Genomic DNA, 125237 nt, shown 5'->3' with positions numbered 1-125237 from the left:
GTCGACTTAAGCAAATCCCAGCTAACCCACACTCGACCCCAGCCCTGCGATGTGGGGAAAAAAAGAACGGTCGAATCGGCCGCGATGCCTAATCCGACAAAAGCCTCGGCAGCCCGCGCCCGCCGATCCATTGGTGGGCTCCAGCATCTGAATTGCGGACGACGGTCGGGGTCATGCGATATAAACCGGCTCCTCCTGCTGCTGCTTGTCTGCGCACTTGAGCGACTCTTGTTGGCTTTTTGTAAGGCCTTTGTCTGCTTTTTGCTTGCTTGGAGTGGTGTGATCGTCTTATTCGCAGCTGTCCGTCGACTATTGGTCTTATCGATACGATACGCGATCTAGCATTGTTTCTAGGGCTCCACCAACGACGCAAAGATGCCGCTTTTCGACTTGAAGAAACAGCTCGTCTTCGTAGGTGCCTGCTATTACCCAAATCCCTCGAACTTGCTAACTCTCCGCCCAGTACGGCGCATACCACGCCGACCCTGTACTCCCCCCCGCCCTGCCTCTAACACACTCCTCCCTACTAAAACCCCCAAGACCAATGTCAAAATCCACATAACCTGCGTCCCCATCCTCCTAGCCACCGGCTTCCTCTTCGTAAGCCCCCCCCCCTCCCCACTCAACCCCACCACTAACCCACCCTCCCCAGGCGACCAACACCCCCTCCCTCCGCACGCCGCCCCTCCTCACGAAGCTCCACCTCCCGCTCAACCTGGGCACGCTCGCCGCAACCACCTACTCGACGCTGTACCTGCTGCTGAGCCCGAACGTCGCGGGCGCCGCGCTCGCGCCGCTCGTCATGGCGGCCGGCGCGCTGGCCAACTACCTCACGGCGACGTACAACCGGCGCAAGGCGAACACGGTTGCGGTGGGCGTGCACGTGGTGTGCTGGATCCTGCAGTTCATCGGGCATGGGAAGTTCGAGGGGCGGAAGCCGGCGCTGCTGGATAATCTGGTGCAGGCGCTGTTTCTGGCGCCGATGTTTGTGTGGTATGAGGTACGTATATCGTGGTGTTTAGTGTATCTTGGCTTCCGAGTGCGGAGAGCGAGGCCTGGAGGGCTGCGGTGGAGACTTGAGGCGCGCTGGAGTGTTGTGCTGGCCCGCTTCGCTTCTTGCTTTGAGATGAGACATGTGCTAATGTGTGCTACCTTGCAGGTGCTGTTTAAGTTTGGGTTTTACAAGGAGTTGAGGAAGGAGGTGGAGGAGCGGGTTGCGGCGGAGAGGAGGAAGTTGAAGGAGGGGAAGAAGGGAGAGTGAGTGGAGTTGGACGGGCTAAGTTGGGCATTCGGTTCGTTTTTGCTTGCGACCGGATTTGACTATGCATCCGGCATTCTGGAACCCTTCAGCTCCCTAAGCAATGTTCAGTCGATGTACTTTCCTCTATAAGTTTTTAATTGGGAATAACTACGTATGCATCGTCCTGGTGCCCTTCAGCTCCCTAAACATTGTACAGTTGATGTATTTTGCGCTATAAGCTTTCGATCGGATTTAACTACGCATTCACCGTCCTGGAACCCTTCAGCTCCCTATACTTTTGATTGTCGATGTATTTTACGGCCTGAGCTTGCGACCAGATTTCACAACGCATTCATCATCCTGAAGACCTCCAGCTCCCTAAGCATCATATAATTGACGTATTTTGCGGCATAAGCTTTTAACCAGATTTACCTACACATCTATTATCCTGGAGCCCTTTAGACCCATAAAGATTGTATAGTTAAGGTATTTCATGCCATAAGCTTTCAATTAGATTAGCCAACGTATTCATCATCCTAGAGCCCTTCAGCTCCCTAAGCATTGTATTTCACGGCCTGGGCTTGCAATCAGGTTCGGCTACACATCTATCCTCCCGGCGCTCTTCAACTCCCAATCACAAATCGAAATATCCCATTATACGTATAGCAACGGCCCTCTAGACCCCCCAAGTAAAGCTCCCGCGTCGAGTTGTGCCCGCTAGTTCCTGAAACTCTTTATCCTGGATTTGGGCCTCGTCTTCGATGTCGAGCTCCTCCTCAACATGGTCCTCCTCCTGGATGTGCATCTCACTCTCGGGCTGCCAGTGTTTCGGAAAGGCCACAGCTAGCATGCTCTCCGCCAGCGCGAAACGAGCTTCCAAGTACTGAGCGGTCCTGTCAACCGAGTCCATGTCCACCTTGCCGTGCGTCGGAACTCCTGGCCTGCTTCTAGAGCGAGACGGTCGTGATGGAGGAGAGACTTCGATCCGCGGCTCCAGTTTGTCTTCTTCAGGGGATCGCTTATCAAGTCGAAACGCGCCAGCCTCGAAGGCCTGTTCAACCACCTGGCGATAAACCCCTCTTCCTATCTTTCTCCGTCGCAGCGGGGATGTAGAACTTGAACCTGCGCCCCTCGCAGACTCCCCTGACGTAAGCCGCAGCCTTCTTCAGCGATGGAAAGGTTTCCGGCCACTGCTTTAAGAGCGCTAGGACGGGCTCCACGTTCGCCGAGTATTTATCTAGAAAACAGTCAACATTCCGAATCCGTCAGGGGGGAAGGGGGGAAAAGCCAAACCTGAAGTCGACCACGCGTCGGCCTTGGGATTCGCGTCGATGGTGAATTGCTCCGCGTCATACGCCCGATTCACAACCCTCCTGTGCACTTTTCCCTCCACGTCCATCCGAACCGATTTGGCAGTGGCAGCCTCGAGCCCGTAACGAAACCACCGCTCTTCGCAAGAGTCCTTGACGTACCTTTCGGCATCTTGGAAAGAGGCGAATGACTTCGGATAGGCTATTTTGAGCGCTTCTGCGCGGAGAACGGCGTTCTGAATGAGATCTAGGTCGGTCAGGGTCGGCAAGAATGAAAAGTTGTGCTTGACTCTTACCCTCTAACTGGTCTTTCCATGATTTGGGTGCTTGTGGCCTCTTTCCTGCTCGGTTTGCCATGCGGGTTCGTTTGCAGCGAGAGTAGACGTAATTGAAGGAAAATGTGGGATGGGGGAGGAAGGAAGGAAGGAAGAATTCAGCGAAAAGAAATTTTGAAGCCACATAAGCGGAGTGAAACAAACGCGATAAAGTGCAACGAGAAAGAAGCAGAGTTAGGATACAGTCAGTGAAAGGAAAAACTGCAAACGCGCCTCTTCACTGCCTGTACTACCGCTCTTTTCACTTCTGCTCATCTCGACTCAGTTTCTAGATCCCTTTCCTGCTGCGCTCTCACGAGTTTCTTGCATCATCAGCTCTGCACTCCCCATTTATCTTCAGAGGCGAGGCTTCACACCGAGATATATATATCGTTCTAATGAACAGAACTCGATCAGTTAGAAATGATGTCAGCTCCCTTTGCCTCCAATCGATGACATTGGTCGCGGTGGCGGTGTAGCTTGAGCCCGAGTGAGCTTGGACTCGTGCCCTCGGTGCAATGATTGCGAATAGAAGTAACCTAATTAGGACTGTCGGGAGCAACTGGCCTTCACTCTTGAAAGTGCCGGGTGGAGGCGCCTCCGGGGTCGGCAAAGAAGGTATGCTCCGAGAATGGCGCCGAAGTGCGCACGATTTACACCCTGAAGGACTTCGGCATCATGGATTACCTAGCAGCGTCAAATCGGTGAGACGATTCATTGCATCTACGTAGGTCAAGGCACTCATCGTGATATCTGTTTGCGAAGTCGACGCGGTCCGAAGTACCGATTATTATATTTCCTCCTTGCAATGCGGAACAGTAACCCGTACGTGCAGGAAGTCTTCAGCGTGCATATAGATGCTAACCTGAAGCCAACCATGATGGGGGATACAAAGGAATGATCTCGACTGCAGTTTGTTGCCCTTTCCCTTCGCCTGCACATCTGGGCTCCGAAGGTATAATGAGTCTGCATCTTGGAGCGAATCAAAGGCGTGATTGATGCATAAGGTTCATCAAAAGCATCGACAGAATTGGACCTTGTAGTCGTTGTGGAATCCCAATGCGTAGTCGGGCCTAATGTCCAGAGAGAGATGAAAGGGAACTGTGTCATGTTCTCCCGAGTCAAGCAGGGTGACCCCGTTTGGCGTTAGGTTTTGCCTGGTGTGATGAACGGATTGCCGAGGCATGTGCGAGGTTCACACTTCAACATGTATCACGAGAAAAAAAGAGTTCCCGTGTGATTGTTCCCCACTCGGTACTTCGATACACGCTTTCTTCTTCGAGGCCGGCATTCTGACTTATGCCGACGTTTCATCCTCCGCCTCAAGACTTCCCGTGCGCCATGTTTCGTATCGGGGGGCCGAACATAGCAAAAGTAAACTGCTCTAGCGGCTACATGCTTGGCAGCGGCATTCTCTTAAAAGCAGCGACGTCTGAAGTTGTGGGAATTGCCACGTGCAGGTGCGACACCCGTTGGCAATAAGCGAAATGTGAGATTCCGTTGCAGGCCGAGCAATATAAAAGGCCCCACTTCGGATGGTGAAGCCCTAAGCGGAAGTAGTAGTGGGCTTACGTAGCCTACTGCAATTAATACAGATGAACTCGACAGGGTAGCAGAGACATACCTCAGAAGTGGGTTCGAAGCAGGCTTGTGGCTTCATGAGAGCTTCAGAGGGATACGAGCGACAATTCGGACAGTTGGGATTGAGTCAAGGATGGCAAGGACAGCAAGTGAATGTGACCAGAACCCAAAATTACATTAGTCGGCCCGGAAGCAAAAAGAAATTGGGGTACAACGGCTACGTAATGCTCTGAATGCCCATGCCGGCCCGATAGGGAGAACGCTACGGGAAGGCAGGCGTACCTGCAGATCTTTCACCGGTCTAGAGGAGGAGCCGGCTTGATTTACGCAACTCATGGTAAACAGTGGGCTCGGCTGCGATCCGGGCACTGACAATATATCGAGCCATTTCGAGGGATATTGAGGGTGTTGTAGATCATGTCCACATCCAGATCGTATCTCCTAGGTACCCGACGTTATCTCTGCTGTTTACTGTGGAAATCTGCGGCCGTCCTGTCATATTAATGATTCAGCCCAGCCCAGCGAAGTCGTATGCGAGACCGAATGTTGCCAAGAGCTCCAAATGGACGGTAGAAAGAGCGGCCTCGAACGTCGTAAGTATGTACCTGTTCGTTAGAACATACCAAGATCGGAGATCCTCGGTGTGGAACCGGGTCCGTGGGCCAGGACTCAGGGTTCGTATTGTGTGTAGCAGCGGGGGCTGGCGTATAGTATGCCGGGATGGTGGTGATCGAATTGCGTGTTCGCCCCCGTCTTAGCCGTGAGAGAAGACGCCATAGCAAGAGCTTTCAATAGCAAGCTGCGTCCATATTCAATTGCTCTACTGGAGGGAATTGAGACGAGTTGCAGCCGGAGAAGGCCGAATAGTGTTCTCCGGCGGCTTCTCATGTGGTATGCTGAGCGAGAACGGAAGGTACACTCGGAGGGCGACATTGAGTCTAGACAGAGGACGGCAGGTTACAAAGCCTGCAGAGGAATTGTTGGGAAAGACTGGAAGCAGGAGAATTGATGAATACTCAGTTCGCAGGTAGTAGCCACAGCTGTGGGTCGAAGCGTGGCGTGAATATGGCGAGGAAACCGTAAAGAGATGTGTCCTTTGAGCAGCAATGCGCTGGGATACTGCAGGCAGAGAAGTGGCTACAGGGCTCGTGGTGTCGTACGAGGGCGCACGCTGTATATTGCGAGCGCTCGGCTAGATTGCGCCGTATAGCGAGCGACTCACTATGCATCGCTTATTGCTAGGGTGCGTGACAAATTGACAATCAAGATACGATAACATAGAAAGAGAAAGAGATGAATGGCGTTAAAACGCATGGACGCGGATTGATGGGGAAGGGTGACGAGAACTGGGTCGGTGATGCGTGACGTACGATGGCCGCTGTAAACCTCTTTCGGCTAGTGCGGCCAAACCGCCGACGTAATTCCGTCCCCGCCCCCACCGGAAATTTTCTGGAGAGAACACTGCCGAAGCCAATTCCTAGCCAACATGTCCGGTACCACAGTGGAGGAAGATGCGATCGACGAGATCCTTTACCTATCGCGCGTGAACGAGGTTACTGAACTCGCGGCATACATCTCACAGCTCTCGCAACAGACAAAACACTCAAAGCCCGACTTAGTCGCCGCGGCGGTAGACCCATATTCGAAGAATAGCGCGCTGCACTATGCCGCGGCTAACGGACATATAGGTACTTGTTTTTCCTTTACGGGCAACAAACATTGTTTCGGTGAATTATATGCTGACTGCAGACGGCAGACGTTATCAAGCTCCTGCTCTCCTTCAACACGGACAAGGCTACGACGTCTGCGCCGGGGCTTATCAACGCGGCGAATGATGCGGGAAACACGGCTCTCCATTGGGCAGCGCTGAACGGACACCTCGGATGCGTGAAACTGCTCGTGCAGTCCGGCGCCGACGTTACAATCATCAACAAGGCGGGGCACGACGCGGTGTTTGAGGCGGAGATCAATGACAAGAAAGAGGTAGTGGAGTGGCTACTTGGAGCTGTGGAGGACTTGGAGAAGGGGATAGGTCAGACTGGAGGAAGCTCTGCGGACGGTGACCAGGAGGGTGGTGACGCCATGGAGGAGACGGACAAGAACACCACGTCTAACGGGGCGAGTGCGACTGGCGTTGAGGATCTGAGGAAGGGTATGGAAGGGCTGGAGACTGGAAACGGGACCTCGCAGGGTGGGTGAGCAAGAGAAGGATGGCCGCAATTAAAGATATATTGCTGACAGTCCTTGCGACCTGCGAGGACATGCGCTCTGCCGGAGGCTCAACATGTGAGATATAGTAGCCGGAATACGGGCAGCCATGGCCACGTGGAAGGGGTCATTATCTGGCAAGATCTGCTCTCCCAGGATCGGGGTCCACGACGAAACGCGTCTCCTGCAGCGTCGAGGAAACCGGAAGAACTTCACCCAGAAAGGGTCTGCGGCACAGCTTAAAATGATTACTATCCTACACTGCTCTGCTACATTGTCCAAATGCCGGATAACCTGGTACCGCCGACGGCTTTTGTGAGTGACGGTACTCAGATACAGAATTAAATCGATCATCTCCGGTCGCGTTGCCTGCCTGACGGCACGTCGGAGAATGTACCGATGAACATGCAAACAAAACCAGGCATGATGCCCAAGCACTGTTGTTACATGAATATTGCCCGCGGCTGCTGCCTTCCCCAACGGAGCATATCCCCGCTGCCGGAGGATCAATCAGGCCCTACTTTGTCGCGATACGCGCTAGCAACACTTGAGGCTGCCCACACCTGTTGTTGCATGTCCTCTACGCCCGGCATTAGTCATGGTTTAATTGTCACTCAGTTATCTTTCCTTACCGCCCACGGACTAGTCTCTCAGCCAAGCACGGCGCTTCTCCTCCTTCTTCTCCCGCCGCTTTTCTTTGAAGGCCTTTAGCTCCTTCTTGCTGAGAGTTTTGCCCCGTCGCTCCGCCTTCAGGCTGCGTCCATCATGGCTGTTGGCGGCTGCATCAACGTCGAAGAATGCGGTCATCTGCCGCTTGCTTTTGTTCTCATCGTTATGGTAGTCCGGGTTCATTCCCGCCTGCTGGAAGCGACCGGTGAAGCGGTTGAAGTTGGCGGTGGTGGTGTAGTCTGGATGAGGAGCTGGGAGACCTGCAGCGGCGGCGACGACAGATGCAGCAGCAGCTTCCTCTTCCTCCTCTTGCTTCCGCGCCTCCAGGGCATAGTCTGCGTTCGGATCATAGTCGCCATGTATCGCCGGGTTGTATCCACCAAGCTTGCGCTTAGGCGGAGACGAAGTACCGGGGGCGCCAGAGCTGGTGGTCGGGTCGGTAGTGGAGCTGTTTGCGTATCTGCAGTGGCGAGAGATTAGGATAGGAAGGCAAGGAAGAAAGTGATAAGTTGTTAGCAAACCTGTCGTACGATCCGTAGCTGGTTGCAGAGGTCTCCGGGAGGCGAGGGTTCTCCCACTGAGACTTTCCAGTGAGGCGGTTGTAGAAGAAGTAGGCACCCGCATTGTTGTCCCAGTCGTAGGCCCAGCCGTCATCCTGCGGCGGTGCTTCATCAGGAAGCGGGGGCGCCTCTTCGTCGGGCAAGGGTGGGTCGCTGGCTGATGCCGCAGCCGCGTCTACATCGCTCACGGCAGCGCTGCCCTTGGTTGGCGACGCACTCCTCGTGCGGTTGTCGCTGTCCGTAGCGGCTCCATCTTGCTCGTGTGAAGAGCCGTCCTGGTGAGGTTCCGAGTCGCTGGGGTTGGGGGAGGTGCGCGTCTGCTCCTCGTCGCTGCGGCTAGCGGGCATGGCGCGGACCTAGGATTCTGTAATATAATGGTGTTAGAGGATGGTTGCGATAGCAAGAAAAGGTGGGGTGCGCCGACGGAGATGGCAGGCGGGGGCAGCGCAGTGGGTGGAGGTTGAAGATCAAGGTCAAGTGGGCACGTCGATGTCGCGGGTGGTTAGTCAGCGGGCTTGGCGTTTTGTTCACGTGACAGCTCGCGGGTGGGAGGAACGAACGTATCGCAGAACTCGACGAACGACACCAGGCTGCAGTTCTCACCATCGACTTCGCCTCACGCCTCTCTTCCCGCGCCTCGCCCGTGCATGGCCGTCCATTTCTCTTGCGGGCCGGATTCGCTCGGCCCTCAGCGCAGGCCTGAAGCACAACCCGGACTGCAGCGATGGAGGAGGCCGCTCCCCTCCCATATTCGCCGTGGCGCCTTCAGCACGAGCAGCGACTGCACAGCCGACGCTGAATCGACGTCGTGCAGCATCAACAAGCACTCCTCCAGCAGTCTCGCAGCGGTGGGCGGCGGCGCTCATTTGGCCGGTCGAAGCTGGGACGGTACGCTACGTCGAAGGCAGGCCTCGAAGGACCCGAGACGCGGCGCAGACTGATGTACGGCTGCGTCCTTAGCAGGCCCATTATCCGCTAGCATGCGCATAAAGTGGTAAGCTGCATGTCTGGGAAACCGACTGCAGGGCCTGGGGTGCCGTCGACATGCACGCAAGACCAGACGAGGCGTTGCAGGGGCCGTGGATAAGGATAAGCCCTGGACGAGAGCAGCTCATCGCTCCGCTCAACGGCTGCTGCGAGCGCTCGTCCCGAAGGGCTTGACGCCGCTTTAGGGCCCGCCAACGACCTCGTCACTTCATCACACGGCAACCTCAAGCACCGGCCGTCCCGTTGACTTCTGACAGCGTCGCCTGCAGCAATCTAGGGCCGGCAGCCGCGACGCCTCTCGATCGGCTGCATTGCTGCCGCCGGCCAGCTCTTTTTTCCCCTCGGGCGCAGCGGAGCAGCGCGAGCTGGTCGTCGCGGGCAGCCCGTGCAGCGCTGGACGGAGGGGAGGGGAAGGGGACAGAGGGCCGACAAGCGCAGATGTGCTGAGGACAGGCCACGGCGCAGTCTTTGAGGTGCATCGGGGCACTTTGAAACTCAATCTATGTGAAGCTTATTGGCCGCGCGCGCTCCCCATTGCTCAAGCACCCGACGCCCGGTCTGGAGAATTGCCTGGAGCAATACTCACGGGATTTTGCCGCAATTACATGGACATGTTCGATGCATGCCGTCGCTCCCACGCTGCATGATCGGCACCAGTCAGCAGCGGGATTGCTCGCGGTTGGCCAGCGCGCGAGGGGCCGCTGTTGGCTTGCTGGCGAGATCTGAAGAGCAGGCCTGGCGACGGCCATCCCAACCGCCCACGCGCCCTCCAAGTCCGTATTGCTGCCAGTTGCTGCATCGTCCTGCGTGTGGTGCAGCAGGCCAAACACGCTACGCAGCGGTTGCCCAGCGTGCAGAAGCCCATCTGCCTTTCTGCCACGCTTAACCTGCTCGATATCGCCGCCAATATTGCCCGGTCGGCCTATTCACCCTGCCCCGGACGAGCTCAGCACACCTCGCTCGGCTCTCAAACAGCAAAAGCTCCACGACCATGTCCCTGGCAGTAGTTCATCTCTTCACGCTGGGAAAGTGGCTAGGATAAACCTCTCGTCCTGCCGCAGCCCGCGGCCCTCCCTGAGCTCGCAGCTTCCATTCCCTGTCTCGGGCCAGCTATCGTCTCTGCCGCAGCACGGATTCCCGCCATTCGCCTTTTTTTTCTGATCTTTGCTACCCGGTATTATCAACTTTATTGCTATAATCCCCTGCCGTACCGGTGCCAGCTGGAAGGCTGTCTCCGTTGCGTGCCCAGCCATCTTCTGGGCCCAGAAAAGCCGTCCGCGCCGCGCCTCGCAGCTGTGCCTGTACGTCCCCTCCCGTGCTGCTCTCTAACCCCCCTACATCGCTCCTACATGCCCTGCTGCTTCGGCTGTGGCCCAGGAGCAGCCGGAGGGGTGGACAGTCGTCAGACGTCAGCCCTGCACGGACTGTGAGTTCCGTTGGCTCTTTCTCTGAACCTTGCCGTCTGCAAGACCTCACCGCGGGTATTCCATTACAATACAGACTGCACGCAATCGTGCTTCTGCAGTCCTCTGGCCACCTTACCGACCTTCGCCTGTCTCCATGTGCCCGATTGTCTGACTGCGAGCTGGCGCTGTGCCTGCATGCGTGTCGGGGCTGGGCCGTGCCTGAATCTCTCTAAAGTGCCCTAGTTTATATCTTGTGTTATTCCCTATACCTCGATGTGGGCTGCCGGCCAATGTATCGTGGAAGCCATCCCACCTCAGGCGTCGACCGTCGACCCTCTCCACCTCCCGCTAGCATGCTCGTCGACATGAACCGCCTGCCCAGCATCCCCTCGCGGCCGGCTCCTCCTCCACCATATACCTCTTACAGTCCTTACCAGAGACCTGAAGTTGCACCGTCGCGGCCCGAGATCGTACCCGCCTCCCAACACCACCGTCCCAGGGATTCCGATGGCGGTCAAAATCATGCGCAACAACTACCGAGCCTTCGAACCCTTCTGGAACCAGAATTCCTGGACAACAAGCTGTCCGACCCACCTTCACGAACTGGTGGCGCCCGTTTTGCTCGCGGCAGTTCGGTGCGGTACGGATCCTCAAGCCCAACCTTGAAAAGGCGGCATGATTTCGAAAGTTACAGCCACGAAAATCCCGAAAGTAATGCTATCGCTTCTCGACCACCACCTGTGCATCGTCATGCCCACTACCCCGCCCCCACCGACTCACAGTTGGCAACCTTCTCGACAACAGATTCGACACCCGGCTCGCGCCAGCCGGAGTACTCACGCCATGCAGGACTTGTCCGTCCTGCCCACAATGAAGTTGCTAGCAAGCCTTTTAGAGCACCGTCGACTACATCAGCGATGAGCACATCCTCGGATCCACTCGGGACTCTACCAAGCCAGCCGCCTTACGAAGACCCCATGGATATTGTCAAACCCGTGAGAAGGCGAACAGAAGGCTCATCACGCGCCCCAGTTCGAGCATCGCGTTGTGTAGGACAGCGTGAGATCCCCGGTGAAGGTTTATGCTACATCTATGAGGATGGGACATATTGCCGTGCTGTTATCGACGGCGAACGAGTGAATCCGTCTTGGGGTATCACAAAGGCCGGGAAACCAAGGAAGCGGCTTGCTCAAGCTTGTCTTACTTGCCGCGAGAAGAAGATTAAGTGCGAGCCTGGATACCCCAAGTGCCATCAATGCGCCAAATCTCAGAGGGCGTGTAGAGGGTGAGTAGAAGTTCTGTACAACACGACTTTTCTTTTGAACGGTACTTCGACTTATATGCATTAAATTAAGCCCATTTCAAATCGCTGACAATGCGGCCACTGTTACTCACATGACAAATACTAACTGGGAAATAGAGGCCTCAATCAACCAAGCATGAGCAATGCTTCGGGCGAAACATCACCATCATCGTCTTCAGGGTTATTTAAGAACCCGTCGGCAGAACTTGTAAGCCCAGTGGCTGGCCCCGAAAAACCAAAGGCTCTCGAAGAGCTGCGCGAATCCCCTCGAACAGTTGAAGCTTGGAATGCTGGATCTCCATTCAAGCCTCGCAACTTTCGACCCAACTCCGTCGCTACCTCACGAGACATGTCTGTACATTCGTTGGATTCGGACTGGAGCGGCTCAGTGAATAACCAGGACCCGGATGACCCCAGACGTGGATCGCTCCAGGACCAGCTGGCCCTCCAATGGGAGCAGGATCCCTTTGAAACGGACGCCAGGCTGACAATGCACCTTCTGGACCTTTACTTTCTCCACGCGGGCCGGGCCACCTATGGAATGTTCCCTCGGCGGCCTTTCCTGACATGGGTGGAAACCAACCGCGAAAAGAGCCAGGACCACCTCATGCTTCTGTACTCTGTGCTGGCAATGGGCTCTGTCTTCTCGGCCGATCCCGATAAGCGTAACATCGGGAAGCGCTTCGCAGCCGTTGCAGCCTATGGCACCGAGAAACGCTTCGGAAAGTTCACCCTGCAATTGTGCCAGAGCCGCCTAATGCTGGCTCTGTACAACTTCGCTCGGGGAAAGTCACAGGAAGCTTGGGACTTCTGTGGAGCAGGTTTGCGTGCTCTCAGTGCTCTCAAACTCAATACTGAGGAAGGAGTGAGAGAACTGCCGGATACCGCCGCCGATCTGGACTATGGATTCGACCGCCGGACCCTGGAAGAATGCTGCCGTCGCACCTTCTGGTCCGGATTCTTGATGGATGTAAGTTCAACCGCGTTTACGGCGACCACCACCCTTGACCTAATGCTCCAACAGCGCTACAATGGATTCTGTGGTGGAACCCTCTGTGTTATTAATATCGAAGACACTTTCCTTCACCTTCCTTGCCAAGAGAACTTGTATGAAGCTTCAAGCCCCTGCGATACCCCCTTCTTCGACTTCGATATCCTGAGCCGTCAAGCGACCCCAGGCCCTCCTCTCGGACATATGGCATATTTGACTCTAATTTCGGCAATCTGGGGCGACGTGTTGACCTTTACCAGCCGCGCCGTTCATCGACCAGAGGCCGGCTACGAACGACATTACGAAACATTCTACGAGAAGACTTACGAAAGACTGGATGCATGGCACGCCATGTTGCCGGCCAACCTCCGGAACACGCCGCAGAACCTCGATAATAGCATTGTCGAGGGGTTTGCGGGCACCTTCATCTCTCTCCATGCTCTCTACCATACCACCGTCATCCGGCTGAACCGCCATGCTCGCGTCCGTGCGTTACCGCTTGAGAAGATCGGTCGCAACATCGATCATGCTTTCCGAAATGCCTCGCATTTCGTGTCGATGATGCATTCACTGGCTGCCGCGAACCGCCAAGGACGACTCCCACCTAATGCCTCGGCCGATTTCCTGTTCTCCACACCGTTTCCTGGATACGCCCTAATGCTCTCCGTCGATGTGCTCTCTTCTGCCGGTACTGTTTCTATGTTGCCAAACCTTATTGAGACGCTAGGGACGACGCTTTCCTGCCTTGATGAGCTGGCCAACTTCTGGGCGTCGGCCCGTGCCCAACAGAAGGCGGTGTCGATCCGCGTTCAGCAGCTTACCGACCTTGCGGTCCAGGAGGAACAGGGCGTCAGGAATGGTACCTACGGGCAATTCTGGAAGCTTCCGGATAGCTTGGAGATTGCGTTTGGTAACGAAGACGTGGTGTACAAAGCGAACGAGCAGGTGCTATTCGAGGTCGTCGGCGGGCTTACTAGCCGCTAAGCTACCAGCTACTACTCCATTGGGCAATATCAACCTCTCGACTAGCCAATAAGTCTTCACATACGTACCTGCAACAAAGCACCACCTGATGCCACCGGACCGTGCGGAATACCCGCTTTGGCCGCATTCTGGAATAAACTCCGACACCTTGCGGTGGCATGACCTCCCATGTCCCATCTGGACGGCATAAAATGGCCACCACATTCTAGCGTCCTTGTGCTACCCACCACTCCAGATCTCAGCCACTTGTAATGTCCGTCACAACATCTACTCGCCCTATCTTAGCACTTTTAGTGGAGCACCACTCGTACGGCACAGCGCCGGCCATTCACATTTCGGTCCTCAAAACGCTTCTCCTACAGGTGGCTTTTGTCTAATGTTAATACTGTATTTGTACTTTCTGTTTTGGAAATGCACGCCCGCCTTCAGCATAATGTAGGTGGGAATGGGATGGGAAAGGAAAGGAACTGGATCGGAATCGATTGGGTGATGGAACCTCACACTTTTACGGCTCTTTCCTGTCTACCACTATTTTTCGGCTTTTGTTCCGGAGCATCTAAGGGAAGTGTATGTACGATATGGTCAAAATTCCGGCCTTTTCCATCATCAAAAAGGGATATAGCGAGGTGTTCCATTGGGGACTGGATTTTCTGAGGGTTTATTCTTACAATCGAAGTTATGTCTTTTGCGGCTCCCATCATCATCATTATTATCTTCTCGCCCATCCATCCAGCGGTGTAGTGAGTGGTGAGGGAGGACTTCATGCCCTGATGCCAAGACCGAAAGTATTTGAGTGCCAAGACGATAACATCTGGTGCGCCTTCGATGTAGTTTCGCTCCTGAGACACTTTCGAAGTGGTACTGTTTCACCCGGCAGATGGAAGCTTTTCCAACGGCCTAGCAGCATTGTCTAGAAGGCTTCGAGAGAGGTTCGAGATCCCTTCGCGACGTGCTCCAGCAACATGCTAGAACGCTAGGCCACCCGTCCTCAGCTGCGGACCGCCCCGAGCGACACACTAGTAGCCGATCAGATCAGCACCGCAGCTGCGCAGGTCAGAATAAAGTGTGGACCGCCTCCCGCTCCTGTCTGACAGGCGTGTATGATCGACGGCGCATAGTCAAAGCTTCGGAAACAATGCCGTGTTGTTGAGTAACCTTTTTCTCCGGAGGACCGGGCGCTATATGTGCATACCTAATGCCATGAGAGTGATATGTGGGGGGTGGTATAGGGGAATGGGATATGCAATATGCTAAGCAACCGCTCCAACGCCGTGCTGTGACTGCCAACGCCAACGCCAACCAATATGGGTATCTTGAAGATGCTCCTGAAATGTCGCCAACCGTACACTTTTGCTGCTTCGGCTCTCCGTGTCGCCCCGATATGCATGGGGGGTGGGCGAGTGCCTTGATGCTCATTTCCTCTCTTTCCTGTCGAGGGTCTCCAGGACCTGCTTTCCACATGCCAACTTGCCCCTCCAAAGCCTGTTGGAGCCCTCCAGGGCCGGTGCTGCACACGCCTGTGCGCCACCTACCCGTCAAACCCGCCGGGGTGCGCCGGCTCCTTCCCTTTACCCTTGCTCGAGTCTTCTTGCTCTTTCGTCTCCCACCGCTCGCTCTCCGCGGAATGCGCGAACGCCTGCTGGATGCCTGGCCGAGGCTTGCTCGCGATATCCAGCTCAGCGAACTTTGGTCTGACTAACAGTATGTTTACGCGGGCAGCGTTGAAGACTTGCTCCGAGGGCGGGATTGAGGCAGCGAGGTTGGTGTTTTCGGTGAGACGCGTGATGAAGAACATGAAGCGGCCGGTTTTGATCTGCATTTCGGCGAAGTTTGCGCTGCCGGCGGGGATACCGGTGTGTTTACTACGATAACAGTGTTAGCCGGGTCCGAACCACGGATGCTAGGATGTAGGGACGTACGCCATAGACTGCTTGTGCGTCTTGAGGATGCTCGAGATGCGCTCGAACCGATCAGTAAACGGGTTGTTCGTCTCCAGTCCTCTCGTAACGTGCGTGACCATCAAGCACGTCGTCCTCTCGTATAGTATCAGCTCCCGCGCATCAATAACCTCCGCCAGCTGCTGCAGCAGCCCCTCAATACTCCGCGCATTCGGGATCAAGAAGTAAATAATCTGCGTCCAGGCCTTATACAAACTCTGATCCCAGATGCTCGTCGGAAAGAACTCAACGCTATCCCTGAAGCCCTCGCTCGCGGTGCGTATATACTCTGTGCGCTCTTCGAAGAGCTGGACGCGTAATCGGGCTTGCACGAGGTCCATTTTGTGGATCAGCACGAAGACTTTGGCGGTGGGCGAGCACTCTTCCAGCGCGCGGATGATGTTGCTGTAGGAGATGACGTCGGCTTGGAATTCGCGCGATTCGATGTCGAAGACGAAGATGAGGACGGCGACGCTGCCGAAGACGTGGGCGCGCTGGTGGGTGAGGTAGTTCTCGACGAAGCCGTCTTGTCTGCACGGGGTGTCAACATGGCTCCTGCCCTTCTCGCCCCTTCCTCTTTCGAGGGCGCTGGTGGAGACCTTACCCTCCGCAATCCCACAAGTTCAGCATCAAATTCCCCATGAACTTGATGTTGCTGTGCTCGACATCGATGGTCGCGCCGAGCCGCCGCACATCTTTCGCAACGTAATTGCTGAAGACGATGGACCGCATCGACGACTTGCCCGCTCCGCTCTTCCCCATGAGCAGCACCTTCCGCTGCTTCTGTCTCTTCCCCGTATTCATCTTGTCCTCTGTCGCCCTCTTTCCAATCGTTATTTCCCTCCTTCAAATCCGTCGCCCCAAGATTGCAAAATTGGAATCGTGGCTGGTCGGGAGGGGACGGCGGGCCGAGAGGTGAGATCTTGGTTCAGATCTGAACCGACGTGTGTCGTGCGATCGATTCCAGCGTTTGCGGCAGCCGCGACGTGCGAGCAGAGGGAGGAGTGACGTTAGCGCGCACGTGAGAGAGCGCACTGGTCGCGGAAGGTGCGCGCACTTCCCCGAGATCCTATCGCTCGGCAGAACCCACGTCGTGCAGGGCTCCACCAGGCCCAGCGACCCCTGAAAACTTCTCATGTCCCCCACCCATGGCATGGGCTGGCAAACGGCCTTGCAGGCCGATTGATAACACTGATTAGATTTGTGTCATCGTGTTACTGTTCTTTGGACGCGACCCATGGGATTTATCATGCCATTTCGTTTGAACGCTACTTGCTCCTAGCGATGATTGGGAGAGGAACTCCGGCCGGAGTTCATGACTGCTCATAGGCCACCCTGAAGACCTTTGCAAAACTATTCCCAATACGGTCTTCATGAGCATATGTCACCCTGAAGGCCCTCGCGAGACTGAGATACGTCAAGGCTACCCATCAAGTCCACAGGTCAATTGACGACAGTCGTCTCCATTGATATGATTAAGCTTTGTGCCCGGAAAGTGTCAGCTTCAATTATTTGACTACTTCCAATGTGAATCCCTAGATGGCTCCGTCTCCAATCCACCTATCCGTATACAGTATAACCAAAAGCTTGGAAGCCTTATCGAACGCTATTCCAGAATATGAAGGGACATAGGAAAAGGGTTCCGTCTCGCGCTTACGCAAGGTAGATCAATAGTAGATCAATAGATCGGTTGGCCGGATAAAGGCAGGAAAAGAGGCACCAAAAAGTATAAACACGAAAGAGGATACCCCAAGCGACCGTGTAAACCGTAGATCATAAACGTCTCGCATACGCGACGCAGGCGAAGAAGGGTAGTAACCGTTGAGGCGTGGAGGTGAGTCACGCACACATTCGTAAGGTTCGAAGGCAGGGCAGAACAAGAAAGAAGATCAAGGGTATCTTAGAAAACAGTTCCGTCGGACAGGATCATGATGGGCGGTTCTTTCGTGTTCGGTCGCGACACTTCTGCGATTTCTCGGCCACCCTGTGTGTAATGTTAGATGGTGGAATCCTTTTTCATTGAGGAGAAGAAACACTTGCCTTCCAGCTGCCTGCCTCAAGCATCTGGGCTAGACTCAGTTTATCTCGCCCGCTCAATCCCAGCAGGGTATTGACCTCGGCCAAGAGCTCATCGAGGAATCCCACTGTGACCGCGCGCCACTCAACAATAACGTCGTCATCGGCCGTAAAGAGCGGGACAACTTCCATATTCGGTTGGCCCTTGACCTGGGCGTTCCGTTGATACTGTGCGAGCCCTCGCTTGGCGTCCTCCGGCTTCAGGGTCAACAAGCCGGTATCAACAAAAAGACCACCGTTACGATATTCCGGAAGGCCCGTCAGGAGATCCGCTCCGGCAAAATGGACGTGGAGTAGTTTGGTCATGGGTACCATCAACGAGTAGGTTAACCATTGGGTAAGCTTATGGAAGGGAACGATATTTTCCCAAGGATGTGTAGGATGCGATGGCATAACCGAGCAAGGCCAGGCATCGCCGATGGGGATTCCGTCGATTTGTGTGCGTGTTGATGGCCAGATAGGGGCCAGACTGTCCATGAGAACGTTCCAGAGGGTGGGTAATGGGATGATTGGGATAGACGAGGCTTGCGTCGAGGGATGTGAGAGCAGGTAGTCTGGGGATATTAGCTCGGGGGCCAATCCGAATGCTGCAATGACATACCAAGCATGTTTCCTGGTCGGGCTTCTAGTCCGAAAACTTCCTGGTTCTGCAATGCGTCTCCCAGTCTCATCAACAGTCCAGCGCGGCCCTGCAGACCATCAATGGGGTTGTCGTCGGTGACTTGAAGACCCCGGGCCAGTGTCTTGATGTCCAGCTTCTTTAACCCAGCGCTGTCAACCTGGCAGGGCTCATTCGGGTCGCTGCTGAAGAGACCGGCCTTGAACATTTCCAAACTGGCAACCGCCAGACCCTCGCTGCGCCGATAGATTCTGCCCGACTCTTTGCTACGGTACTGCCACTTGGTGCCCGCGCCGGCGTCGAGGAGGACGGAGACGAGGAAGAGGTCGATTAAACGGCGCGTCCGCTCTTGGTTGTCGACAGTCGATGGCCACGATGCCATAAGCTGGTCGATTCGCGGCCGCCCGCCGACATCGAAGTGTTGCCATCTGCCGTGCGGAGGTATAGAGGCGTAGTCGGGCGCATAATCTCGCTGCCGGAGAAGTCAGCGGTATATTCCACATACCAAAACAACAGACATGTTGCTGATTTGGGGGCTCTCACCTTGATGATGGACACTACATAAGCCGCCGTGTCCTGAAACTTGGACATGTCAACAGTGAAGTGCTTCAACTGGTTCTTCTTGGCCTTTTCGAGGACCAGTCTCGAACGCTCCCTGACAGCGTAGATGCTTCGAAGGTAACCGGCCGGGTCCAAGGCTGGATCTGGGGCCTTGGGGAGAGGCACGTCTGGGAAGCTCATCGGAGACTTTCCGTTGGCCGTGGAAGGTACCGGAGATTTTAGGGAGCCGTTGCTCATATTGGGTTGGCTCCCACTTGGTGAGATGGCGGGTTTGGAGCTCTTGCGACTGAAGATACCCATCTCGACTTTGAGGGCGAACAAGTATGGTGGAAGGAAGCTGCAACACAAACGGGCTACACACTGCCTTCAATGTGAGGTAGCAGGTGGGAGTGTCGACCTCGGAGAGAGGCGAACGAAACAAAGGACGCACGGCGATCGAGTGGTGAACGCGGACTGCGAGCTGGTCTGAGCGGTTAGTGTGGCCGGCTACCTCCGCTGGGATCCCCTGCCAAAGGTTCCGGGGAACGTTCCAATTGACGAGCAAAGGGCAGCGTGTGCGCAGTTGAGCAGGTGAAGGTAAAGAAGCCGGTGCAGCTCAGGAGAGCGCAGAGGGAGGGGGCACGGCGCGATGGATGCCAGTCGGCGCGCCGCCCGGGAGATGTTTTGGGCGGGAAAGGATTGATTTCGGGCCACTGCCGCTACCGACGACGCGCACCCTTGCGCGCGAGAACGGTTAGCCTGATGTATGGATTTGTCTGCCGTGGGTTCCACTGGGGTTTGAGCGGGCTGCGAATAGACATTGTTTGGGAACCTTTTGATGTATGGTCTGAGCAGCAGCCCCGACACCTTGTCCTACCGGACCCTATCCTCAATCACTATCGACACTCAATCTCTGCCCGAGTCATTATAACGCGGTATTGAATGAGGCGGTTGGCTCTGCAGGTGTCTTGTTGCGCACGGGGTGCAGCCTTGCACGATTCACATGCCGTGCGTCTGCCTCCAGCTAGGTGCGTGTTCTGACTCTGTTGTTGCAGCTGTCGTTCTCGAAAACAGTTCGGGGCTTCGGGTAAACTTCCTCTTCCTCTCCCTAAACTTAAATTCGCAACGCTACACTCCAGCGCCCCGCTTCTATGTGCCGTCTCTGCTTGCGTACCTAATCTAGAGTCCTTTGGGCCATCCCAAGGTTGATGAGCTGGCGGTGCCAGGCGTTTTTAGGGTGCTGGACTGTCCATCGAAATGAAAGCTCCTCACCAGTTCCATGCGGCGTAAAAGCCACCGATCGTTCGTTTACTGCTTTTGGTCCTCGCTGACCGAAGCAGGCCTCCACCGTTTCGAAGGATTCGCGGGCCCAGAGCGTTATCCACGGAGTTGGGTTTCGGGTTGGCCATTGCGGTCAAGCCCCTATTGCACCTTGCGAATGCGAGCTTGGCCTTCCTCAAGGCACCGGGCTCCGGCAATCAAGCCTTCGGATTCACTGGTGTCAAACGCCGACCGCTTAGAGGATGAACTTCGAGATGGCTCACGCATCAAGGTTCTGTCGATAATACCGCAGGCGAGCGTCGAGTAATGTGGCGGCCGCACGAGTCATCGACGTGCAACCACACCGACCCGGTGCACTGTCTCCCAACGCCGCTTGAGAAAAGGGAAGCCATGTCTGGGTCGGGAGTGTCCGTCGTGAGCGGCCGTGCTCTTGCGCCATCAATGATCCAAGCAGCACATCTAGCTCACTGACCACTGTTTAACTTGACCGATTTCGAGTGTGTACACAATAGGGTCCAAACTATCAGCCTCATTTCTATGTGTGAAAGTCAGGAAGAGTCAGGAAACCGACGAGGGAAGGCGAATGGGCCACTCAGTTAGTTACCCCTTAGAAAGGAGAAGTGGCAGCTGGATGTCGACGTTGAACAGAGTGGTCATCAAGGATGGAAAAGAATACTGATCCGGGTTACCACGCGATGATACTCTGGTCGGCAGCATGCGAGAAAATGATGGGAGAGGATTGCAGAGGGAGTACTCAATCCTCCATCTATAGGTTTCTTCGAAGCCGACGGAATGTGCCCTACGATACCGTCGCAGACTACTATGCTGCCTCAATTATCTACGTATATAGGTGTTACTCTAACGAAGTAACCTTGGCTTCACTCTTCTTATCCATCGACAAGAGAAAGGGAGGTTTCGCTTCCACCCCGGCAGGAAAAGTGTCGCGAATGGTACGTCACGTGCGGGTTGCAAGATTGTGGCTAGGTGTGGCGCAACGCTCATGCGCCACTACCTCAAACGAGCGAGCACGCGCTGCAGAAGTCTGGCATTTGCGCAAGGTCTCCCACAACGCCCACAGTTATGATATAACGTACGATCCCAGCGTCCCCAAGACACGCTTTCCAACCATCTTAAAATGGACGATCTTGCTGGCCTTGACTGGTCCGCGCCGCCTAAGCAGTCCTCGAATACACCGCCGGCCTTCGCTCCTCTCCGACAGAGCCCCACTCCTCAACTCTCCGGTCGCTCTACCCCCCTCTCTGCGCAGCAATCGGGAGGCAATAGAGTCTTCAAAGCGCCTTCTAAACCGGCGACACCCGCCAATGACAGCTTCGCCGGCCTCGTCTCGTTGAACAGCGCCAAATCCGCGTCGAACAATCTCTCGCTCCAAGAGAGGCAGAAGCAATTACAAGAAGAGAAACTGCGGCAAGAGGCGGAACGAAGGAAGCAATATGATGCGCATTTTGGCGTTACAGACTCGAAGGTGTGGGATAACCTTGGGAGTGGAAAGAGCACGCCTGACCCGGCGTCGTCTGGTCTACAACGGCCCGTCGCAAATGCTCCCGGAATGTCAAGTCTCTCTAAGACAATTAACAAGCCTTTTGCTGGCCTAGATACTCATTCCAAGCGCCCCGTACAGTCTCCGCCCGTCGAAGACGACATCCTCGCAGCCTTCAATTCTAGCGCGCCCGTCGACGCGTCCAGCCATTTCCCTCCTCCTTCGGTCAATAGCGGTCGTAGTACCCCAGCGTATAGTACACAAGCCTCCCGAGGCCATACGCCACTCCCGCAATCGTCCAACAATACTTTTGTGGACGACGATGATGATCTTTTTGGTCTCAATAAACTGGCTCAGAAGCCCGCAGCCATTTCCCAGCCTGCGCCCGCTCCAGCTGATGGGGACGACGATATTCTCGGCTTGCTAGGAAAGCCCGTATCTGAATTTCAGAAACGACCGGAAGTGAGACCTATGGTTGATCAGCCACCGCCCGAAATCGAACGTCAACCCTCTCCTAATACCCTCAATACTCATGATCAAGCCGTTGCGGAACTGGTGGATATGGGCTTTCCGGTAGACAAATCCGCAATTGCCCTTGCCACTACGGAGTCCGGCGTGGATGTTCAAGCTGCGGTCGGATGGCTGTTGAACCAGGCGCACGCCGAAGCGAAGCAAAAAAAACAGGAGGACAGCCAGGAGAGGCCTCGGCGAAGCCCGGATGAATTTGGCGAGCGTCCTCGCCGAAGCGGTAGTAGGCCGGGTGGAAGGGATTCGAGCACAGGAGGAGCCAAGCCCGTGTGGATGCGTGCTGAAGACGGCCGAAGTCGTTCCGGGCAACGCAGACCGGAGGGTCACACGCAGGAAAAGGATGTCTCGCAGTATGCATCCGAGATAGGCAGTAATTTCTTGAAATCTGCAAACTCCTTGTGGAAGACTGGCCAAAAGAAGATGCAGAAAGCTGTATCGGAGCTCCAGCAGGACAGCGATCCGAGCGTACCAAAGTGGATGCGAAATACACACGGCGCAGGTGATGAGGGACGTACTCAGTCAAGCAAATCACGGATGAATAGGCCTCCAGATGTCACTGATGAAGCCATGATGTTGGCGGGTGGCCGGCCTAACAAACCTCCGCGTCCAAGCCACGTCCGCCAGGAACCCGACCCGCTACCGTTGCGACAAAGGCGAGAGCAGGAGGGAATGCGTAACAGGCCTCCCAATCGCACGTCATCACAATCTCCTTCGCATCGGCAACCGCCTCCAAGTATAGACAAACGGCCCGCTACGAAGCTGACCCGCCAGGACGTCGAAGAACAAAGCGCTCAAGCTTATATCAGCCCTGCGCGACGGAAGAAAACTACACCCCAACCAGTCTTGTTCTCCGAGCAGCCCGCCTCCTCTCCATCTACGTCGCGTCAGCCAACACCGGCGCAGTCAAACAACCCTTTCTTACGGGCAACACCACCAGCAGCTACTACCAAAACAACCCCAAAGACAAGAAGCCCGGCAGTCACCCCTCCGCCACCGAAACCGCAGGCACCCCCTCGTCAGATACCTCCTGCATCATCTTCAGCTCTCAACTCCTCTGCGTCTTACCGACAAAAAGGATCAGAAGCTTTCAAGCGTGGTGACTATACGGCTGCACATGCCGCATACTCTTCCGCACTAAGCCCTCTTCCTCAAACACACCCAGTGACCATTATTGTGCTATGCAATCGTGCAGTCACAAATATCAAGGTCGGCGATCCGAAGGCTGCGGTTTCCGATGCGGATGCTGCGCTTACTATAATAGGAGCGTCAAAGGGAGAGGGCGAAAAGATTGTTCTGGGTGGTACAGAGGGTGAAAAAGATATGAAGGATTTCTATGGCAGAGCACTCATGCGGAAAGCCGAAGCCCTGGAGCACATGGAGAAATGGGCTGATGCCGGTAAAGTCTGGAGAGAAGCGGTTGAGGCGGGTGTTGGCGGGTCAATAAGTATCCAGGGACGAACTCGATGCGAAAAGGCTGTCAGTGGTAATCAGGCTGCTGCCCCCGCAGCGGCAAAACGGCCTCCTCCACGAAAACCTGCAACGCCAAAGCCATCCGCTCTTTCAGAGCTCGGCAGTGGGCCCGCAGCAGAATCTGAAGCAGTTAAGAAGCTGAAGGCTGCGAATGCGGCCGCAGAGAAAGCGGATGATGAGAAGTTCGCCCTGGCTGACCATGTGGATGCGAAGCTCGTGGCCTGGAAGGGTGCAAAAGCTGACAATCTGCGGGCGCTTCTTGGATCACTCGATAAGGTGTTGTGGCCAGAGGCGGGGTGGAATAAGGTCAACATGGGAGACTTGGTCATGCCCAATAAGGTCAAGATCGTATACATGAAGGCCATTGCGAAAGTACATCCTGACAAGGTAAACATTCCTTTACGCTCTCTATGATAGGGCGGCTAGCTGATAGCGGGACAGATCTCTCAGACAGCCACGACCGAGCAACGCATGATCAGTGCTGCAGTCTTCGCTACTTTGAATGAAGCCTGGGACAAGTTCAAGAACGAGAATGGGTTGTAGCCGCTGGAATGGACGGATTGCCATTAGTGTAGCATTTGGATCGTCAGCGTTTCTTAGCGAGTATAGATTTGCATGATATGAGTTATGAGGGAAGATGTACAGCTGATGGTGAAGCTGTGAAATGAACCACACCGTGCGGCTAGATGCGGTTAGCCCTTCGGTACCTGCAGGCTGATCCTGGCAATTTCCCCCGGATCTTGGCATTACCCAATTTTTCAGCCTCTGCGTCGACCTCGGGATGATTCACACCATCTGGCAAACTTACGACTTTTATCTCATGATCTAGAATATCCATACGTACGGCGGCCCATTTGTTTCCTTTTCGGGCTATCACATACTACGCTGGACTAGTATCTCCACTTCGACAGTTTAATTCCCCCGCGCGCCTGCGGCGGCTTTTCACGGGCTTCTTCCGCTTCACGGCTTTCAACGCTTTCGCCTCTCGCGTTTCCATCGGCTTCACCATTCCTTCCTTTGGGAGATTTCTCCTCTGCTCGAATTGCCAGACTTTTACTCAGTTAGAGGGAAGTGGGAGCAAGAGCAGCGGACACCACATTCGCATACGTCATTAGAAATGTTTCCTCCGTCCCAGGGATTGCGTCTGGATATCGACGCAGTCAGTCAGATATGCGGCTCTGTTTCGATTGCATGTTGGATAGGTACGTTTTAGTTTCTCAGAGCTGTACAGCTTAGCGTTCGTCACGGCGTTGGGTCTGGGTCCCTGCCCCAAGGCTTGCAACGTAGTCTAGAGAAGGCTGTTTGACTGATTCGTCCCTCAGTGGTCTTTTCGCCCCAAATCATTGAAAACTGGAGAAGGAGCTCAGCGGACGGCCTTTCGGTGGTTTTCATCACGATATGGCTGCTCGGAGACTTCTTCAACATATTTGGAGCAGTGCTCCAGGGCGTTTTGCCTACAATGATTATATTGGCTGTTTACTATACCCTGGCGGATATAGTATTGCTCGCCCAATGCTTCTGGTATAAGGGGTTTACTCTTGTCGACAAGATCGAGACGTCAGAGGATGAGAATGAAGGGGAGAGCTCAGCAACGGAACAGTCACCACTGCTCTCGGATGCTGCTAGGCGCCATCATAACGGGAGTCCGTCCAATAGCCATGGAAATGGGTACCACACTCCTCCGCGCATAGGAGATCTGGACAGAAGGCATTCCAGTCATTCTGTACACTCGTTCAGAGAACGCTTTCTCTCCATCGACGGGACCCATCTTTCTCCAGCCATGCCGATGCACCACGAGCCGGATCCCATGGATCAGAGGAATAAGCCGCGGCCGCCACCGAGGCCTCAGACCACCCTCCAAACGGTTCTCTTCAATCTCGGCACCGTGATTCTCGTGTGCGCCTCCGGCGTCTTTGGTTGGTGGCTCAGCGTCACCCGCGCCGGTCCTTCCCCACCCTCTGATTCCGTCCCAGAAATGCTGCAATTCAACGTCTGGGGTCAGATATTCGGCTACATCTGCGCCGCGCTGTATCTGGGCTCCCGCGTCCCGCAGCTACTGCTCAACTACCGCCGCAAGTCGACCGAGGGCATCTCCATGCTGTTCTTCTTGTTCGCATGCATTGGCAACCTTACCTACGTTCTCAGCATCGTCGCGTATAAGCCAATATGCAAGATACCCGGTAGGTGCGAGAAGGGAGAATCAGGGGCGATTTATGGGAGGTATATCGCGGTGAATTTTAGTTGGTTATTGGGTAGCTTCGGGACGTTGGTGCTGGACGCGTGTGTATTCGTGCAGTACTTCATGTACAGGACGGAAGATGAGAGCGATGAGGAGGAAGAGGTGGAGGCGCAGTAAGTTTGGGGCGAAGATTCCTGTGTAAATAGAGATCTAGTCCGCGCCGATCAGAACTCTTGTATACAAGCATGGGGCGGCGACTATCGTGTTCTGCGATGCATTCTTGGCGAATTGCAAAAGTTTTGCATCTGTGTATGAATAAACGGAGATTGAAAGAGATCGAATCACCGTGGATGCCCGACGGGGCTTGGTGACCAGAGTTCTGTGATAGGCGAGTATAGAGGTCCATACTTTAATCTTCGCTTCGGTAGCACAGCCATGGTGACTTTTCGTATTGGATGGCTATATTAGTTCCTCCTTCAAGAAAGCACCAAAGCGCTCCTATCGCGTTGTTATGCTCTAAGCTACCTAGGTAGGTAGTAGCCCGTTAGTACACCCCAACTACCAACCCCGGAGCACCCTCCATCTACTTTCCTTCCCTCTCATTCCAAAGGCGAGCAAGGCGTGCCGAACCCCAATCATAGGCCTGAAAACCAGGCCTGAATACGAAATATGCTATGTAAGGAACCCGCGCTTCGCTCCGTCTCACCTACCGCCTACCTGCCCCGTTCTCGAACTCCGACGTTTCAATTCCCGACCCTCCACCACGCACCACAGGCAAACCGATCGCCGGATCTTCCGCCCCTCCCCCAGGCACGAGTAACACGCGAGCCAGCCCTTCCACGCTGCCTCTACCACTAGTCAGGGCAGTGAGGTGCGGTCTAAGGCCCCTGCTCGCTGATTGGTGCAGCGCTGTGGCGCGACGGGCGTGGCGCCCTCGCTTCGTGGCGCAATGCAATGCAATTACCGCCGATCATTCATTCTTACACAGCCCGAACCGGGAAGGAAGAAGGGTATTCATTCATGCACCAGCGGGCCTGCGGGCGCTTCGCGAGATCGAGGCTTACAGTGGAACAGCCAGTTGTCTAAGCGTGTTGCTCTTACCTATGCCCCCTCGCTTAGACGGCGCCCTCGTCCCCCAAGCCCTTCTTCGACGACAACGACACGAAGAAAGCGGAATGGTGCGTCCGTCGTCGCATATACCCGGCGCGCAGGTTTCCTGTTTGCACCTGCGGTTCACGACGCCGCGTGCATGAACGAGCGAAGAGAGGGTCACGCGGCGGTGGCGGCCAAGGGCTTCGACTACGGATTCTACGGAGGGTAGTTCTAATCTTGGGATGGGGTGCGGTGATCTGGTATGTTTGGGGAAGCTTGGACGCGGGTTTGGCTGGGTGCGAGGACAGGGGAGGGCATACTGAAGGCCGGGGGTGGCGGACGTCAGACTGCGGAGATTGTTAAAGGGAAGGTGTTTCGCTGCTTGGGGATGGTCTTTAAGTCGTTTGGCGCCTTCGTTGGCTGAGAGTGAAAGGACGGAAAGGTATCGTCTTGAGTTTTTATTGTTGGACAGGAGCTGCGGTGTTGTGTTGCGTTGTGCTTCCTTAGTGTTCGGGTTCCTACACACAAGCGATGTCGTCATACATTGGATACCCCTCATTGGCGCTGCTGCTGCTTAGCTCGTTGAGTGGCATCACTACTGCGGCACCGTTGGATGTGTCGAAGCGAGGTGAGTATTTTCTCCAATTGCATATCCATATTCAAACTTTCTCTTTTCAAAAAGTCTGACGCCAGATAGCTATCTCGCAAGATGTCTTCGACAAGCTCTCGTTCTTCTCCCAGTACTCCGCTGCTGCGTATTGCTTGGGAAACAACAACAGCCCCAATACAAAAGTCACCTGCCCGGAAGGGAACTGCGCAGAGGTAGAAGAGGCGGATACAAACACACTGACCGAGTTCGAAAACTCGCTCAATACCGACGCAACCGGCTTTGTCGCAACCGACAAGACGAACAACCTCATCGTCATCTCCTTCCGCGGCTCTCGCTCCGTGCGCAACTGGATCGCAAACGCCAACTTCGGCCTCGCAGACATTAGCTACTGCGATGGCTGCAAAGCACACGCCGGCTTCAAGCAATCATGGGACGACGCCGAAGATGACGTCATGAGCGCCATCACCGAAGCGAAGGCCCAGTTCCCCGACTTCAAAATCATCGCAGCCGGCCACAGTCTCGGCGGTGCAATGGCCTCTCTGGCAACGGCATCCCTCCGTTCGCAAGGCACAGCCGTCGACCTGTACACGTACGGCTGCCCGCGGACGGGCAACGACGAATTCGCCGCGTTTGTCAGCGCTACAGATAAGGGCGACAGTTTCCGCGTGGTGCATATGAACGATACGGTGCCGACGCTGCCGCCGAGGATTCCGCTGGTGTTGGAGTACAAACATGTGTTGCCGGAATATCTCATCACGAGCCCGAATGAGGTTATGCCGACGCCGAACGATGTTACGGTCATCCCAGATGGGAACGATGGGAATCCCGGGACGGATACGGATGCGCATCTGTGGTATTTTGGACATATTAGTGCGTGTGAGGGACAGGAGGGGATTGAGATTAAAAGGGATGTGGAGGTGCGGTACTTCTGATATTCATGAAATTCCTCGTTGAATGCACATTTTATCGTTCTGTCCATGTGGTTAAGCTTTATCGTGCGCGACCAGTTTCGATACTTCGTCCTACAGTCGTTGATTGCGCGTGAGATGTGGGGGATACGGCACCTTCTGGAGGATGGTAAGTAAGCTGCAAGTCGAACATGCAATGACGTACTTACCCCTTAACGAATACGGTGCACGCCGCCGGCTAGAGGGTACGATTGCGTACGTGAATAGAGCCTCAGGCCGTCCACATGTCGCCGGCTGCTCTCCACCATCCGACTCGCGATGATGCAGGCTCCCTGAAAACAGAAACCGCTTAAAGACCGCAACGACTCCTCCGTCATAGAAGTGCGTCCTTCTACAGGAGCTCCGAGATAGCCAAGCCGAAGAAACCATGGTTCCTACCGCTATCAATACCGCGATGATGTAGGCTTCCAGGCAAAAATTCTCAACAGGGGCAATTATCTCAACAAGAAAGAATTAAGGAAGTATCTGAAGGAAGTTGGCAGGAAATGTGGATTTCACCGCCGCGAGTTGATTTCTCGGATTGCTTGCGACCCTATCAGGTACAGGCCGTCTAACTGTTGTGCCCTCGTATTAGAGAGGATGAGGATTGCTTGTTAATTGGCTGGACCAGCTGCCGAGCCGGCTGTGGAGTTGAGATCACTGATCGACGGGTGGGATTCCAGCCGAGGGTTGTGCAACGCTGCTCCGGTGTAAGCGAAGTACTGATGTTCGGGCCTAGATCTAGACGTGTGGCCGCAAGTGAGGTCAGAACACCGCTTCGTCGCGAACATCGGCGGCCTCTTTGCGAGCGTTGGAAGCGGCGAATCGATCTTCTTCATGTAGACTTATCTCGATTCGAGACTGCAAAGTGATAGATTCGACGACCGTTCTAGGCACCGAAGTACCTCCGGAGGTGCGCATCACGCACGCGTTTGACGTCTGTGGTTGACCCCGCGGGACATGGGGAGGACCGAGGAGGAGCCTGCATGAGGTGCACAGCAGTCAGAGGCGGGAATAGCGGGGAATGGGCGGCTGATAAGCGGAGCGCTTGACGTCGCGGCAGAGTTCTCCGTCATTGGGAGGCGGGATCGTCAGTTCGATCGGTCAGAGCGCTCTGGAGCGTTGGAGTTGCTACGGGAGATGAGGGATTTGAGACAGAGGAATGGGGTTGTAGATTAGAGATAGGAGTAGGAATGAGCGATCTTTCAGCGGCCTGGGGCTACCCAGAAGAGGATGAGGGAAGAGCAGCAGAACAATGACCGCACTAATAAAGAGGATTAGGATTTCTCGTCCACATAGTGCTTGTGGGAACGTCCCAGTCGCCAGGACAACCTTATAATATTGCGGAGCGAAGTGCCGGTTTGAGGAAACGTGTTGAGATTCGCATCGAGCATCGATGCGTCGAAACGACGATGCCTCAGCTTACATTCTCTCTCCTATTTCTCTTCGTCCGTGGCCTCGGGGGGAAGCGCTGCGAGGAAGAAGCGTTGGGGGGTGTATGACATCGTGTTCTACCTGAAAGGGCTCGTGTGGGGCCAGAAGGCGGCACAATATATTGTTTCCAACGATGAGGCTGAAGCGGAAGCGGATATCGAACGATGCCTGTGCACACCCTCGTCATCACAAGTGACGTCTTTGTTAGCGGCGAAAAAAGCACGGAAGCCCTGCGTTATGAGCGAAACGTTGTTGCCCTGCATTCGAAACCGCAGGGGTTAGGTCATCGCCATACCCAAAGCGGTCTAGCCGTCCCATCAACTTCGCTGATCGGTACTGCATCAAGCTGCGATATGACGTTGATTCGCGGGAAAGGTGCAAGGCGCTTTTGCAACACCTATCAATTCCCACGGATACATTCCGAACTCATGGGTCCGCGGGAGTTTGAAGCTGGGCGGTTTTGCGGGTCGCTAGTAGGCTTGTGAGGCTGAATGGAACTTGTCTGACGTCGTCTAGCCCCCTTGCCACGCGCAGCACTTGTCAGACCGTAATGCTGCTTGGTGCGATGGCCTCATGCGCGTCATAGGGTTCCTACTTCTCAAAGTCAATACCTCACGAAAGCAGAAACACAGTCATCCTTCATGAAGAACTACGGGAGACGAATATCGAACAATGGTCATCTGCTGCCTCCGTCAGGAGCAAACCGGAAAGTCCAGTGGGGATAGACATGGAGCGGCCCTTCACGCGGCTATGCAGCTACGCAACCTCCATAGCAGCGTCTCCAATAGCAGCGCCCGAAACCGTTGATCCCATGCTTCCAGTGGCTTCGGCTGTGCCTACCGCTAGTGCATTCTATCCTTCCGGCCTTAGAACCCTCCGCACGGAAGCAAAGTGTCAAGAAGCGGGAAAGATCTCCAGTCTTGCAACAAGGGTCTCGCAATCGGGAGTGCCTCACTGGCTCATAGGAGCTGCCAAAGGGCAGCCAAGATGGCTAGAGCGAATAGAGTAGGACCCTGTTGATCGTTGACCTCAGCCCTCGAGCGAAGAGTGGGTCGGCGGTTGGGCTATCTTTGTCGATCGTGTGCCCTGGGTTGCTGTATGCGCTAGCGGCGGTACAGATGGGTGCGGTACGTCGGTTCATCCTGCTCTACGCCTATTTATCAGCTTCCCTCGCTCCTGTACGCTGGTCATCCATCCTGCATCTCCCGTCTCACTATACAGTTCGAAGAACCCCCTTTTGGACATCTTCTCCGTACACGAACGTTCATCGTACCTACCGCATTTCTCTCGGCGTTCGACGTTTCCATCCGCTCCTCAGTCCACACTCATGTCTCAGGCACCTGGCGTCTACGTTACCGCAAACTACTCCGAGCCCATGTCTCCCCAGCACAACTTCGCCCACCAGTATGATCTGGACAACCCGGCGCGGGCCATGTCCGTCTATGCTCGGTAAGCAACCTGTCAATATACATTTTTGTTGTGGAGGCAGACCTTGCTGACCAGCCTAGGATTATGCATGAGCATACGAAGAAGCAACTGAGCACGGCCACCAACTCCGCTCGACGACGATCCGAGGGCGCATCCCGCGACTCAAGTATTTCGTCCATAAGCTCGACCAACTCGTAATCTCGACCTCGTTCTATCGATAAACACATCCTGTCGTCTGCGACGCAGGCGGAAGCCTCTTTGCCCATTGAATGGACAACACTTGAAGCTGGGGTTCATTTGCATGTATACGAATTTACGAATGGCGTTTGGCGGGTATAATTTGACCCGTAGTCAAGCGGGAGGGGGTTGACGTTGGATCCATTTGCTGTCGTCAGCGTCACAATATCCCAAAGTGAATGTGGACTTCTTCCTCTTGCTGTTAGGCCAGCAAATACTTATCTTCATCTTCTATGCTATAATCCTTGTGACTCTGTGGTTGTATTTCAACTTCAGTCTATTCGTAGCTGTTGTCCGGATCTCGGCTACTTGTCGAAGGGCAATGCACCGCCCTCTCTTGCCCATGTTCCACGGCTAGGATCGAGCGGGTCATGGAAGGTCTCTTGCTCAAGCCATGTCAAAAGACGTATATTGGCTCTATAATGCCTGAATGAGTCGTTGCGTTGATCATTTTACTACAGACGGCATTCTGACCTTACCGAAGGCTGGAGCCGCCAAGGTCCTAGATCAAGTTGTAACCTTAGAATGCACGAAGTCTGTTGGTATGTCGTCCGCTGCAACAAGCGCCCAAGGTTTCAAAATTGAGAGACATACGTGCCGCAGGTTACACTGTGTTCCGCTCACACCTTCCAATTCCACTTGACATCCTCCATACCCTGCCTCCTCTTCAAGCGTACATTCAGCGCTCGCAATGGCTTCACAACAGCAAAAGGAAACCTCTTGTCATCGCGCGGCGGATCCCAGGCCACTTCGCTCTTGCCGCCAGGAGGCAGCATATCAAATCCCCACGCCAGCACCGCCGTCAAAGTCAAAATCTCCATCTGCGCAAAGTGCCTTCCGGGACACAGCGTCACGCCCCCTCCAAAGCCCCTGAAAGCCGCAGCATGCACCTGGCTGCCTTTGCCCTCTGGGACGGATCCGTCCGGAGCGGTTTTGGAGCCATTCTGGCTGTAGTAGAAGCGTCTCGGATTGAAAGAAGCCACATCGGGGCCCCAGATTGAAGCATCATTGTGGATGATACCGCCAGCGATCTGCACAACGGTGTTCTTGCGGAGAAGGTACGTGTCTCCGACGACTGTGTCTTCTAGGACGAAGCGCGCGGTTGACAACGGGGCCGCGAGGCGCATAGACTCTCTGTAGACTGAGTTCAATAGGGGGCATGCTTCCTTCAGCTTCGTGAAAGAGATGGTGTCAGGAGCCTCGAGCGCGTTCGCACGGATTTCTTCGCGGATTTCGGCGAGCAACTCCGGGCGGGAGAAGATGTTGTTGAGGACCCAGAAGATGGTCATGCTGGCGTTGGAGTTGAAGGCAAAGGAAAGACCCAGCTCTAGCCGCGCATGCTCTGCAAGTGATACGCCATGTTCCTCATGTAGGTGCTTACGGTTTTGGAGAATTTCATATGCGTCCTTGTACCGGCCCTTTTCGGCATATTCAATGAAGCCTCGGACGCACTTCTCCAATCCAAGATATGACTTCCGCGCGGTAATGCTGGGAAAGACGCCAGTCATATACGCGACGATACCACCCTCCCAGTCCCAGAATGCCTGAATGAGCTCCGGGTGCACCGCCATTGGATTCTCCGGCCCATAGAAGGTGTACATGGAAGCAGCTGTTATCTCACGCGTCATGAACTTGAATAATTCGACTTCCTGTCCGTCCTTGATCCCGTTTATGAAGTCACCAAAGTGATGCAATTGCTTCGCCGCGATTCCGTCCATTCTTTGAGGTGCCAGGGGAGGATTTATGATGTCGTGTGCCTTTGTCACCATGCGCACGCGGTTCTCTGCCTTGGCTGTGGGGTCTTGGAGTAGGTGTTTTGTGTGCTCGCTTAGCCCGACCATTCGCGGCGTCACTTCGACGATGAGTTGATCGAAATCGAGGGTCGAGGAGGCTCGCTGGATCAGCGAGGCGTAGGAGGGCGACTTGCACACATAGGTGCGGGAGTTGAGCATGGGAAGGGTGAAGATGGGTGCGTCGCTCTGCGAGCTGGCCTTCGTGTTAGTATTGCGCCTGACTTGACGGGGAAGAGCTGTTCTTACCTGATCCTGAGAAGGTAGAGCGGTCCTTCACGTAGCATTCCTATGATATGCCCAACGAAGGGCACTTTCGGATAAAACATTGGTGGTTCGCGTGGGTCCGTCTTCGGGCGGAAGACGATGGATATGAGAGCCCCAATGGCTATGGCCAGCGCCAAAGCGCCGACGGCCCCTGAAGATATAGCCATGGTGCAGGTGTTGAGGTGGTATCTCGCGTTCTCAACCCTGCTGGGACTGTTTTCTGGATGATGGGGCGTGTACTGCGTCGAAAGGTGTGTCCGGACGCTCTCTTTCGCGTCAAGAAATTGAGAAGGGAGAAGGATCGAGGAAAGAGGAATGAGAGAAGAGCAAGGCCAACGCTCAAAGACCAGAGCTCATATCGCTTGTCCCAAAGCCGTTGGGAGGATTCGTGCTACCCAGGAAAGCATTAGGGCTGGGCGTAAGATGTGGCGCTCGTTGACGCGCCACCGCCTGATCAATTGCTTCCCTCCAATGCTGCTTCAAAAGCAATGACTCCAGGGCTAGCACCTTTGCCGATGCGCTTGAAGGATGCTGGAAGTTCGTGATGTCGACGACTTGCAAGCTAGCAAGACGGACGTGGGATCAAGCTTTGTGTGACAGGAACCCAATCGCGCACGCCCCGCGATGATTGGCTACGGAACGTGCGGTTCCTGCGGGCTTGTTCTCCACCTGCGGTCAGGATTGACAACCTATAAAGCCTGTACATCTACAACCTTTTTTTTTTTTTTTTTTTTGGATGGTTTTATGGTATTAGCTTCGCCTCTTGAGGTTCCATTGAGCGTCGCGCCGTCGCTTCCGAACGCGATTTCTCGCGTGTAACCTTCACGATGCGCTGCTTCCTCGCCATACACTGTCTATTGACAACTACGCTTGCGCAGTCGCTCCCGGATGTCTCGAGCACCCTTCAAAACATCCTGAAGAACACAGATAACTCGAACAAATATACCTATCCCACGGACTTCACGCGCGGAATCATCCCGGTACGCTCCAGATGCCACGAATCGTCAAACTCTATCACCTGACGCTGATTGTTCATTACCAGAAAGCATTCCATTCTCATAACGACTATTGGAGAGATGTGCCATTCTACTCGGCTTTATCTCATGGTGCTATGTCCATCGAAGCTGATGTGTGGCTGATCAATGGAACGCTATATGTAAGACACTCTCTCAGTATTCGGGATTCTGCACAAATTTCAAGCCCTCTGCTTTTGCACCTGCCATGTCAATTTTCATTTCGAGCCCATGTCTACATCTTGCATCAGATGGATTGCTTTGTGGAAAAACCGCCATTCTTTTGTACTTCAGACGCCCATCTCCGTTTCATCTCATGGACATATCACAACCCATGACCCTCACATCCCATCACACAACCCTCTCCTTCCATCTCTCCCGACTCAATCCTCTCAGAGACCGCACTCGCAACCTCCAAAGACCAGCCCTACTAACACCCCTCCAGGTCGGCCACGAACGCGCCGCCCTAACCCCGGAGCGCACCCTCTCCTCCCTCTACATAGCCCCCATCCTCTCCACGCTCCAGCGCCAAAACCCCACCACCATCTTCTCACCAACGCCCACGCTAAACGGCGTCTACGACACCTCGAGCGGGCAAACGCTGTACCTGTTCATCGACCTAAAAACCGACGGGCCGACGACCTGGCCCGCCGTGCTCGCGGCGCTGGATCCCCTCCGCAAAGCCGGCTATCTCTCCGCGTACAACGACACCGCGGGCTTTACCGAGCGCCCCGTCACCGTGATCGGGACTGGCAATACGCCCGTCTGGCTCGTGCAAGCCGCGGAGCCCAGAGATGCGTTTTACGATGCGCCGATCCCCACGCTCGATACTACGTTTTCTAATATCACGGCGGACGTGTCGCCTATTGCGTCGACCGCTTTTTCGGCTTCCTTTGGGGGGGTGAGGAGCGGGAAGTTGAACGATACGCAACTTGACCTGCTACGCTCGCAGATTAAAACCGCGCACGACAAGGGGATTATGGTGCGGTACTGGGATCAGCCGAATTGGCCGATCGGGACGCGGAATGCGGTGTGGCGCACGCTGTGGGATGAGGGTGTTGATTTGCTCAATGTAGATGATTTGAAGGGCGTGGCGGAGTTTTGGGAGGGCAGCGGGTGAGAGAGAGGAGATGTGAGGGTCGCTAGGGTTGGATGTGCCGGGTTTTGATGCGGAGTGATGACGGAGTACATGAGCTAAGGTAATGAATGAGACGCAAAGATCGCATCGTAGTTAAGGAGCACGGTATAATTCATGAGAAGCGAATGCATTTCGAAACCAAATCTAGACACAAAGCCCATATGGACCCAAGCCAGATCGAAAGATCGCCTCAAGAATCCCAGCTATGCACCTCTACACCAAGATGACTCCATTTTCGTGCCGAAAACGATGGCGACCCATAGAAGATTGTGAATGGGTATCAAGGGCCAAGCTGTCATGAACCCAAAAAAAGAAAACAAAGGAAGTCATCGTCAGCACCCAGATTCGAAAATCCTCTTTGGCTGCCTGTACTTTCTCAAACCATAACACTGCTCATGCGCCTCACAGCCATTGCGCTCCTTGGCCTCGACCGCATCTCTCGGCTTGAATAGCAACCGGATCCTTGGACATTCTTCGATGACGGTAGGCTCCGGGGCTTTCCTCGCAGATGATGTCGGATTCTATCCATTCCTCAAGTTAGCCAGGCGATCCCGATTACCTGGCAACGGACTCGCGGCTCTACTGCCGGGCCTCGGTGTTTTTGGTCCGACACTCTGTGCGCGCGTACCCACGCCGACACCCCGCGAGTTCTTGATCCGAGCCAGCTCCTCCTCCTTCTGCTGAAGCTGCCTCTTCAAGATAGCGTTCTGAGTCCGTGCGCTCTCCAGTTGTTGGTTCACTAGTTTATCCTGGCGCTCGTAGTGCAGCCTCTGGAGGGTGGCGGCTTCACCGGCTGCTTTGCGCTCTGCGTTCGCAAGTTTAGCGGCTAGGATTTTGTTTTGGGCTGAGCTGTCCGCCGCGGATTCTTGAGCGTCACGGTACTGCTCCTTAGTATATTCGAGCATATTGTCACTGTTTTCAGCCTTCTTAAAGGCGCGCCGTTCAGCGTCCTTTGAGTCGGCGAGTTCTTTCAGCAGGCGCGCAATCTCGGCGGTCTTCTCGTCCTCTGAGAGCAGGGCTATATCCTGGAGCTGTTTGAAGCGGGTCTGAAGGTCCGTATGCTCGGTAGCTTTCGCATCGAGACGCTCGCGTAGTAGGGCTTCTCGCTTGTTCGCAGCCTCAAGCTGCTTCGTGGCGGTCTCCCTCTCCTTCTTTAGGATATTGTAGGATTCTCTAAGCCCTTCATGCACAGTTTGCTGTTTGTCCCAGCTCACCTGGTGCTCGCGGAACTTCTTCACAGTTGCTTTGCGCAAAGCTTTCTCTGACTGAAGCGCTTCAGCTTTCTCTGCTAGTTGTTCTTGCAGCTTTGAGACTTGTGCCTCTGTTCCGGGAAGGGAGTCGCTTATGTGCGTAATCTCGTTGTTCTCGCTCGAGCCGGTTTGGGCCTGTGCCTGCGGCTGTGGCGTGAAGCGCATGCGTTTGGCGGGATCGAGGGCCTCGGCGTCCAAGGGTCGCTTCGCCGATGCCGCAGGACCAGGCGGCGGCGAAGTGATAGTTTCTTGCGACTGCTGTGATTGGAATTCGATGAGGTCCTTGATGCTACCAATAGTCGGGAGAGGCCAGTCAGCCTGGGCTTGGCCGTCTTCTTCGCTTGCGACGAGGAAAGCAACGACGCCCTCAGCTGCGACATCTGTTCGAGGACCGTGCGCATACATTGCATGTCCATATTCACCCTGGAACTGTGCCAGGCTTGCGATGATGGTGTGCAATCGTCGCCGGGGGTTGAGGTTTTGAGAGACGTATCGCTGGATATGGTCAACTGTCCTGGGAATGACTAGGTGGATGAGCGGAACTACAGATCGGTCTGGGTTCATAGCCCAACTCTTCTTCCGGATCTGTGCGGCTTCGAGGCAGCCATCAAGGCAGACGACGAGATCTGGCGGTCGTACAACGGGACTAGACTCGCTCGATAGCACCGTCACCATTACGTTGCCTTCAACATGTGCGAGGTCCGCTTGTCGACCACGCGTGGGGGACTTGAAGTTGACGAACTTGCCCCTCAGGAACGTCTCGACTATGTCGAACAGGCGCTCATCGTCCTTCTCGATCACGAGTATGACATGCATGTCGCGCTCCCGTAGTTTGTGTAATAGCGTGCCGAAGAACCTAAACTTGACAGAATTGTCGAGGCTCCATTGCGCCTGGTGCTGAACCTGCGTGGATGCTCCGATGACTTGCGAGGTGCGGCTTCCGCTGTAGATAAGATCCACATGTGTCTCGATGCCACGTAGCCGCTGCAGTACCTTGTCAACATTGTCTAGCTCGGAAAATCCCTGAGGGTCCTCAGCAAAGGCCTTCAGTATGTCCTTGCTATGCTTGATCTCGTCTCTGTACATGCTGGCCTGTCGCCCCTCTATGGGGAGAGGGACGATGAACTCTTGTGGTAGCAACTGCAGGTCGTCGTTGAGCAAGCTCTCGTTATCGGAGGCGTCGCTAAGTTCGGAATCGGTGGACGGCGGGGCAATGGGCGCGATGGGGGCAACGTTGCTGTCGGAGCCCCCGCTTTCACCCTCGTCTTGAGGTGGGGCTGGCGCTGCTTCTTGTGGTGGTCGAGCCAGGGCTGAGCTGGTCGTGGCGACTGTTCGCAGTGATGTTGGAACTTGTGGAAGAGGAGAGCGGTCGGGAATTGCGGAAGGGGATCGAGTGCCCGCTGAGGCAAACATGGCGGACTTCAGGACCCTCCGGGTGGGCGTGTAAGTGGCATCGTGTTCTCGCTGTCTTCTCTCGATTAACTCTCTCATCTTCTTCCCAAAGTCGTTGGCGGTGTCGTCCATGGTTGCTGACAAGGGAGAAGAATTCGCTGGAGTTAGAGGCCGAGGTGGAGGCGGGGCGTTGGTTGCTGGGGTTCCGAGTGAATATTCGGGAGGTCTTGGCGCAGGCGAGGAACCGTGCGCTGATGTTAGAGGCTCCGGAGTCTGTTGAGATGAGTCGTGCCGTGAAGGCGGCCTAGCTGAATGTTCGAGCGCGTTCTCGTCCTTTTCAACCGTTGGACGGATGCTTTCGGGGGTGTCTGGTGTACTCAAGTACGGATCTACTTGCACAACCTGTGCGTCTTGTTCGGGTGCACCTCGGGAAATTGACGGCTGTCCCGAGCTGTTAACGCGGGTTTCGGAACTTCCAGAATTAGAGTCCTGGGACTCAACCGTAAAATCGCGGCGTTCCACACTGTCCTCGACGACACTCTGAAGGGCGGCGCTGGCCCTTGTAACTGCGTCGTTCGTTCCGCTTGCTGGGGGGAGAGACAGAGCTGCTTCTTCGTGGCTATGTCCTTGTGTCAAAGCCACTGGCTGTTCACCAGATGCGACCTGATTACCCGCGGGCACTTGAGAGACGCGCTGCTCTCCCGCACCACTCTCGCTGTTGCCGCGGTCTGCAACGGATTGTGTTGCTGGCGAAGCAGAGCTTTCTACTGCTTCGGGGATGGCTGAGTACTCTGTGGAACGAACCAAAGGTCGAACGTCGGACCGAGGAGTGTTCTCCGCGATAACAAGATCTTGGGTGTGATGCGGCTCTGTTGAGGGAGACCAAGCCTGATCAAGTAACAGCGAAGACCGCTCGCCGTTACTGTGCTGGACCCCAAGGGCGTTGCTTGCCCTACGAGATGCAGACTGGTCTTTGGTACCGTCCTGTTGCTCACTTGACCGTACCTTTGCGGCCTCAATAGGGCCGGCGGCAGCGGGTTGATTGGAAATGGCACTTTGATCCTTCTCTGGTCCTGGTGCTTCTGGTGTAGGTTGAGGTGCGGTAGAGTCGAGAACAGTGGTCTGCTCTGCGCTTGATCGCACCTCGATAGGGTGGGCGGCAACGGGCTGCTCGGAAATAGTACTCTGATGCTTCTCCGGTTCTGGTGCTTCTGGTGTAGGTTGAGACGCGGTCGGGTCCGGGAGAGTGGTCTGCTCCGCGCTATTCTCTTCGTCACTATGCTCCTCTACTGGGTTCTCAACCAGCTGAGATATACCTTCGCTGATGTCCTGATGCCCGCGTGGCTCTTCAGTCGAGAGCTGCTGCTCAGTCGAGTCGAGGAGAGTGATCTGCTCCGCGCTATCCTCCGCGCCGTTATGCTCCTCTACTGGGCCTTCAGCGGGCCGAGATATAATTTCGCTGATGTCCTGATACTCGCGTGGTTCCTCCGTCAGGAGCTGCTGCTCATGCTCTTGCTCGTGCACCTGCTGCGACGTTTGTTGAGAAGAGGATACGACTGTCTCAAACGAATCCAGAACCTCTATCTGCTCTTCCGGTTGAGACTGAGACTGAGACTGCGACTGCTGATCTTGGGTCTGCGAATCCGCGACAATGTCTGGCTCGGTCTCTGGGATAGAAATAGCAGGTGACGCAGGGCCTAGCTCTTCGAGCGAAGTAGATGCTGTAAGGTTCTGCAAACACCCATTAGCAAGCAATGCAGCGTTCTCTGGGTGTGAAAGACGAACCTCTGTAGCTGAGCTCTGCTGTTCGCTAGAGCTGACAGTAGATGCACCCTGCGTAGTAGGAATATAGCTCTCCTCCGCGTCTTCGTCCTCTGAGTCTCTAACGACGCCGGAAGACCGAAAATCGCGCGGCCCTGTGTATGATGACTGAGAGCTGTCAAAAAGCCGCGTTGGGGATAAAGAACAGGTCGATGCGGGTAGCTGCGAGTAGCGCTCGTACTCGTCTGGGTCGAAGCTGTTTCGCGGGTCGATCTGGACAAGTGGAGACGGACGGTCTGGTGCGGGGCCAGCGGGGGAAGTATTCGTAGAGGACTGCTCGGGCGTAGACTGGGCAGGGGTGGATCGGTCTGAGGGGACCACCGAGGACAATTCGGAGCTGCTCTCAACGACGCGGGACTTGCGATTTCGACGCGGCGGAGGTTTGAGCGGGAGTTGCGAATGCTCTTCTTTTGCTAGTCTACGAGCAGCTCGCTGTGCTCGCTGTGCCTTTGCAGCTTCAGCTTTCCTCTCGTTCCAGTCGACGATGCATAACTCTGTGATATCCTCCGGTTTCTCCCACGTCGGCTTGTATGCTCGCCCGGTCTTAGGGTCAGTGCCCTCCCAGTCGATGTAGTACTCGACGTCGCCGTTCTCTGTGATTCTCTCGTCGAGGATGCTCTTGACCGTATACCAGTTGTCGTCGATATACTCGACGTCGGTAGGCTCGTCGGGCCTGCTCGTCGGGGGTTTCTTGTTTCGGCGTTTGTTCGGCGTAGACTTGGTCGTGGTTCGCTTGCGCTTTGCTGAAGGAGCCATTACGCGGTAGGACCGCTAGGGGTGAGGAAGGAACTGTAAGTAACTGCCATGGTTAGCAGGAGAGTGTTGGAGGGAAAGTTGTTGGTAGTTCGGACTCGTGGCGGGGGCAAACTTACCTAGGTACCTTGTCTCAGGCCTCGCCCAATCAGCGCACGAGTCGGCCGAGGATGGTACAGCTGACTTGCAGCACAGAAACTTCGCAGTTTGCAAGTAATAGAAAATGTGGAGGAAGCGGTAGAGGGTAAAGGTGTGAACGTTCGGAAGCAATTGATTTGCCACAGCGTGTACCAACTCGCTTGTGCGTTCGCTGCGGTGAGTTGCGGTATGTGTTGGAAGAGAGAAGAGAGGATGAGGAGTTGACTATAAGAAGTTTGCTGAGAGGTTCAAGGTTGCACAATGGTCTCTGCGATGCGGGCTGAAAGCATGTATAGTGCCGTATTGTGCGCTGTCGCGTGAGGTGAAGCGGTGGGTACAAACAATTGGGCGGTGTAGGTCCAACTTCACCATGCTGAGCTCGAAGCTTTTCCTAACTATTGTGCACATTGGAGAGCACTCTCACAACTCGCTATTATACACACAAACTTTTTCTCCTTCACTTGGCCTGAAATCGAGGAATCTCCGCAGAACACCGATCGGAAGGCTAGCACCTCTCTTCACGGAGAGCGAGGTAGATATCTAGACTCAACTCCATCTACTACCTCCGCCTCGACCTTGCTGAGGTCTATGGTATCCGCCACGCTGGTTATATCCGCCACGACCCTGAAAGCCTCCGCCAAAGCCGCCTCGGGAGCCACCCTGAGCCTGACCTCCGTACCCGCCCTGATTGCCATACGCAAAGTTACTATTGCCGTAATTGTAAGGATTGTTCTGATAGCCGCCCATGTTGGGAGGTGCACCGGGGTATGGCCCGTTGTAGTTCGGTGGTGGTGGCGGGGGAGGAACAGATGTTCCAGGTGCTCCAAAGGGTGGCGGAGGTGGCGGTGGGAACTGCGCGTTCGGGTACCCTGGAACCTGGCCTGCCATTGGAGACGGTGGGGGATAGGAAGCTGGAAAGTTCGGGGGCTGCGAAGCCTGAGAGAAACCTTGTCCGGGATAGTTGCTGTTGTTGTAATTGTTCCCGCCAGGCCCACCGTAGTTACCGCGGTTGGGCTGCTGATAGCCGCTCCTACGATCACTCCAACGCGAGGGTCGGCCATACTGGTTTAGGAGCGGTCGCTGGTCGGAATGCCTGCGGTCGTCGAGGTGGCTACTACCTTCAGGGTAGTCCCTAGACCCGTCACGCGAGGACTGACGGCGTCGATCATAGGATTCGTCTCTATCTCCTCGGCTGCCTCGCGAGACAGAGCTGGACGTGGACCTTGATCGCGACATGGACCCGCTGTCTCTGCGGTAATCCCGACCACGATCCTTGTCCGAGCTTGATGAGTATGGACGGCGTCCTGGTGAACGTGGTTTAGCGGCTCTATTGCGTTCCCGGGCTTGCATATCCTGCATCCTCTTCTGATGTTGTTCCTCTCGGTATTCCTCTCGCCTTTCACCAAGAGCCTCCGGAACACCTTCGTCCTGCATGTCCTGGCAGAACTTCACTGACCAGCCGTAGCCATTGCAGACCGTCTTTGTCTCTCTCGTCTCTTTATTCTGCTTGACCAATTGGCCCATTGGATCCAGCCATAGCTTGTATTTCTTTGTCTCGCCGGTCGGGTTGTCCCCCGTCGGCAGGTACTTGAGATCGATATTCTCAAAGTACTCCTCGAGTAATTGGCGGACTCGTTCGGAAGGCTGTTTCTCGGAGTATCGCTTGACTTTGATCTCGTGCCTCGCGATAGGACGGTCGGGGTGTCGGATCATAGGCTCAAGCATATACGATGCCGGGAGCTCATGCCATGGGGCAGTCCGGTCGCCGAACCAGACGGGCAGGGCGTACGTCCTCCTCTTCCTGCCACCCTGAGCTACTACCAACCCATCCATCGCGCGCTCTCGATAGGACTTGTACTCCTCGCGGCTAATGTATTGATTGGCGGCCCAGAAGTTGATGACGGCTTTCAACTTCTTCTCTGCCTCTGAATCTTTGCCAGGGACAGCCGACGCCGCCATTTCGACCAGCTCTTCGATGTACGGCTTCATCTCCCTGACGAACATGCCCGGTATTGTACTGTGTGCCATATGGCATCTGTAAGTATGTAGGACATCGCTGATCACCAGGAGCAGATCGTGACGGTTTCTCGCGGCTTTGGCTGATTTGGAGTTCTGATTCACGACCACGGCCCTAGCGACGGCAACCAGGTATTCACCAAGCACTTGAATCCGCGACTGTTGCCAGGCGATGTGCTTCACAATCCATTCTCTGCAGGTCTAACGTCGCGATTAGTCTGCCCCCGACAAGTGGTACAACGGTGCTGTTCAAATAGATACCTGAACGTTCCTCGGTGTATTCTGCTCGAGGACGGCGGAGAGGCTGTTGCAAAAGTCTAGACAGGGAGCTTCCGAATTCTTCAGCGCCTGCGCGAATTTGAGCTGCGCAATGCGCACGTCGGCTTCAGCGCGTTTGAGTTGATCATCATTCGCCATGGCTACTGGCGGCAGTAGCGGCGAGTTGCGCGTGATGGTCCTGTGACGGTTCAGTAACGGTTCAGTGGTAGGTGGTATGTTGTGAGGGTGCGGTGTTCGAGAAAGAACTGGAGCTCGAGGTCCGTGCTACGGCGCTAGTGCGCGCGAACGCTAGCGCGTTTTTAATTCACTCCACTTGCTCCGCGCCGAAGCTCCTCAACCATGAATAGCCCAACAAACGAAGCCATCTGCGATGAAATTACCTCGATAAATTCTATATTCGACGAAGACACCCTGTCGCCAATCTCTGAAAATGATAGCATTTACAGCTTGCGACTTCCCTCATTTCCATCGATAACTCTGCGGATAAAATTCCCTCCAGATTATCCAGATGCCCCGCCATCAATACTCGGAACGCAAAGTGTAGGCCAGGATGTCCAGAAGGGAATGGGGAGTAGGGTGGTGGATGTAGTAAGAGATGTGCTGGCGCAGGTGTACACACCGGGTGAAGCATGTATATACGACCTACTTGAGGAAGTTCGAGAAGCTATTGAAAAGGCGGAAGAGCAGGGCGCAGTACATCTACACGACCACCACGATTCAGAGCCCTATATAGAATCGCAAGGCACAAGAGCGTTAGAAGAACCTGCATTGGACCTAGGACCAGAGCCACCCTGGATAATCGCACCACCCATCACCGAAAAGAAGTCCGTCTTCCTCGCTCGCGTCGCTCCAGTATCCTCTCCAGCACAAGCAAAGCAATATATTGCGCATCTTCTAGCCACCGACAAGAAGGCGGCACGTGCAACGCACAACATGACTTCCTGGCGTATTAAGGGATCCAACGACACCAGCTACCAGGACTGCGACGACGATGGGGAAACTGCCGCTGGAGGAAGGATGCTTCATCTCATGCAGTTGATGGACGTGTGGAACGTTATGGTCGTAGTGACGAGGTGGTATGGTGGCATCTTGCTCGGCCCTGATCGGTTTCGAATCATCAATACGGCCGCGCGAGAGGCTCTGGTGTTGGGTGGATTTGCGAAAGAGGTCAAGGAGACTGACGGGAAGAAGAAGGGGAAAAAGTAGAGAGAATTTCCATGCCGAAGTATGCAGTCTCGCAATGCAATATAGGTCAGCGGTAGAAAAGAGGAGAGAAAGTATCCAATTCGACCTCAGCCAGGACTTGATTCATATAGACAAGCCGTTCGGGCGCCATACGAGCAATGAGCTCGAACTAAATAGATTCAGAATCTTTTGATACAAGAAAATTTCTATGCACCGTATTGCATTGACATGCCTAGCAAATTTCGTTAAGCTCTGTTAGCAAAGCTTCTGCCACCTCAGTAGCCCTCAATATCCATAACATCTGCATCCAAACCCAAGACCGCACGATCTACTCCATCTCCGCTTCCACCCTCCGGCTCGCTCCCGACATCAAACCTGTCGTCTAACGTCTCAATGACCTGCTTCCTCAGACTCTCTGCCGGCCATCCCTCGCTCGGCACCACCACCTTCTTATCCGCTCTCCACTTCCTCGGACACGGCAAATTCTCTTCCGTCTCGTCGTCCATAAACCCGTATAGCATGAAATCCAGCAGCCACTTGTGGACATGCAGACCTCTCTTGATGCCCTCCATGGTGACCATATCGACGGCAGGTTCCATCCTTGCCCCGTCTGTACACCACTGCTCCCGGCACATGAGACCCCAGGACTCCTCGGGGACACCGTTTTCCACCTCGTCGTCGAGCCAGGTGTGCGTGTCCGTGTCTAAATCGTCCATGAGGTATGTGCGGATGAGCATGTCGGTCAGGTCGTCGTAGTCTAGGACCGTCTTCCCCTTGAGGATATTGTAGAGCAAGCTGAGCGACTTCTGCGTCAGGAGCAGATGCGAGAGCTCGCACATGCCACTCCCGAGAACCGGGTCCTGGAAGAGCATGTCGAGCTTCACGAGGAAGAGCTGGAAGAAGATGATATCCGTGTCAGTCCAGATTTTGCTGTCGGAGAGGAAGGCTTGCCGCATAGCGGTCGTTCGTATCTCCATGAGCAGCCAGTACTTGATGAGTGTCGTATGCGTCTCTCGCGGTACACGGAGACCCTCCAGCGCGAGGCATGTCAGGATACCTCGGACTACGTTGTCTCTATAAAGCACCATCTTCGCCCACCTCAGACTCGGGATATCCCTCGCAAGATGCGGTCTTCCATCCATCGGCTTGAGCAGCGGGTCGCTGATACACAGCTCGGGGAACATGATCCATGAGAAGATAAACGCGGCATGCGGCGCATGATACGACGTGTAGTCGGACACGATGGACGTGCTGTACTTGTTGAAACGATAGTGGAATTCCTTGTCTATGGCGTAGAGGTCGATTATTGTGGTGATGGGCAGCCGTATTGCGAACTGGAAGAAGAGGTTTGGGTGGCGGAGGATGGCTTTGTAGAGGTTGAAGCGTTGGGGCTGTTTGGAGGAAGCTTGGCCGGGCAAGGAGGGGCCCCAGACGGTTGCTGCGACGTTGCGGCGCCGGTGCCAGTGCCGGCGGATGACCTGAGGCGTCGTGGAAGGTGGGGTTTGTGGGGTGGTGCTTGTAGCTGAGGCATCGACGTCCATGTCCTCCGCGGGCCGCTTGCCTTTGCCCTTCGCGGGCGACGACTCTTCCGCCATTGGGCTCGATGGTGGTGATTGTTGCGCGAAGGTGGTCGGAAAGTTGGGTGCGGTCGCTGTGACAGGAGTTGGGAGGCCGTTGTCGAAGCAGGTTGGAGGTAGTTGTGAGGTTGATGAGGGGTCGTCTTCGACGTCCTTCATACGCGCATCTGCTTGTGACCCGTTATCCATGAGATTGACAGCATTGGCTACGCGCACATACTAAAAAAGGAATGTAGAGGGCGAGAGAAGAGAGGTGTTGTTTTAGCGCGGGTGGAAGTAGTGTTGTCAAAGCAACCGCGCGAGAGAGAGCAAACGGCAGCGCAGAAAGCGGGGAGATGAGCGGAAGTGACAAAACAGAAGACGACTTATTTGAGAGAGAAACGTAGCAGCGTGGTGAAAAGGAATCGATAAGCGAGTAGTGATTTCAATCACCGGCGCCTGTTGAAGGCAATGCATCTAGTCTAACGCAGCAATGCGACCATGTCCGCCTCCCAAAGTGGATGAACACCGCCACCAACGCCCATTTCATATCATTAAGCTGGCTCGTATATCATAGCTGCTACAAGAAGATGGCACACGTCTATCGCCGGTTGATTAGATTCAGGAATTCCTCCCGGGTCTTCGCCGTTGACCGCATCCGGCCGAGCATGCAGCTAGTGGTGGTAGTTGCTCCTGTCTTCTGAACTCCGCGCATCACCATACACAGGTGACTGGACTCTACTACGACGGCGACGCCTTGCGGCTGGAGCATTTCGGAGAGGGCGAGGGCGACTTGTTTGGTGAGGCGTTCCTGGACTTGCAAACGGCGGGAGAACATCTCGGCGATTCTCGCGATCTTGGAGAGACCGATCACTCGGCGGTTGGGGATGTACCCGATGTGCATCTGGGGTTGTTAGCTTGCGGTCGGCTATTGACGGAGGGACCAGCATCGTACCTTCCCAGAAAAGGGCACCAAGTGGTGCTCGCATAGCGAAAAGAACTCAATGTCCTTGACAATCACCAGCTCATCGTGGTCCTCGTGGAATACCGCGCCATTTACTATGTCGCGAAGGTTCTCTTCGTAGCCCTTCGTGAAGAAGAGCATGGCTTTTGCATACCGCTCTGGTGTATCCAGCAGTCCCTCGCGGTCGGGGTCCTCGCCCACGCACTCCAGGATGGTCCTCACGGCGCCCGACAGCTTTGCTAGGCGTTCCTCCTTTGCATTCTCCGTTGCCTCCTTCCTCTCCCGTGTGCCTCGGCTTGGCCAGCTCAGTCCGTCAAAGTCAATGGTGGGGTGCTGGGTATACGGGCTGTGAGCGCGGCTGGTGGCAAGCGGTGTTCTTGAAGGGCCATCCTCGTTGTAACCCTCCACGTCGATCTCGCTGTGGACTATCTTGTGACTGTCGTGAGGACCGCGACCGTCCATGTTCGCGCTCGTCGACGACTTGGGGTGGTATCCGTTCGGTCCATCGAAGTTTATAATCTGGCGGCCGCGGTTTGACTTTTCTATAGCAGCAAACAGATTGTCCCTCTCCTTCCTGTCACGCGCTTCAGTAGAGATGCTGAGCGGCGAGGGGCCATTGGTGAGGTGGGAGGGGATTGCGGGCTTTGGTTTGAACGGCGGTGAGTCCATGGCGGGGAGTTAGCGGACGGAAAGATGTCGGAGCTGTGTATTAGTATTGTTCTATAGGCGACTAGGAATTCGAAGAGGGCACGAGTGCCGAAGAACTATGGCGGACTGCGCGCATGGCGTGGGACTGGATCCGCGCAGTTGCGATGACGCGGGTCGAGTAGCCCTCCGCCTGCAGCGAAAAGCATTTATTTTAGCGCCTCTGCCATCCCGGCGAAGGTTGAGGCCGCTGAGCTCGGACCAAGCCGGGCTTCCAAGGCCGCACGCAGCTTCGAAACCTCTTCGTCACCCGATCATCAACACCCCCATCCCAACCTGCTGCCCGACCGAGGTACGTACGTCGTCGCTGCTATCGCTACTTCAAGTGCCTAGGTTTATAATGCTTTAGTTCGCATGGCGACGAGGAGGAGGCCGTATTTCGGAGGCGCTCGGTCGCCTTGACCGAATCCCCGCCAGCTTCGTCAACCCACAACCATTGTACGGCCGCCCGCCACAGGCGTGCCGGGTATCTACCTGCTCTGCGGGTATCGCGCTGCCTACCAAGATGACTCGGAGGTAATGACAACGGAGGAGCGGCTTTGGGGAGACGGAAATGCTGTTCAGAGGCGCAGACACATGCGGGATTGGGCTCTCTCTCATTCATTGCATACCGCAGCAGGAAGTCATTCACCCTGCGCTAACCTTCGGCGGTCTCTGAAGCTCGCCTCTACTGCATCGAGCAGACGCGCGAGCGTGCTCATCGCGCATCGCATCCGCTATCCATTTTAGGACCGCGTTCCCGGCGTCAGAGACAGCAGATTCACGTCGCCCACTTCAGCCGTCCTTGAAACCGCAGACTGTGCTGGCCTTCTTCTAAGGCTATTGCAATGTCCCCGCCCGGCTCTAATGTACAGAAAACGACGCTCAGCATCCCGACAGCGAGAGCTTCCTCGCGCTGTGGCGCGGAAGCTGAGCGCTGAGCGCGGCCGGCGTTGGCTTCATGATTCTATCCCTTTGCCAGCAATATGGGAACGGCTATTTGCAGACATACCTCGAGTTTTGATACCCTTTCGCCGCTCTCTGCAGCCGCTCCACCTGGTTTTCCAGTAATTGCGGTCTTCACGGTCTCATCGCCGAGCACATCGAAACGGATTATTTACCAAAAGATTGCTTCAACTGCGGCCTGCAGAACGTTGCTATATATGTTCTGCTACGGATCCCCTTAACGGCACCCGAATCCGTATTCGTGCAGAGTGGGACGCTGGCGTACCATCACCGCACCTCTCCGACACGCTCGCACACCTACGGTATCAACATGTCGGAGCGTATTGGCTTCCAGCATGCGGTTTATGGGCGATGAGAGGCGCTTGTGTGCGGCCTCTGTGACCTTGTTTCTGTTGCTTGCCCGTAGATAGCTATTGTAAAGCCGGAGTCCTGCTCAGCTGGAGCAGGCGACATGGGAAGAAGTTTTGGAGTCTAGGGGGGATTTTGAAGAGCCGCCGGTATCTGAAGAGGCTGTCTTCTCTGAGAAACCGGAGGTATCTCAAGGAGACGAACCTGGGAGGCCCGATCTGCGGAGGTCCTCTGTGACAGTCACGAGTCGGGTCTTGGCGAACACCGAAAGCTGCAGGCAAAAGGCTTCGGGCGCAGAACGCTGCAGCGGCAACGGACAGCAACCCACTGACGAGCGAGGACGCAAAAGCGCATCTGTGACAGTGTTTTGCGGCGGTCGCGGGCCCCTTCTCTTTTGTTACATTGTTCTATCTCCGCTCTTACTACCCTAGACGGGCTGCGAGGTCTGCCGTTCTTGTCGCTCGGCTAGGCCGTGACACTCAGACCCGCGAACCTTGATGCCGCCATCTTTCACCTACCTCTGATGCTACCTCTGCCTACATGGCTGGGTTGCGCCGGGCCCAGGATATAGATCAGTGGAGACCAGAGGAACCGTCCATCAGAGACAGAGACCGGGACCGCCACCGAGAGCGGATTGTTGAGCCCAGGGCTGCGTCACCGGCGCCACGCGCTGCGAGGGACAGCTCCAGACGACGCACGCACGAAACCGACACTCGTTCATCGACGAAGCACGCGAGGGACCGCTCGCGCGAAAGAAGCTTGAGCAGAGAGCGGACACGCCGTCGCAGCCGCGGGGAACCAAGGGACGACCGCTATCGAACCTCACGAAGGGCACCCAGCTCAGACAGGGTTTCGCACTCGCACCGCCATCACCACCACTCCCACCACCATCGAGACACGACCCCCTCCTCCAAGCGACATCGCACCCGCTCGCCATCTCCGCATCGAGACTCGCATAAACGAAGCAGGCGCTACAGGAGTCGCAGCGCGGTTCGCTCGAGGTCGCGCACACGTCGTGCAGACTCAACCCACCGACAGACAGATAGGGCATATTCACCTCGTCCCTCACGCTCTGACCGCGACCCACCTGCCCGACGCCCAACGCCGGACTCGTACAAGCCGGTCTTGACATCCCGCCGCCGCTCGCCGTCAGTCGAGTCTTATTATAGGCCTGTCTCACATCGAGAGCGGAAGAAGTCCGTTTCGCCAGACAGGAGGTCGCGGCGGGACCAGTCACCGAGGCGGCCCTCGCCAGGCAGACACCACAAGCGGCGCCGCACCCCGTCAGAAGAAGCCAGGGAAAGAAGGCATCGGCCTTCTTCGGCCAGGAACCGAGAACGCAGCCGAAGTCGTCCATCCCGACACGTCCGCTCTTCACCACGCAGGCGCTCACCATCACCCGAACGGAGGAGATCCCCGCACCGAGCCCGCTCCCCACGCGCATCGAGCCGCCGTCGCTCCTCCCGTTCACCTCCCCACACATCCCAACATTCCAGAAGATCAGACAAAGAGCACGATACCGATAAAACTGCGCCAGCAACCAGGACCACATCCAGGAGAGGCTCACCGTTACCTGCATCAGGCTACAACTCCGATACATCCAAGGGCAAAGAAGGGGACGCCAAGATGAGGGGTGCTTATCATTATCAAGGCCGCGGCGGAGCCCATTATTCCCACTCGCCGCCATATGCACCAGCGAACCAGTACTCGCCCCAAGGCCAGTCCCCATATCCGGGTGGAAGAGGAGGATGGGGCGGCCATCAGCAATACCCCAACCAAGGGTACGTATCTCTTCGTGCTACCATCAGATCAGTTGTCACTAATAGCTTCTAGTTCTCCAATGCACGGTTACTCACCCAATCAGTCTCCATATCATCAGAATTATTCTCCCGGCCATCAGGCGCCGTACAACTATCCGAACCAATCATATCCAGGCGGTCAGCCTGGTTTTCAAAACTCTCCCTATCGAGGGGGCGGTTTCCGTGGCAATCATTATAATGGACCGGACAGGCGCATGTCGGGACCCCCTTCGGCGCCCAGCTTCATACCCGTAGCAGGTGGGCGAGGTCGTGGTGTTGCTGCTCCAACTCAATATTCCAATCTTTCCTGGACTCCCACCTCTGGAACCAGGGGCGGTCGCCCGGCCACCGAGGCACCACGCCATCCCGTTAGTTCCGCAGTGCAACAGACACAGACCACCCCAGCGACAGCTGACGCCCAATCCTCTGCTGTGGACGCCGATGATAATCCCTTTCGACCGTCAAAAGACCTCCGTGTGGAGGATGAGGGCGCCAAGGAAGAGAAGAAGATGCCACCTCCGACCAAGCTTCCAGTAACTCCAACGCAGCCGAAGTCAGGGTTCAGCTTCTCTCTCAAGACAAAGAACCCAATACCTCCCACACCCAGCAAGGCTAAGCTGGGCCTGATCCCAGACGAACAACCTGAACCGCCAGCAAAAGAAAAGGAGTCAATTCTGGACCCGAAGGCAAAGGAGGCCGCGAATCGAGAATCGTCAAGGTATCCGCCAGACTCTAAGAGCGACCGCGATTATAGAGACTCAGCGCGAGATCGAGATCGCGATCGCGACCGTGAACGTGAACGTGAACGTGAGCGCGACCGCGAACGGGACTATCGCGAGGCGGACCGTGGATACGACAAATACGGCAAGTACGATAGCTACTACGACCGGAGGCCCGCATACAGAGATCCAAGAGATAGAGACCCTCGCGATAGAGATCCTCGCGACATCCGAGACCCCCGAGATCCGAGCTACTATCGTGATAGAGATTACCGAGATCCTCGAGATGTTCGTGATCCGCGAGATCCGCGCGACGTACGTGAGCGAGACCTACGAGACATTCGCGAACGAGACACACGGGATGTTCGGGACATTCGGGATACTCGCGACCCGCGCGACGTACGAGATCCACGAGATATACGCGACGTTCGCGATAGAGACCGCAGAGATCCATGGCCAGCCAGGCGCCCTGAGCCACGCCCTGACAGTCGTCCAGATAGCCGGACAGAGCGACGGGAAGCCCCGCCTGAACCGCCCAAGACAAAGATAATCAGGAAGAAGCGCGAGAAGCCTCGTCCTACTCTTTCCTCAGAGTTTGCGGCGTCGGAGTCTGTATATTACCGGAAGCCAGGCAACGAGTCAGTAGTCGGATCGGGCACATATGGAAAGGTTTTCAAGGGTGTCCATGTCTATACAAAGGACATGGTTGCGCTGAAGAAGATCAGAATGGAGGGCGAACGCGATGGCTTCCCTGTCACAGCCATCCGTGAAATCAAGCTCCTGCAGTCGCTCAACCATGACAACATTGTCAAGCTGCAAGAAGTCATGGTGGAGAAGAACGATTGCTTCATGGTCTTCGAATACCTATCCCACGATTTGACTGGTCTCTTGAACCATCCTACCTTTAGGCTGGAGCATGCACACAAGAAGGATCTGGCGAAGCAGCTCTTCGAAGGGCTCGATTACCTGCATCGACGAGGTGTGCTCCACCGAGACATCAAGGCCGCCAACATCCTGGTCAGCAATACCGGGCAGTTGAAACTCGCTGATTTCGGCCTGGCGCGGTTCTACGCAAAGCGAGCCAAACTCGACTACACGAATCGCGTCATTACTATCTGGTACCGCTCGCCCGAGTTGCTATTGGGCGAAACGCAATATGGCCCTGCGGTCGATATCTGGTCGGCTGCATGCGTCCTGGTGGAAATATTCACCAAGCATGCCATCTTCCCTGGCGATGGGGGAGAGATTAACCAGCTGGACAAGATCTACAACGTGCTTGGGACGCCTACCATTCAGGACTGGCCCGGCATCGTCGATATGCAGTGGTTCGAACTACTCAGGCCGACTGAGCGGAGGCAGAGCACGTTCGCCGAGAAGTACAAGGACCGGGTGACACCGGCGGCTTTTGAGCTGCTGAGCGCGATGTTTCTATTTGATCCAGCGGCGCGACCCGGCGCTTCTGATGTGCTTGTGCATCCGTACTTCACAACGGAATCGCCTGCACCGAGACGAGCTGAGGCACTGAAAGAGCTAGAAGGCGACTGGCACGAATTCGAAAGCAAAGCGCTACGGAAGGAGCGCGACAAGGAAGCGAGGAGAGCAGCTCGGGAAGAATCGCAGCGGAAAGAAGGAGAGAAGCGTCGGGCTGAATGTGCAGCAGAACCGGAGCGCGAAGCCAAACGAGTGCGCAGTGGCGAGGCGGCGATGTGAGGGGCATCGGCAATTAAGAGAAGGCATTATGTTTTGCAGACGGAAGTATTCCTCGACATATACTTGCATATTCATATATTTCACATAGCTCCTTGTAGACGCTACTGTAGGGTGCAGTCGCGTGGTGTGTGTTGATGAGTTGGCGGCGTCGCCACCGGTGCTTCGGCGGCTGTTCGGCATGCAATTGCTATATGAATGAAAGCTGGTTAATTATCCACCCACTTACCATCCGCTGTTAGCGTGCCCTATAGCTATATGATATAGCACACTTCTCACATAAAAGCCACCATTCCAGCCCAAGAGATCGTCGCGGTAGATATTGTTAGCGCAGCAACATTTTCCGTCATTCTCCCGTAGCGTATCCGGACACGTGCGCTGTCAGACATACCAGAAGACGGAGGTGGCACAGAAGGATCGCTTGGCTGGTAGAGCGGGGAGTCCGTCGATGGATTTTACGGAGGTGCTTTCAATGTCACCGTGCGCAAGGCTGCTCACTCTGCTCACGGCGTCGGATGCTTGGCGGTCAGATTCTTGCATCACTTCCGTTCGGACTTTTTGGTGTGGGTTGCAGGCGGCTAACTAGCTGCCTGAACGGAAAGGCTCCTCGAATGCCTAAAGACGGCTTCTCCGCGATCGGCGGGTTGTCCGTGGTGATCGCGGTAGTGGTGGATCGGGAAGGATGGAAGGGGTGAAGAGTCGGACTTTTGAAGTGTTGGACTGTCTGGTGCAAGGGTTACACTGGGGGAAGGCCGATGTACGAGATGTGCCATGGATCGCATCGTGTCATCGGCGTAACAGGATGGCGAAAAGGAATAGGATCTGGATCGGACTGGAGAGGGAATTGGGGGGCCACGAACTACCGTGAAGGGCCTCATTGTTGGGTAGAGTACATGGCTCCTGGCCGTAAGCCGCAGCGGCTTCGTCCAGTTCCTGTGCTGACAGGAACACCAATGCTCCAAATGCCCCGTGTCTGCTGCACGCTGACGATCCCCCATGGAGAAGGAAGGAAGAAAAGGCGCTGAGGACAGAGCAGCCGCACGGTTTCAAACTTAGACGGAGCGAGCATACGATACATCCGCCTCGCACGTATATTAGGGTTAGATGAAAATAGCCGCAGCCGCCTGGACGATTGCGGCCAGCGTGGCTGGAAGCAGTAAGAGAGGGCAGCTGCGACAGTCGAATGCGGACGCGCAGTTCATCTATCGTTAGAGAGAGATCGCGGGTGGAAAGCGGCCGAGGTGTGGGTTGGTGGGGTTGTTGGTTCTTCGGTTGGCGAGACGTGAGCAGCGATGCTAGGCTCTACTATTCCTGGAGTAGGCCTGCACAACGGACCGGGGTCGATAGACGTGCATACAGGCAGCATGCCTGCTATTCGTCGGCGGAGTCCCCGTCTAGGTGGGAGGCGATGAATGAAGCCCGAGGAGCAGCACGGCAGCAGGCTGTAAAATTCTGCGGGTGGGATACTGTGCGACGGCGAGATCGGAGGCAGAGAGGAGGTACCTGTGCTACTCTTATTCAAGAGAGAGAGGTTTATGAGGCCGCTCGCCATGTGTTTGTGCAAGGCGGTTCGTGTCCGTGGAGGGTGGATCCCAGCGGCACGGAAGACGGGTACGAGAAAAAAAGAAGGGTCCTTGGCTCTTTTTTCAAGTCAGTCACCGCTCCAACGGTTCCCAAACCGGATGTGGCGCCAGTCCTTCTCCACACTGGCGCCATGGCTTCGCGCCGGGAGAAATTGTGAGTGGTTCGCGATTGTCGTGCCCCTGAGCGAGCGGCAGGAGAACGGCTCGAAAGGCAGCTAGAGAGGAATGGCACGGGAGACGCGAGATGCTCCTGAGATGGCTCCTGAGAGACGGCATAGCAACGCCGTCTTGGGGTCCAGCCAAAGACGACCGCGGACGGCATGCTCACCCGTACGCTAAACGGGGCCTGCGCTTTGGGCGGCCTGCTGCGGTCCACGAGCACACGATGCACGCTGAGCGAAAAGACGAGAGGTGGTCGCGGCCTGCCGCGCCGACAACGCTGAAACACTTCTACCTGGCCAATGGCGGCGCGCTCCCACACACCTGGCCGCGCAGACTAGAGCTGGCGCTGCAGAGCGGTGTATCGCGTGGTCAAGAAGGGGCAGGGGGGAGGTGTAGTGTGTAGAATTCTCTCGCAGGGCGAGCCTGGCAGCGGACTCTCCAGGGCTCGCCGCTGTTCGCGGACTTGACAGCTGCTGGAGGAGATTGTCATCGGCTAGCGTGCACGTAACTCGCTGCCCATGGACGCCTCGAGCTGACTCCTTGGCCGCATCGCGAGCCTCGTCTGTGTACTTGAAACCCCCAGTCCTTGTCCGCGGGCGCACAGACGGTCGTTCGTCCGCAATATATCTGATATACCATCCCGGATATTGCTCCTTTGCGATCCCCTCGCCCCTCCACCACGTCTCTCCATACGCCTGGGCGCCCAATTGCTACACCTGCACTGCTACTTGTAGGCCCTGAGGTGCACACGTCGTCTGTCCTGCTACGAAAGCCGTGTCTGGCGACGTCTCACCCCCGGCCTGCCGTGTTCGTGTGTTCCCACAGCCACGCGCATCCTCTTACCATTGGTGCGTAGCCTCAGTGCGCCTCCCGTTTCACGCCTGCTGCTGCTGGCAGGCCCTCCACCACATAATAGCCGCTCTGCTCCCGCTGTTGCCGTGCTCGAGCAGTCCGTCCTAACAGTCTCTTCCCAGCAGCAAAAATGGTCGACGTCGCCGTGTCGGCGCAGCTCCAGCAATGGTCCTTCGACAAGCCGGCGCTGGTGCGTCCAGAGCGCTCGAGCAGCTCTGCATCCTCGCCCGACCTGTCCCACCGCGAACCCGAGACCCTGCGGATAGACGCTGCAGTGCACTCGTCCACCGACCTGGATTCCAAAGACACGCGCCCGTTCCAGGAGCGCTATCTGTCGAGCGAGGAGGACCTCTCGCCCATGGACGCCAACAGCTCTGATTCCGACGGCTACGACTCCGAGGCCAGCATACACGATTTCGAGAAGGAGTGCCTGCGCGCGCGGAAAATGTCCATCTCGCGGTGGGAGAAGGGACGGAGCTGCGACATGGCCGTCACCGTGTCGATTGTGTCGGCTGGTCGACCAAAGATGATCCATCTCGCCAATGCTGGTTCGCCGATCCGCGAAACGGCCCAACGGTCAGCCTCGCTCGCCCAGCTGCCAATTGGAGCCATCAACAAGCTGCGGAAGCAGGATCAAGAAACCCGCCGCTCGATGATGCTCCTCAGCTCGTCGACGAGTCGCTCGCCTTCACCAGCCATTGGTCTCGAGCCACGGCGGCCTTCCACCGGACACCGCCCGTTCACGCACAGCAACAAGAGCGCCCTACAGCTCTCAGACTCTGCATCCTCATTCCACACTGCTAGCTCGACCAGGAGCATATCGCCTGCAGCCAGCGAGAACCTCACTACTTCAACACGGCCAGTCAGCGCCGCGCCGGCATCACGCTCTCAGCCCCAGCCCCGCTCATCCCTCTACGTCGTCTCGAATGCCAGGAACGACTCGCCATTATCCCCGTTCCCGCCTCTCACACCACAGTCCCCAGGACCACACTCCTTCCTAAGCTCCGACCCCTACGAGAACTCAAACACCAACGCAGCATCACCCATCATCAAATCCGGACCACACAAACGTCTCCGCTCCATCTCAATGAAGCTCTCCCTCGCCAAAATCGCGATCACCCCCTCGACTAAGAAATGGGACTCCCGCATTAACGGCCGGGGCGGAAACATGCCACCTACACCTGCCACGCCATACACACCCGTAACGCCACTGACCGCTCCTGCGACGTCAGGTTCGTCACCGATGAACAAGCTACGACGCAATTCAAGGATAGCCTCGCGCTCATCCACGCAACGTGGCCCTTCTCCCGAGATACCCCCAGTTCCCACCATCTCCAACCCGCCGCCACGCTGGAGGTCACCTCAGAAGAAGTTAGTCGCTCGAGGCGCAAACGAGCGGGAACCCATGATCGAGCTGCCGCCATTCCCGGATGGAGATGCTGGTCCCATGAACAATAGCATCAAGGCGCGGAGAGTCCGCAAGAGGAAGAGCTTGATGGATCTCCTCTAAGCGGCTAGACCAAAACCTTGGCTTGTTCGTCATCGCATGAAGTTCGAGACTGGATCTTCCGTTTCAAGCAATCGGCATTATGCGCGGCTGTTTCGTTTCGTTTGGTTTTGCCAAACGCATGAATTGTGGCATGCAAGTGCATGAATTACAACAGGCGCGACCCTTGTCGCATCCACACCTCCACACCTCCACACGCGTCCCCCGGCTGGCCAGACCAGCAAGGCGGGCCAACACCTCTCTTCCGCATTTCTGCTGTTCTTTTGTCGACCCACTTTGGGGTTTGCGTTTTGCGATTGTTTGCCGTCCTCACTCATATCCAGGTGTTCTGGGCGATGCATTACTCGTGGAGTTGACTCACGACTTCCGTGGCGTACACTTGGCGTTTCTGGAGGCACACGAGGTCACGATACCCTCTTTGATTATTTCTTGTTTGTCGTTTCCAAAAAGAAGACGTTGTGGGGTGAGGAGGTCCTACCTGTGTTTACCGGAGGATGTTGCATTTCGGCTGCTGTTGGAGAAGAAGCAGACTGTCTCGTTCGTTCGAGTGGCTGTCTTAACGAATCATAACGATATCCCTTTCGCTAGGCTTTCTTGCTGCGTTGGAAACGGCCGCCTGCATATAGTATTAGTAGCATTATGATAGATGCTGAGCTATTTCATCTACTCTCTACACCCTACGTCAAGCCTCCTACTCTACAACACTTTACCATGCTCCAAGCGTGCATCTTAGTTGCTGCTAGTAGAACAGCGTTGTCAACGTCCACCTTGCTCGCGCAAGTGTAATCGCCGCATCATATCCCACCGTCTCCCTTGCTAACTACTATGTACGCTACCGGGACTGTACACTACCGCATGATCCCATCGCATCCTCGGCTATGATATCGCATCGCGCCGCCTTTCCTCACAGCACGCCTAAGGCCGCGTACCCGCCCACGCAAAGCATCACGGCACAAGATCCCGATCATGATGTCCACCCTGCATGCCTCACCCAAATCCCAGCGGAAAGGTGGAGTCCCGAAATCTGCCCTTCGAATAATCCCGCCCCGACAAGATCGTATTCTTGAAACGCAACACTGCGTTCGCGGACCACCTGTCAGCGAGGCAGTGCCCACCTGCATGCATGCATGGCGGGGGATTACGTGTGTTACGGTGCGAACACGGGTTCTTCAGCTTGCTAGCATTCTACTCGCAGAAACATGTCTTAACTACAACTATGGTCCGGGGCCGGGGCTGACTGGAAGGAACGTAGACTACATACCAGGTCGCAAGTACATGATACACCCGGTAGCTAGCAGTCTTACGCCATACTCACGTCCCAGGTACCTCCCCGCTCTCACACGATCATATTCGCTTGCCCTGGTGCTTAGAAACAATAGTGGAGCAGGGAAACATTTGTACCCTTGTACCCTGGGTGGAGAAACAATAGTGGAGCGATCCTACCCCGGGGAAACGATTGCGGGTCGTTCTAGCCGCGGCCAGAGTGGCGGTTATCGTCGTCGTTTCAGGTAGATGTTGTGAGGGCTTACCGATGGCTTGGCATGGGTACGGGTACGTACCCACAGTACGACTACGCAGGAAGTGGTAATTGCGCAAGAACGCGTATGCCAGAGAGATAATGGCCTAATAGTCGCTATCCGGAAGGTTGGGATGGATGGCGGATATCGTGGACGTTCGCGGCTAGCGTGCCGCTAGCGTCCTCGTTCAGGGTCCACGCAGCTTTCAACGTCTTTACACGCACGATGCCCATAAGAAGAGCATGAATTTTTATTATTATTTCGAAACGAGCTTAGCAAAATATCTTGGAGGGACTCAGAGGCTGGCTGCATCTGTTGAGTATCCGTGTGGGAGAGGCGAGGCTGGATGCGGTGTCCCCCATTGCCAATATTCCACCCTCACAATTCCACCTGGGCATGAACTTCAAGCTAATCACCGTCATAGTACACACAGCTCGTAGACCTGAATTCTTCTCCAATAGAACGAATCGCTGGGTCTTGTTCTTATCTCAAGACTTGAACAAGGCTGGCTTACCCCGCAGGTGTGGCTTTTGAGAAGAGCTGAAAATCCCACTACAGATAAAACTGCGCTCAGCTGAATTATACTATAATCCATACTCCTCTAACCTTCACGCTATCAACCGCTTCAGCATACTCTCCGGCGAAATGTCTACACTTACATCAGCGATAATAGGACTCGCTACAGTCCCAAGGCCCGCTTTATCCCAGGCTCTCCCCTCGCAGTCCGACGACAGCGTGCCCAACCAGCTCCGACAGCAATGGTCCAATCCCAGCGATATCTTCTCTCTGCTCCTCTTGGTCGGGGGCGACGTCATCCTGAAAGCCTTCGTCCAATTCCATGGGCGTTACTTTCGGCCCGTAGCTTTCTCTTTCGGCTGGGTCGCGTATGCCTTCAGCGCGCTACTTGCGGCTGTCGGACATCTGAAGGTGATGCCAGATCCCGACTGCCCGTCGTTACTTATACAATGCCACCCAAAGACTGGTAGACGGTACGAGAATCAGTCGTGGCTGCTCGGCCGTCTCGTACGCAGCCCCAAGCACTAGCCTGGCTGGGCAGCGACTGGCGAAGAAACCGTTGAACTTGGACCCGATGGTATACCATTGCGCCCGCGCTTCCAGGTGCAGATATGGGTGTATAATCTGGACTCAAGGAAGTACAATGACTCTGGCCAAGCAGAGCTGGTCATGGACAAGGTTTTCATGTCTGGAATCGCCACTTCAATCCTGCAACTCGGCATCGCTGCTATCCCAGCTGGGCTGTATAGAGAATGGGAAATCTTGGTCATCACCGCGTGTGGCACATTGTTGGCGTTCAGTACCGGCATCTTGCACGAATGGTCGCAGGGTGGAACTGCGAAATCCAGAGCGCGCCGGCCCCGCGAGGCAACATACGCGCTTCTACCGGGTAATGCACCAAGATACATCTTCATCATCAGGAACGAGGGCACGGTATTCGAACTAGCCGATTTTGCAGAAATCGATAACACGGGAGGTGTTTCGGCTGTCGTCGTCTCGACCCTCTTGCTCCTCCTATGGACCGCTCTGCTGATTACCGTCTCCGGCTTGAAATCCCATACATGGTACATTGTCGCAGTCGGCGCGGTTGGAATGCTACAGAATACTATCGTTGCGGGGTCCCCTCGCTCGCCTGCTGCATTGGGACTCCACCTCGAGCAGCAGCACATAACGATATTTCGCGGGAAGAGAGCAATGGACTTACTAAAAGACGTTGAGGAGTACTCTCCAGGGGTTGGGATGGCCTTACTACCAGCCCTTTTCCCGGGCGCATTACGCCCAGACGATCGTCAATATTGGGCAGACAAAGCCCGCGACGAGGAACAGCTGTAGATGACACCACTTGGGTTCTACGGGCCTCATGCGGGTGTTGTGCATTGAGAAGCTCCGGGGGAATGCAATTGGATTGGGGTTATGGGATCATGCGTGGTATCGCTTCGGGAAACTTTCTCTGTACGATCTCCATGAGGTGTTTTGGCTTGCCCGTCCATACCAGGTCGCGATGCTCGTGCTTGCCCGATGAATCGCACTTAGCTACCAGATAGTGCAAGACATTCATCTATCACAATGGTCGAGCGTTTCCACACGAAAGTTCGCTGAAGGGTTTAACCATTAACCAGGGAGAAGTAATCCATCCACAAGCATACCTAGGTATAATGCTCGCAACCTAGACATAGAAACAAAGCAGAGCCTGAACCTGATCAAAGAATAGCTAGTCTGGCAGCCAACATGGCGGATTCTATCGCCGTTTCATGTATATATTGCGGGCTTCCCGACCTCTTGGCACGTGGGTGGATTGCGCAAGCGGGGACGATTTTTCCGTGAGACGGGCGTTTGGGTTTGATGAGGGTAGTTGGCGAGTCGTGAAGATAGGACGATAGGGTGGGAATCAGGTGATGCTGCGTGGGCTGGGAACGGTTCATAAGGAAGGTGAATGGAGCGTGCACGTGGCTGAGAGATGCAGTGGAGGGGAAGTGGTACCGGGTTTGTAAGCGGGTGCACTTACCGCGGTTGGAGGTGAGGGCAGGGCTTTCCGCCGGTGTCGGAATTCCCATGTTGGGTCGGCGACGGAACAGGAGGGGCAGGCACGGCTGCGGGGTGAGATGTGGAGGGCGTTGCACCGAGGTGCCGGCGAGTAACGCCTCTCAAATGTAAGTACTTGAGATATCTTCTCTATCATTTACTACCTTTCTTCTCCGTCCTGCTCAAAGCAAGTTCCTCTCGTCTGAAGTCTCGTTGCTTTTCCGCGTCTTCAGCCAATCAGAAACGCCCCATATAGACCGCATCCCCGCATTGCAATTGCCGGATACCTGCATAGATACCGAAAAGTCCGAGTTGATAAATCTCCACTATCTCCTCGTCCACCCTTCTATCTCCTTTTCGTCTCTTCAGTCTCGCCGTCCAGCGCAGCAATGGCATCAACCGACCATCCCATACCCCGCAAACTATGGGAGCATCCGGATCCCAAGTCCACAGCAATGTGGCAGTTTATGCAAAACGCGAACCAAAAACGAGGCTTAAATATGCAGACATTCCGAGAGCTGTACGACTGGAGCGTGGGCGATAGACGCATAGAGTTCTGGGAAGATATGTGGGACACAGCGGGCTTGATATACGAAGGCGATTATGAAGAGGTGGTTGACATCACGGCACCGATGGATAGCATACCGCACTGGTTCCGGGGCACGCATCTCAACTTCGCCGAGAACGTTTTGTACTCGCCTTCTCCCGACAATCCGTCTGTGAGGACGACGCAGCATAAAGAGGACGATAAGATTGCGCTGACGGAGATAAGAGAGGGGAATACGGAGGTGCGGCATATGACGTGGGGCGAAGTCCGGAAAAGAGTTGGGCTGCTCGCGAATGCGTTCCGAGCGAGGGGCGTGAAGAAGGGGGATAGAGTGGCGGTTGTGGCGAGCACGAGCTTTGATACGTTTATCTGCTTTATGGCTATCTTGAGCATTGGGGGCTTGTTCAGTTCTAGCTCCACCGATATGGGCACGAAAGGTATCCTGGAACGACTGCTGCAGATCAAACCTGCGTATCTCTTCGTCGACGATTGGGCCGTCTACAACGGGAAAACGACCGACCTCCGACCCAAGATCAGAGAGATTGTGGAGGGTATGAAGGGCGTGCCAGAGTTCAAGAGTGTGGTTGTGCAGCCTAGGTTTCCCGGCGAACCCGCAGATCTGCATGGCGTGCCGCGGGCGGTGACGCTCGATGGCTTTTTGAAGGTCGCGCATGGAGATGAGAAGATAACGTTTGAAAGGGTGGCGTTTAGGGACCCCTTTTTGATTGTGTATTCGAGTGGCACGACGGGGATACCGAAGTGTATTGTGCATTCAACGGGTGGAGTGCTGATTAGCGTAATGAAGGAAGGGAGATTGCATAAGGAGTTGGGGCCTAATGATACAGTATTGCAGTACACTACGGTAAGTCTATTCCACTCATTGGAACCAGACAGAAAGGAAGATGCTGATGATGCTGGTGGAAGACTGGATGGATAATGTACCTCGTAAGCGTGCAGTGCCTCCTCTACGGCAGCCGCTCTGTCCTCTACGATGGCTCCCCCTTCCAGCCCTCTCCTCAGGCCTTCCTCTCTATCCTCGCAGAGCAGCGCGTCACCGACTTCGGTACCTCACCCCGCTTCCTCCACGAACTCCAGAAACAAGACGTCGTTCCCCGTAGCATCTTCAACCTCTCCTCCCTGCGCTCCGTCTGCACCACAGGCATGGTGCTATCCGAATCCCTCTTCGAATGGTTTTACGACACTGCGTTCCCGCCCGCCGTGCATTTGCGTAATATAAGCGGTGGGACTGATTTAGCGGGCTGCTTTGGCATTGAGAATCCGCTCGAGCCGGTGCATGTGGGGGGTTGTCAGGGCCCCACGCTAGGAACCAAGATGGAAGTCTACGATAGCACTATCGAGGATGGTCCGGGGAGGGCGGTGCCGCATGGTGAGCCCGGCGAGCTTGTGGCTACTGCGAGCTTCCCTAACCAGCCCGTCTTCTTCTGGGGCGATGAGACGGGTGAGCGCTATCAAAGCGCATACTATACGCGCTTTCCACGCGTATGGACGCATGGGGACTTTATTCAGTTCCATCCGGTGACTGGGCAGGTGCTGTTTCTCGGACGAGCGGACGGCGTGCTGAACCCGAGCGGAGTACGATTCGGGTCGAGCGATATTTACTCGGTGATTGAGACCCATTTCCCTGAGGTGGCCGACAGTGTGTGCGTAGGGCAGAGGAGACCACATGACAGCGATGAGAATGTTCTGCTGTTCTTGAAGATGAGGGAGGAGCATCGTTTCACCCCCCATCTAGTGGAAAAGGTAAAGGGCAAGATTGGGGAGGAGAGGAGTAAGAGACATGTTCCAAAGTATGTGTTCCAGACCTGGGATATACCGGTGAGTCGTGTTCCCATGATCGAATAGTGGCTGGGAATGGGGGCTGACGAGATGCAGACCACTGTCAACTTGAAGAAAGTCGAGCTGCCCGTGAAGCAGATCGTGTCGGGGAGGATCATCAAGCCGAGCGGTACGCTCGCAAACCCGGATAGCTTGCAGTTCTATTACCAGTTTGTGGAGGTGGAGAAGGTAGTTGAGAATATGGAGAAGGAGAAGAAGGAGCAGTTCAAGAGTAAGCTATAGCGTGATAGTCGGAAGAATGAGAGTAAGATGTCGCCCTCTGCTAGTAGGGTGTCACCCAGCAGGAGCTAGGAGCACCCACATAAGCAATCCCGCGTCAGGTTCAGGTTAGAAGGATAAGAGCTTTAGAATATATTAGAAAGAGTACCTCAGGACGAGCTACCCCAGGGCGAGCTATCTCGTGTGGATTGCATATGGGGGTACTCTCTAACTCCTGCCGTGTCACCCTCTGCGCCTTTCGGAAGGGAGCCAATCACAGCGGCTTGTTCCTCGGTTAGCGTATCCCTGTGCGAGACACCTTTCTTCAGGCTGGCCGTCTTCAGCCGCACCCCCACCATGCTTTCTAGCTCTACACTTTCACACACACCACCCAGTCATGGCTCGTTGATGGAATGGTCCGCTCCTTTGATTTATAGTCACCAACGGTTCAGTCATGGCCGAGCTGATACCTAGTCTAGGCGTAAACCAGGCCGGATTCTTCAACGACGCTTGTGGCCAGGTCGAGCTCATTGAAGTTTCTAGTCAAGGTTCCTCCAGGAGACGGCTAACGGAACAGTTGGTACACGAATATGTTCTCAATGATTTCGAAGTGCGTGGCTACATATCCATTACGCTCCTTCAGCTGACTTATTGCAGAACCGTAAGGCTAGGGCAAAGCCGAACACAGCTGAGCCCACTGCAGAAACGTTGAAACTCTTGTGAGTCCACCTCGCGTGCACGGAAGGTTGCCACTCATTAGTCGCGCAGTTACTCTCGTCAAAAGGAACCGTTCGAATATCCGAAGACCATGGGCCCGATCCCAATGAAACGAGCGCTTTTCGAGAAGATGGCTCCGTATGCTAGGATCCCCAAGATATACCCAGAAATGCTGTTCCGCAACACAGCTATGCGGGCAAAAACTTATCCTCAGACTCCTGATAGCCAATTACAAACATCCCCCGAAGCCGTTCGAGATGAATATCTCAGTGAGCAGTTCCTCCTAATATAAACAAGGTAAACCTTACTGACCAGCTTAGGCTTCATCATCCAGTCAATTCCCAGAGCCGAGAGGGGTGTCTCCGTGGGCGCGTCATTCACGTATCACTTCAAGAGTCGACATATGTATACCTTCATGCACGGCCTGGAACACGAGAGATATCGGCTATTTTCCGAGGTGTTAGAGCAAGGAGCTGCTCGAACAACGCTCTTCCTCATCCCCGCCTACCTCGTTCAATTCAACCTCGTCAGCCGGCAGGATTCCCTCAATTACTGGCACCGGCGGATCAAGGACTGCGAGAAGACGATGGGCGTTAGGGATGATCATCCTGTAGCAGTGGACGTCACGCAGCTAAATTTTGTGGAGTTGTCGAAACGTGTGCAAAGCATCACGACTAACATGGCATACATGGCTTGGACGTGCACGAATACGACGCGTCAGATCGAGTTCCTCGACGAGGTGGCGGAGCAGTACTACCTCCAAGCTATCAAGAACGGTGTTATGGAGGAGGAAGCGAGTCGAGTTCGATGCACGCTTATCGACACGCACGCGCATTTGCGCTCATGGAATACTGGTCTTCAGGATAGAGCAGAGTACCTGTCTAAACGCGGACAATCTCTGGTTCAGACTGTGAGTGCGGTCTGACACCCTCCGCTAGTTCGTTCTGATAGATGTCGCACAAGGTCTACAGCGGTATCGCTCAGCGCGACTCCTCACTCGCACATGAAATCGGGATTGCCACCTCTCGCGATAGCGCAGTAATGCGCGTCATCGCCGCCATCACCATGCTTTTCCTACCTGCGACCTTTACTGCTGTGAGTGCTTGCTCAAGTGCTTGCGCGAAGGTTCCAATCTCTGACATGCGCCAGACTTTTTTCAGCACGTCTTTCTTCGACTTCAACGTCGATCCAAGCAAGCATGTGTACTCCACATGGCTATGGCTATACTGGGTCGTCACTCTGGTTCTCACAACCGTGGTCATGGCCGTCGCCTTCCTATGGTGGAGGAGAAAAGAGAACGAAATGGCGGAACGGAGCAGAGAGAATCGCCAGTTGACAAATTGCGAAAAATCTTGCTAAGGCAGCGTCCTGGGACAACACCCATGACTCTGAGGCGAAACACGGCCATTTCTGCACGGCACTCGATGCATAATTCAACTTTGCTCATTAGTCGCACTTCCCACCGCTTCTTCATGTGCAGACATAGCTCCACAACACGCCTCCTACCCACTGAGTTATATCATCCCATCCCGGCGCCCCAAAGTCATACTCCGGCTGTAAATCGTGGCAGTGATCTCCGTCTAATTTTCCCGGGACGAATAAGCCCATCCTGCAGTGGCAATCCGGGGTGTCGATCCTGAAGCTCTGCGTGGTGCCGATGTGCCATTCTGGGTCGAGAGCGATACACACATCTGCGGGCGCGCTGATGACAAAAGGAACTCCGGCGTAGAAGCGGCCGTCGAAGAGGGTAACCTGTGGATTTTGGGTTAGTGAAGGGTTTTCACGGGAAAGAAGTGCGAGGCTGGTTTACGCCGCAACGTTTCCCGGTGCTATTGCTTGTGATGACGACGCCGCCGACGGTATTTTCGAGCTCATTTAGGGTAGGCATCGCGAGGAGGGTGCCGCTTAGTGCAAGGCTGGTTACGGTGGGTATGATGGATAGATGGGGAAGCCTCATGGTGGAAAGATGGCGGGTTAACTGGTCTGAAAGAGGATAGGTGCTGTGCGAAGCGATCAACGCGATCCGGTAACGCTTTATAAGAGTTCTTGGGTCGACGTCACGGCGTTTAACTGTTTGGAGAAAGGGGTCCAGCGAAAGGTCCAGCGAGAGGTCCAGCAGACGGTCCAGCAACCGTTTGCTGGTGTACTTGTGCGACCGTGATATCTTGAAACTAACGAAGCATGCGTGCTACACTCCTAGCTTCTACGCTAACTTAGCTGTTCTCCTCACGCTCGCCACTCCCATTCTCTTACGTGCAATCCCACCTGTCGCTTCCATATTCGTCTTACTCACACGCAAAGCACTGCACAGGATACTGGCTGAAGTTCCCATAACCAGGCGGCTTGATGCCGTACACCGGCCTCAACGCAGCACAGTGCCTATTCTCAGGATTCAGACCGACGCGACAAACGCAGTCCGGGCTCTTGATGAACATGCTCTGGACACCGTTGGGTAGCCAGACGTAGTCGACGGTTACACAGATTGATGCTGGGGCGGTGACGCCGACCTGTTTTCCGACGTAAGAGGGCTGGTCGAAGAGGGTGACCTGGATGTGAGGGATTAGCGAATTAGCAAGGTATTCAGCAGAAAGGAAGGGCATACGGAGCAGGTTTTCATGTCAGTGGCGGAGCGTATGGTGAAGTGCTGCTCGGATGCATCGGCGGCGGCGTCCGCCGGAAGAGCGTGGGCGAGAGGCAGCACACCTGCTAGGAACGCGAGGAAAACTGTTTGGTGGAACATCGCGGTAGCTTTACCGGCGAGAAGGGTGAAGATGAGGACGAGGGCGAGCTAAAGAGGAAGCTATGTCCCCATATAGAAGGCAAACTTCAGTGACCACGTGATGGGTTGGACGGCATTTGGGCGTTTGCCTGCGCAGAAGCGTCGGGTACGACACGGAAATGATGGCGCGGGTAATGGCTTTCGGTGACACAGTACGGGTATCAGACGGGGTGAAGTGTTTTTGACCGAATGTAAAAGCTAATGTGAACTGGCAAATATATTCGTTCAATACCGTTCCCGAGCTCATACAGCCATGTCCGGAGCATAGAAGTTATGTGGGGCGCCGTGATGGAAGGAGAAACGCAGGAACGAAGGCGATTGAATGAAAACTTTTCCCCAATGAAGTAGTACTGACACGCTCATAGTCAAAGCGTCCTTTCCACTCCGCCAATCTCTTTTGAAACAGGCGGAACTGCGCTTGCCAGACCCGGAGCTCACACCCTCCCTGAGAAACACTTATAGCTGTCCAAAACCGTATTTTTAAAGTCCAGGAACCCTGGCTTTCTCAAGGTGGTGTCCAGTGGCCAGGAGCCCTTACATTCCCTATCGCGAGCCCCACCGGGCCCATGAGTAGAGAATTGACAGGCGCAGTCGTCGCCGACTATGTAGAAACTTCGGATGCCGTTGGGCACGTACCGCCGCCAACTGTCGAAAATATCAACGCACTGGCCAGACGGAGCGTTTATGCCAAAGTGTTCGCCCATGAAATTGGGCTGATCGCAGAGTACTATCTAAAAAGCTGGTCAGAATAAGTCCCGTGTTGAAGAGGGTGTTGTAATTGAGTGGGAGTTCAGCACATTGCAGTAGTCCGCAGAGGCGGTGGATGCGATGGTGATGTTCACGGAGGGCATCTCGACGATATCGCTCAGAGTAGAAGCATGGATGAGGAAAGGAAGGGCCGCCACGATAGTGGCGCGGCAAATGGGATAGAGAAGCATTGTTTGTTGATTTTGGTGAGAAGAGGATTTGGACGGAATAGTGCTGGCGCTGAAAGAATTGAAAGGAAATGCACCGATAATAAGTACCCCTCAGCATCCGTGGGGATTTTTTGGGTCCATATCACAGAATAGTGTGATAGGTTGGTGCACTTGTTCGTGTGAGGAGGGACTGCTACACCATTTGGAGTGTCAGGACCTGAACAAGACACCGTACAGCTCGAAGAACCGACATTTTGATCCTAAGTTGGCTTCCTGTCCCTGCACATGACTGAATGTTTGCCTTGCGAGGGATAATCTATCCATGAAGTTCATCAAAAGTGGTACGTTGTTCTTGGTACTGCCGACACTTGAGCATGCGGTAACGTCGTCAAGTCGTCACGGTAGGACAGGGGACAGCGCGGGGCTCGGATAACACATAGAGAAAACAATTGCGGGGGACCGCATTATAGATGAGAAAGAGGAGAAGAAGAGGAGTGGTGGCGGGAACCTTGTTGGATTTTCCTATGGCACTATTACTATTCGGGGCTACACCATTGAGCCGCTTACAAGGCCACATGGACTCCTGAACCCTCCGCATGAAATCCTAAACGAAGACATAGCAAATATTCCAGCCTGAACACTTTGTCTGTCCGCAAAATTCTACATGTCGCAAAGGCATAATTAAGGGTCGACAAACCGAGGGCAAACCTGACTTCACCCACACATGTACTCACAACACGGCCTGCGGGACTCCACGTCGTGACTGCCACACAAGCGCCCTATGCCGGAAGCATCACTCATAAGCCGTCGTCGCCGAATCCCTGGGCTTCGAGGAGGACGAGTACGGCTCGGACGCCTCCATTCAGTAGCGACGGGTGTAGGGAGATGTCTCCGGATGTGTAGGATGCCACGCAAAGCTGGAGATGTTATTGCCCCGGACGGGTAACGCATTAAAGGTACCCAGAGTTCCCGATGGGCGACGACGCTCGGACATATCGATGGGTTGTGTACGTCCACGGACTTGGGGTGGAGTGTCACGCGCATTGGGAGCCGGGGTCTGGCGGGTGAATGCAGCCCGCAGAGGTCGAGAGGACGGAAGACCATGGCCGCCAGGTCGATCCGAATGGAAGCCATCGCTAAGGCGAGGACCTCGGGCGGAGGGATAGTCGGAGTCATTCGGCCTGAGGCGCCTAAGCTCGGAGGTTGGAAAAGAGAGCTCAGGGAAGGGAGCACGTCCAACCGGTGTACCAGAAGAGTCGCAGAAAAGCGCGGCGAGATCCTCGGCATCGCTCTCAGCTTCTTCGTCATCTTCGAAGGTAGGACGAACCCTGGAGTCGACAAACCGAGCGGGCATGTGGACAGTGTTACGCTCTCGAGTTTGCGATAGTGACGCTGCCGCGATACCCTCATTAGTAGGCCCAGCGGCATTCTTTCGAAGTAATCCAGCTCCAGCGGCCGGGCGTCGAGCGATCATGACAACTTGCCGAGCATCATCAACCAAGCGCTGAGCATCGGTAGCTGCATGGCGGGCGGCGGTTGCCAAACGACGAGACTCCTCGTTCGCACGACGGGCCGAGGAAATTGTGCCCAGTGCGACGATGTTCAATATCTCGGTGAAAGTATGGGAACCGGGAGAGTTCCGCCGCAAATCACGCTCCAGATCCGCAAGCTGGAAATGAACACTATCATAGAGAATGTCAAAGTCGGCCGCCGAAACGGACTTATCGGAGGAATCGGAAGCGTCTTCACCATCAGCGATCGAATCGAAAATGCGAGGGGCCAGATCACAAACGAGATTGGAAGGCGGAGCTGACTCGTTGCGGGCTGATGAACCAACAACATCTCGTCGTGGTCGTACAGGCTGATACTGTTCAGTGTTGAGGACGTACGACAATGACTGCCGTGGATCTCGAGCATGTTGTCGGGATCTAGCACCGCCGGATGACGGAAGAGCTTCCTCGGCGATATGAGCACCGTTTGCGCTAGCATTCCCTCCGTCGACGTCCATGCTGTCATTCATTAGGAAGCGAAGCCGACGGTACTGGTCGGCCAACTCCAATGTCGGCTCCATGGCTATAGCGGTACTATCAACCGGTAGAGCTTCGTTCTGTAGTCGGTCGACTAATGCATACAGCAAGTCCAATAGCTCTGGGTCGGCAAGCATCCTCAAGTATTTGGTATTGATCGGGTGGATTGCGTGGATAGTGCGGCCGGTGCTCTGCAAGACAATACGGTGGTATCCTGGAACCGCCTCGATATCGCGGAGAGACTGGTATTGACCAGTAGTTGCGACGATTGTGTCGGGGCGCATAGTGAGTTGAACTACCGCGGTGAGTGAGCTAAGTGTAGAGTTGTATAAGAACTCCCGCTTAGGTTGAGGTTGCCTTGCAAAGAGTTGGTGTGCTGCGGTTGAGCTTAATGAAGGCGATGGGCGGTCCTTTATATTTCAATGGACAGCTAGTGGCATCGTTTTCACAGTTTATGAAAACGAGCCCGCGAACATTCCGGAAGTGTTCGCTTCCGACCTACTTTCACGACGCACAAATGCTAGCTGTTGCTGGGCCATACGGGATTCACGTCATACCGGACAAAAGTGAGGTTAAGAAGAAGTCATTCACTGAGATTTCCGCAGAAATGACGTAGATCTCACCATAGGTCAACGACTTCACAATATGGACGGATCTTGGCTTTGGGTGGCGACAACACAGCATAGGGGAGATGAAGCTGTCCCAAATTAGATCATTGATATCACTCACAAAGTTGGATACGAAAGATGCTTTCAAGTTGAACGCCTTGATAGGTATACACAAACTGTGCTCTATGAACCGGGCTTGATGCCCCACAATCCCGCTTTCCGTGGATCTGACCAACGATATCTACAAATTCCCTGCGAAGGAGCATCCGCTGATAGGACCGAATCCGAGAAAACCACCACATGGAACGCCGACATTTCTATCTCACAGCCAAGGCTTTCCTAAGACCGGTATCCCATGTCCATACACACCATCACTGTCTCTCACGGACGAGGCTCCTTGCCAGGAATGACTCATCCTTATGAGCGGCTTGCCTTGACATACTCAATAAGTCGAAGGACCTCGCCACCCTTTCCTATTGTCCTTTCCGCCACAACACTGTCTACCATCCGTCACTCTAGCGTGAGCTCCAGCTTGACCCTGCGGACCCTCGCCTCTATGATCACTCTTTGGCACCATATAATGGTCGCGGGGGAAAATAGGCGTTCCATCTCGATATACCGGCCCCCGTTGTCGGAAAGGACCCGCGTCATTGCTCTCTCCAGTCACCGGATCATAAATCGCGAATGCTCCTGGTGCGGGTCGCCCCCCGAACGTGGGCATATGATGCTTTCCTCCTACGCCTTCATCTGGGTGTGGGTCCATAGAGAACATATCCCCATGATCACCAGATGGAGGTCGAGAAGCCACATTGGCCCGAGGTGGTACCTGGACGAGAGGAGTCGATGGATTATTCGAACCTGCTCGATGGGAGGTCAGTTGCGGAGCGTCCACAGGTGAAGCTCCGCCGTAAACAGGCTGCAATCGGGGAGTAGCGGGAGTGAAACCGCCAGCGCCAGGGATATCGATTGGCTGGCTGGCGCGACGGACTCCGGGATAGGGAGTATGGGCGGGATGTGGACGCATGCGAGAGTATGCCGCCATTGGCACATACCCCTGGCTGTTCCGATAATTGGTGTAGGACGGGCTACTATAATCGCTGCTAGTGTTCTCTGTTCGAGTTGGGAATGCATGCTCGGGAGAGCCACTGCCGCGCCTCGAGTCGGAGGGAGCCATGACGGCGCTGCAGTAAACAGTCTTTGATGTGCTGATTCGTCTCAATTTGTGGGTGCCAGACTGACTCGAGTTAGGTTGTGCCCGGTTAAGGATTGGTTCAAAGCGGTGGCGGGGTGCGCGATGATAAGGTTGGTCGAGGCAAAGAAGAGCGGGTCAAATCTACATCGTAGGCCTAGGCAGCACTTTCTGGTCGTGAATTACATACTAGTGAAAATGCTCAGGAATAATAGCCTGTTGCCTGGTCGCGATAGGAAGGAGTCATATGGTACCATATCACGCTTGCAGAAGCCCCATGGCCGCATTCTCTCTCACTTTGCAATTAGCGGGGCCTACAGGTTAAGGGAAAGGGGGCATTTTGCGTACATATCGTCGAGGGAATAGCTTTTAATTGGTTGTCGGTGCCTGAAACACAATGGTAGTTCAGTGAATGACTGTGCTTAGTAATCGATTTCAGGGAGGCGCGTGATAGGTACGATGCTACAGTTGAAAGTGAAATTGGCAGCGACGAGATATTTATATTATGAGCCAATTTTAAATGGCGACAATAGAAGAATAGCGGGAGCGGAGAGCAAATGTCGGTAATTTTCTTTTGCACTGTTCGTTCAAATATTATAGTTGGTCTACGAAACGGGTCAATCGGGATCTGCGTCGTACTAATCATGTATTGTGTAAACGAGGAGTTTGAATAGATGGGAGCCATACCGGAGTTACAAATCTCCATTAAGCGGTTGGCTCGTGAGGCGCCGGAGTATTACACTGTTTGTCGTCGTGGTTCTCATCGAGCTTCTCGAGCAATACACCGTCCATGGAGTTGCCATTGGAATCCTTGGCCTTGTAATCAGTTTCGCCAGGAAGATCGGATATGACGCGGGAGTCACGAAGACCGAGGGGTGGGTGATAGCCTGGGCAAGTAACGCCGGTGCGGCCAGCTGAGAGATAAGCACGAGACGTTCCACGAAGACGGGAGTCGAAGGCGCCCAAAGGACGACGGTCGGGGTCGGATTAGCGGTTTGAGGTTTTGCCGGCAGATGAACAAGGTCCAGTGACAGCATGCGCATGCCTAATAAGCATATCCATTATCCACCAGATTATCGCAACACCGATGCTTTTTGGGACCGACATGATTCATAAGCTTGGCGTCTGTACGCTGAGGATCGGAGTGAACCGATTTGTGGATGCTCTGTCGGGATGTATTGCTCGTGGAAGCCGTAAAAGAGAGTGTTCGACAAGGGCGAAGGATTCGTTGCCGCCGGAGATTGATCCAGAGGCTCATAGAATAGCATACCGGATGGAGATGCGTGGTGGTGCATAGGAGCCGCAGAGCCGTGACGAGGACATGAGCGCAGAGGGAAAGGGCCTCGATGAGTGCGTACCGCTTTGAGGAGTCGCGACGTATACGCCATATGCAGCATTGCTGGGGATATGAGCTGTTTAGGCAATGCAGACGAGGTTGTGTAGAACAACATGTTCTCTGACGAGGAGGCGCTGAGAGCGGAAGTGGTTTAAGGTTGTGTATGCTTGAAGCTCCGATGACGAGGCGCGGGCATGGTGAATGTATGCGACGAGACTCAAATTGCGTAGTTAGCGCGCAAGTGTGCCGCGACAGATAGTGTGAGGGTGAAAACGAAGTAGAAGAACAATTCAAGGTACTTCAATCCGGCGGATTCACTCGACGGTGAGGCTCGAAGCAACTATCAGACTTGCACAACCAGGATAGTTAGGTGAGGAGCTTCTGCAAAGTATCTCCACAATGTGGCAGGAAGTCGTTGCTGCCGGAGTTAGTGGAAATGAGGTATTTAAGGAAATGCAGCCAGCGTCTGGATGTGTTTATTGTATTGGTGGAAGGACTCACAGCAGTAAGGCGGTGAATTTCCTTCTCCCTCGACTGTTCTTATTCGAAATCGAACTATCTGTTGAGTAAAGTATCGATTTATGTGGTTACGTTTTGTTGGCGAAAGCCGGATTTTTCATTATATGCTATTGTGCTAAACTCCATGCTCGCAGACTCGCAGTCCACTAAGCGGGATAATAGACCCTGTCGTGACATACGGAGGGGTTATTCTTGAGGAGAGGAGGGTGACAGATTGGGCGGGAATGTGAGTGACCGTTGGAGGTCCTCATGAGTTACCGTCATGAAAGAATGATGCCAATTCGATGTGACCAACCGCCTCGCAGGCCGGCGCCAATTGACGTTTTTGTTCCAGACTCCTTTCAGCAAGCCTCAATGCCTTATGGCGCAGCCGTCGTCTTACTAGCGACGATTACCGTTCGCCAAAGTCTGAAAAGTCTCGGCCAGAACTAATTGTCACATTTACCCATTCGTGGCCCCGCTCCCATCGGTAGGTGAAGGTCCCGCCGCGACCGACCCGGTTCCAAGCTCCGTTCTCCGGACCAGAGGAGGTACCTGCGGATTGAGGGGGACCGCGGCCGGGGACGGGCACGATTTCTTGCTCGGCGCCACGGGTATGGATGGTATGCGCCGAATCAGAAGCATGAGTCCCTGCACGCTGCGTGCGTCGACGACGACGAGAGTGCGAGGACGAATGGGCAGGCTGACCGTACATAGCCAGTTGGCCGCACGAGGCCGGTTGAGCGTACGATGCCGGTTGAGCGTACGAAGCAGGTTGGGCGTACGAAGCAGGTTGGGCGTATGAAGCAGATTGGCTATAGGACGTAGGCTGCCCATATGCGGAACCATTCGGGCCACCCGTGGCAGTCAAGTATGTATCGTTACCATAACCCTCTGAAGAGGAGTAACTATCATCTGAGTACGTGTAAGCCCCATCAGAAACCTCAGTGTCATAGCACTGCACACCCGGCCCATAGAGCCCCGCCAACGCTGCAGAACGTCCAGATCCGCCGACGTGACGCTGAGAACGATGGCCAGTGGTAAACCTACGCGTTCCGGAAGCCGTCGGGTTCACGGTCGTACGACCATGTGAGCCAAAGAAGTTCTCGACGCCGAACGGAGAGCTACCTGTTCGAGCCGAGTTGGTATGGCGATGACTAGAGTGCCCGGAGCGACGAGAAGACATACTTGCTGTAGATGAAGCTGTTTCTATTGGGGGTGTGTGTGTGTGTTTGGCTCAAAGGCAAGAAAGCCGATTTGCACCGGATCTTGCTTGGATGGGGGGTTTGTTGTTGTGTTGTTGTGTGGTGAGAGAGCCTGAGGGATGAGCAGAACAGCTTATATATCTTACTGCTCTAACTTCGACGTGCCTGGATAGTGGAATTGTCGGCTAAGAGGCACATCATCTGTTCAACAACAATGAGTCGCTGGCGTTTAGGGGTGGTTCAAGAGTGTGAACTTACAATGGAGTCTATGGAATGGGCCTTCAAAATGGGAGATGGAGCAGTGATGCCGACGGCATCTATCACAATTACAGATCAAATGATAACCAAGAGTAGCTGCAAAGACACTCAATAGTTCTCTGGCAATGCTTGAAAGCCATTGTTCGTGTACAATGCGAGGCGAAAGGTTCCAGTGCGATCAGATAGGCAAGACAATATGGAACAAGGGATAGATGAGATCTATAATGCAAGGTGATAGAGAGAGGATCCCGCGAAAAGTACAGTGAGTATACAGACGCAGCCACAGAGCGGGAATAAGTAGATTGCACACGCCATCTACAATACTCCATCGATTTCAGAAATCTAGATGGCATGCGAACAGGTTGCTTGTATGCCTCTTAGGATCGATCTACGAGAGACATATTTGTTTGACAGGAGACGTGGAGCAATGACAGCTATAAAATGTGCGTACTAGTTCGTTCAATGAGGCGCACGGTGCGAAAACGCGCCGCTCGGGAGACGTGTCCCGAACATCGATGACAGGCGGGAGTCATGCGTTATGAAAGTGACTGACAGTGCATGAGGTGTGAGAAGGGAGGAAGGAAGACGTTTGACTTGACGTAGCGGCGCTGAGATCTCAACGAAACGATGCGCTAAGCTCGAACCGGCTAGCTCTCTCTGGCATTCATCGGTCATCGGTTCTAAAATGGTGCAGGAACCGATATGTAACTGGAAAAGAACGTTGGAAAGAAATAATTTTGGTGGCAATAGGTATTAACTCATTGAACGACTGCTATTTAGTTAGCCTTGTGTGTTCCAATGTTAGAATATTATCTTTTTTCACGAGCGCGACCCAGGCAATGGCGACAGCGCTGTAGTAGGGATATAATTAGGAGGACTGAACTCATGAAAATAGATCATTGAAAGCGCCGAAGCTGCGCAACATGTATAGCGTAGCATACCAGGCGCCATGAATATCCTCAACTCGAAGAACGCCATACATCAATGCAACAATTCCTTCATAACCAATGTACCATGTACAAGTCTGCTGCTATGCAAAGCGCACCCTCACCTCCGCAGCATATATCCCAAATCCGGCAACGCCTCCACAATCGCCCGTATAATCTCATCTTCCTCCGCTTTTCTCCTCTGCGCGGAGCTTGTCGCACTTGTTAGCGGCTGCTTCGCTGGTGGCGTCATGGGCCGGGGCGGCGCGCGCGCGAAGGGTGCTGGTTCGGGCTCGGCCGGCAGAGCGGAAGGAGGATTAGTGCTTTCGAAAATAGACCACGGGTCTGAGGGGTCGGTTTGACGTTGAGGTGAAGGCGCTGGTGTGGTCGTGGTAGGGAGAGAGGATTCGAAGATGGAGAAGTCGGGTTCTGGTGGGCAAGTGAATAGCGGCGCATCGGTGGGTGCGGGAGGCGGTGGTGGTGATGATGGTGGTGCGGGTGCTAGTGTTGAGGGTTCGATGGGTGCTGGAGGAGGTAAGGAGGTTTCGAAAGCGGAGAACGCGTCGTCTTCGGTGGCACCTGTTGCTAGTGGAGCTGATGTCTGCGTGATTGGCGACTCTGGTGGGCTTTTGATCTGCGCCGCAGGATTTGAATGCTCCGCTTGCAAAACCTCTTCGATTCCCATGGTGGGCTGAGGTTGAGCTCGTGGCTTCTCTGGCGTTGACTCTGTAGACTTGTTCCTTGCCTTCAAAATTCCCGGGCCTATAGGGCCTTCCTCTATACTGGCCGGTACAAATGCGTTCGCTTTGAAGAGGGCTGAGGTCGGAGACACGGTGCCTTTGAGGCGGACGATAGGGGACGCATGCTTAGACCCGCTCGGAAGGGGAAGAGGCTGCAACGGAGAGGACCTCACTGATTTTGGTGTCGTGGACGGCGTCGAAAGCGTGTTGGCACGCGTTGATGGTTCTGAGAGGGTGGCTATGGGAGTCTGCACAGTGGAGACGGCGGGGGATTCCACCATCTCACCCCAGTCGTCATCATCGTCTACTGCGTTTGCGGGTTCGGGTTTCGAAGATGGATTAGTGTCTAAGGTGCCTAGCTGTGCCCATGGGTCTACATGTCCTGCTGGCTTAATTGGCTCCGAAGCGGGAGGCGAGAGTGTTGATGTAAGCTCGGTCAGAAAGTCGGTGCTTGTTGCTGTTCTCTTGTGGGTTGCTGAGGCCCTGGGCCGCGGAGTAAGGTCGACAGACACAGCTCGGCCTTCTTGTCTTTGTAGCTTTGAGATAGCGCTATGCTTGCCTGTCAAGGGTGACGAGGTAGACCGCAAGCCAGGCGTATCGCGTGGAGAGGGGAGGTTCGCTGCCGAAGGAGAGCTCCAGTTGAACGCGGCGGGGACATCAGTCGATAGCGGCTGCAGATTCTGCTTCGCCGACCGGATAGACTTCGACACAGCGATCGACGACTTCTTCCGGAGGTGTGCGTTCGGTGCTCTAGGGTCCACAGGTGCGGGAGAATCCCAGTAGAAGGACGCCCTTGCGCCTGGTCCTCGTCCTGCGATCCTATCCTCGTTCGCCCATCTAGACACTACCTTGTTCACTTCTGACCTTATATTAGAGGTCTTCCATGTCACCCGAATGTAGTTGTCGTCATCGTTCCCGCTGTTGAATTCTCGCATTGTCTGTCTCCGTGTGAGGCGGTACCAGGCTTTCCGAGCCGATGTGGAGTGGACTGGATCATGCGGAGCATCTTCAAACTCTTTCCGTTGCTTTGCAGGCGGAAATAGCTGAGCCAGTAGCTCTAGGTCAAGCGAGTATCCGCCGCTGACGGGAGGCGGAACGGAAGCGATCCACTTCTGTTTGGGTTCGCTGTCTGAAATACCGCTTGCAGGGTCCTCCTCGGGGCCCCAGCGAGGAGATGCTAGGGGTTGCTGTATGGATTCAACCTGAAGCTGCGATGCAGCCGGTCCTTGTACTCCATCCTCCTCGAAGTCCCCGAATTCGTCGTCCGCTTCTTCGCTTGCAGCTGGCGAAGGCTCTACGACCGGCTCTTCACCTTCTTCCACCGCCTTGACCTCCCCCTCTTTTATGGAAGCCTCATCTATCGTCCGAGCCTTCTCGGCTGCTCGCTCGTCTTCGAAGGAAGTTCGCGGAGACTCGGTAGTTGTCTCGTTATGGCTGATGTCGGAAGGAGACGTAGACGGTCGCGTGGAATGGTCATCGTCCGGGTGCAAGGAATCGGCGAAGTCGGTCGCTGATCGCGCAGGTGCATCATCGGGTTGTATCGTAGTCCCTGAATCGGACGTCTCTGAGACTACATTGTCTTGCTCCCTATGCGTCTCCGGGCTCGTGTCAACAGCACTCCACTCATTGCTCCCTCGATCCGGCTCTCTTCCTCCATGCTCCTCAGAAACATCTTGCGCCACGTCCGGAACGCGATCCCAAGTTGCTGAGCTCGCGAATGCATCGCCGCGCGTCTCCGAATGTGCTACGTTTCCAGAACCCGGCTTCCTAGGGGAACGCGCCCATGCTCCAAATCCCTCATCTTCAATGCTTCCCCACTGCGCATCATCCAGAAAACCGTTCAATATCACCGGTGCAGGCGCTAGAGTGGGCGGCGGGGGCGTCGTGACCTCCTGCTTCGGCGGCGTCTTCTCGTCGGCATCGTCTGCCCAAGGGTCGCCCCAGTGATCCATGGTCGAGGCGGCTGGATCTTCATAATGGAGGTCTGCTTTCAGAGAAGCATCCTCACCGCGAAGACAGCGCGTTCAATAGCGAGAAAGGAGATGAGACCTGAGAAGGGCAGTGAGGACTGGTGCGGAGGACTCGGAGGATCCCTGCCAAGAAAGCGCGCCGCGGTCCTTCTTTGTTTCCGGCGGACTTACGACACCAAGTGTTTGACATTGTTCAAGATCATCTTTTAGTCTCCACGACGCAAGCACCGAATTACTGTCCACAGTGGTCATTAATCCTACGATATTTATGGCTCAAGATGGCGAACACGTCCACATCACTCGCTGGTAGAGGCCAACCTTCCCACATCAGCCCCGGACCTCCCGGAAGTCAGCGTCATGATTAGGTTTTAACCCAATCATGAGGAACATAGGAGTAAACAATTTGTTCCTCCCCGCCTCAGCGATGCAATCACCACCGTGGATCATCTCCTTCGCCATCTTCGCCGTTCCCTTCCTAGCCACACGCACAACCTCAAGCCCCCGAATAACCAAATCCAGAACCACGCGTCCAACACTCGTCATCCTCGCAACCCTTCCCCAATCCGCCCACCCCTGCGCATACTCCGTGTCTCCCGCACAGAAGTACCACCACGGAAGAGGATCCTTGTGGTCAGCGAGATCTTCTGCTGCCTCGATCACGAAGCCGGCTTTGCCCATAGCATCCTGAGCCTCCGCAGATGTCCGAATGCACGCGATACCGTTGCCGCGCTCCATTCCGTGGCGAAGAGCGATGTGCCGTGGGTTTGAAGGATCGAACGTATCGGCCATCATCACCCATTCATACACGCCGAAACGGCCGCCTGGCTTGAGGACGCGAAAGATTTCGGCATACGCGGATGCGAGCGACGGTGCGTGGACGGTGGCTTCCATGACATAGACTGCATCGAAAGTGTTGTCGGGAAAGGGTAGTTTCTGCAGCAGCAAAGGTCAGCCGCTTCCTGTTGTCCTAGGTCTCCCCACCCACCGTCTACACACGTACCATGAAATCCCCCTTGACCAGCTCCAGCACGTCTCCGCCGACTCCCTCCTTCTGCGCAATCTCGCGTCCTTTCTCGAGTTGATAGTCATTGTTATTCAACCCTACAACCTTACATCCCACGAAAGTCGCAATCTCCTTCGCTGGCCCGCCGATGCCGCAACCAACATCCAGCACTGCCATGCTGGGGGCGAGGTTTAGGCGGTGTGCCATATAATGCTCGTGGCGAGCCATCGCCTGTGGCATGGGCTCGCGACCGCGTGGGTACCGACAGAAGTGGAAGGACTGGCCCCACCCTTCAAGGTAGAAGTCGGTAGAGTTGTCGTAAAAGCTAGACGACGGCGTCAGCGGGCTACATGGTATAGAAGCGCGATGGCAGAGAAGTAGGAGAAGTAGGAGAAGTAGGAGGAAGAGGAGCCTCCGCGGTAGAGCGTACTCATTTGCTAGCTTGTCATAGTCCTCTCGTCTTCGCTCGCGGCCTTCACTGTCATTCGCATCGCCTTTGGAGGCTGAGCTCATCTGCCAGTGTTTCAGGTAGTCAGTCGAATCCGCGCGTTTGCCTTTCCGGTTTCTCATCGTCGACTCCATGGCGAGTGTTTGGGGCGGGAGCGAGGTGCGTTAGCTGCGTTGAGTGTTGGAGTTGGGGAATCGCCAGGACCCTGAATGAGCTTCTGCACGGTGCAGTCGCAAACGCGGGTCCGGAGGAAACAGGTGGGGTGGGGGCGTCATTGCCTTATGGCCTTCCGTGTAACATTGTCGGCACAGCTGCGCCGCACCGCATAGGTACTGCAGGATGTTGGGCCTTGGCAGGTACCGACAAGACGGCGTCCAATGAACCGTGGACGCCGGCACGCCGGTAGCAAGCGGGACATTCACTGCATGTCTCGAACTCATGGACTCGGGTCACACAGAGTCATTTGAAGACTATAGACCCACATTCGCATATTGCTCCATTGTCACACGTCGAAATTAGATCGCCCTTCTCCTGATTCGGAAGGAAACCTTGCCAGCCGGAAGCTGCACTCCGGGGCCATAGCTTCGCTCGTCCATTCTCCATGCCTCCTTGTTCGCCGTTAGCTCGATATCAAATTTCTGCACGAAGGAGGCAAATGTCGACAGAATCTGTTGCTTGGCTATGTGTCGACCGGGACAGGCGCGCGGGCCGCCGCCAAAAGGGATCCACGAGGATGACAGTCCATCAAGCGTGAAGATGGGTGTCTTGTCGGTATCATCTCTGCTCCCATTCGCTTTCGCGGTCGCTTCCAGCGCTTTGGACGAATGGTTCAGTGCTCTGTACGTTGGATTGAGAGGCCCACTCTGGGCGTCTTTTGGGTCGAGGAGGAATCGCTCAGCCCAGAATGTATCCAGCGGGTGCTTCCCATCCCGGGTGTTCCAAATTGTCTCGTCTTGATGCGCTGGATGGGTTGACGCGAGGCAGACCTTGTCCCGCGGAATAAGCCATTTATCGCCTAATACGACAGAGCTGTGAGGAAATCGGCGCGTGATATAAGCCTCGGTGCGCAGTCTCAAGGTCTCTGCATACACAGACTGGAGGAGAGGAAGTTGCGAGGAGTCCTGCACCAGAAGTTGAGCTGAAACTTCAGAGAGCGGCGCCCGAATTGCGGCGAGAAGGTTGCTGCTGCGGTACACCTCGAGGCTCATCCAAAACGCCGTGATGATGAAGTTGTAATTCGAGCTTTGAACATGACTATGGTTAGTGACCGACCCATAGGGGACTCTGGAGGGGCAGGCTTTACTTACACCCAGATTATTCCCAGGTAAAGAGAGGCCACTGCGTCTTCATCGAATCCGTCCATTTGCAGGAATCTAGCATGCCACTTTTGAACTTCTTTCGGCCCCCAATATGCGTCCGAATGGGAGAGCTGGTCGTATCCCTCGGCTTCCTGAGCTTGGAGCATGAGTCGCTGCCAGTGCTTGAGGGCGCCCAGAAGTCGATCACGAGCAGCATGTGCGCCGGGGGACGTCCATTTCGCAATTGGGCTATAGAAGCCATATAAATGATGGCTAAAATACCAAAAGTCTCTGCAAAAGTTCGGGTGGATTTGGAGAAGCGTAGATCCGTACGTCACTTCGAGGTTTGCCCGAAGCATCTCGAGTTCAAAGAATTCCAGCAGGTCCGTATATTCCACCCACGAGTCTCCAATTGTCATCGCAGAGAGTTGGGTGTCCATGCGGGCCGCAAATCGGGGTGCGAGCTCGACAGACGCGGGACCCCGTAAGAATTCTTTGAGCACTTGGTGCGTGATGTAGTCGATGCGGTTGTTCGGCTTTACGTGGCTATCTGGATGTGGTTTGGCGCTGAATCCTGAGTTGTCTTTCGCGTACAAGGGGGTTGCTTTCTTAGGCATTTTGAATATCAAACCAAAGAAGAATCCATGGAGCTCAGTCGAGGTAGAATGTGCGGATTCTTTCCACAGGCTGGCGATGTTTTCAGTGCCTCGAATGACGTATATGTCGCCTAGAAGGAGCGGTACGCAGACTGGGAGATAGCTGCCCAGATGCTCCCTGCATTGCAAGAGTTAGTGAGCTCGTGTATGTCAGCGCCACGAGAAAGACGATATGACATACCCAGCTTGAAGCATGAAATGTCTCGGGTTGAAGACGAATGATAACGTATTGGATATGAAGGGAATCGCGGAAGACATAGTCGGGGGTGCTCTCAGATGCTCTTCCTGCCATTGACGGCGGCGAGAAAGTACGCATCTGAGAAGGTGTTTTGCAAAGTAGAGAGCCGCGCACGCTCCTAGCAAAGCAGTAGAAAGCAAGAGGGTTCTTGCGAAACGCTGCAAGAACATATCACACAAACTTGGGGTTGTGGCCATGACGAAAGTCTTTGGGGATTGTGAGGGGAGTCAAAGCTAGGTCGCTTGTAAGTCGGCAGTGAGCTCGATAGGGGGGTGGCATGAACGCATGCGCTTAACGGAGCTCCTCGCCGTAGTCTACGGGCAAATTCCTGCCTCATTCAAAGCCGGGGCCGACTCATGCGTCTCTCAAACATTCATCTGTTCGTGTCTCGGTGTTGCGTGTGCGATTACTGTCGTTCGAACATGGTAAGAGCCGAACCGTATTGGACAGCCCCTCCCTGGCTGCGGCAAGGGCATCGGCGGGTGGTTTCTTGCGCAAGGCAGACTTTGGAATATTGGCATGGGGAAGCGGACATGTCGCTGCGCATTGCTGGTGACTAGAATATGATTCAGACAGGTGTTTGAAACGCGTGCAGCATGCAGGCTGCAAGGTGGAGGACGAGGTGGACAGGGAGGATAAAGCCTCCTAAGGTTGGGGGTCGCTATGGCCGAAACGGGAAGCGCCCGAGCTAAAGCGGGGTCGGCAAATTAATGCCCACTTGCGGTCCAACCTTTTGCTCCCACCCAATATCGACCCCTACCACACCATGGGTAGGACACCGATGCATGTTGGCATTGGATGGCCATCTTCCCTTGTCACACAAGCGATTGTATCTCCACGCTCAAACTGCTGCAATCTAGCTCCCGGGCGTGTCGAGCGTTGGAGGACGAACTCTGGGCTGACCATCAACTGATAAGCCAACATGCTCCCCAGCTCGTCCCCAAGATGACACTCTACGATGCAGAAATAACGTCTACACCATTTGCTCTGGCATACTGCCCAGCTCGCCAATCATGACAAGCGAGACCTCAGGTTCCACATGCCTGTCTAATGCGCTGCCGGTCCGTCTATCGGAGGGGAATGTGTGCAACCATGGCTTCTACTGTACGTTTGCTCCTTCTCCTACCGTCTTTGCTTTTTCCAGAGTGGAAAGGTTCCCCAAGGAGATATGGTCAAGATCGGTCAATCCAGCTCACACCGTCAGGCCCCAACAACTCGGCAGCACACCCCCCGGAATACTGCCCGCCCACGAGTTCTTGCCAAAGCATTCGTTTGCAGATACAGCAGAATGTTTGCTCTGAACCTCAGGGCATCTTCGAGCCTACCATTTGCCCACCTGGTAGTTATTGCCCTGAGGGCGGCAATTCACTAATGGAGTGCCCTGCGAAGCACTTTTGTCCGCTAGGTACCATAGACCCTGTTCGGTGTGGCGCTACTTCTGTCTGTCCCCCAGGATCCATTCGAGAATTCGCGCTGATTGGCTTCATTATCGTTGTGGTCATCGATCTCTTAATGGGTCTTTGCTCATGGTGGCTATCATGGACACTGCAAAAGCGAGTAGCCGCTTGTCGTTACCGTGATGTGGAGGCATCGCAGCCCCTGCACGGTCGTGAAGAGTCCCGCTTCTCGAGCGGTGAGAATGAGGCCGCCGACGAAAACCATGACATTGTTGCTTCAGGTATTCGAGATTACGTGTTTTCCGTCGCTCGATGTATTAGTGGTGGTGATATCGGTCTATCATTTGCATTTTCGGATCTCAGCTTTAAAATACCCGGTACTGGAGTCGAAATTGTCTCCTCTATTACGGGAGACATACGCAAGGGATGCCTTTGCGCAGTCATGGGAGCTTCTGGGGCAGGAAAATGTATGAAGCTCCCCTCTGATTGCCTTTATCTACTAACCCATTCTATAGCTACTTTCGTCGACCTCCTCATTGGAAGAAAGCAATCGAAGACTGGCATCACGTACATCAATGGACGGTCGACGAAGATATCCGAGTGAGTTACAGGGGCTCTGGATTATAAAATGCGGCGTCTAACACCCGGTAGATACAAGAAACTCATCGGTTATGTTCCACAAGAAGATTTATTGCTTCCTGAACTCACAGTTCGCGAGACCATGATGCATTCGGCGCTGATCCGTCTGCCCCGATCATGGACAGATTTGGAGTGCGAGCGACATGTCGATCTCCTTCTCCGTTGCTTGCACCTCCAGCACGTGCAGCATAACATCATTGGAGATCCATCCAATCGTTGTCTCTCTGGAGGAGAACGGAAACGCCTGAGTATCGGCATAGAACTAGCAGCTGCACCAATGGCGCTATTCTTGGATGAGCCTACATCGGGTCTGGACGCCGCATCGGCACTTTCCATTGTACGACTGCTGCGGCAACTGTCGCGCATGGGGGTCACGATAACCCTCATCATTCATCAACCGAGGAGGGAAATTTTCAACTGCCTAGACGATATAATTCTGTTGGAGAAAGGCCGACAGATCTACCAAGGCCCAAGGGCAGACCTTCGTTCACATTTTGAGTCTCTTGGGCACAGCTTCTCCAACGTATCCAACCCGGCTGACTTGATAATCGACGTTATATCCACCGGAAAGGCTTACTCGAAGGAAGCGACCGTTCCGCAAAGCGCTAAAATTGAAAAACGACATGAAGGAAACATCGAAACCAGGGATCGTACTATCCAAGATGAGAGTAACCTCAAAGACCTATTGACGCTCGCCTCCCATCGAGGAGCGCCGTGGCTCCACCAGCTATGGCTTTGCTTTATCCGCTCTCTGAAGCAACAACAGAGAAGGGTATCAAGCTTCTATCTTGAAATCAGTGTTGGCGGGATAGCTGGCCTCATCATTGGTCTTTCCTTGTATTCCTTTCAAGGTCTCCATTTTCAAGGAATATATTTGCCCCCATTTGAGCGACTGTCAAGCTCTGTCAACAACAACACTGTTGGCATGATTGCCTTAATGGTTTGTATGGCAATCGGTCTCACAGCTTCGCCGCCGGGAGTCAGAATATTTGGTGATGAGAGTAAGTAGGTCACTCAATTGCTTGACTCGGCTGACCGCAAGATCACAGAGCTGGTATACTGGAAAGAGTCCAGCTCCGGGCATAGCCGGTCAGCTTATTATGTTGGCAAGGTCCTTTCCACGTTCCCCAGGATATGCATCTCGGCGCTCCACTTCACGTCGTTTTACACCATACTAGCTACTCCCACAATGACTTTTTGGGAAAGCTATGGAGCAAATCTGCTGTACTTCTATGGTACGTATTCCTATTACCTTGGATTAACGGTAGATGTCTTACCCGCATCAGCAATTTATGGCCTTGCTTCATGTGTCTCTGTAGCTGTTAGCAGGCAAGACGGACCATTAGTAGCTGTGATCGTGTGCTTGGTTATCAGCGTACTTGGTGGTTATGGTCCTTCCCTACGTACTGTACAGCAATGGCATCTGGAATGGTTTTGGAGGATGTGTCCAGGTGTAAGTCCTAGAGTCCGAGGCTCCGGTCGAAATCCCCTTCTTCATTGATGCTCTGATCTCACTGACATCCACAGACATGGGCTAGTGAAGCATACATTGACCGGACTTTTCAGAGAGTTAGCTACCTGTATGATATTGAAGCCGCTGCAAAAGCTACTGGCTTTGTGCTTAGAAGATATGGATTGGATCTCAGGTGAGAATCGGACTCCGCTAACCGAGTGGAGCTAATGAGCCACTTGTAGCATGATATTTGTCCTGGGGACTATATATCGCATTCTCGCTTTTGGCGGTCTCTTGGTATCTGGTAGGCATCAGATATGATTGACCCGCGAATACCACGTGGGATTTCCATCTATAGAACTCAGGGGAGCCTAACAGCATGGCCTGAGAGTGTGGGGTCGTGGTTTTGGAGGTCGGAGGATTAGAAGCACTACGGAGCATAATGCTATCCCGAACGTGTGCATCACATTTGCTCCCACCGGGCCGTCTTACGTTAGATTTCTAAACATTGATTGGTAGGGATTAGGATCGTTGGGCTTTTGTGGAACGAAATGAGAACACTTCTGCCTCACGCTCAACACGCAGGCGAACCACTCCACTGGTCAAAGTTCAACGGAGGTGTTTACTCCGAGGCCAGGGTGGGATGGATGTGAATGCACCTCAAGCGGCAGGATGAATCAAGAAGTCTAATAACGTACGTACCTGCTGTGCGACCCAACCAGATCACCTTCGGACCGCATGTCAGCCTTGCAGGGCAAGCATCCCAGCGCAACGGTCGTCATATTAGCCTGGAATACAGGGCCATGTGTAACTCGGGGTTCATCCTGATGCATATGCAGACCCTAGCGCGTGCGTACGGGATGGCCTTCGAAAGCAGAGTGGAGCAGCGCACCCCTCTGGAAAAGGATATATCGTTCGACGGCAACTGCGGGACCTTTAGCCACCCTAGGCATTCAACGTCTTTCCAAATTTCAGCTCTCTTTGATTCACACCAGCAGTCATGGATTCCTACGATGATGCTACTATCTACAAGATCGAGCATGCCGGGCGAGTGAGCTTGCCTGTCTCACGAGTGAGTTACTTCCTTTCGCACTACCGAAAAGCTCTGCTCAATGCTTGGATATCCATATGATGTGGTGCACTTGCTGATGTATCGTACAGACGGTCGCCGGATTCTTCTGCGCCCTTGCCATTCTCGCAGCGGTTGGCAGGATAGCAGTTCGACTCATGATTCGACGACGCCTCTTCGCCGATGATTACCTTCTTCTCTTTGGCCTCGCGTCCCTCGGAGCAGCCACCGGTGTCTTCTACAAATTCAGCTGGCTCATTTACGTGCTCAACATACTCAAGTATGATAGGAGCGTAATCCCGACCGCTTCGGATCTCAAAGCTATCATGAATGCACAGGCCATCAATTATTCGCTCATGGCATTAATGTGGTCGGCAATATTTCCTGTCAAGCTTTGTTTCCTCGTATCCTTCAAAGTACTCATAAAGGACGTTTCAAGGGCTATCGTGGCCTGGTACTGGGCTACTCTTTCTTTGACGATAGCAGTGTGGGCGCTTATGATCGCGCTCCCATTCATTGAATGCCCGTACACGGGGCAGGACCTCAGTAAGTTTATCTGCTCCATTGACTCACTGATAAACTTCCTGCTGACCTAGATCAGTTCTGCACTGCACGCCTGAGACTCCTTACAAGAAAACAATCGCCGGCAATTGGCTGGCCTTCAGCACCGATGCGATCACAGATATAATGAGTAAGTTCTCATGCGAACCTTCTCGACCTGCTCAGTCATTGACATAGGCATAGTCGTGGCGATTCCCGTCTACATCCTACGTCATGTTCGCATTCGCCTCACCCAGAAACTTGCCATCGCCTCTTTCCTATGCCTTTCTGCAGTTATGGTAGTAACTTCGCTCATTCGGGCTGTCCTAAGCCGTCACCGTGGATGGGGAGATCTCACGATGCAGTACCTCCTCATATATATCGAGGCATGCGTCGCAATCTCCATGGCTTCCATTGCTGCATACCGTGCAGTTTTCGTGGAACGAAACAAACAGAAGGAAATGGAAGCGCAAAGAGCGCTTGATCAGCAACAAGTTCATCACATCGACGGCCGTAATTTTCAACTCCAGGAAATTCCAGCAAATACGTTCAAAGGCCGCATTCGACAACTTCGCCAAATGCACAATGGCTCGGATATATCGGACGGTACGCACATATCAGGAACGGCGTACCTTGATCAACCACGGACGGGCGGGCCGAAGTTGAGTACGGTTTTGTCCTTCATCAGAGGCGTGGGTAGAACGAGGCAGGAGTCTTCCGTCGATTCGGCACCGGATTTGGATACTTTCCATAGTGGTCCCGCTAGCAAAGAAGAACAGGGCAGTAAGAGCGAAGGAAGTAGAAGCCTAAGCTACAGCTGAATGGAGGGGGATGCATGAGGGGCGGGATGGCGAGGACATTCGCGTATCTTCTTCGCGAGGCTGATGCAAATACGCCATGAGAGAGCGGCACACGGTATTGATTCAATCACTAGCTTTCCAGAAAGTTACGAAGCATACAACTTTTGCTCAGGATTCATGCCCGCAGCACTCTTGTCTTGACTTCCAACTGTCTTGGTCATGTATCAGAACAATAGCGCGCTGCCCAGATTGGTTCTCGCACCAAGACACCCTTTCGCAAAATTCATGTTCCACTCGATGGATACTTGCGCCGAAAAGGTGTTTTCCCTCTAAGCCGTCGTGCTCCCGCCTTGAGGAGCATGGGGTCTATTTTTTCCACAAACCTGCGATACGGCCGAGAGACCAACACAGGCTAATTAATCAATGCAATAGTGCAGTGGACCTCCTGGATCGCATCGAAGTTGTCGGTCCGGGTGGCTATTTTGGCAGTGTTGAGGTTGATGCCTCAGCCTTGCATAGCCCCCACGAGTCCTCAGGAAATCCCTTCCACGAACCCGCAAAGGCGCTTCCTCTAGCCACGCGCCATGCACCTTCCCGGTAGATCGAAAGACCCTCACCGGAAACAAACCCTGTACATGCGTGGCGTGCTATCGCCACCCTTACAACTAAGCCTTGTGGCACATCTGCCTTCGGTCGCCGAAGTTTAATGAATTCATACTCGTTCCAGTCCCACGGCATTGATATACTTGACGCGTCAAATGGAAACAGCAAAGGATGGCATGGAACAGGAAGATGACTACAGAAGCTTTTGCCGATGAAGGCGAGGAATTGGGGCCGCCGTGCCCCCGCTTGCCCGGAACCCAAGCATGTAGGAACTCGCAATGATTGAGAGACCAACGTTTTAATCAATATTCCTATATTGATGGTGCATGGAGAAAAGAGGCAGCCCTGAGAAGTGTTTCGGGGTTGCAACTGATGCAGTTGCAGTTACCGGTAATATCGAGGTGGAACGATTGCCTTGGGGTCTAGAGTAGCATGAGGCTCAGCAGAAGAATGTTACGTACTGTCATTTTGCTCTTCCCGGTTCTAAAGAATGTTGGACACGTAAGTCTGGAAAAGAGTATGGTATGAGTCAAAAGATCTACTACCCGCGGGATGCCAGGTCGCAGCACGACCGCGCTCAGCCATCTAAAGACGTCCAGTATGCGATACACTCTACTCATCGTGATTTTGTTGTTGCTGTCTTCCGTTTGGATTGGTGGGGTTCTTATTTTGGTTAGAGTCCAGAAAATGACGTCATCGAGAACGAAAGCCGACCTCTGCTGTGTCAAGCGAGCGATACTCCAAATTTCGAAGTATATCCATCATACTTGGACAAGATCAGCACTCTACCCAAACGGCCCTCGACCGCTACCGTTCCTGGGAAACATCATTTCACTTTCGAAAATTGCCAGAGGAGGGGACGCGGAGCTACTCCGAATCGCAGCAAGAGATGGAGATTTGGGGATGTTTTGGCTCGGTACGAAACCGATCGCAATCGTCAATTCTCCCCAAACCGTAAAGGACCTCTTAGATCGAGTAAGAGAATTAGTCTTCTCCTAACAGCTAAGCTAAAGGCGGAAATAGAGGGGCTCAATTTATTCATCGCGGCCACTTCAAAAGTTCCGCATGGAGGCCTGGCCCTGGAGACTTGTCATTACTCCTGCTGGAGAATCTTTCCAGTTTCTCAGGAGGATATACCATCAACTACTCAGTCCTCACTATTCACTGAGGCAGCAAAAGTATCAGGATTTCGAGTCCCAGGTCCTGCTTAAGACACTCCTCGATCAGCCAGAGCAGTTCATGAGGTCCACGCAAAGCTTCGCGACTAGTGTAATTCTCAGTGCTTGTTACGGAGTACGGCTGGACCAAATCCACCATCCGGTTGTGAAGGAGCTGTACTCTATATGGGATTCTATGCTGATATGCGGGTCCTCTCTTCCTTACACTAAAAAGTTAGCGTTGACCATATGATAGATTTCCAACCAGGATCGCTACTGATCGATTTTGTACCTTGGCTCGAATACCTGCCGAAATTTCTACAACCCTGGAGGAGGACTTCGTCCCAGTTACGGGCACGCGAGCTAAGGATCTACGGGTCTCTTTTTTGCGCGCTGAAACGGCGAATAGAAACTGAAGGTGTCGCCGATTGTTTCGGTTCCGTACTCCTCAAGGTAGAGTAGTGCTCCTTCCCTATTTGCATAACCTGATATCATCTAGATTCAAGAACAAGAGCGATTTGACGACGAAAGGGCTTGCGACATTCTTGCCATGCTGATCGGAGCAGGGTCCGACACAACATCTTCGTATCTCCAGACCTTCTTTAAAGTAATGGCATTGCATCCAGAAGTTGTAGCTAAAGCTCAGAAGGGTAAGCTAAATTTCAAATTCTAAACTATGGATGAAATAGAGATGCTAAGCTCTCAAAGAAATCGACCGAGTTGTAGGGCCGGCTCGATTGCCAGGCTGGACGGATGAGCCTTCCTTACCGTACCTGCGCGCCATCATTAAGGAGGTTCACCGATGGGCCCCAATTGGCGGTCTTGGAGTGCCACATACCGCCACTAAAGACGACATCTATAATGGCCGACTCATACCGGCGGGGACTGTCGTGTTTCCTAATCTCCCTGCCCTTAGCCGCAGTCGCATGCGATATGATGAGCCTGAAAAGTTTACACCAGAGCGCTTCATTGCAGATGACCAAGACGCAGCTACCGCGGCGGTAAATCCCGATTTTACGAAAAGAGATCATTTCCATTACGGATTTGGACGGAGACTTTGCCAAGGCATTCGTATGGCAGAGTCAAATTTGTTCATCACTGTCTCCCGGGTGTTATGGGGGTTTGAAATCGAGCTGGATCCTCATGCGCCTTCGCTTGATATGAATGCAAAGATAGGTAACGAATCTTTCATAATTTTAATTACTACATGCTAATTACATTACCAGCCGGGCTTGTTAACAAGCCAAAACCCTACATGCTCTCCATTCAGTGTCGGGGACCTGTTTTCGAAGACACGATTAGGCGAAATGTGGACCATGCCAGCACCGATGCTGTGCCGCTGAGCTCAATGACATTGGATGTAGACGTATATTGAGCAACGCCGGGTTCTGCATAATTTGACGCTTGGTTTATCTTCGATGTTTGAGGTTATGCATGCAGGTGCTGCAGTGCTCGGGTCCAGCTTACCGTAACACAAAGTGCATTGCCCCATCATGCCTGGTGTCTGCTGCATCTCTAGTATCTCTGTTTTGTTTGGCTGGATCATCTCATATCATCACTATCCCAAGGCTGTCCGAATTCAGTCTCATGCCTACCAGAAAGTAGAACACGCATATGGCCCCCCCACCCATCTCATCACCCCTTGGTTCACGACCGCGTGATTGTACTCAATCGCCGGACACCGTGAATGGAGGACGAGGACACAGGTAGCGTCTGTGGCTATAAGAAGCGGGCGTTATACTGGCATCAGTTTGAGGCAACGTTCTCATTCACGCCATTTCGACACTCAGAAGCGACTATCGTGCGAAGTCTGCTCAAACAGCCTCTTGCGTCAGTATGCAGTACCAAATCCATTTCGCGATACTCTTTGTCAGCGGCTTGCTGTGGACCTTATATCGGGTTTGGCAGTACAAGCGCGACTCTAAATATGCTGATGGACCTACCCCTTGGCCCTTGGTCGGGAACATATGGACGATATATCGACTACACACTGACACGGAACGAGTCCTTGGAGAGCTGGGACGCAAGTATGGAGACATTTGCATGCTTTGGATCGGTCTTTGGCCAGCCATTGTTATCAACTCCGCGGAGGCCGCACATGATATCTTGCATAAGGTATGACTCCAACCCCGGAAGATTGGAAAGTGGCTAACGTTTCTAGCGAGGAGCATTAACTGCTTCGCGGCCCGCTACTAACCTGCGGCTCAAGGTAGGCAGGGGAAGATTAGTCCTTACTCCTACGGGGCCCGATTTGATGAAGCTGCGCAAGGTCTATCATAGACTGCTCAACTCAGAAAAGTCACAGAGGTCGAGGAGTGTACTTGAGTCAGAGTCAGTTCTGTTCCTCGACGAACTTCTCCACGACTCCTCTTCCTTTTACGAGTCGGCCGAGAGATATGCACTAAGCATAATCTTTACATCTACCTATGGCGTGCGTCTGAAAAGCGTTCACAATGAAGTGGTCGCAGGCCTGTTTCGAATCTGGGACATCCTTTTGAAATGTAAGCTATCCATCTTCACCGAAGGCATGCAACTTACCAGTCTGATAGATTTTCAACCAGGCACCCTGATCTTGCCTGACACATTTCCCATTCTGCTACGCTTGCCAAGATGGCTCCAACCTTGGGACATACTGGCTAATAGGCTCATTCAGACTGAGCTCAAGGTCCATCAATCATTCATCGACCGGTTGAAGGGACTACATAACTCAGGACTTGCTCCGGACTGCTACGGCACCAGCCTTCTTAAGGTAGACTCCCGTGCAGATGCTTAGTACCGCCTTTAGCTGATTCCAGAAGTGGCAAGAAGCTGAGAACATCGATGACGGCATGGTCCGGGGTATTCTGGCAATGATCATTGGCGCCGGATCTGATACTACTGGTTCCGTTCTGCAGACTCTTTTTAAGGTTATGGCACTTCACCCTGACGTTGTTGCTACAGCTCAACGAGGTAATTTCTCCAGTGATCCGGTGCTCTTTTACCTACTTACCCGATGTGGCAGAACTTGACGCCGTGGTCGGAAGGGAAAGACTTCCAACATGGGAGGATGAGCAAACTCTCCCATATGTGCGTGCCTTGATCAAAGAGGTACACCGTTGGGCGCCGATTGGTTGCATCGGTCCATTAAGTCTGCCATAATCTAGATGATATAGCTGCTAACATGTGTCAGGTATTCCGCACGCGGCCACGGAGGCTTTCGAGTACAAAGCCAGGATGGTTCCGAAAGGAACAATCCTTTTCCCTAATCTGGTGACGCTGAACAGGGATCCAGAGCGCTACGATAATCCCGATGCCTTTAACCCCCTTCGGTTTATAGACGATGAGCTTGACGCCTATGCATGCGCAGTGAATCCAGATTGGAAGAAGAGGGACCATTTCCATTACGGGTTCGGCCGCCGTGTCTGCCAAGGCATAAATATGGGCGAGGCTTCGCTTTTCATCGCTATTTCGCGTATCTTGTGGGCGTTTGACATCAAAAGCCGCCCGAATTGCGCTTTAGACATGTTTGAGAAGATCTGTGAGTACTTTGCGCCGCCTCAGTCTATCAGACCACTAATCTCTGCACATTTGCAGATGGCCTTGCAACCAAGCCAAAGCCGTTCAAGGTTTCGATCAATGTACGAGACGAGGCAGCGGCACGAATCATTCGACACGAGGTTAAGCAGGCATCGGTTGGAGCGGAAGGAGTCCTGGATATGTAGATCTTCAGAGAAGTCTAGTTTCAATACACCCTTGTTCTATATCGTGATCTTGTAAGCGCCCAGTGTAACCTCTGAAGACGTGAAATTAGATTGGCTGATAGTCCTTTAACCCGTGCCCCTACCTTACGCGCCATTGCATATGCAGGCGCTCACGGCCCCATACATGCGTGAAGTCTGTAGTCCCCGAGAATAAATTAGGGGGCCGGCCAGCCGGATACGCCTCTTCCGTTTTGGACATGTTGAGTATTCTTGAGCCACAACTCAAAGGCAAATACATTTTAAGTCCCCACCTCTTTGCTTTTGCAGACCGTCAATCCGCAAATGACCAATACACACGGCAAAGCATGGCCAGCAAAAGTAGATTTTCGAGCCTGGCTGCGGTTAGTTCCCATGCTGGTCCAGTGACTGTCCCCCAGTCAAAGGGCAATCCCCCGCTCGGAGAAATCATGTCTGACTTATTCGAAGTTCCTTAGCTCTATAAAAGGCGACCTCGCGAATATCACATCACCTCCCGCGTTCCTTGCGCCAGAGTCAGTTGTGGAGATTTGTACGTGCTGGGCGGAACGTCCGAGTATTTATGTCGCCGCAGCGCGAGAGCCAGACTCACAGCGACGGGCGCTGCTGGTTTTGAAATGGCTTCTTGCATCCCACCGGCGGCAGTTTTATGTTGGGGCCAATGTCACCGCAGGTATGAAGAAGCCACTGAATGCGTTTCTCGGAGAGATATTCTTGGGGCAGTGGACCGATGATGTCACCACCGTGAAAAGTGTGACCGAGCAAGTGAGGTGCGTATTCGAATGGCAATGCTCAGGTGCAGGAGCGTTTGATAGCTAATCTGTCTGGCAGTCACCATCCGCCAGTTACGGCGTGCTACATGGCCGACGAGAAGTATCGGGTTTGGGTAAGTGCAGCTGCTCCAAAAGTCAGGGATATGCTCACCATTGTTTCAGGGTGAAGGATACTCACGGGTCGACATGAACTTCACTGGCGTTCTCAACGTCAATCAAACCGGTCACTCCATGTTCTACCTCGACGGCTTTGAAGAGCAGTTTCTCATACCCTTCCCGAGCTTCAAAGTGAAAGGCTTCTTTTCTGCCCATCTGTATCCAGAAATATACGGTACCTACCACGTCGTCTCGTCCTCCGGATTCATATCCGAGATTACATACTCCGGAAGAGGCCTTTTCGGTGGAACAAAGAACCGAGTCGATGCGAAGATGTACCAGCGAGATGACGAAAGTAAAACGCCCCTCTACATAGTCTCAGGCTGCTGGAGCGAATCATTTACTATCTACGACGGAGCAACCGGCGACCTAATCGATACATGGGTTCCCGAGGATCATCCTCCTTCGACGCTGGAAGAGGTGCCCGTCAGCCAACAGGACGCTTGGGAGAGCAGATGCGCATGGAAAGAAGTCATAGCGGCCCTGAAGGCTGGAGATTTCTGGCGGGCTGCCTCGGAAAAGTCCAAGGTCGAAAACGCTCAGCGTAGTCTCAGGAAAGCAGATCCTGACTATGTCTCGAAATGGGAGCCTCTTTTCTTCACGGCTTCGCATGAGCCGAGGCCCGATTTCGAAGCGCTGGCCTCAGCTGTGCCTGGGTGGGAAATCCATAGCAGCAAAACCAAGGGAGTATGGAGATTTGATAAACAGAAGGCGGGCTATGCTCAGAGGCCGTATCACGGTGGACTCGATCCAATTGGTTCCGAAGACTAGTGCCGTAGGCTGGATAAGAGGCGTGCGGGAGCGGGAGAGGGTGAGTAGTAGGATCGTGGAAGATCACTGATGGAGCTGTCGACGGACTGGGCTTAGGTTGGGCTTAGCCTCTTAGCAAAGACAACCCTACAGGCCTCAGTCAGAGCCAAAACGCCGTTTGTTGGTTTAGGAAAACCGTGAAGCCTGCGGGATAGGGTATGCTGCTGTGATGAGTACAAGCCGAGGGGTCGGGTACTGTGTTCGAATGCAGGACTTTTCATACATGCATCATATAAACGCTGATCTCCTACATCACTTCCCCACCACCGCTCACACTTATGACAGCCTCTCTCCGGGCGGCTCGCCACTCTCTGCCTCCCCCTCCATTCCAGCCGCAACTTGCTCCCTAATTTCTCTTATCTCCCTGTCATCCTCCGCATCAATATCAGCATACTCATCTCCCTCACCGTACCTCGTCCCCGGGCTCACCGCGCGACTGCCCTCCTCTGCACTGTGCTCATCGCCATCTTCGTCCTCATCATCCGTCTCTTCGTCAACCTTGCTACTGGTGTGAGTGCCAAGCTCGGGCTTACGTTTGCGTTCAAAATCTTGTGCGTGTGCGTCGCGGATGATGGTGCCCATACGTGTGAGTCCGCGCGCAATGGGGCTTTCTTGTTGCCCGCCGGGGGGAGCAGCGAAGGAAGTTGCGCGGCGGCGATGTGGGGAGGGGCGTGTGCCACCGGTTTCGAGGTCTACGCCAGAGGCCGTAGGCGCAGTGGATGTGCGGCGGAGATGTGGGCTCAGCTGCTCTCCTTCGGGTCTTGCTTCTGTTTCGCCTGAAGGGCGACCTGAGACTTCAGGACTCGATGGGATCTCATAAGGGAGGGGCACATCGCGACTAGCGCGGAAGTGGCCAACGTTGGAGCAGTGTTCGTTCTCGACACGGAAGAGCGACCACATACCTCTCCTGCAAACCTCCGACAGCGCGATGAAGAACGAGGTGAGGGCTGATTGTTGAAGTTGCCGTGGAAGAATGACGTAAAGGATCCAGTTGAAGCGCAATATAGGGTCTATGACGATCGCAACGTAGTACATCCAGATCTTCTTGTACCCGAGGGTCTGGCGAAGGAAGGGGTATTTCGCACTCGGATCGCCCAGGCTCCAGTCGTAGTAGACATCCCAGAAGCTGGTGTAAATTCCGTTTATGGTAGCGAAGGTGATGAAGATGGCTTGGTTCTGCGATGTCTTCTCGATGCGGTAAATGCTGAGCGTGACGTAGTAGATAATGGTTGCTGTATACTTCCCGCAATTGACAAGATGCGGGAAGGCATTTCCGGTGTCGTAGTAACGTCGGATGCATTGGAGTGCACGCCAAATGCCGGGCAGGGTGGCGAAGAAACCAAGGAGGCGAGAGTGCGATGAGTTACATTGGACTGGGTTGCTCCATTGATTGGCATAGAGACAGAAAAATAGCTCTATGTTCTGGATGGAATTAGCGAATACAAACTGGAGGATCGCGATAACTCACTCCCATGCTGTGCGTCAGAGAGCAGAACATGTCTCCCATGTAGAAGTCTCGCCATTCGACGGGATAGAATCCTGCACATAACAAGCGCCACTAAAGGATGTCAGCAAAACGTAGCGGAAAGAGCGCGAAAAACATACCATGGAATATATGAGCCAGAAGCGGCTCCTATAGTACAACACTGGAAAAGGGTTGAATAACAGGACCGTTGATATACTAAGGAGTATCACAGGAAAGTACAGAAAGACCGACTCGCTGCCATATTGGTTGAAATTCAGCCAGACGAAGAAACCTAAGAGGAAGATGAAGAAACAAGGAAGCTGTGCGGTATTAGCGTGTGCGACTCTCTTCACTCTCCCGAAACTTACTTCGGAAAGTTGCCTCCAATCTAGATGGTGGCGGGTATCATATTCGAATACGAAAACGTAGTTGATTTTGTTCTCGTACCAGACTCGACAGTCTAGGCAAAAGAGTAGAAATAGAACATTCATTAGCAGGAATCCGGCATAAATCTAGAAATGTCAATTGAGGCATATTCCGGACGTTGGTTGGGGACGGACCTGAAAGAGATAACTCGTATTTGTTGCGAGCGTATGGTCATCCGACAGGAGCAGTTCGTAGCCTTTGATAATGCCCTGGATGCCGAAAATGGCGCCTGTGGCCAGTGCTAGGCCGTTTCGGAACGAGTTCTCGTTGTAGTCGCCAGCTCGGACGATCTTGATGCGAAGCTTGTTGATGGCGACCTTGTGGTTGCCGTTTTCGAAGTATCTAGCATACAGATCCTCCGTGGCTCGGATATGGCCTTCAATAACGTCGCTATTTACGAACCAAGCTTTGTTTATCTTCTCAGTCATATAGCGCAGCGAAGGCCGAGCATTGACGGTCTTATCGTACTTCTTATTGATCTTGCGAAAGGCGGTTCGGTTAAGTAGAGCATATGACTTGAGGAGCTCCAGCCCTCGATAGTATTCCTGAAGAGCGACTTTGAGCTTCCGCTTTGCTGTCTGATAGGGTACTTCAGGTAGTTCCGGACGGCGGACGTAGTCGCGGCGATCATCCAGTTGCTGGGGTCTCAAAGCGGATGGTGTCGCCAGATCTTGCATGGCCTTCGTACTTTTGCCGTACTTTCCCGCTTGCACGGCATGGAGAGCGGAATCAATGGGATTCAGCCAAGATAGGTCGAGGGTCTTCCCTTGTGGCGCACCCTCGACAGAGTTGGTTCCGTGCCCATTCATTAAGCCCGCAAGTGCATCGTCCTTCTTCTTTTCCTTCGCCTTCACTTTTGCAGCCTGACGTTTGATGAGCTCATCCAGACGGCGGTCGCGCATCACATGTAGTTGTTCTCTTAAGACGGCTAGCCGCTCAGTGGCTTCGTCCTCTTTCTGCTTGTAGAAAGCTTCGATCTTCTCTAGCTCCATGTCCAGGAAATGGAAGAATTCCGCTTGCCGAATGTCAAACTCACGATAGGCTTCCAGCGGCACATCGCCAGGACTAGGGGGCGGTGTTCCATGCGTCATGGAGAAGACGCGCTTCAGGAGTGGTCTAGGAGCTTGGCCAGTGGGCGTGCCAGGCGACGAGTTCATGCGCTTTGGGCTGAAAATGCTCCTGTACCTCGCCGGTAGGGAATTCGAGGCCGGTGGCGATTTAGTCCTCCCCACTTCAAATGCATTGTCTATCTCCGTCCCTGTCTCGCCATTTGGGGGTAGCGTGACCGACTTGCTCTTCTTGATTGGGGCTGTCGAAGGCCCTACCCTCGGCGAAACATTTTCGGGGTCCAAGGCAGCGCCCGGCAGCTTTAAAGAAGGCGGGGCCTTCGCTCTCGTAGACCGTCCTTCGTTAGGAGGTGACCCAATGATACTGCCATATCTGGTCAAGCCGGGGAACTGTGAGTCCTCTCGCGCATTCAGCGGCGCCTCTTCCGGGTTCCCAGCCCCGAGAGATAGGGTCGAATGATTTCCATTGGGTTTCGCCCTCAGACTGTTCTGGCTGTTTCTTATGGCGAGAGCCCGCAAGTCCCCGGGTTCTCTTGCGCTGCCCGTGTCCCGGCCATGGTTGCGGTTCAGGAATGAGTATTTCGGCGCGGAGTTGAAGGGCGAGGGCGTGAAGGCGTTCGTGGCACGGCGGCGAATGCCCGGGGTCTGGGTGACGTTTCGAAGGGCGCGGCTGATGGCTTTGAGCTTCTTTTTGCCTTGCTGGAGGTTGTGTTAGCGATAAAGAAGCCGCGCGGAGCAAAAGCAGGAGCCTAAAAACGGACCTTGTAATCCAGGTATTTCAGTCGCCATTCAGGAACGAGGTCCCGTTCCAGTTCCCTGATCGGTCAGCATGTGAAATTCCGGCAGATGTGTTGAGCGGGGAGCGCAGTACTTCGCGAATTTCATTATTGCGTTCGCTATTCGCTATGTCGTTGCGCGCATCAGAGGAGCGGTGGATAGGGGAGGATGCGCCGCGACAAGGTCCATCAGCAGCCAAGACATGAGCATCCAGACGGCTGTTATCAATGAACGGAAAGAAAGGGGTACGTGTCCTCGTGTGTCACCGAGAAACCGTTCATTTCCTCGGCATGCGAGATCTTTTGGATCCTACAAAGGGTATCGACGCTCGAAACATATGGACGCTTGGACCACCGCTTTTCGCTAGCGCTACCAAGATACGTCATTTCCTTGGTGTTGTCCCCTCACCTGGGCACGACGTTTCGTCTCAACCAGCAATAAGCAGTTTCGAGCCCACGTGCGATGGTGATGAGAACTGAAGAAATGCGATCAGCTGACCTCGAATTTGCAGTTCAATACGAGCTTGGCATAAAAGTCACAAGGCAAACTTCAACTTTTCACCAACATGGTTCATTGATTCTGATCTATTCGTAGACATCCGTGTTTGGGCCATGAAGGTCCTCCAGCCTCATACGCAGGGCAAGTCCAGGTTTACCACCCGCGCTGGTCAATCCTGTCCGGGCGACCGTACTGGTTTGGATCATACTGATCGGCGTTCTGGTTGTCGATGTAGTGCTCATCGTACATCCGCTCAGCACCCCTCTTGGCCTCATGCTTCGCCTTCTCCTTGTCGAACCAATCCTCGCCCTTGGTCTCGGCGAGCTTGTCTACCTCGGCGGCGGCGAAGCCGGCAAGCATCTCCTTGGCGAAAGCGTGGGACACGGGCTTGCCTAGAGATATAGTCAGCCAACGACCTTATCGAAGATGTTGGATATAACTGTGGACATACCCTCCTTGCGCTGGTGATCCTCGAAAGCCTTGAAGCCGGCGAAGGCTGCTCCACCAGCAACGACCTCGTGGCCCAAGCTGGACTTGTGCTCCTCGAAGTTGTCGTTGTTGTAGACGCGGTCGTAGGACTGCTCAGATTCGCCTAGTGACGAACGTCAGTGCCTCCTCCCCAGAGCGGTGTCCTCAAGATTCCATGCAGCACTTACCCCAACCGAAAGGCATGTTGATGATGGCTGTCGTGTTAAACTTTGAAAAGCTAAGTGAGTATATGAACACTGATGAAGCGAAGCTGTGGTGGGAGTGTTCAGTTGATTGAGATGGAATGATGGAGAGGGGTACAGCGACAGCTGAGGGGTTTAAATATTGCTCCAAACGCAGCCAGCGCATGATAAATCCAGGGACGGCGAGTCCGAAACCTGCGGAGCTGACCCTCTTTCGTCATTCACATCCAGATACAGAGCCAAAATCCAATCGCCAACCAATGCCCCTCAATTCTCTAACGGCTGAACCGTCCAGGACTCGACACTGGCTTTGGTGGGTCTATTGGAGGCCAGGGGTAGTGCATGAGCCACACACAGAAATGGAGCACATTACGCAGCATGGCGGGAGCTCACGATAGCAATTGGTTGCATCGTGGGGATGCCGGCGCTTCCGTCCGAGTTTCTTGGAATCCGCGCATGAATATCTGACGCTCAAGGTCTGGATGCATGCGTAATGGGGTGAGCATCGACGTGGAGATCGGCTGTGCAGCAGGGGTGAGCGATCAAGCTTCGTCAAGCTAACTTGGCGAAGCTTAGCTGTAGTGGCTCCACGGCATCACAGCTTGCTTCAGGGTCGAGATGTGAATATAGACCATGGGGGCGGCTTGGGCTATCTACAGGCTATTGAATCTGATGTAACTTCACCTTGAGTTCAGGTGAGAACCATGACTGTGCGCAGTCGCGCCTTGCTATCAAGCTTTGCAGCTAGGCTTGGCGTGGATCTCAGAATGATCTTCACATCAGCTCCATGACCTCAACCCTCCACCTGAGAGCACCTTCGCCCACAATGCCAGGGCGGTTCCCAACGATAGATGACTTTGCATCCTCTGCAAATCTCAGCATCACCCCCCGTAAGCAGCCGACCCGATGCGCCCCTTTCTGTGATCGGCTAACCACCCTAACAGCACCTTCCTCACAGCAGCCTACGAATGTGCTGATATTACTACACGGTTTGGGCGACACCAGTGCCTCATTCATGCGACTAGGGCAGCAGCTCTCCCTACCAGAGACAGCATGCATCGCCGTTCAAGCCCCGAATCCACTTCCGTTCGACCTCGGCGGCTACCACTGGGGTGACGACATCATCTTCGACCAGAATTCAGGGGGTATGGATATGGATACTGGCTTCAAGGCCTCTACGCGGCTTGTACTCGACAGAATAATACAGGAAGGTCTCATCGGAAAATGCGGCTACAGAGCCCGCGAAATCATGATCTTCGGCTACGCGCAGGGTGGCATGGTGGGACTACAGGCCGCTGCCGAGTTGGATAACGATGAACTGGGAGGAGTAATCAGCATAGGCGGCATGCTGTCCTTCTCGCTGCCGTTGAAGGCTTTGGACAAGAAGAGCAAGACTCCAGTGCTGGTCTGTAAGGCATCAAAAGGATCAAATGTCACAGACGGCGCTGTCTCAAGGCTGAAGGATGCCTTCCAGTTTGTTGAGGTAAAGGAGTGGAAGAAGAATGGAGATGGAATGCCGAGCAGCAGGGAAGAGATGCTGCCGATCATGCAGTTCTTTGCTAGAAGGCTGAGGAGTACGAGAGGAGTGCCTGCAGGGAGCGTAGAGCTGACTTGAAATGAGCTCAGCTGCGCCACCCTATCACGAAAAATATCTGGATGCTCCTCATACAGAAACGCCAGCTGGGCCGTCTACACCGGAACGCGCCAATGCATATTCCAAGAAACGCGTATGGTGCGACGGCGGCTCTCAGTCAGTCAAATTACACTCCAGCAGGCTTAAGGCTATCAGAGGTACAGATTTGCTTCACCAACGAGGTTCTTTAGCCTTACTTCTTCAATATCATTTGCGCGTCTTACTGAGCACGAGCCACATATTTACATAAGCGCACATGTACGTCATCTTTCGCAGCCATACAAAATCGCAGCTTCACCCGAGAAACACCACAAAGCAGCCAGTCAATTGCAGCCCGCTCACCGCAACTTGCTGCCAGCATGGCTGTGCCGAGGAATTCCTTGCGTGGCTTTTTGACGCAAGCACGCGGCGCTCTTCGAGCGGCAGTCGACTCGAGCCAGAAGATAACCTTCGTTATTGGAAACGAATCTGCTGGTGACCAGACCAACCGTAATGCTCTCTGACCCTCGTTGACGGAGAGTACAGATCTCGATTCTATGACTTGCTCGGTCTTGTACGCTTACATTCGCTCCATGGCGCCACCGCGCAACGCCTTTACTCCACTATATGTTCCGATAACGAATATCCCTTCCTCAGGCATCCAGCTGCGACCCGAATTCCTGGCGCTCTTCAAGCATGCCAACATTGAATCCCGGCACCTGATAACGCTCGACGATCTTCCCGACCTGTCCGTCATCAAGTCCAAGCTTCCTCCGGAGAATACGAGGTGGATAATAGTCGATCACAACGCCCTGCAGGGCCAGCTGGGCAAGATATACTCAGATAGGGTTGGTGGAGTCATCGACCATCACGAGGATGAAGGCAGAGTACCTGAGGATACTGGCAGCGAACCTCGCATAATTGAGAAAGCCGGTAGCTGCTGCAGCCTAGTCACCGGGTATTGTCGACAAGCGTGGGACACGCTTTCTGGTTCCGCCACTTCATATGGCGCCGCGCACGCCCAGGGAGACACTTTGTCAGACGATGGCGCTGTTGTCAAATTATGGGATGCAGAAGTGGCCCAATTAGGATTGGCGAGTATTTTAATTGACACAGCAAACCTCCAATCCGAAGAGAAGACGACCGAGCACGACAGGAAGGCGGTCGAGTACCTAGAAGCTAAGATCATGTCTTGCCCGCAGCTTTCCGCAAGTTTTCACCGCAACGAGTTCTATGAGGAGATTGATACGGCGAAGAAGGACATTGGAGGGTTGAAGCTGCAGGATATTCTAAGAAAGGACTACAAGGAGTGGAACGAGAACGGGAGGAAACTCGGCATCAGCTCAGTGGTGAAGTCTATTGACTTCCTGCAACAGAAGGCCGGAGACGAAGCAAACACGCAGCCTGTCGACGACGCCTTGCTCGAAGCGCTGCGTCGGTTTGCATCGGACCGCGAACTTGACATGTACGCCGTCATGACCACGTCCACATCCTCGGAAGGCGAGTTTCAGAGGGAGCTCCTTGTGTGGGCGTTTAACGAGACAGCCATATCCGCAGCGAAGTCATTTGCCCAAGATGCCCACGATGAGCTAGGACTCGAGGACTGGCACGCATCAGGCGTCAAGGCCCATGGTCACGATGGCGAAGGGCATTGGAGACAGGTTTGGTGGCAAAGAAACGTACAGCACAGCCGAAAACGTGTCGCTCCTCTGCTCAGGGAAGCTATGACTTAAGACAAGGTAAACGACTAATACCCGGAAACAGCACTCGGGAGCGCGCGCTACGCAGTGTCTCTGCTGAGCCTCTGGCATGAAGTCAGATTTAGCACTTGTGGTGAGGTGTCACGCTCGTGGTTGGAGCCGGGTTTTGGCGGCGATCGACGACATCTGTTCCCCGTTTCGCAGCATTTGGCGCATAACGGCGGTTGGGCAACGTGAGCGTCAGCCCAAATTTTCTATGCTCAGCAGTCGATGCCCAAGCAATCAGCGGAAGAGAAGTTGCCGAATTATTGGAACTCGTGGAGCGGTGGGACTCACGAGGCCGGCACAAGTTGATGGGTCAGGCACGGGGGGGTCCATCCCTCAGGGACCGACAACATCCCGGTAAAATGCCTTCAGCAGCCTCATTAGCTGCAAAAAAGAAAGCAGCATTGCATGCACAGTACGAAATTGAATGAACGCCACTATCGAAGTTTGGCCTGGTACATGGAGTTTCGTAATGCGGAATGTGTGCGATTCGCCTCGCGCCAGTGAGAGGCAATGGCAGCACTGCACGCAGCTGCAGTCGTCTGCCGATATCCCATTTCCTTTTCATGTTTGCAGCGACGATGCAAGCTGGGGCACTCTAGTGTCAAGCACGTACAGCTGCAGAAGGGAAGGCTCGCCAGGACAGCTGCGCGGCTCATTGGCGGCGGGCAGGATGGGCTTCGGGGGCCAGTGGGAGCTCGAATTTAACTTCAATCTAGGTCTGCAGGATCAGATGAAGTGGGAAACAGCGGTTCTCGAGCCAGCAGCCGCGCCAGTGGGACGCGGCGGTTTGGCGTGCAGGAGGTATTTTGACAGCGTCGGTGTGCATGCGCGACAAGTCTTGGAGTGCCAGCTCATCAAGCACCGTGCAGGGGCCGATCCAAAGTTTCGAACCACTTGCCGCAAGTCACGTCAGGAGGCCGGCGCGGTTCTGCTTAGCCGACTGGACGAGGAGCGCGCGCAGCTGTTGCGGTGCAGCTGCGCGAGACCGGGACGCGGAGGCCGCTGGGGGAGGTGTCGGACGCGCAGAGAGGATGGTGGATGGTGGATGGTGGATGGCAGACGAGGCGGGGCGCGGTGGATGGAGGGGCGGCCGCAGAAACGGCCGCGAGCGCACACGAGCCACCGACGGGAGTGCCGTCGCCGCCATCTGGGATTGAAACGCGGCCAACGGCGCCGATCGCGGTGCGCTGTCGACGAGTCTCGCGGCGCGGCGGGGATGGGCTGGGTTTTACGTCGCGACCTTGCGAGCTGAGGGCTTTGGGCGGGCGGCGCGGCGAGCACGCTGTGGCCCCGGCGACGCGGCGCGCTGATTCGCCCCCGTTCCACCGTGGATGTGCTGTCCTGCAGGCAATGGAGCTCGCCATGAGGCCCGCAGCAGCACTCGGCCAGCTGCCAGGCGGTCTGGCCGCCACCAATCCTCAGCCAGCAGCAGCGTCTGCAACCCTATATCGCAGCCGTTCTGTCCATCTCGTCGCCGCCCATCGCCCTCCGCACCTCGCCGGGGCGTGACCGCTGCAGCCGTGAGTCGTGACCTGCCCGCTGCCGCTGCTGCCCAGCCCCCGCGACTCGAGCCGCCAATCGCCGCGCCGCGGTATCGATAACGACGACTGCTCTGTTTAGACGACGCCTGCCAACGCATACAGCTCGACCACCGCCCGAACAGCCGCCCCGAATCCCTCCAGTACCGGCACTCCAACTGGCAGAGCCATGCTGCGGTAGAGCGCTGCGCTTACCACTCTGCGCGCCACCGCCGTAGGGCTTCAACGGGGCTCCCTGATGGCGACAGGATGATTAGAAGAAATCAACAGTCCGCCTCGCCGCCGGCGCACGTCTCCTCCACCCCCCGTACGTGCTCTGCTCTGCTCTGTACCTCACCTCTATCCTCCCTCCCTCGCCAATAGCCTGGGCCCGGATCAATGCGCTCTGTACGATGAGTTGGCACCTGGACTGACCTTGCTCGCAGCCGTGTCCCCTACCGTCACCCACGTTTCTTCTAGAAGCCACACGCCCTCGCACACTACAACAGCCGTCGATGACCCGCCTGTAGAAGCTCCGCCCCGGTCCTCCAGTCCGCCCAGGTCGCCTTCACCTCACACCTCCAAGCAGCCGCAGTCAACGATGGGAAGTCGACCTGGCGGATCGCACGACAACAATGAGAGGCCGCCGCACAACTTGCACGCGCAGAGGCCCCAGATGCCGGCCTCCGCGTCTGCTCCCGCCGGCCGTCTGCCCCGTCTCCTTCCCGCTGACCTCTCTTCCTACACCGACACGTATCTGCCGACCGCGGCCATCCCCACGTCCGCTACCTCCCTCGCTGAGCTCGCCCATTTGATTCGGCTCCAAGGCTATCAGGAGCAGCGCAAGACCCATTCCCGGGTCCGCCTGCACCGATGGCTCGTGTCCAGCGCTCTATCCGCACGTCTGGTACATTGCGGAGAGCTCGCGTACCGAACTTTGGTTGACAACTTCAGGTCGGACGACAAGAAAAGTTTTGCTACCTTGTATAATGCCGTCAACGACGTTCGGAACTCATGCGACGCCACTCGCCGTTACGCATTATTGGAGCCAGATTTGGAGTTTGGGAAAACGAAAAGTATCAAGAGCGACAAGTCGCCATCTTTCTCAACTTTCTTGAATGAGGTTCCGTCTCAGATTTTGGATGACCTGCTGGGTTTCATTTCTGAAATCCGCACTAATCCAGATTTCCTTGCTACTCGCATTCTCAGTCTCTCTCAGCAAGAGCTTGCTTCTTTAACGTCATTTCGTCAAGCTTTGGATCCCATCGACTCCGTCATGGCCATGCAAGCCCGTGGTAAGGCCGTTGGTACGCAAAAGCCCACTGCGCAAGGTCCCAGTCCCGTGGAACGCCTGCTGTCATTCCAAAGGCACGATCCGTTTGCTGCCCTCATCTACACCATCTTCGCCAACTCCTCGGGGCCAGACTCTGCCGAGGATCTCCGCCGGACAGATGCCTGGGCTACTACCTGCGCCAAGATGATCGTGGACTCCAAGCAAGGAACAGAGAAATTCATCAAGTCCGTCCTCGATGTCTTCGCAGGTATGCGGGAGTGGCCAGGAAAGGCTAACCTGGAGCTTTACCTGATGCAGGTCCTCCAAGATGGGCAATTTCTACTGGAGAGAGCCGAGGAACAGTCCGCACGGCCGGGGACTCAACCAGTCACAGCCAAAGACACCATTGCAACCGACGAGTTCTTCGACCGGGCCGTGAAGCGCCTCTTTGAGGTCGTGGACGACGAACCCAGCGCTGGTGGTATCCCAGAGGGCGTCCTGGAGATTGGAAACGCTATCCTCCGAAAGTTGGATGAGGCTAAGGGACTTCGTAAAGGAGCCCAGAATTTCTTCGTCTCCCGCTGGCTGTTTTCGACCTTCCTATTGAACGCTATCATCCATCCCGAGGCATGTCTTCATTCGACTCTTGTTTCCATGGCATACTAACACTAACTAGACTCATGGTATCATGATTGGCCACCACATCACTGAGCATGCCCGCCAGAAGATCCTCAAGGAGATTGCTATCCGAGCTCAAAAGCATGTCTTGGATATGACCTACAATTGGTACGAGATTTTCTTTGGACCCTTGTATTTTATTGAAACTAATCCCCTCGGCAGGCGCCAGCAAGTTCCAATTCTTCCCGAAATTCGTTCTCACATTGAGAATATTCTGGCAAGATTTAAGCATACCAGATCTCATGCCAAGCCAGTCCTTCTCCCAGCCAAGGCCATCACCTCGCCGCGGGAAACCGTCGAGGTCCAGCCATTTATTGTGATCTGCCCATCGGATATCGTCACTTTAGTCAATACATTATTTCCGGAGCGCCGCCCGCCATCTAGCCATTTTGATAAGGAAAGCCAGCGACGTGCTGGGCTGGCCTCGTCCGCTTCTTCAATATCCGGAATTTCTATGCCTTTCCGCGCAACGCCAGCATCTACAGGCGATGCAAGCTCTATTCTTAGCGCCAGCGCTTCTTCCATGACGAGCGACACCACTTCGAGAGAACCATTGCTAGATGCTGCAAACCAGCCTCTGGATCGCCATGGCCTCCCTGTGGACGAGCATCATCATATCGAGTCCAAGATTGCCCCTACCGAGCTTTACGGAAGGCGCTTGAGGATGGCCTGCTCCGAAATGTCTCGAATTCTAGGCCTTGATGCTACTTCAGGCTCATGCCATCCTTGCGCTGAACGGTGGGCTGTTCTCTACATCTCCCCCGATGGCAAGCAGCTTAAGCCCCGCATGCGCAAGGACTCGGATGATGAAGACGAGCACGACGAGGACTCGCCAGAGAGCGAGAGCAGCGATGACGAAGGTCCCGTAGATAGGCTTGATCTGGAAAACGACTACCATCAGCTGAAGGAAGCCATTGCCAAGCTAGTCGAGGAGTATGAGATTCCCAAGGAACTGGCGCCAGACAGTGAATCGAAGAGCTTCAGTAATCGTACCTCGACTCACCGGAGAGGTGCAAGAGGCGGCGCCATTCGGCAACACAGCGACACCCTCGGATCCAGAAATCCTTATAACCAAGGCCAAAGCCAACTTACCAATCTGATCGCTAGCCAGAGGAATGTACCAGCTCGCCATCGTTCCCCACAACACCCTAGGAGCAACAGCAATCCTCAGCTTTCAGACAAACCGGAGAACAGCTCTGTTCTTGTCACTATGCTAGAAACGGCCATGTACCAATGCCAAGCTCGCTCAGATTTCGTCAACGCTCATCTCTACTACAAGACGCTGCAGTCTCTGCGGAAGCTCAGCTCCCCGTCCCTGGTTAAGAACGGATACGCCGCTCTCTTGAACTACTTCTCCCGCGGTCCGCGCGATTCTCTGGGCAAGTCAACCAACGCCATCGAAGAGTTTGAGGCTTGGTTTGTCTGGTTAAAGCAGTCTCAAGAACGCCATGACGCGGCTATCGAGGACATGATGATAGGGTTGAAGAATCTGCGAGACAAGATGTGGTACATCACCGATGTCCGCAACTCAGGACTCTATGAAGAAGCGAGGAACGTTGCTCTGGCACTCAAGGTGATGGGTCAGCCTACCAAAACGCCCGATGGCAAACCAATCCAGACCCACCGTCCACGCAACTTCTCCAAGTCGTCTACAACCAACTTCCTGCTGAAAACAGAAGCCCAGGTCTTCGACATCATGGCCGCTCCTCAGGACTTTGGTGGGCCCAACAAGTTATCCGACGACCAATCGGATATTACCGCGAAATGGTTGAACCAGTATGGCGTGGAGAATTTCTGCAAAGGTGAGGAGAGGATCCATCGTTTCTGTCTAGAAGTCGACAAGTGCGTGAACAAGCTTGTCGGTGACAGCATGATGGACAGTCCTGTCCTTTGGTCCAGCGAGCTGTATAAGCGAGACAAGGAAGTCCTCGACAGCGGCCGCCAGAAGGGCGATCTCTTCCTCACCGGTGTTGGCACGCTTTCGATCGCTGGAGATGAAGAGTACGAAACTCAAGGCCGACCAGGGTCGCGTAGCCTCGACTTTGCTCAGCGCCCAAGTCAGAGCAGTCTCCGGTCAATCTCCAACCGCAATGGTTCTCAGCAGAGTTTCGACTTGAGCCCTTGGGGAAGCAACCCCATCCATTCGCCCGACTACTTCGGCGGCTCTAGCCCAGTCTTGGCAATCGACTCAAGCGCCACTTTCTGGTCTCCATTCCAAACTCAAGCTCAGTCACCCACCAGTGCCACCAGCATTCGTCCACGGACGGCGTCGTCTTCGAAGGGCACTGTGATGCTCAAACAATCAACTACGGTCAACGAGGATAAGCGGAGGTTCTTGCTCGATCTTAAGCAAACCTTGACGGGTCTGCTCCTAAGCGACCTGGGCACTGTGGTGTTCTCAGGCGGCAGCGAAACTGACTCCTGGTTCTCAGGCGATCTGTTGGAGGATTGTATCCAACGCAAGCGGGATGAAGAGCAGAGACGCAAGAAACAGATTGCACGAAAGAAGAGCATGAAGAGTCTGCGGACCAAGGCTGGCGCCGAGCACCGAAACAGCCCGCTGGAGACACTTGGTCGAACAGAACGAGGCGAAGCCGCCCCTCCTGTCGCCACATACCAACACGCCGCAGCTTCGGACTCTCATCAGTCGGCCGGAGAGCATTCGTCTTCTAGCGCTACCTCCCGCTCCTCGGGTGCATCCACTGCCAAGAAGTCTGGGTTGCTTGAGTTCCCTTACAATGTGGCCTTTCGACGTCTTCTCAACAAGTTCGCTACACATCCGAATCCGTTTTCCAAGCTCCATGCCCTATATGAGCTCGAGCTACTCATCATTGCTTCGCTGTCTTCCCGCTCCGGCCGACCCTACAACAGTCGTCGAGACACGCTGCCGCCAGTCCCACAGTCCCCGACGCTAGGTGCTATGCCAGAGCTCAGCTCGCGAGAGCCCACGACGAACACATCACGTGCTCAGAACCTTGAAGAAGCGATCGCGAACTGCGAGGAGCGTCGCTCGCACACTATGAACCAAGAGGGAGTCAGCAATTCCTCGCCTTTTCTTCAACGCAGTGGCGCACGCTCTCCAGTCGGACCGCCAAGCACCGATATGATCGTCGAGGTCATGCAAGGGCTCTTCCGGGACGCTGACATTCGCCCAAAGACCCTCTTTCGTGACCTTCAGTACATCGCATCATTTGTCCCGGCACAGATGCTGGACAGGACTGCACGTGGGAAAGCATTTTGGGATGTCGGTCTCGCAGCTCTTGGCCTGAAACAAGACGTCTGTCGCATCATGGTCGAAATCGTCGACGACATCATCGCGAAGCACTCTCAGCGCGATGTCGTCCTTCAACAGACCAACGGTCAGGCGACCGAGAAGACCGGCCTTGCCGTCGGTGCTGGTGGTGCAACTTCAAGCCAAGCGCCCGTCTCGCGCTACACCATCGAGGACGCCGCACGCATGCTTCTCATCACCGCCAGAGAGGGCGACCCGGTGGCCGAGCGTGAGCTGGCTATTATGTACCTCACCTCTCCAGAGCTGCTTCACCGCACCATCCTCCCGCTCACCAAGCCCCGCGACGTCTTCAAAACGGAGCTCCTCAATCGCGAGCGCAAGGCCTCTCAGGACTCTGCTCGAAGCGATCCGTTTATGATGTGTGTTGCACAGCACTGGATGGAGCTCAGTATGAAGGGCGGCGACAAACTCGCTGCGCAGTACTTGCGGCAGCGCGAGGACCTGGCCAATATTACCCAGCGGTGATAATACGCACCTCCAACATCACCATTACCCCAGGACTGCCTTCCCCATTTATATTTCCATATACCCGCACCCATTTTACCCGCATCGACTTTACTTATTTATTGTCTTTTTTCTCGTTCTTCGCTAGCGTCGCATACCTACCATAACGGCCTCCACATGCATAGCGAGGAGTTGCCCTTTCTTATATTATTACCATTGCGTGTGCCTTTCAGCTTGATTCCCCGCATGGCCTTTGTTTTTCGACCACATACACGACTTTTCGGCTTTCGTTTCATCCCTATATCATCCTTTCTTATTTACTCGATGACGGGTCGCGGTGCAAATTGGGGAACACCTCACTTGTAGATTTACTTGGTTGGATTTTTTGACACGGCCGATCTAGATGATATCCTGGAGATATGTTGTTGGTCTCGGCGATGGCATTGCCGATGATGGAATGAGGACGACGAGGGACGATGCGATGTGTGTATATGATTGCAGGGCAGCATCGTAACGAATCTCCTTGGATCTGGGATCGGGATCGGGATCGGTTCGGGCTGGGCATTGGGTATGGGATCGGCAAACGGAAACGGGATTTAATGACCATTGTAGATTTCTTGGCTCTTATCGGAAATGGAAAGGAAATATTCGAACATGCCTGCTGCTTCGCCTGCTTTTTTGGTGCCGTTCGCTCGCTTGTGCCTGCCCGACGGTCGTGTTGGGGTTGGGATGCGGTCGGGATTTGCGGGTGTGAAGGTTTTCGGCAGGTCGACGCGAGTCGGGTCGGCGGTCGAGCTTGCGCCTTGGGATTCGCCGGTCTGGAGTGCTTTAAGGGCTTATTACGAGTTAGTGCGACGTGGCACTTTAGTAAGGTTGAGAGTGAAATCGTTCGTGGGAGCTAGCTCAGTCAGGAGCCGGCGTCGATGGGTTTTGCAAGGGCATTAGGAACTCCCAGCGCACCGCCTTGCATGCGGATTACCCTCTGGGGCCCTCCAGGCTCGCTTGTACAACATCAATTTCTCTGTGCCAACGTTGCTAGTTCTAAACTTTGGAAAATTCCACCCGAAGTCCTCCAGCGAATAATCCGTCTCCCAAACCATGAACCGTAACTCAATCCCCTCCTCTTCCGTGGTACGAAAATGAATTATTCGCATCTTAGCGCATCCTCAAACCTATATCAGGGGCCTCATTCCCTTCTCTCCTAACTTCTCCTCCTCACCATCTCCACTCCACATCCACATCACACATCCAGTCTTCAGACCACATTTCCATCGCCAAAACTACATCCACATCACACCCCAAAGCACTCCAGCATGGCCGATCCATCGTCCATCGACTACCTCTTCGAGGACGAAGACCTCCCCCTCCCCACCACCACAACATTCCCCTTCGAGCACCTCCCCGCAGAGCTCCAAAACGCCGTCTACGAAGCCTACTTCGCGGCCCCGCAAACCATCAAGATAAACGCCTCCGGCGCCCTCCTCTTCCCGCCCCTCACGCACACCTCGCGGCAACTGCGCTTCGAAACAGCCGGCTACGTCTACGCCGCGCTCGCCCGCCCCGGCACCCGCATCCACGCGCAGATCCGCGACTACGACGTCGCCCCGCTGCTCAGCCGGCTGGCGCAGCTCTCGCGCGACCTGGACATCCCCCAAGACTCCCTCGTCGCCAAAGTAAGCGTCTCCTTCGTCGGCGCCATGCACTGCGCCAACCTGCTCCACTGGATCCGCGCGCACCTCGCCGCGCCGGCGCAATGCCCCGTGTTCGCCTACGACTGCCCGTCGCTGCCGGCGTACGGCGCGGTCTCGCTGTTCGCGGGGCCGCTCTCGCTGGTTGAGTTTGTCGCTGCGTGGTACCGGCCCGCGGAGAATGCTGTCGACCGGGTTAAGCGGAGGAGGGCGGCGCTGCGGTTCCTGGAGCTGACGGAGGAGCTGGGCTGCGATTATGTAGAAAGGGCGAGGGAGATGGATGACGAGGCGCTGGCGGGGCCGGTGTTTAGGACGGTTGCGGTTTGGCATCATTTGCTGGGGAAGTATCGGGGGGAGCTTGCTGGGGGGAAGAGGGGGAGCGGGGTGAGGGGGGAGTTGTGCGAGTTCGCGGGGGTGGTGTATGCGTTTGCGGGAGAGTTTGTGGGGGGGAGGGTTTTTGGTAGGGTTCCCGGGGGTCTTTGAGGAGGTTTTTGCAAGGGGATTATTTCCTCTGTAATTGTCTTGTGTTGTGCACTTCCTCGGTTGCATTGATGTGCGCTAGATCTTCCATCTCTTCTGGCTTTCCCCTTTGCTATGAACTTCTTGATATTAGTCCACCTCTTCCTCATCCGTTTACTCTTTCTCCTCTCGCCTAACATCAAAAACTCCTCCGAACTCATCGACAGACTGCGGGCAACTGATACACAAACGCTGGAGGGTTTGGAGCGTTGACAGGATGATGCCAATCGTAGTGGCCACCGTTGGGCGATAAGCTAGTCCCAAAATAGAAGGCTAAATTTTAGCAGGGACCTCAGAACTCCCCGGGCCAAACTTCTAACCTCAACTCTCACACAACATCTCCGACCTTGCGAAACTCTGCTCGATCACTCCTTTCGCCTCACTCTTTAGTTGCCACTAGCGCCGTCTGCCGCTGATGGCTGGAAGCTGTCCAATCGTCGGAGATGCGGCTGAGAGCCCCACTTAGGTCATCCTCAGGCAGCAGTAGCTATCGTATTCGAACCTCAACCCACCCAACCCCTGCGATACCGGATAAAAGAATGATCAGCTTAATGATTCTCGTCCCCTTCGGATCTACTCGTGCCCCCTAGCAGTCTCCGGTAATCGAACGTAGCCTCGCGAAGGGTTCTTTGCGGATGGAACCGTGCAAGCTATGCAACGACCAGGAAAAGAAGCACGAGGATGATGCTCGGCTCGCATTCGATTTTACGCCAGAGGACCTTGCCAAATCGGCGTACGAACGGCCCTGCGATTCGTGCATGGTAATTCTTGAAGGACTGCGTCAGTCCCAGACACGCGAGTGGTCGTTTCAGCGCGATGTGAGGAGAGTGTATGCGAGGTGTCATAGTAAGAGGAGTAATTACGCAGAGAGCTTAAGCCTAGAGATTTATTTCGTTGATGATCGACCTAAGCTGGAATTGGAGTTCTATAGCTTGCAACCTCATGGTGAGTGGGTCCGAGCACTGGTGGAGATTATCAGCACTATGCGGTCAGATTGGCTGAGCTCCGCTGCTAACAAGTTTGCAGCATGGAAGGCTGTACTTCCACGCCCATCCATCAGTGGTCATCCGCTGTCACCGCGTGCTTTGGCCTGGCTACAGTCGCTTCTGGATGAATGCATGACCAGCCACAATTCCTGCAAAGACCTCGGTCAGCCTCAACTACCCAAGCGCGTGCTTTCGCTGCAAAGTCACGGCCCCCATAACATTTCCATAAGACTTGTCGAACCGCAAGGGGAATTTGACTCATACGCTGCTTTGAGCCACTGTTGGGGTCATGAACAGCGGTGCACTCTCACGAAGAGCTCGCTCCAGGCCCGCAAGCAAGGAATTCCTTGGGACACGATCCCGAAGACGTTCAAGGACGCGATACGTTTTTGTCTTATGCTTGGCATACGGTATATATGGGTTGACAGCCTGTGTATAATCCAAGACGATGAAAAGGACTGGGAGATCGAATCCTCCAAGATGGCCGACATCTACCAGTTTGCCTATCTGACCTTGGCAGCGACAGCCTCCCCAGGCGACTCGCAAGGATGCTACCCAGAGACCTCCGTATCTGCCGATGACCTGGAGATCCATATTCCGGAAGATGTCGGTGCCTGCAGGATTGCCGTTCGTCGGCCGCTGAAGCATTGGGACAACCTGATCCCAAGTCAACTAAAGCAACAGTTTCCTCTACTCTCGCGAGCATGGGTGTTCCAGGAGCGGATTCTTTCCCCAAGAGTACTCCACTTCTGCAAATCCGAGCTCGTCTGGGAGTGCAGACAGCTCAGCGTCTGCGAGTGCGCAGGCCTGGGCCAAGAGAGTAGCCCGGGTGGTCTATTCTATAATACAATCCGGGATAGCGGAGAAGAAGGCAGGCAGGATAACGCTGCTCAACAGGAACGGCTGGATTTGATTCTGGCTATGCAGCTGCAGCAACAGGAGGACGATTTGGAACTGGCGATGCGTCTGCAGAACGAGGGAGGCCTTGAAGAGAATGAGAATATGGAGGACGGTTCTTGGGCATTTATTTCTCCGCTCGACGGCTTCCCGAACGCTGATCCTCATGCTCGCCCTTCGGATCAACGACACGTCTTTGGTCTTCCTGCGTACGATGCAGCCGTATCCAACATCATTCAGGCGAAGAACCGTCCGGAACTCATTCCACATTTCCATAGGACGGTGGAACGGTACTCAGCACTGGCCATCACCAAGAAAATTGACCGATTACCAGCGCTCTCCGGAATTTGCAGACGCATTCGACACCTTCGCGGCGAGTATCTTGCAGGCTTATGGTCGGATTCGCTCTGTTTCGATCTGATGTGGCGCATCAACACGCTCAGTCTCGACACTTGGAACGGCGGACGCCCACCAGAATACCGAGGCCCCACATGGTCGTGGGTCTCCGTCGAAAGCCCGGTGTCGTACTGGGCCGACATCACAGACTTCAACGACTCCGATCCGCGCTTTCGACCCCGGAGAGCGGATGACCGTCTCGGAATCGGCGATGACGTCGAGGACTACGTCAAGCCTGTACCAACGAAGCCTCTTGGCCGCAACACAGGCAAGGTGCAAGTCGAGCTCAACCTACCAGGTCACAATCCGTTCGGCGCGGTAACATCAGCCGTCCTCACTGCGGAGGCTTCCTGCACCACCGCAAATCTCTTCTACACCTACGACTCCTACTGGTACGGCCAAACCAACAAGCACGACCCCATGCGCTACAAACTCAAAGTGCAGACCTCCGACGCCCGCCGCCCTTCGTTGGACACCCGCGCAGACACGGTCGAGATCCCGTTCTTCGCCGACTACGCTTTGGGCATCGACGGGCCGCATAAAGTCGCGGAAGGCGAAATGGTAACGCTCCTGCTAGTCCATCCTAAAGTCAGTCTTGTGCTGCGGAGGAAGTTCGATGAGGGGAGGGCCATTACGGTGCACGGCGGAGAACAGGCGTGGGAGAGGATTGGTATTGCGCGTATTAGTGAGAATTTGTTGAATTACTATCGCGTGGATTGGATGAGGGCGAGTGAGGTGAAGCGGTTTAAGATTGTGTGAGGAGTGGTGCTTTCTCAAACACGTTAGAGAAACCTTTCAAGGACTGCACTACGTCCTTCCACCTCCGGTGGCACAGCGCCGATTAAGGTTGGCTCCGTATCCAGCTTTCTGAAGGGCTTCAAACTCTCGAAGCTTGGGCGAGTCCAGCTGGTTGTGAAGCACGCTGTACAGAGTAGATATAAGAACGGTTTAGAACAATTTACAGAATTTTAGAAGTACCCCGCATCTGGACGCAGTGCTGGCATCTTCTTCGGGCCTAACTTCGAACTTCTTCCAAAAGCAGAAAATACGCGAAGCATAGCCCGGAAAACTTGACGCAAGTTCCCACCCTCGAGAGACCCACGTGCGTGTGTCGAAATGCAGTCGAAACATGAGCAACGTAAACGAAAAGTATGAGTATCATTTGTAAGTCATTTCAATCCCGTCGAAGCGCATCAGTGAAGAGTATCTAAAAAGAGGAATTAGGCGACGGGAGCCCCGGGAGCAATCGCGCGATAGCGATCCATACGACGACCGTATCAAGGACCATGCCGGGGGGTGGCCAAGGCAGTTATCTGATGCTCCTTTGGGAGGCGTATGCAACAGAGCGAGGCTGACGACAGCGTTGCTTTCATACGAGCCGGCTCGGTTGCGCCGAGAAGGAAGTGGGTGGAGGGAAGTGCATCCTTCGCGGCGCAAAGCTAGGCCGGGGTGTGTTCACACCGTACGAGAAAGCATGCGGGACGATGCTCATGTAGATTAGCGAGAAATAGTAATCAAGAGCAGGAATTCCAGTCCCGGTTGGAGGATCTTATGCATTTAGCCCATTCCACCCTTTAGATAGACGTCTCTACTTTTCGAGAACTTTGAACGCCATCCCTCCGAACCCGTACTCGCATACGCTACCCCGGTCAGATAGCTGGAGGGACACAAATCTCTCCACTTGCATCAAATCCGCACGTCCACTCGTTCGGCTCCGGCATCGCCGCTGTATTCGGAATATTCGAGCTTTCCCTGAACTCCACGATCCTCCTCTCACCGCCGCCCACATCCTGCACCACCGCAAACGTCGCATCCGTGAAATACAGATCCTTGTTGAGTAGAATATGCGTACCGCCCTCCCATCCAATCATGTAGACGAGGCCGCCCTTATCGCCGTTGGAATTTGGCACGGCGAGGGTGTTGATAGCGCCGTGGTTGAAGACAGAGAATGTCTGACCGAGGGTCTCGTTGAAGGAGTGATAAAGGGCGAGCCAGCCCGTGTAGTTATAGTGTGTGGTATTGAAGGTGGCGAGGAGGGAGCTTGAGAATGATGCGGCGAAGACTTGATCCCATGCGCCGTTTGCTGTATGGTATTAAAGCTGAAACTACTATGTTTACTGGCCCTGGACTGACTGACCTGGATAGGGGAAGAAGCCTAGGGTTTATGTTAGCAGGTGAGAGATCCGAGCACGCCTGATGTGCAGCTCACCGTTCACTTGGCATTCCAACCAGTTTGAGAGCTGGATACTGGCGTTGACGGCGGGGTCGTTGGCGAGAGAGCATGGGTCCGTGTCGTCTCGTGCCGTCAGACCCAGCATCTCGGTTGATGGCATGGCGAACGCTGCTGCAGTGGACACGATGCCGCATGCGGCGACTACGCGAAGGGTCAGTCTTGGGATTGTAGGTCCTGGGCTGATTTAGACTCGTATTGCTTACCGAGAACTGCTGCTAAGCGCATGCTAATAGACGGAATTAATGGACTAATGCTTTGGCTAATGATGTAGAATAAGGAATGGAGGGGTTTCGGCAGCACGACTAGGGAAGGAGAGAGGAGGACGAGAAGTAGATGAATGAAATAAGAACTTTGAGAAGATCGCAATATATTGGACGCGAAATTGTAGAGACATCTACCCAGGGGACGCGCCCGGGTAAGACGCGAATGTAAGATGGAGCAGGGATACCGCTTATGAGCACTGCCATTGGTCCTTGGCCGTTTTGTCGTCCTGGTAGCCCGGAATTGATAAGCGAAAGTGCTCGAAGGGATCTCCAATTCAGATTCGCATCAGCAAGCTCTTCCTGGCGGATTTTAGCGGGTGTTTTGCGAGTTTCGAAGCGTTTGTTGGCTTACACCGCCATCGGGGCCACCGCGTCGTTTACCGATGTCAGCCTCCAAACGGGAAATGACTGGGGTAGCGCGTGGGTACACGCCAGGGTGTCGGCCAAGCGTCTTACACCCTTGCTCGGAGCGACCCCGGAGATCGCTGGTGTCGCAAACGTGCTAGATACGCGATACGACGTCAGGTCCGAACGCGGCGTATTTGGGGAAGTTTGGAGAATGGAGGCGTATAGGGCGCATAACTAATGCGCCCGCCTTGCGGCGTTCCCGTACTCAGCCTTACAAACGCCGCTTGAGCCTTGCTGGATATTATATAAGGCCTTGGGGTCCTGATGTATACGCCGCCTGACGGAGTTGGTATAAAGATAGGCCTCTCAAACCGCGCATACTCAGGTCGCTCATCGTCATTTTTTATTATTTCGTGCATCGATCTTCCAATGCGTAGGTCCCGGATGCTGCAGCATTACCGCAGCAAACAGCGCCGGTATTTGCAGTGGAGGTCTGATCAAGAGAAGAATGGAGAAGGCCCCTACATCCCTCCACATCTGAGACAGCTCCGGACTGAATGGTTCGCGAAACGATATACCAAATACAATGCCGGGGCGCTCAGAGGCGATGCAGATGCAACCCGAGAGCCAGAAGCTCAGAATTTCAACGAACCGTCGTCTGATATGGAAGAGCCGGAAGCACTTGTCGACAAGATCTGGAGGTGGCTCAAATGGTCGGATGACGAAGAGGAACAGCGCGGGAGGTCATCTTCGCGGAAAGAAGGGACATGAAGCGAAGTGGACTGGAGTAAGCTGCATGCCGTTACTGACTGGGGAAGCAGTCAGGCTAACGCAAGAGCAGGAACGAATCTATGAATATTGAGAAGCGCTACTAAACCCGATACTTATTTAGAGGTTTGGGTAATGTTGGCAACCACTCGCAGTGCCATCAAGAAGGCTACCCTTTGGGTATCCGCGAAAAAAAGGGTGCATCGATAGGGGCTGGAGGACGGCGATCTAAGGCGAACTGTTCAAGCGTTGAGAGATAGTTGCGAGAATTTTGGAGTGGGTGATCCGGGAGCTGGGGGAGGTGGGATAGATGATGGAGAGATGGTGCCATCTTCAGAGGCCACATTCGATGGCAGGTAGATTACCAGTTGCCAGGGGTCGCAGACAGCTGCGCTTGAACCGTTGGATATCTCCAATATATCCCGTACGAGGTGCGTCAGATAATGAGCATTATAGGCTGGTGCGGGTGATGGAGTTCCTTGCGTGGTACGCGCTATGGGACTCACCGATTCGCGTAGAGTCCCACCGCTACAACTCACCTTGCCCCATTCTCCGCGAGAAGGTGCAAACGAGAAAATAGTGAGGTCCCGCAAACAGAAACGAAACCTTCTCCTGCCACTAGTCAGAGCGGATGGTGTTGGTGTAATATCGGCTCGGGTCTAACTCAACTATAAGATTCGAACAATCCCAGAATCCATCATACATCAAGACAATACACCGCCGGGCTGGCACAATTGGTTAGCGCGTGAGACTCTTAATCTCAAGGTTGCGGGTTCAAGTCCCGCGTCCGGCTTCATTCGTCTTCTTTTTTGCCCTTTCTTTTCTGCCCTTTCGTTCTTTACTGTTGCGTCTGTCCCCCCTTTTTTGGCCGCTCTTTTTGCCGGCGCCTCGAACTGATAACACGTACAAGCTGTGGAAGGATGGGGATTGTACACATCAGGAGGATGATAGCCTAGAAGTGTAGTACTCGAGGACAGGAGCAACGTGGAGAGTAGGAATAACCATTCACTACCTCCACTCTGATCGCAGGAGCTTCCGCACTGTGGTCATTGATGACCGTACTCGCATCAATCCATATTCTGCCTCCTCCTTTCCTATCAGACATTACCTTCGCTCCAGCGTAGCCTGAAGTCTCGCAATGCCTGATTGATGTGCGCTCAAATATTTCCTGGGCTCCATCACAGCGCACCGACTTTCATCCCATGTATCCCTACCCGTACGGGTCGCTTCGCCACAGGTCCCAGGGGTCTAGTATCGAAACGTCGTTCAGGCGTAGGGAGCATAGGGTCGGAGGACGGATGAACGCGGTCAGCGGGTCGTAGTCGCGATTCCAGTTCGTTGGAAACGACAGCGTCTCAACAATTAGCACTATTCATTGGGGGGATTGAGTGTGGCCTTGTGGTGGCTACGGCCGAGCGCGTTGCAGGTCCGTTCCGGCAGCAGAGTCGATAGGTCATTACGAGATCACCCTCTTCTTGTAGGCAACCGAACAGCACAAGGTCGTACCACAAAGTCTATGAGATGTACCTCAAAGATGGGATGGAAGTCAGCTGGATGACGTTCGCTAAGGGGATTAAGACTGAGAACTAGTGGCTTGGCATTCCGCAGAGCCAGTTACCGCTCAACATGCACACGACATTGCCCGGGTCAAGGTCTTCCGAGGCATCAAAACTTCCCGCTTACATTGGCGTTCACAATTCAAATTCACGCGTTCCATCGCCTTCTTAACTCCAAATCGCTCGCAGCAACATGCCACGATTCTTCGCCATCACTCGACAATGGGGACCCAACTTCCAATGTCAAGCACAAGGTACATTTGGAGCAGATGGAGGAGAAGAAAGATGGCGTATAGACCGGATACTTTAAGCCAATAGCTTGGATGGGGCCCAATGGCCAGTGTCCACAAGGCAATGGACCTTTTTCACGCTGTTAAAGCATCCTCAACACGATCGATAACCGGATCAGGAGGACCACTATTACCACAATGAAACCGAGACACTTTGTACTTGTAGAATCTGTCCTATTTCCACTGTCGTGTTGACGTCTTTGCATCAGACCGAGGCGGAGAGCCAATAGGCTGTCAGCTCGCTGCTTCGGGTGGTGGCTGCAGCTTAGATCGTCCACTCAGATGGCCAAAGCGAGGCTGACGCCGGGCTGAACTCAGCCTCGTGCGCGACCTCCACTTCGTCCAGTAAATATTGGGATATCAGGCAGATGGTATTTTGCTCTGCCCCCGCTAATTCTTAATCCTACTCAGATCAAGAAACACACGGTTGCACACCCGAGAGCAAGAACGCTCTGCATAATACCATTATTTTCATCTAATCATCGTTGCGCCTCTTTGTTGTTTATTCGCTACATCGTCCCTAATCGCCCTCAGTATTCCTTCTCAAACGCTGCTTCACGGCTTCAACCCACTACGATCGCTTCAGACTGGTACCCTTGCTGCGCAACCGCCCAAGCACGCGCTCGAAATGTCTCGGTGGGAAAACGACGCTATAACAGGATTAATAGCTCTGATACTTGCCATACCAGGCGCAATCGTCGCGCTCGGGACTATATGGGTGGTCATTGCACGTCGACAACGCCATTCAAGATGTTAGCCTTTCCCCTCCTCGTCCCCTGCAGCGTCTCGCGACCGGCAAGCTAACAATTGTTTTAGTTAGAGGTCTCAACGCAATGCCCACTGCTGGAGCCACCGAAGAATTTGGTGAAGCTGCATACGAGTTAAACTGGTTCCAAGATCAATTCTCGCACTTACACCGAGAGATCACCGCCGAGCAGGAACAGTGGGCCGAAGAGAGTGGACATCCCCAGGAGCCCCGGCCCCAGGATGCTCGAGAACCGCCTTGATAGTATCAAATATGACATACCAATCAGAATTTACGTGCTCTGGCGTGGTGTGCAAACCTCAGTACTGCCCCATTAATGCAGAAGCCAGCTGTGATCTATTAGTCCAAAATGACCCAAGCATTCCGCACCTTGTATGGGTCCCTCTGCTCGTGAGCAGAACGTGTGCCTAGATTAACGAGGGTCCGGGATAGAGGCAAGGGCGGCGGATATACATGGCCGCGTTTGTGGCTACCGCATCAGTCTGAAAGTGATAACCATAGTTTAATCATCATCAAGAATTCGATTTACAGTTCGGAGAGCAAGCTTACCGGTCTGAAAGGCGACCTCTCGATAGGTCTCCTGCTCCAGAGGACGTCCCATCAGCCTGCGTGCGTTCATAAGACAGGCCTAGATTGCGGATCGACAATGTGGGTCTATTGATCCATTGAGCAACGTGGGAATATGAAGCTAAAATGCCCGTCACTGCAAAGATGAGATGGTGAGCTCAGGGGCTCACCGAATGAGGGGTTCCGGAATCGGGCCGTGACGGGCTTGGCAGTCTAGCGACGCCCTCGACGTCAACCCCACGTGCCAGCTAACGTTCACCCACCAACGCCATCGCTATACAGGAGGGCCACCGTTCCGCATATCCAGCCGACCGGTCAATCGAAAAATCCTGCAAGGGATGCTCGATCTGCCATCTCCGAATCCGCGTATCAGCCTGAGACCGACGACGCTTGGCACTCCCTAGGCATCCATGGCTCTCAGGGCCTTCCTAGACGCTCCATAATCGTACTATCATGCCATTATCACCCCACCAAACGATCTACACCGGACCCTATAAGTACTTTCTTCTCGGCTCTGCGTTCATTGAGGCGTTACCGATCTGCATTCGCGCGTCCCGTTGCCTTCTTCCTGGGATCACTCCCATCCACATGGCGGCCATGCTTCGCCATCACTTGACGACAGGGATGAGTTGAATACCGTGAACTACAGCATTGAATATCGTGGACTTTAGCTAACGGTCCAATAGGGACATGACGGATACCAGCCACGAACGTTGCTTTTGCATTGCGCCCTTCCACAAGATACGAATTGCTGACTGGCTGCGACCCGCCGACGTTCCACGTGAGGCGTTGCGGAAGGGAATCTTGGATTCTCGCAGCAAATCTGCCTCATCCTCTTTCAGCCGTCTGCTGACGCTTGCCCAGTCGCATGCAAGCCTGTGATTGGCTATCCGAGGGCCAAAGATGGACTCCGATTGGCAGAAGCCGATGACGCGCATGGTGTGAGTGGTGTGATACTCTCGTGGTAGGCTATGTCCACGATGTTTGATCTCCCACTTCCGCCCGCAAGATGCGGTTCAGCAAGAGAATGAGAGATGACGTAGAGACGGGATATGCTCAAGTTCATATTTCGGGCCCGTCCCCCTCGGCAGCGCCCAGACGGCCTCTGCGCTATTCCCCCAGCAGCGGTCTGTCCATCCGAATCCGCGGCATTGAAAGGCTGTCTACGAGTGATTTCAACCGTTAGCTTCGTTATTCCGTATACCACTTCCCTCAGACTCGGCCGTTGCTTCACGGTTATTCTATCCACCCCCCGATACGAACTTTCCGAGCATCCTAAGCATGACTCGCTGGGAGAACGAGGCCATAACAGGGCTAATAGCTCTGATCCTTGCGATCCCTGGCGCAATCGTCGCGCTGGCGACGTTACGGGTCCTCTTTGCAAGACGGCAGCTCCACTTAAGAAGTATGTTCGCCTTGGCCTTTAGCTATCGATGCCGTACTACGTATGTGCAAAGCTAAAGCCTTGATTAGGAATACATCTTAGTGCGACCCCTGACCTGCAGGCCACCATAGACCTCAATGAGACCGCATACGAATTGAGCGCCCGAAGAGCTACCGACTGGTTCCAAGACCAGTACGTGTATCTCCACAGAGAAATCTCCGCCGAGCAGGAACAGTGGGCCGAAGAAAGCGGAGATTTCCAGCACTCTCCATCCTACGGAGCTCAGGAGCCGCCTTGGTCGACTTCGGTACCATGGGCTAATCACACCTCGTTTCAATAGTGGCGCTGTTATGTGCGTGCTCTTTCTCAACGAGCGCGCTCGCGATTCCGCTCCACTGTCACATCGGTCTGCGTGGACACTCGCCCTCTTAACGAAAGACATATCGGGTCCATCGAAGGATCGTGTCTGCGGGTGCGCCCGTCAACGTAGATGGAATTGTATCGGCGATGTTAGCTAAAGCTGGGTATCTCAAGCGTGAACCTACGAGTCTCAACACCGGAACGGATCTAGCTGTATCCCATGGCGCGGATAACGGCATACCACGTGTGTGCTATAATCTTAGGAAGACCTAAATATGCTTAGATAAGAAATATAATAGGCTGTTCTCTATTAGAAGTAGGTTCTATAATTAAGCAAAGTACCCTATTCTTCTAGAATCGCTAGAAGACCCTGTTATTAACTGTTGCTAATTAATACTAATTAGGCTCTACAACCTACTCCTAAATCTCGCTTTCTTTAAGTTTCCTATAAGTAGGTGTCCTATTAGATGTGGGGAGTTGCTGTAAACCGCAACTCTACGCTACTAATCTAAGATAGAATAAGGCTAAGCTAAGCATCTATAATATACTTCTACTTTAGTTATAGGTGTAGGTTTTTAACAGGAGCTCTATTTTAGAAAACGTGTTCTAGTCTATCGCATTATATACAGTGCAAGGCTTTCTCTTCCTTAGTTGTCATCTCAATATCGTCGCCCGACCCCGCGAGGTGAAAGTACCGCAGGGAAGCTGCACACGCCAGACTCTTAACAAACACCCCGAATCCCTGTATCTCGTCGGAGTCCAACTCTTGTGCACGAGAAAATTGTTTGCGACAGGTGAGGCGCAGCGGTATGCTGTGCCACATGCTAAGAAACTGACTTCTGGGGCC

The 125237-nt window shown here is 54.4% G+C and overlaps 48 protein-coding genes and 1 non-coding gene across 49 annotated transcripts; 29 read left to right on the top strand and 20 right to left on the bottom strand.

Moving 5' to 3' along the window:
• The first annotated feature begins 163 nt into the window (after positions 1-163).
• BU26DRAFT_521548 (DUF962-domain-containing protein) lies at positions 164-1432 on the top strand. The gene is made up of 5 exons (XM_033829559.1): positions 164-411; positions 464-487; positions 541-600; positions 653-1000; positions 1160-1432. Exons 1-5 carry the CDS (start codon positions 376-378, stop codon positions 1259-1261), a joined length of 570 nt encoding a protein of 189 aa, XP_033681033.1. The 5' UTR covers positions 164-375; the 3' UTR covers positions 1262-1432.
• Positions 1433-1916: 484 nt separating this feature from the next.
• BU26DRAFT_607309 (uncharacterized protein) lies at positions 1917-2907 on the bottom strand (the record flags this gene model as incomplete). The annotated part of the gene is made up of 4 exons (XM_033835740.1): positions 1917-2245; positions 2304-2477; positions 2534-2797; positions 2847-2907. 4 exons carry the CDS (start codon positions 2905-2907, stop codon positions 1917-1919), a joined length of 828 nt encoding a protein of 275 aa, XP_033681032.1.
• Positions 2908-5914: 3007 nt separating this feature from the next.
• Positions 5915-7024, top strand: BU26DRAFT_521545 (ankyrin). The gene is made up of 2 exons (XM_033829558.1): positions 5915-6133; positions 6202-7024. Exons 1-2 carry the CDS (start codon positions 5932-5934, stop codon positions 6642-6644), a joined length of 645 nt encoding a protein of 214 aa, XP_033681031.1. The 5' UTR covers positions 5915-5931; the 3' UTR covers positions 6645-7024.
• A 271-nt stretch (positions 7025-7295) lies between these two features.
• BU26DRAFT_532713 (uncharacterized protein) lies at positions 7296-8229 on the bottom strand (the record flags this gene model as incomplete). Its single annotated transcript, XM_033831118.1, has 2 exons — positions 7296-7746; positions 7844-8229. The coding sequence occupies 2 exons, from the start codon at positions 8227-8229 to the stop codon at positions 7296-7298; spliced, it is 837 nt and encodes a 278-aa protein (XP_033681030.1).
• On the top strand, positions 8133-9167 carry BU26DRAFT_60258 (uncharacterized protein). Its single transcript, XM_033835365.1, has one exon. The coding sequence runs from the start codon at positions 8270-8272 to the stop codon at positions 8840-8842; it is 573 nt and encodes a 190-aa protein (XP_033681029.1). The 5' UTR covers positions 8133-8269; the 3' UTR covers positions 8843-9167.
• A 1473-nt stretch (positions 9168-10640) lies between these two features.
• Positions 10641-13553, top strand: BU26DRAFT_431571 (uncharacterized protein; the record flags this gene model as incomplete). The annotated part of the gene is made up of 2 exons (XM_033823935.1): positions 10641-11560; positions 11696-13553. The coding sequence occupies 2 exons, from the start codon at positions 10641-10643 to the stop codon at positions 13551-13553; spliced, it is 2778 nt and encodes a 925-aa protein (XP_033681028.1).
• Positions 13554-15081: 1528 nt separating this feature from the next.
• On the bottom strand, positions 15082-16294 carry BU26DRAFT_431825 (ras-related GTP-binding protein-like protein A; the record flags this gene model as incomplete). Its single annotated transcript, XM_033823942.1, has 3 exons — positions 15082-15415; positions 15473-16021; positions 16095-16294. The coding sequence occupies 3 exons, from the start codon at positions 16292-16294 to the stop codon at positions 15082-15084; spliced, it is 1083 nt and encodes a 360-aa protein (XP_033681027.1).
• A 618-nt stretch (positions 16295-16912) lies between these two features.
• BU26DRAFT_553008 (DUF1688-domain-containing protein) lies at positions 16913-19404 on the bottom strand. The gene is made up of 4 exons (XM_033832185.1): positions 18729-19404; positions 18168-18657; positions 17531-18120; positions 16913-17474 (listed from the first exon to the last, which is right to left on the bottom strand). Exons 1-4 carry the CDS (start codon positions 19044-19046, stop codon positions 17391-17393), a joined length of 1482 nt encoding a protein of 493 aa, XP_033681026.1. The 5' UTR covers positions 19047-19404; the 3' UTR covers positions 16913-17390.
• Positions 19405-21048: 1644 nt separating this feature from the next.
• Positions 21049-24302, top strand: BU26DRAFT_488835 (uncharacterized protein). The gene is made up of 2 exons (XM_033825996.1): positions 21049-23889; positions 23944-24302. The coding sequence occupies exons 1-2, from the start codon at positions 21142-21144 to the stop codon at positions 24043-24045; spliced, it is 2850 nt and encodes a 949-aa protein (XP_033681025.1). The 5' UTR covers positions 21049-21141; the 3' UTR covers positions 24046-24302.
• Positions 24303-26103, top strand: BU26DRAFT_488830 (PQ-loop-domain-containing protein). The gene is made up of 2 exons (XM_033825995.1): positions 24303-24704; positions 24825-26103. Exons 1-2 carry the CDS (start codon positions 24620-24622, stop codon positions 25856-25858), a joined length of 1119 nt encoding a protein of 372 aa, XP_033681024.1. The 5' UTR covers positions 24303-24619; the 3' UTR covers positions 25859-26103.
• Positions 26104-26816: 713 nt separating this feature from the next.
• On the top strand, positions 26817-28315 carry BU26DRAFT_488828 (alpha/beta-hydrolase; the record flags this gene model as incomplete). Its single annotated transcript, XM_033825994.1, has 2 exons — positions 26817-27401; positions 27471-28315. The coding sequence occupies exons 1-2, from the start codon at positions 27305-27307 to the stop codon at positions 28313-28315; spliced, it is 942 nt and encodes a 313-aa protein (XP_033681023.1). The 5' UTR covers positions 26817-27304.
• A 45-nt stretch (positions 28316-28360) lies between these two features.
• Positions 28361-28832, bottom strand: BU26DRAFT_60152 (uncharacterized protein). The gene has a single exon (XM_033835266.1). The coding sequence runs from the start codon at positions 28718-28720 to the stop codon at positions 28406-28408; it is 315 nt and encodes a 104-aa protein (XP_033681022.1). The 5' UTR covers positions 28721-28832; the 3' UTR covers positions 28361-28405.
• A 2259-nt stretch (positions 28833-31091) lies between these two features.
• Positions 31092-31390, top strand: BU26DRAFT_432382 (uncharacterized protein; the record flags this gene model as incomplete). Its single annotated transcript, XM_033823971.1, has 2 exons — positions 31092-31213; positions 31273-31390. 2 exons carry the CDS (start codon positions 31092-31094, stop codon positions 31388-31390), a joined length of 240 nt encoding a protein of 79 aa, XP_033681021.1.
• Positions 31391-31696: 306 nt separating this feature from the next.
• BU26DRAFT_461482 (cytochrome P450) lies at positions 31697-34056 on the bottom strand. Its single transcript, XM_033825066.1, has 2 exons — positions 33469-34056; positions 31697-33415 (listed from the first exon to the last, which is right to left on the bottom strand). Exons 1-2 carry the CDS (start codon positions 33651-33653, stop codon positions 32050-32052), a joined length of 1551 nt encoding a protein of 516 aa, XP_033681020.1. The 5' UTR covers positions 33654-34056; the 3' UTR covers positions 31697-32049.
• Positions 34057-34212: 156 nt separating this feature from the next.
• On the top strand, positions 34213-35804 carry BU26DRAFT_521536 (uncharacterized protein). Its single transcript, XM_033829557.1, has 3 exons — positions 34213-34466; positions 34529-34642; positions 34945-35804. Exons 1-3 carry the CDS (start codon positions 34314-34316, stop codon positions 35617-35619), a joined length of 942 nt encoding a protein of 313 aa, XP_033681019.1. The 5' UTR covers positions 34213-34313; the 3' UTR covers positions 35620-35804.
• Positions 35805-36039: 235 nt separating this feature from the next.
• Positions 36040-40856, bottom strand: BU26DRAFT_567526 (uncharacterized protein; the record flags this gene model as incomplete). Its single annotated transcript, XM_033833664.1, has 3 exons — positions 36040-36158; positions 36266-40010; positions 40065-40856. 3 exons carry the CDS (start codon positions 40854-40856, stop codon positions 36040-36042), a joined length of 4656 nt encoding a protein of 1551 aa, XP_033681018.1.
• Positions 40857-41364: 508 nt separating this feature from the next.
• Positions 41365-43506, bottom strand: BU26DRAFT_521533 (uncharacterized protein). The gene has a single exon (XM_033829556.1). It carries the CDS (start codon positions 43017-43019, stop codon positions 41538-41540), a length of 1482 nt encoding a protein of 493 aa, XP_033681017.1. The 5' UTR covers positions 43020-43506; the 3' UTR covers positions 41365-41537.
• Positions 43423-44492, top strand: BU26DRAFT_532703 (UPF0029-domain-containing protein; the record flags this gene model as incomplete). The annotated part of the gene is made up of 2 exons (XM_033831117.1): positions 43423-43438; positions 43648-44492. 2 exons carry the CDS (start codon positions 43423-43425, stop codon positions 44490-44492), a joined length of 861 nt encoding a protein of 286 aa, XP_033681016.1.
• Positions 44493-44746: 254 nt separating this feature from the next.
• Positions 44747-46066, bottom strand: BU26DRAFT_532702 (uncharacterized protein; the record flags this gene model as incomplete). Its single annotated transcript, XM_033831116.1, has 1 exon — positions 44747-46066. The coding sequence occupies one exon, from the start codon at positions 46064-46066 to the stop codon at positions 44747-44749; it is 1320 nt and encodes a 439-aa protein (XP_033681015.1).
• Positions 46067-46628: 562 nt separating this feature from the next.
• Positions 46629-47660, bottom strand: BU26DRAFT_432198 (GTP cyclohydrolase I; the record flags this gene model as incomplete). Its single annotated transcript, XM_033823962.1, has 2 exons — positions 46629-46931; positions 46983-47660. The coding sequence occupies 2 exons, from the start codon at positions 47658-47660 to the stop codon at positions 46629-46631; spliced, it is 981 nt and encodes a 326-aa protein (XP_033681014.1).
• A 1869-nt stretch (positions 47661-49529) lies between these two features.
• On the top strand, positions 49530-53217 carry BU26DRAFT_507667 (Pkinase-domain-containing protein; the record flags this gene model as incomplete). The annotated part of the gene is made up of 2 exons (XM_033827020.1): positions 49530-50770; positions 50823-53217. The coding sequence occupies 2 exons, from the start codon at positions 49530-49532 to the stop codon at positions 53215-53217; spliced, it is 3636 nt and encodes a 1211-aa protein (XP_033681013.1).
• Positions 53218-53469: 252 nt separating this feature from the next.
• BU26DRAFT_521530 (uncharacterized protein) lies at positions 53470-54119 on the bottom strand. The gene has a single exon (XM_033829555.1). The coding sequence runs from the start codon at positions 54090-54092 to the stop codon at positions 53793-53795; it is 300 nt and encodes a 99-aa protein (XP_033681012.1). The 5' UTR covers positions 54093-54119; the 3' UTR covers positions 53470-53792.
• A 1512-nt stretch (positions 54120-55631) lies between these two features.
• Positions 55632-57360, top strand: BU26DRAFT_60044 (uncharacterized protein). The gene is made up of 2 exons (XM_033835172.1): positions 55632-55807; positions 55937-57360. Exon 2 carries the CDS (start codon positions 55942-55944, stop codon positions 57319-57321), a length of 1380 nt encoding a protein of 459 aa, XP_033681011.1. The 5' UTR covers positions 55632-55807; positions 55937-55941; the 3' UTR covers positions 57322-57360.
• A 2222-nt stretch (positions 57361-59582) lies between these two features.
• Positions 59583-60656, top strand: BU26DRAFT_383434 (uncharacterized protein; the record flags this gene model as incomplete). Its single annotated transcript, XM_033822599.1, has 2 exons — positions 59583-59858; positions 59880-60656. Coding segments are annotated over 2 exons (1053 nt in total), but the record flags the coding sequence as incomplete, so codon positions are not given.
• An 852-nt stretch (positions 60657-61508) lies between these two features.
• Positions 61509-64130, top strand: BU26DRAFT_488804 (acetoacetate-CoA ligase). The gene is made up of 3 exons (XM_033825993.1): positions 61509-62782; positions 62845-63756; positions 63814-64130. The coding sequence occupies exons 1-3, from the start codon at positions 61763-61765 to the stop codon at positions 63997-63999; spliced, it is 2118 nt and encodes a 705-aa protein (XP_033681009.1). The 5' UTR covers positions 61509-61762; the 3' UTR covers positions 64000-64130.
• Positions 64131-64348: 218 nt separating this feature from the next.
• Positions 64349-66051, top strand: BU26DRAFT_552995 (uncharacterized protein; the record flags this gene model as incomplete). Its single annotated transcript, XM_033832184.1, has 6 exons — positions 64349-64391; positions 64455-64585; positions 64633-64694; positions 64744-64961; positions 65013-65602; positions 65644-66051. Exons 4-6 carry the CDS (start codon positions 64784-64786, stop codon positions 66049-66051), a joined length of 1176 nt encoding a protein of 391 aa, XP_033681008.1. The 5' UTR covers positions 64349-64391; positions 64455-64585; positions 64633-64694; positions 64744-64783.
• Positions 66052-66162: 111 nt separating this feature from the next.
• On the bottom strand, positions 66163-66649 carry BU26DRAFT_567517 (uncharacterized protein; the record flags this gene model as incomplete). The annotated part of the gene is made up of 2 exons (XM_033833663.1): positions 66163-66444; positions 66503-66649. The coding sequence occupies 2 exons, from the start codon at positions 66647-66649 to the stop codon at positions 66163-66165; spliced, it is 429 nt and encodes a 142-aa protein (XP_033681007.1).
• A 328-nt stretch (positions 66650-66977) lies between these two features.
• BU26DRAFT_507662 (uncharacterized protein) lies at positions 66978-67432 on the bottom strand (the record flags this gene model as incomplete). Its single annotated transcript, XM_033827019.1, has 2 exons — positions 66978-67238; positions 67295-67432. The coding sequence occupies 2 exons, from the start codon at positions 67430-67432 to the stop codon at positions 66978-66980; spliced, it is 399 nt and encodes a 132-aa protein (XP_033681006.1).
• Positions 67433-69250: 1818 nt separating this feature from the next.
• Positions 69251-70699, bottom strand: BU26DRAFT_507661 (uncharacterized protein; the record flags this gene model as incomplete). Its single annotated transcript, XM_033827018.1, has 1 exon — positions 69251-70699. The coding sequence occupies one exon, from the start codon at positions 70697-70699 to the stop codon at positions 69251-69253; it is 1449 nt and encodes a 482-aa protein (XP_033681005.1).
• A 766-nt stretch (positions 70700-71465) lies between these two features.
• On the bottom strand, positions 71466-72197 carry BU26DRAFT_507660 (uncharacterized protein; the record flags this gene model as incomplete). The annotated part of the gene is made up of 1 exon (XM_033827017.1): positions 71466-72197. One exon carries the CDS (start codon positions 72195-72197, stop codon positions 71466-71468), a length of 732 nt encoding a protein of 243 aa, XP_033681004.1.
• A 4106-nt stretch (positions 72198-76303) lies between these two features.
• Positions 76304-79299, bottom strand: BU26DRAFT_521521 (uncharacterized protein). Its single transcript, XM_033829554.1, has one exon. It carries the CDS (start codon positions 79125-79127, stop codon positions 76557-76559), a length of 2571 nt encoding a protein of 856 aa, XP_033681003.1. The 5' UTR covers positions 79128-79299; the 3' UTR covers positions 76304-76556.
• A 37-nt stretch (positions 79300-79336) lies between these two features.
• On the bottom strand, positions 79337-80715 carry BU26DRAFT_521520 (S-adenosyl-L-methionine-dependent methyltransferase). Its single transcript, XM_033829553.1, has 2 exons — positions 80146-80715; positions 79337-80078 (listed from the first exon to the last, which is right to left on the bottom strand). The coding sequence occupies exons 1-2, from the start codon at positions 80659-80661 to the stop codon at positions 79473-79475; spliced, it is 1122 nt and encodes a 373-aa protein (XP_033681002.1). The 5' UTR covers positions 80662-80715; the 3' UTR covers positions 79337-79472.
• Positions 80716-81070: 355 nt separating this feature from the next.
• Positions 81071-83378, bottom strand: BU26DRAFT_488797 (cytochrome P450). Its single transcript, XM_033825992.1, has 3 exons — positions 82732-83378; positions 81904-82668; positions 81071-81838 (listed from the first exon to the last, which is right to left on the bottom strand). Exons 1-3 carry the CDS (start codon positions 82983-82985, stop codon positions 81112-81114), a joined length of 1746 nt encoding a protein of 581 aa, XP_033681001.1. The 5' UTR covers positions 82986-83378; the 3' UTR covers positions 81071-81111.
• Positions 83379-83530: 152 nt separating this feature from the next.
• On the top strand, positions 83531-86944 carry BU26DRAFT_488795 (uncharacterized protein). The gene is made up of 8 exons (XM_033825991.1): positions 83531-83892; positions 83993-84652; positions 84701-84785; positions 84837-85825; positions 85874-86059; positions 86111-86277; positions 86352-86470; positions 86520-86944. Exons 1-8 carry the CDS (start codon positions 83802-83804, stop codon positions 86596-86598), a joined length of 2376 nt encoding a protein of 791 aa, XP_033681000.1. The 5' UTR covers positions 83531-83801; the 3' UTR covers positions 86599-86944.
• Positions 86945-87223: 279 nt separating this feature from the next.
• BU26DRAFT_461451 (uncharacterized protein) lies at positions 87224-88932 on the top strand. Its single transcript, XM_033825065.1, has 4 exons — positions 87224-87349; positions 87439-87892; positions 87948-88037; positions 88091-88932. The coding sequence occupies exons 1-4, from the start codon at positions 87278-87280 to the stop codon at positions 88705-88707; spliced, it is 1233 nt and encodes a 410-aa protein (XP_033680999.1). The 5' UTR covers positions 87224-87277; the 3' UTR covers positions 88708-88932.
• Positions 88933-89840: 908 nt separating this feature from the next.
• BU26DRAFT_488787 (cytochrome P450) lies at positions 89841-91928 on the top strand (the record flags this gene model as incomplete). The annotated part of the gene is made up of 6 exons (XM_033825990.1): positions 89841-90264; positions 90313-90652; positions 90703-90899; positions 90946-91096; positions 91155-91622; positions 91673-91928. Coding segments are annotated over 6 exons (1729 nt in total), but the record flags the coding sequence as incomplete, so codon positions are not given.
• A 288-nt stretch (positions 91929-92216) lies between these two features.
• BU26DRAFT_521514 (cytochrome P450) lies at positions 92217-94174 on the top strand. The gene is made up of 7 exons (XM_033829552.1): positions 92217-92561; positions 92608-92947; positions 92996-93195; positions 93245-93395; positions 93448-93564; positions 93616-93963; positions 94020-94174. Exons 1-7 carry the CDS (start codon positions 92283-92285, stop codon positions 94145-94147), a joined length of 1563 nt encoding a protein of 520 aa, XP_033680997.1. The 5' UTR covers positions 92217-92282; the 3' UTR covers positions 94148-94174.
• A 317-nt stretch (positions 94175-94491) lies between these two features.
• BU26DRAFT_541989 (uncharacterized protein) lies at positions 94492-95862 on the top strand (the record flags this gene model as incomplete). Its single annotated transcript, XM_033831620.1, has 4 exons — positions 94492-94527; positions 94613-94932; positions 94994-95048; positions 95098-95862. 4 exons carry the CDS (start codon positions 94492-94494, stop codon positions 95860-95862), a joined length of 1176 nt encoding a protein of 391 aa, XP_033680996.1.
• A 315-nt stretch (positions 95863-96177) lies between these two features.
• Positions 96178-100806, bottom strand: BU26DRAFT_507652 (EXS-domain-containing protein; the record flags this gene model as incomplete). Its single annotated transcript, XM_033827016.1, has 11 exons — positions 96178-97323; positions 97370-97459; positions 97507-97686; positions 97735-97754; positions 97814-97826; positions 97927-99558; positions 99621-99675; positions 100045-100134; positions 100292-100526; positions 100586-100726; positions 100791-100806. 11 exons carry the CDS (start codon positions 100804-100806, stop codon positions 96178-96180), a joined length of 3618 nt encoding a protein of 1205 aa, XP_033680995.1.
• Positions 100807-101442: 636 nt separating this feature from the next.
• BU26DRAFT_521511 (alpha/beta-hydrolase) lies at positions 101443-102696 on the top strand (the record flags this gene model as incomplete). Its single annotated transcript, XM_033829551.1, has 2 exons — positions 101443-101695; positions 101750-102696. Coding segments are annotated over exons 1-2 (730 nt in total), but the record flags the coding sequence as incomplete, so codon positions are not given.
• A 101-nt stretch (positions 102697-102797) lies between these two features.
• Positions 102798-104150, top strand: BU26DRAFT_431648 (exopolyphosphatase-like protein; the record flags this gene model as incomplete). The annotated part of the gene is made up of 2 exons (XM_033823939.1): positions 102798-102912; positions 102964-104150. 2 exons carry the CDS (start codon positions 102798-102800, stop codon positions 104148-104150), a joined length of 1302 nt encoding a protein of 433 aa, XP_033680993.1.
• A 220-nt stretch (positions 104151-104370) lies between these two features.
• Positions 104371-105850, top strand: BU26DRAFT_59759 (uncharacterized protein). Its single transcript, XM_033835006.1, has one exon. The coding sequence runs from the start codon at positions 104590-104592 to the stop codon at positions 105415-105417; it is 828 nt and encodes a 275-aa protein (XP_033680992.1). The 5' UTR covers positions 104371-104589; the 3' UTR covers positions 105418-105850.
• Positions 105851-106283: 433 nt separating this feature from the next.
• On the top strand, positions 106284-111390 carry BU26DRAFT_567502 (uncharacterized protein; the record flags this gene model as incomplete). The annotated part of the gene is made up of 3 exons (XM_033833662.1): positions 106284-107603; positions 107632-107741; positions 107796-111390. 3 exons carry the CDS (start codon positions 106284-106286, stop codon positions 111388-111390), a joined length of 5025 nt encoding a protein of 1674 aa, XP_033680991.1.
• Positions 111391-112682: 1292 nt separating this feature from the next.
• BU26DRAFT_507647 (uncharacterized protein) lies at positions 112683-113540 on the top strand (the record flags this gene model as incomplete). Its single annotated transcript, XM_033827015.1, has 1 exon — positions 112683-113540. The coding sequence occupies one exon, from the start codon at positions 112683-112685 to the stop codon at positions 113538-113540; it is 858 nt and encodes a 285-aa protein (XP_033680990.1).
• A 369-nt stretch (positions 113541-113909) lies between these two features.
• On the top strand, positions 113910-116709 carry BU26DRAFT_59744 (HET-domain-containing protein). Its single transcript, XM_033834998.1, has 2 exons — positions 113910-114521; positions 114603-116709. Exons 1-2 carry the CDS (start codon positions 114212-114214, stop codon positions 116612-116614), a joined length of 2322 nt encoding a protein of 773 aa, XP_033680989.1. The 5' UTR covers positions 113910-114211; the 3' UTR covers positions 116615-116709.
• An 831-nt stretch (positions 116710-117540) lies between these two features.
• Positions 117541-118101, bottom strand: BU26DRAFT_393534 (uncharacterized protein; the record flags this gene model as incomplete). The annotated part of the gene is made up of 3 exons (XM_033822728.1): positions 117541-117938; positions 117993-118010; positions 118065-118101. Coding segments are annotated over 3 exons (453 nt in total), but the record flags the coding sequence as incomplete, so codon positions are not given.
• Positions 118102-118409: 308 nt separating this feature from the next.
• On the top strand, positions 118410-119040 carry BU26DRAFT_59710 (uncharacterized protein). The gene has a single exon (XM_033834983.1). The coding sequence runs from the start codon at positions 118542-118544 to the stop codon at positions 118935-118937; it is 396 nt and encodes a 131-aa protein (XP_033680987.1). The 5' UTR covers positions 118410-118541; the 3' UTR covers positions 118938-119040.
• A 1146-nt stretch (positions 119041-120186) lies between these two features.
• On the top strand, positions 120187-120260 carry BU26DRAFT_t42. The gene has a single exon. It is a non-coding gene; the product is annotated as a tRNA-Lys (tRNA).
• A 3496-nt stretch (positions 120261-123756) lies between these two features.
• Positions 123757-124414, top strand: BU26DRAFT_59595 (uncharacterized protein). The gene is made up of 2 exons (XM_033834962.1): positions 123757-124051; positions 124120-124414. The coding sequence occupies exons 1-2, from the start codon at positions 123928-123930 to the stop codon at positions 124368-124370; spliced, it is 375 nt and encodes a 124-aa protein (XP_033680986.1). The 5' UTR covers positions 123757-123927; the 3' UTR covers positions 124371-124414.
• The last annotated feature ends 823 nt before the right edge of the window (positions 124415-125237 follow it).

The sequence above is a fragment of the Trematosphaeria pertusa genome (genome assembly GCF_010094035.1).
Source record: "Trematosphaeria pertusa strain CBS 122368 unplaced genomic scaffold BU26scaffold_11, whole genome shotgun sequence".
In the NCBI taxonomy this organism is placed as follows: Eukaryota; Fungi; Ascomycota; class Dothideomycetes; order Pleosporales; family Trematosphaeriaceae; genus Trematosphaeria; species Trematosphaeria pertusa.
Note: the sequence above shows the minus strand (reverse complement) of the source record. Positions and strands in the feature narration are given on the sequence as shown.

Bases quoted from the DNA above. Each gene is read 5' to 3' on its own strand.
- BU26DRAFT_521548 (XM_033829559.1), top strand. From the start codon at position 376: ATGCCGCTTTTCGACTTGAAGAAACAGCTCGTCTTC. The intron at 488-540 runs GTACTCCCCCCC...AAAACCCCCAAG, and splicing joins GCGCATACCACGCCGACCCT to ACCAATGTCAAAATCCACAT. The intron at 1,001-1,159 runs GTACGTATATCG...GCTACCTTGCAG, and splicing joins CGATGTTTGTGTGGTATGAG to GTGCTGTTTAAGTTTGGGTT.
- BU26DRAFT_521545 (XM_033829558.1), top strand. From the start codon at position 5,932: ATGTCCGGTACCACAGTGGAGGAAGATGCGATCGACGAGATCCTTTAC. The intron at 6,134-6,201 runs GTACTTGTTTTT...TGCAGACGGCAG, and splicing joins CGCGGCTAACGGACATATAG to ACGTTATCAAGCTCCTGCTC.
- BU26DRAFT_60258 (XM_033835365.1), top strand. From the start codon at position 8,270: ATGGTTGCGATAGCAAGAAAAGGTGGGGTGCGCCGACGGAGATGGCAG.
- BU26DRAFT_553008 (XM_033832185.1), bottom strand. From the start codon at position 19,046: ATGGGTATCTTCAGTCGCAAGAGCTCCAAACCCGCCATCTCACCAAGT. The intron at 18,658-18,728 runs GTGAGAGCCCCC...CTTCTCCGGCAG, and splicing joins ATGTAGTGTCCATCATCAAG to CGAGATTATGCGCCCGACTA. The intron at 18,121-18,167 runs GTATGTCATTGC...TAATATCCCCAG, and splicing joins CCGACCAGGAAACATGCTTG to ACTACCTGCTCTCACATCCC.
- BU26DRAFT_488835 (XM_033825996.1), top strand. From the start codon at position 21,142: ATGGACGATCTTGCTGGCCTTGACTGGTCCGCGCCGCCTAAGCAGTCC. The intron at 23,890-23,943 runs GTAAACATTCCT...ATAGCGGGACAG, and splicing joins CGAAAGTACATCCTGACAAG to ATCTCTCAGACAGCCACGAC.
- BU26DRAFT_488830 (XM_033825995.1), top strand. From the start codon at position 24,620: ATGTTTCCTCCGTCCCAGGGATTGCGTCTGGATATCGACGCAGTCAGT. The intron at 24,705-24,824 runs GTACGTTTTAGT...TTCGTCCCTCAG, and splicing joins TTCGATTGCATGTTGGATAG to TGGTCTTTTCGCCCCAAATC.
- BU26DRAFT_60152 (XM_033835266.1), bottom strand. From the start codon at position 28,720: ATGGTTTCTTCGGCTTGGCTATCTCGGAGCTCCTGTAGAAGGACGCAC.
- BU26DRAFT_461482 (XM_033825066.1), bottom strand. From the start codon at position 33,653: ATGGCTATATCTTCAGGGGCCGTCGGCGCTTTGGCGCTGGCCATAGCC. The intron at 33,416-33,468 runs GTAAGAACAGCT...CACGAAGGCCAG, and splicing joins CTCTACCTTCTCAGGATCAG to CTCGCAGAGCGACGCACCCA.
- BU26DRAFT_521536 (XM_033829557.1), top strand. From the start codon at position 34,314: ATGCGCTGCTTCCTCGCCATACACTGTCTATTGACAACTACGCTTGCG. The intron at 34,467-34,528 runs GTACGCTCCAGA...GTTCATTACCAG, and splicing joins TCACGCGCGGAATCATCCCG to AAAGCATTCCATTCTCATAA. The intron at 34,643-34,944 runs GTAAGACACTCT...ACACCCCTCCAG, and splicing joins TGATCAATGGAACGCTATAT to GTCGGCCACGAACGCGCCGC.
- BU26DRAFT_521533 (XM_033829556.1), bottom strand. From the start codon at position 43,019: ATGGCACACAGTACAATACCGGGCATGTTCGTCAGGGAGATGAAGCCG.
- BU26DRAFT_521530 (XM_033829555.1), bottom strand. From the start codon at position 54,092: ATGAGGCCCTTCACGGTAGTTCGTGGCCCCCCAATTCCCTCTCCAGTC.
- BU26DRAFT_60044 (XM_033835172.1), top strand. From the start codon at position 55,942: ATGGTCGACGTCGCCGTGTCGGCGCAGCTCCAGCAATGGTCCTTCGAC.
- BU26DRAFT_488804 (XM_033825993.1), top strand. From the start codon at position 61,763: ATGGCATCAACCGACCATCCCATACCCCGCAAACTATGGGAGCATCCG. The intron at 62,783-62,844 runs GTAAGTCTATTC...TGCTGGTGGAAG, and splicing joins CAGTATTGCAGTACACTACG to ACTGGATGGATAATGTACCT. The intron at 63,757-63,813 runs GTGAGTCGTGTT...GACGAGATGCAG, and splicing joins TCCAGACCTGGGATATACCG to ACCACTGTCAACTTGAAGAA.
- BU26DRAFT_521521 (XM_033829554.1), bottom strand. From the start codon at position 79,127: ATGGATCACTGGGGCGACCCTTGGGCAGACGATGCCGACGAGAAGACG.
- BU26DRAFT_521520 (XM_033829553.1), bottom strand. From the start codon at position 80,661: ATGAGCTCAGCCTCCAAAGGCGATGCGAATGACAGTGAAGGCCGCGAG. The intron at 80,079-80,145 runs GTACGTGTGTAG...TTGCTGCTGCAG, and splicing joins TGGTCAAGGGGGATTTCATG to AAACTACCCTTTCCCGACAA.
- BU26DRAFT_488797 (XM_033825992.1), bottom strand. From the start codon at position 82,985: ATGGCCACAACCCCAAGTTTGTGTGATATGTTCTTGCAGCGTTTCGCA. The intron at 82,669-82,731 runs GTATGTCATATC...CTTGCAATGCAG, and splicing joins CATTTCATGCTTCAAGCTGG to GGAGCATCTGGGCAGCTATC. The intron at 81,839-81,903 runs GTAAGTAAAGCC...TCATGTTCAAAG, and splicing joins TACCTGGGAATAATCTGGGT to CTCGAATTACAACTTCATCA.
- BU26DRAFT_488795 (XM_033825991.1), top strand. From the start codon at position 83,802: ATGACAAGCGAGACCTCAGGTTCCACATGCCTGTCTAATGCGCTGCCG. The intron at 83,893-83,992 runs GTACGTTTGCTC...TCACACCGTCAG, and splicing joins GTGCAACCATGGCTTCTACT to GCCCCAACAACTCGGCAGCA. The intron at 86,060-86,110 runs GTACGTATTCCT...TACCCGCATCAG, and splicing joins AAATCTGCTGTACTTCTATG to CAATTTATGGCCTTGCTTCA.
- BU26DRAFT_461451 (XM_033825065.1), top strand. From the start codon at position 87,278: ATGGATTCCTACGATGATGCTACTATCTACAAGATCGAGCATGCCGGG. The intron at 87,893-87,947 runs GTAAGTTTATCT...GACCTAGATCAG, and splicing joins GTACACGGGGCAGGACCTCA to TTCTGCACTGCACGCCTGAG. The intron at 88,038-88,090 runs GTAAGTTCTCAT...ACATAGGCATAG, and splicing joins TGCGATCACAGATATAATGA to TCGTGGCGATTCCCGTCTAC.
- BU26DRAFT_521514 (XM_033829552.1), top strand. From the start codon at position 92,283: ATGCAGTACCAAATCCATTTCGCGATACTCTTTGTCAGCGGCTTGCTG. The intron at 92,562-92,607 runs GTATGACTCCAA...TAACGTTTCTAG, and splicing joins CACATGATATCTTGCATAAG to CGAGGAGCATTAACTGCTTC. The intron at 93,396-93,447 runs GTAATTTCTCCA...CCGATGTGGCAG, and splicing joins TGTTGCTACAGCTCAACGAG to AACTTGACGCCGTGGTCGGA.
- BU26DRAFT_59759 (XM_033835006.1), top strand. From the start codon at position 104,590: ATGAACGCCACTATCGAAGTTTGGCCTGGTACATGGAGTTTCGTAATG.
- BU26DRAFT_59744 (XM_033834998.1), top strand. From the start codon at position 114,212: ATGGAACCGTGCAAGCTATGCAACGACCAGGAAAAGAAGCACGAGGAT. The intron at 114,522-114,602 runs GTGAGTGGGTCC...ACAAGTTTGCAG, and splicing joins CTATAGCTTGCAACCTCATG to CATGGAAGGCTGTACTTCCA.
- BU26DRAFT_59710 (XM_033834983.1), top strand. From the start codon at position 118,542: ATGAGCACTGCCATTGGTCCTTGGCCGTTTTGTCGTCCTGGTAGCCCG.
- BU26DRAFT_59595 (XM_033834962.1), top strand. From the start codon at position 123,928: ATGACTCGCTGGGAGAACGAGGCCATAACAGGGCTAATAGCTCTGATC. The intron at 124,052-124,119 runs GTATGTTCGCCT...AGCCTTGATTAG, and splicing joins ACGGCAGCTCCACTTAAGAA to GAATACATCTTAGTGCGACC.